Genomic DNA, 113048 nt, shown 5'->3' with positions numbered 1-113048 from the left:
GTAAGAATCTGTCAACAAACATGTATGCATACCCACTCTGCCAGGCTCCATACCTCCCCTGAGATGCAAACAGGAAGGATGCAGACTTGGACCATTACCCTCCAGATCAGAGGAGGTGACAGACAAGAAACATTCAATAACAGTGTAGTGTGAGAGGCTCTGGAAGCCCAGAGGAGGGCTATTAAAGCTCAAGCCAGGCATTCCAGGAAGGCTTCCTGGAGGAGCTGGTGGTTGAGCTGACTTTTGAAGGACGGGTTTGAATTATCCAGGTAGAAAGGGGTGTGTGTGAGAGAGAGGGAGGTATTGATGCCATTACAGTGTTTTGTATGGTCCAAAGCCCTTATCCATCCATTATTTCATTCAGTGTTGATATGATACTGGTTAGGAAATTCACAGATGAGAGTTTTTTTGGACCTGACCCTCGAGGGACTAGAATGGGAGACTACCCTCATCATTACAGTAGGAGAATCAGAGGCCCTCACTTGACAAATACACTGATTATGGAAGGAATCTTCTCTGGTGCTGTCTGCTGTACACAGGAGGAATTACGATGATGCCGACGATGTACCTCACCCACTCCCTGTTTAATCCTGGTTGTTCAGCTACCATAACCCAGCAATATTAATGACAATGAGGTTGTTTTAATTTGCCAGCCACCCAGCAATACTTCAGTGGATTTCCCAGCTTTTCAGGTGTGTGGTTAAAGAGACTGCAATGGAAACTTTAGGGAAAGGGTTAAGGTAGAGAAAAGAAGGAGGAATTTTGTTGCTGTTGTCGTGAAGAAAGTTAATTACTCTCACCTTTATTTCCTAGGTTCTCAGATAGCCTGGACAAAGGAGCTTTTACTGAAAGGTTGACAACTCATATACAATTCTTTTTTGTTCATTTTTAAAGCTTTTTTCTTTTTTTACACAACATAGTGATTTGATATTTTTATACATTACAAAATAATCACCACGATAAATCTAGTAGTTACCATCTCTCACCATGCAAAGTTACTATGATATTATTGACTATATTCCCTGTGCTGTATGTTACATCCCTGTGGCTTATTTATTTTATAACTGGAAGGTTGTATCTCATAAGTTCTCTCACCTATTTTATTCATCTCCCCCAACCCTCCAATATATAATTCTTTTTCTAAAGCTTCTATAGAGTAGATTGCAGTGCTGTTCAATAGAATTGTAATGCAAGACACAAAGGAAAGCCATACATGGAATTTAAAGTTTTCCAGTAGCCATATTAAAAAAGAAATGTGATTGATTTTAATAATATTTTATTTAACCCAGTGTATCCAAACTATTATTGGTTGAACATTATTGGTTGAACAATATAAAAAAATTAGTAGTGAGATATTTTACAGTCTTCTTTCACACTAATCCTTCAAAATTTGAGATTCATTTACAGCCCATCTATTTGGACCTGCCACATTTCAAGTGCTCAGTAATCACATGTGACTTGTGGCTGTCATACTGGACAGTGAGGACTAGGGCTTAGTTAGGCTTGAGGAAAGTAGCCTCACTTCTGAAGGGTAGAAAATATGGTAGGAATCTAAAAAGTTTCTTGTAGAGCACAGTCAGGGGAGAAAAACGCATAACAGATTTGGGTTCAATCAGTCATTCATTTATCCAGTATTTACTTATCTAGCACTTACTTTGTACCAAGCACTGTGGTCTTGGCTCTGCAGCCGATTCACTCAATGACTGTGGGCAAGTCATTTCTCTTCTCAGGGCCTCAGACTCCCTGTTCCACCTTTGAGAAAATTAAGATACCCATATAGGAAGGAGAGAAATGTTTGTACCAGCTGGAGGAAAATGCACCTGGAACTCATTAGCTTACTTGGTGGAGTTTTGAAAGGCCATCAGTACCAGTCACTTTCATTGGTTCTTTGATGAACCTCTCACAATCCCTTTATTATTAATGTCAAAACTTAATCGACCCCATAGGAATTTACAGGAGGACTTAATCATATAACTCTTATCCATGGAAATGGTGATTTGTCATGTTGATGGTGTCACCCAGGACACTGAAATCTTCACCAGTGTCTTATGGACCACACTTTTAAGGAGGTTCTAAGGAAGAACTTATAAAAACAAATCATAAATTCCTTTGTGACACGAAGTGCTTTAGAAATGCTAAGTAGAACGTGTCTGGGGGATGTTGCAAGTAGAACGTCTGTCTCAGAACCGTCATCAGGGCTTGGAAATAAAATCACATTCATTAGCTTGTAGGTGGCTATGACTTAGAATGACTGTAGCTTAAATAGAAAAAGGAAATGGAGCTACACTTTGTGGTAACAGGGTGGCATCAGCCAAACAGCTGGGCTACCAGGTGAAATCAGTTTTCAACTTCCGTGTTGGGAGAATGATCCTTGCACGTATTCAGAAGGAGAGAGAATGACTCAGAAAATACAAGTGTTGGAAAATTATTGAGGTAATGATCAGACCATTAGGTTTTATCACTTGTGGTTGCAGCCCAAGCCGGGACTGGTAACCAGGAAGCATGGAGACAAGCAGGCATCACAAGGGCTACCACAAGTTCAGGTGGTAAGCATGGAAAAATAATACCTGACATTGGTACCTGGCCTTTTAACTTTACAAAGTGCTTTCACAACATTGTCTCATTGGAGCATCACAACAGCTCTTCCTGGTAAGTTGAGGAGACAGAGGCCCATGGTGAATGGCAAAGATGTCTCTAAGTGATGGGTTTTTGTTGTGTTTTTGTTTATGATCACTACATCTTCCTAAGCTTCCCCAGAACAGAAAAGTGGCCTTGAATTCTTATACAACTTGGGGCATGTGAGGCGCTTCTTAGAAGACTGTGTGTCTAGAGAGATCCCAGCAGTTAAGCAGACTTTCAGCTAACTGAAGAGAACTGAAGCATAGAAGGCAGTCATCCTCTATTCTCTCATAAATGTGTTGACTTTTCACTTTGGATGGGATGGAAGGAAGGACAATAGCTGTTCTCATCTACTCTATTTCCACTGGTGTCAGCCACAAAAGATGTAGGATCATTGCTAAGAAACATTTCCCTAGAACTGAACATAATGGACTTTATTAGAAAGGAAAAAATATTCTAGATCTCATCTTATATATAACAACCCCTTCTCTTTCCAACGTACTTTATAATTTATAAAACTTTTTCAGACATATCTCAACTCATACGTGTAGCAATTCCACAAGTAGAGAAAGTTATTTTTTCTTGCATACAGTGCTCTGTTGAGTTAATGAATAAATGAATCTCCAACTTACAGATGAGAAAATTGAGGTCCAAAGAGTGGGGGACCCAAGACTGAATCCTTTTGAATTTTCTGAGTTCAAGTCTGATCCTGTTCCTCTATGAGTTCTCCCTTGATATCTGGTTTCAGAACCTGCACTATGGCAAATCACTGGGGGAAACAGTCAGACTTTCCATGATGTAAGGATGTGGGGGTATCTCAGGCCTCTCCAGTCGTTCCTGACCATTATTCACTCTCTCTGGAAGAGCAGTAAAAAGGTCAAATTGACATTCTGCTTCCCAAACAGCCCAAGGCAGAGTGAAGATGGCAGTGAACAGAAGCCAAATTTCTAATCATCTCATCAGAAACCAAAACAGAGGAATTAATCCATGAGCCATCAATCACAAGTGTAAAATGATGCCAGCTTGGCAAAGAAAGTGGAGGAAATACACACACACACACACACACACACACACACATTTAACCCCACCCCCCCAGCCCAAGCAGCTCCTGGCACTGAAATCCCAGTTTATGGGACAGATGTCTCAACAAGGAAGACTGTGCTTATTTATTCTCCAGGAATTTCAAAAGTGAAGAGAGAAATCTTAAAAGAAGTTGAGAGCTCCATGTGTTTATTAGTAGGCCTCAAACGAGGAATGATGGTTGGTGGTGAGGGAAAGGATGTGATTTCTATAAATCCAGAGGTTTTTGGAGAAATGATTTCTTTCAGGAAGGATCCAGGCACTACTGGACAACCTCTGCCCCAAAGGGCAAGCATCTTCTCAGGAATTTTCTAGAATTCAAGTCTCCACACTGAAAGGGCCCTTAAATTGACCATCTAGTGTAACCCCCTTGACCCCAGCTGGTCTGCCAGCTGTCTCCAAAACATTTCTGTCGCGGTCATTGAGCCTCCACTTGTCCTGCAGTGGTGGACAAATCCAGCATCTTTTGAAGTACTGTTTCTCTTGATCTGAGTTCTGGAAAGTGTGGCCCTTATGTTGAGCTAAACCTGCCACTCAGGTGCCTCTACGTTAGAGCTCATTCCACACAAAGCTAATCCCTCTTCAACGTGACAGCCCATCAGCTACTGAATACCTTAATCGTGATGCTTCTGTCTCATGCAGCCAGACATCTCTACACCAAGTAACTCCAGTCAGAGGGTAGTCCCTGAAAACATTCCAAGAAGAATTGGGTTTGCAGACCCATTATCATCATGGCCATCCTCCTGGCCAAATTTCAGAATTGAGCTGGACTCCAGAGATAATCTGAACTGCAGAGAGCACTTCCTCTCGGACGGTTACCCAACGCCTACCTCTGACCTCAGAAAAATGCCCACTGAGAGGGGAGGGAGTGCAGGATGGAAAGGTGATCTCTGAGCTCAGGGAGCTTTTGAGCTTTAGAACTGGTAGGATCCACGTCCTGGGACTGTTCTGGGTAATCATGGCAACAGGCAGAATTGTGTCAATACCTCAGCGCTCTAGCCATCAGGGCCTGGCCCTGGCCTGTGCCTGTGGCTGTGGGCCCAGCAGAGGGCAAGGGGCTGAGCTCTTGCGAGGGTCCCTCAGGGCAAGCTGGCTCTCCCTCCTGCAGCTCAGGCTGCAGCCCCATCAGGCCCACTCTTGCCCAGGCAAAGTAGTTGTAATTTAATTTATACTCTGCCAGGAGCACGGGTCTGCCCATCCTGGGCCTTGAGTCTCTCGAACATGGGTTCTATAACCTCAAGAGAAAAAACATGCCCAGTAAATGGCCAGGGATTAAATGGGTGAGGCCATAGCGCAGGGGAAGTGAGAGGTAGTAGGATGTCAGCTATGCTTTGCCCTTTGACTTGAAGCTCCCTTCCATTGAACATCCACAGAGAAACATCACAAACTCAACCTCCTTCTTCTTGGATATGAGGAAACAGGCTCAGAGAGAGGGGAGGTGACCCCCCCCCCACCCCCACCCACCCAACAACAAGGGCACACAGAGCCGCAGAGGCAGAGTCTGAGAAAGGCCCAGTATCTGCCCCCTGGAGTCTGGAGCAGCTAGTCCTGTCTTTCTAAGGACCTACCTCGAAGGCTCCCTAGCAGGAGGCACTGGATACAGTGCCCCCTTTTCTCCACCCAGTCCCCACAGATGGTGTGCAGGCTCACAAGCACTGCGTTTTGATTTCCCACCACGATAGCTTAAGTCTCACACTGCACATGGACTGTGGGCGGGGGCCCAGTGCTGGATCCCAGCGACGCGAGACCTCAGCCCCCTGGCCTCACTTTCCGCATGTAGCCTGGCCTGGATTACTTAGTCACCAAGCTCTCTTTTCCAGCTCTAACTTTCCGTGATGGTTCTCTGGTAAAGACATCAATTTGATTTTATTTAAACCAACTTTCTCCAAAATCTTCTGACCTCCTTCTCCTCCCTGAGGAACTGCTGTTGTGAGGCACACAGCCTGGGAGATCCTGAACTAGACGATCTCCAAGGCCTCTTGTAATATATCCCATCCAGAGATGAGGTAGCCTGATGTAGGGAAAAGACCAGGGATTTTGGAGTCAAACAGACCTGGGTTTGAATCTTGGCCCTGTCTTTTCATAGCTGTGTGGCCTTAACCAAGTTACTTAACTTTCCAGACTTGGATTTCCTCATCTGTAAGATGAGCATGATAGCACCTACTTGTTAAGGTTGTAGGTTACTGAGAGAATTCAGTGAGATAACAGATATGGAGTATCTAGTACAGTGTCTCACACATAGGAGACCCATAATAAATATCAGTTCCTTTGCCCTATTACTCCTGACACTCTTCTTCAATCTCTCAACCCCACATCCTTCAAACCCAGAGCCAGCCACTGGCAGGGCTGAGAATGTAGCAGGAGGTACGCCGAGTCTAAGTCCCCACATGACTCTGGCCGTGTTCCCTCAGTTTCATAGAAGGACCACACCCCAGCAGGACCGAGGCGGAGGGACCCAGGGGGAGGTAGCAGAGAATCCTGACCTTCTTTGCCAAGCAAGTGTGTCCTCTCTGCCTTAGGCAACCAGATGCTGTTGGTGAAAAGAGAAGACTGAAGAATGCTGTCAAACTGTTCCAGAAGAAATGCCTACTGTCATAAATCCACTGCCTAAAATACCAAGCCCTACTCAAGTCCCAACTTGAGGGCAAAGCCTTGGCCTGTCTGCCTGGGCAAGAAGCTGAAACAAAAGCAGTGCTCTGAGTGATGGCAGCAAAAAGGGCAGGATTCAGGATGACTCCTAGGAGCCTTGACACCAGGACAGCCACAGCAGAATCTGCCCTTGGAGCAGAGCCACCGCTTGACAAACAAGTCAAGCACCGGGTTTGTGCCAGAAACAGGGCTTGATCGTGGTGGAGGAAGCCAGGAGTTTGCAGGGGAGGCAAGAATGTCCATGGGGCTTGGCTCTTCATAGGGACTGAACAGGCTGGCTGGACCAAATGCATTGACTCTGCAGAGGACCCTGTTTTTGTAGAGCTCCTTTCTTCCTCCCTTCCCACGGCAGGGCAGTGTTAGGAGAAATAGTGTAGGCCTTAGAAACGGAAGTGGCTTCAAGTCTTACTCTGCCTTTGCTAGTTTCGTGACCTTGAGCAAGTTGCTTAACCCCTCTGAACCTTAATTTCCTCATAGGTAGGATGAGGACCATTAACCTTACCTCTGAGAGTAGTGGCAAAGACTGAATGAGCTAATGTAGATGTACCCTGAAGTGCGGCATGAGTAACTATGACATGGGGACAAATATTTTTTTAATTCTAATAGTTATATGTTTATTTAAATACGCATTAGAAAAATAACTAACATACCAAACCATTCTATAGATATTGATTGGTAGACGGCTAAAGTAGGTATATAAGTTAACGAAAACAAGAGAGTTGATTTAAAGAAAACGAGAGAGAGGCATGGACATATATACACTACCAAACATAAAATAGATAGCTAGTGGGAAGCAGCCGCATAGCACATGGAGATCAGCTCGGTGCTTTGTGATCACCTGGAGGGGTGAGATAGGGAGGGTGGGAGGGAGGGAGACGCAAGAGGGAAGAGATGGGAACATATGTATATGTATAACTGATTCATTTTGTTATAAAGCAGAAACTAACACACCATTGTAAAGCAATTATACTCTAATAAAGATGTAAAAAAAAAAGAAAGAAAACTACTAAGTAGATAATGGTATAGCTGGTGTGTAGACATGGCAAAACCCATGAACGTGCTATATGAGTGACTGAGGAGTGGGAAGCTGTACAGAACCCAACACAGTGGCTGGCACATGGCAGGCTTTGGAGGTCTTTTCTCCTTCTTTCTCTTCTACTCCCAAGAGATGAAGGAGAGTAGGGAAAGTAGGAGGAAAGAGGGAGGAAGCAAACCTACTTACTTATGACCTACTTGACTTGTATGTCTATTTCAGCCCCACCCTTCTTGTTCCCAAGTTTCCCTCTATGTAGGAATTGCCTCCTTACCTCTGTTTCCTCCCAGATGCAGGTCTTAGCTGTTCCACTAGAACATGATTTTTGCCTTAAGTCTTCTGATATAATCAGGTATTGGAAGCTCTAACCACCTATACTAAATCCTCACAGTTCAGTACGTCCTCCTCCGGCGCTTTGCAGGAGATAAACGTTTTAATGGATGTGAGAGAGAAAGAGACAGAGAGAGCACGAGAGGAGATGGGAGGAGAGGGAGCCGAATTCAGGAGGGGGAGGCTGTGGGGCTGCAGAGTCAGATCATGGCTCTTGAGTCTTTGGGACTCTCCGGAGTTGTCTTCCTGTTTCCTAAATGTTTTTGTTTTTGTTTTTTCTCTTGAGGAAGTGGAAATTCAGAGAGGGGAAGTGATTTGCTCAAGAAAGCAGCAACTTAAACCTGGATATCTCAATTCTTGGTCCTATTTCTTGCTTTCTGTCATAATGGGGGCTCTGGGCTTTACAATCCTAGGAGAACCAAAGCAGTTCTTAAAAAGAAGCTCTGCTGTTCAAAACAAAACAAAAGCCAAAACACTGGGACGGAATATCCCTAAAACCCATACTCTCTCAGGTCAAGGCCCGGCTTTTACATAGCGCAGGTGAATGGGCGCTGGAGAAAGAATCCCTGCCTGGATGAAGATTTCACCACGTGGAGCTGGGGGAGGGGCACGTGACCCCAATGTCACAGGCTCTCGCTCTTCCTACTGAGATTTAGGAGTTTTTCTTAAGTAAATGCATTTGCTGTATGGCTGTAGAATAATTTCCAGAGACGTTATATGATTTTTTAATAATTTTCACCAGTTAGATGTTTGTGTTGCTTGGGGGGAGTCCATTAAGTTCCCCACACCACCAGTCACACAGTCACTTCTCTCATGGTGACTCTTTGCTCCCCTTATTTCAAGGATTTTTGGTATGTATATGTATAAAGTACATATACATAAAATATATATGTATATATACATATATATAACATATGTATATATGTATATATACATGTATATATACATTACATAAAACATATAATAAATATATATATATATTTTAAGACAATACACATCTATCAGAATGACCCAGATCTAGAAAACTGACAACACCAAAGGCTGGAGAGACTGTGGAGCAATGGCAACTCTTATTCTTTGCTGATGGGAATGCAAGATGTCACAGCCACTTTGGAAGACAGTTTTGCAATTTCTTACAAAACTAAACATGCTCTTACACTGAGGAACTGAAAATTTATGTCCACACAAAAACCTGCACACGGTTGTTTATATCAGCGTTCTTCATAATTACATCTTGGAACCAACCAAATGTCCTTCAGTAGGTAAATGGATAAATACACCGTACATGAAGAAAATGGGATATCATTGGCATTAAAAAGAAACGAGCTATTAAGTCATGAAAAGACACGGAGGAAATTTAAATGCATATCACTAATTTAATTTAATTACTAATCTAATTACTAATGCAACCTGCAAAGGCTAAACACTGTATGATTCCAACTACATGACACTCTGAAAATGACAAAACTATGGAGACAATAAAAAGATCAGTGGTTACCAGGGACTGGGGAGGGGTAGGATGAATAGGCAGAGCACAGCGGATTTTTAGGGCAGTGAAGCTATTCCGTGTGATACTATAATGATGGCTACATGTCATTATACATTTGTCCAAACCCACAGAGTATATAACACCAGGAGTGAACCCCCATGTAAACTATGGACTTTCACTAATTGTGATGTGTCAATGTAAGTTCATCAGTTGTAACAATTGTACCCTCTGCTGGGGGATACTAATAGTGGGGGAGGCTATACATGTGTGGCGGCTGAGGGTATATGAAAAATCTCTGTACCTTTCCCTCAATTTTGCTGTGAACCCAAAACTTCTCTAAAAAGACAAAGTCTTAATTTTAAAAAGACAACACATATATGACAGACACTACTAATTACAAAGCTCGTATCCTTTCTCTCCATTCTTACTAACAGAACCCCAGTTTTACATGAGGTGGCAATATGTCCCAGCCTCCCTTGCAGTCAGAAGTGACAGAGCCACACAAGTTCTGAGCAATGAAATGTAAGTAGAAGTAAGCTGAGGAGGGTTACCAGACAACTCTTTTAAGTGGTCATAATCGGCAGGCACTGCCCTTTGCCCTTTCACCTTCTTGCCTGAAACACAGGGGTCGTGCCTAGAGGTATAGCAGCTGTCTGTGAGCTTGCCGCCTGATGCAGGCCAGAATCTCAGGAAGGGGAACAGAGAGCTGGAAGGAGCCTGCGTCCTTAATAACATGGTACCAGCTCTGGACAGCCTGCCCCAGACTTCTTATTTAGTAAGAATAATAAAATCCCTTGTTTGCTTAAGTCACTGTTTCTCAGGTCTCTTTTATATGCAGTCAGTTGGCATTCCTAACTTAATATGTATCCGGTAAATGAATTCAATGAGGATACAGTGAAAAGTCAGTCTCTTTGTTTCCTTAACCACCAGACTCTAGGTCTCTTCCCTAGAGAAAAACCACCGTTAGCACCTTCTTTTAAATCTTTTCAGTTATTGTCTAAGCACACACAAGTATATGCAGGCATCATTGTGTGTGTGTCTATTTTTTTCAGTGCTCTTTTGATAATAATTTAAATCTACAGTCCTAAACCTTAAGACTTGGGGGTGTGAAACATACAAAGGTCATTTTGTTGAGATTCTCAGAGAAGGTCAGAGAATGGGCCACACTTGTTGACCATCACTGTGTCCAAAGAGGTGTTTTGGATGAGAGTGTGTAGAACGTGTGATGGTGTAGGGGCTGAAGAGAAGGTCTGACCTACTGACTGACACCAAACCCCACATTTCCAAGGTCTCCAAGTAAATTAGTGAAGAGCCAGGACTAGCACTAAGTTTCCAGTTATCTAATTAACTGCTCAAATGTCACCCAAATATAATCATTAAGGACAGAGACTCTGAGCCAGAGGAAGTCCTCCTGGCTGTTTTGCTGCGGGGCAAAGCTGAAGAGAGGCCAAGTGTGTGGGGCCTGTTGGAAGCAGTTAGTGGCTCGTAAATTCTTTAATTGGTCCTGTGTCTCGATTGACTTGAAATTCCACTTCCTCTCATGTTCCCTGTGCACAAGTCCTGTGAATATTGCCACCTCTCTGAGAGTCAGCCTACTTGGACTTTCCAGGACTTCATGCTCCAGAGCGGTGAACAGAGCCGTTCCCAGAACTTCTAGTGTCCTGACTCTCTTCCAGCAGACAGGGTTCTAGCATTGTTTGCCAGTCACTCTTCCGGTTTAAAGTCAGTAACTTCCTTGCTGTGAAGGGCCATGTTATGCCAGCACAAGCTTGAGCCCTCTGTAGTTTATACCTTTCTTTATAGATGCATGAAACTAAGAGCTAAATCTGATGCGTGGGAAATCCCCACTTGTCCTTGAGAACTGAAGAACCTTTAGTATCAGATACATTCGGTGAAGATGAAAATTGCCAGTCAAACCCAGCCAAGAACCAATAATTCAAACTGTAAAATAATTCACTCATAAGTCACCTAGCGCCAAATCCATGTTTCTTTCCCTCATCCAGTATACAACAAGATCAAAACAGGATGGAAAGTGCACCCTTTGCACTCATTCAGAGCGGGCTGTTTGAAAAGGTGTGGACAAACTTGATAACTAAGCACGATGGTTGGCTGGGAAAGGCGGGCAGCTTACAGAGAAGAGTTGATCATGTGTGATCAAGCCTCTTCCCTGCCTTTTCCCTGCTAAGAATGCCCTTTCCTCCAATTTTTGTTTGTTCATATCTACCTTTTAAGGAGTGGCTCAAATGTCTTCCATGAATCTCTCCTCAAGTCCTCTTCACTGTTATTGTTCCCTTCTCATAGCAAGTAAGCCTGCAGAACGCTGCTGCACAGTGTTGTCAGGTTTTCTCTTCTCATCTCCTCTGTTAGACTGTTAGAGTTAACTCTTTAGAGGCAGGGATTCTATTTTATTAATACTTTTTTTAGAAAAATAAAAAATTTCCTGGTACATAATTTTACTTTCCTGTTAATAATTTATGCATATTCATTCTAGACAGCAGACAATACAGCAAAGCAAAATCAGGGAATACAAATCATTTGCATTTTGTTGTACAACATTCTAAGCTTTTAAAATTCCTACATTTAATAACAAAACAGCAGACTCAGAGATATAGAGAGTAAACTAGTGGATACCAATGGGGAGAGAGAAGGGGAGGGACAATATAGAGATGGGATTAAGAGGTACAAACTATTAGGTATGAAATAAACTAAAAGAATATACTGTACAACACAGGGAATATAGCCAATATTTTATAATAACTATAAATGGAGTATAACCTGTAAAACTTGTGAATCAGTATATTGTACACCTGTAACTTATACAATATTGTAAATCAGCTACACTTGAATTAAAAAAATTCCTACATGGGCTTCCCTGGTGGCACAGTGGTTGAGAGTCCGCCTGCCGATGCAGGGGACATGGGTTCATGCCCCGGTCCGGGAAGATCCCACATGCCACGGAGCCGCTAGGCCTGTGAGCCATGGCCGCTGAGCCTGTGCGTCCGGAGCCTGTGCTCTGCAACAGGAGAGGCCACAACAGTGAGAGACCCGCGTACCGCAAAAAAAGAAAAAAGAAAAAATTCCTACATTTAAAATTCTTACCTTTATAGGTGTATCAAAATTGGATTACCCTATAAAGTTTTTAAATCTTTTTTTATGTTACTCTATATCATTAACATCAGTAAATATGACGTTATTTTTTTAATGAAAATGTTGTTTTCTGATTTTTTAAAAATGAGAATATGTTGTTTTTCTGATTATAAAAATATGTGATACGATTCATAAAAATTGAAAGAATACAGAATTGCATACAGTATCAAGATTATCTTTTTTTTTAACATCTTTACTGGAGTATAATTGCTTTACATTGTTGTGTTAGTTGCTGCTGTATAACAAAGTGAATCAGCTATACGTATACATATGTCCCCATATCCCCTCCTCTTGCGTCTCCCTCCCACCCTCCCTATCCCACCCCTCTAGGTGGTCACAAAGCACCGAGCTCATCTCCCTGTGCTATGTGGCTGCTTCTCACTAGCTATTTACTTTACACTTGATACTGTATATATGTCAATGCCACTCTCACTTTGTCCCAGCTTACCCTTACCCCTCCCCATGTCCTCAAGTTCATTCTCTACGTCTCCGTCTTTATTCCTGTCCTGACCCTAGGTTCATCAGAACCATTGTTTTTTGATTCCATATATGTGTGTTAGCATATGGTATTTGTTTTTCTCTTTCTGACTTCACTCTGTGTGACAGACTCTAGGTCCATCCACCTCACTACAAATAACTCAATTTCATTTCTTTTTATGCCTGAGTAATATTCCATTGTATATATGTGCCACACAAGATTATCTTTTAATCACACCACATAGACCACTATTTCCATTCTCGTATGTAGCCTTCTATATATTTGACTAGATTTTCTTCTGAGAGCAAGTGTGCGTATATGTATCACACTCATATATATTAATACTTATTTAAATATGTTCATTCATACATACTTTTTTTTTTCTTTTTGGGTACGCAGGTCTCTCACGTTGCCTCCACTGTTGTGGAGCACAGGTTCTGGACGCGCAGGCCCAGCGGCCATGGCTCATGGGCCAGCCGCTCCGCGGCATGTGGGATCCCCCTGGACCGGGGCACGAACCCGTGTCCCCTGCATCGGCAGGCGGACTCTCAACCACTGCTCACCAGGGAAGCCCCTACATACATTTTTTTAAAACATGAACATCTTTCAGTGTCAAATTCTCATGTATCTACATCATCCCTTTTAATACCTGCATAATGTATGGATCTGCCACAAGTTAATAAATTTCCTATTATTGAACATTTACATTTTTTCCAAAGTATTTCCTTTTATTAACAAATTTATGGATCATTTTGTTATATGCACTTGTATATGTATACTTTTAAAGGTTTTGGTACAAATTGCCCTTCATGAAATGTGTTTATGTTTGAATTTTCCAAAATGTCTAAAGAGAGCCTTGCACATGGTGGACATAATAAATGTGAGGTGGATGAATGCATGGAATATAGAAAAATATTTTCCCCTCCCTCTAATCTTTCTTCTTGTCTTTCGAGACCTCTGTGGAAGATCTGTTGATTCTTCAGGCACCATGGGAAGGGCCCAGGTTACACAGGCAGTGCCTGTGTAAACTAACCACCTCAATTCTCTTAGCACTTTGGAGGCTGGGGAGATGGGCCCTGAGACGGGGCGTCTGGCTCTGAGCCCGCCTGTGGGTGAGCAGCAGGGCTGGGGCCAGACAGAGCCGCCTGAAGCTATGGACTCCCAGCCCAGCCTATGCCTTCCCCACTTCACTCCCCTGGACAGCTCTTCACCTCTTCCCAAACCTTTAGATTCTGCGTAAATCACATTTATAGTCAAGTAACTTACGTTATGTCAGGTGGTAAAAATAAAGTGAAACGCTGTACATATACAAGTTACTCTAAGCATCCAGCACGTGAGTGAGCTTAAACATCTTTTTTTCCATTTATTGTTGTTATTATTTTTTTAACATCTTTACTGGAGTATAATTGCTTTACATTGTTGTGTTAGTTGCTGCTGTATAACAAAGTGAATCAGCTATACGTATACATATGTCCCCATATCCCCTCCCTCTTAAGCCTCCCTCCGACCCTCCCTATCCCACCCCTCTAGGTGGTCACAAAGCACCGAGCTCATCTCCCTGTGCTATGTAGCTGCTTCCCACTAGCTATTTTACATTTGATACTGTATAGATGTCAATGCCACTCTCTCACTTTGTCCCAGCTTATCCTTCCCCCTCCCCATGTCCTCAAGCCCATTCTTTATGTCTGCATCTTCATTCCTGTCCTGCCTCTAGGTTCTTCAGAACCTTTTTTTTAGATTCCATATATATGTGTTAGCATACGGCATTTGTTTTTCTCTTTCTGACTTACTTCACTCTGTAGGACAGTCTCTAGGTCCATCCACCTCACTACAAATAACTCAGTTTCGATTCTTTTTATGGCTGAGTAATATTCCATTGTATATATGTGCCACATCTTCTTTGTCCATTCATCTGTCGATGGAGACTTAGGTTGCTTCCATGTCCTGGCTATTGTAAATAGTGCTGCAGTGAACACTGTGGTACATGACTCTTTTTGAATTATGGGTTTTTTCAGGGTATATGCCCAGTAGTGGGATTGCTGAGTCATATGGTAATTCTATTTTTAGTTTTTTAAGGAACCTCCATACTGTTCTCCATAGTGGTTGTATCAATTTACATGCCCACCAACAGTGCAAGAGGGTTCCCTTTTCTCCACACCCTCTCCAGCATTTAATGTTTCTAGATTTTTTGATGATGGCCATTCTGACTGGTGTGAGGTGATACCTCACTGTAGTTTTGATTTGCATTTCTCTAATGATTAGTGATGTTGAGCATCCTTTCATGTGTTTGTTGGCAATCTGTATATCTTCTTTGGAGAAATGTCTATTTAAGTCTTCTGCCCATTTTTGGATTGGGTTGTTTGGATTTTTGATATTAAGTTGCATGAGCTGCTTGTAAATTTTGGAGATTACTCCTTTGTCAGTTGCTTCATTTGTAAATATTTTCCCCCATTCTGAGGATTGTCTTTTCGTCTTGTTTATGGTATCCTTTGCTGTGCAAAAACTTTTAAGTTTCACTAGGTCCCATTTGTTTATTTTTGTTTTTATTTCCTTTTCTCTAGGAGGTAGCTCCAAAAGGATCTTGCTGTGATTTATGTCATAGAGTGTTCTGCCTATGTTTTCCTCTAAGAGTTTTATAGTGTCTGACCTTACATTTAGGTCTTTAAGCTATTTTGCGTTTATTTTTATGTATGGTGTTAGGGAGTATTCTAATTTCATACTTTTACATGTAGCTGTCCAGTTTTCCCAGCACCACTTATTGAAGAGGCTGTCTTTTCTCCATTGTATATTCTTGCCTCCTTTATCAAAGATAAGGTGACCATATGTGCGTGGGTTTACCTCTGGGCTCTCTATGCTGTTCCATTGATCTCTATTTCCTTTTTTGTGACAGTACCATACTGTCTTGATTACTGTAGCTTTGTAGTATAGTCTGAAGTCAGGGAGTCTAGTTCCTACAGCTCTGTTTTTCTTTCCCAAGATTGCTTTGGCTATTCGGGGTCTTTTGTGTTTCCATACAAATTGCGAAATTTTTTGTTCTATTCTGTGAAAAATGCCAGTGGTAGTTTGATAGGGATTGCATTGAATCTGTAGATTGCTTTGGGTAGTAGAGTCATTTTCACAATGTTGACTCTTCCAATCCAGGAACATTGTATATCTCTCCATCTGTTGGTATCATCTTTAATTTCTTTCATCAGTGTCTTATAGTTTTCTGCATACAGGTCTTTTGTCTCCTTAGGTAGGTTTATTCCTAGGTATTATATTCTTTTTGTTGCAGTGGTAAATGGGAGTGTTTCCTTAATTCTTCCTTCAGAGTTTTCATCATTAGTGTACAGGAATGCAAGAGATATCTGTGCATTAATTTTGTAACCTGCTACTTTACCAAATTCATTAATTAGCTCTAATAGTTTTCTGGTAGCATCTTTAGGATTCTTTATGTATAGCGTCATGTCATCTGCAAACAGTGACAGGTTTACTTCTTCTTTTCCAATTTGGATTCCTTTTATTTCTTTTTTGTCTCTGATTGGTGTGGCTAAAACTTCCAAAACTATGTTGAATAATAGTGGTGAAAGTGGGCAACCTTGTTTGTTCATGATCTTAGTGGAAATGGTTTCATTTTTTCAACATTGAGAACAATGTTGGCTGTGGGTTTGTCATATATGGCCTTTATTATGTTGAGTTAAGTTCCCTCTATGCCTACTTTCTGGAGAGTTTTTATCATAAATGGGTTTTGGGTTTTGTCAAAAGCTTTTTCTGCATCTTTTGAGATTATCGTATGGTTTTTATCCTTCAATTTGTTAATGTGGTGTATCACATAGATTGATTTGCGTATACTGAAGAATCCTTGCATTTCTGGGATAAACCCCACTTGATCATGGTGTATGATCCTTTTAATGTGCTGCTGGATTCTGTTTGCTAGTATTTTGTTGAGGATTTTTGCATCTATATTCATCAGTGATATTGGCCTGTAGTTTTCTTTTTTTTTTTTTTAACATCTTTATTGGGGTACAATTGCTTTACAATGGTGTGTTAGTCTCTGCTTTATAACAAAGTGAATCAGTCATACATAAGCATATGTTCCCATATGTCCTCCCTCTTGCGTCTCCCTCCCTCCCACCCTCCCTATCCCACCCCTCCAGGCTGTCACAAAGCACCGAGCCAATATCCCTGTGCCATGCGGCTGCTTCCCACTAGCTATCTACCTTACTACATTTGTTAGTGTGTATATGTCCATGACTCTCTCTCGCCCTGTCACAGCTCACCCTTCCCCCTCCCCATAACCTCAAGTCCGTTCTCTAGGAGGTCTGCGTCTTTATTCCTGCCTTACCCCTAGGTTCTTCATGACATTGTTTTTTCTTAAATTCCATATATATGTGTTAGCATACGGTATTTGTCTTTTTCTTTCTGACTTACTTCACTCTGTATGACAGACTCTAGGTCTATCCACCTCATTACAAATAGCTCAATTTCGTTTCTTTTTATGGCTGAGTAATATTCCATTGTATATATGTGCCACATCTTCTTTATCCATTCATCCGATGATGGGCACTTAGGTTGTTTCCATCGCCGGGCTATTGTAAATAGAGCTGCAGTGAACATTTTGGTACATGACTCTTTTTGAATTTTGGTTTTCTCAGGGTATATGCCCAGTAGTGGGATTGCTGGGTCATATGGTAATTCTATTTTTAGTTTTTTAAGGAACCTCCATACTGTTCTCCATAGTGGCTGAAGCAATTCACATTCCCACCAGCAGTGCAAGAGTGTTCCCTTTTCTCCACACCCTCTCCAGCATTTATTGTTTCTAGATTTTTTGATGATGGCCATTCTGACTGGTGTGAGATGATATCTCATTGTAGTTTTGATTTGCATTTCTCTAATGATTAATGATGTAGAGCATTCTTTCATGTGTTTGTTGGCAGTCTGTATATCTTCTTTGGAGAAATGTCTATTTAGGTCTTCTGCCCATTTTTGGATTGGGTTGTTCGTTTTTTTGTTATTGAGTTGCATGAGATGCTTGTAAATTTTGGAGATTAATTCGTTGTCGGTTGCTTCATTTGCAAATATTTTCTCCCATTCTGAGGGTTGTCTTTTAGTCTTGTTTATAGTTTCCTTTGCTGTGCAAAAGCTTTGAAGTTTCATTAGGTCCCATTTGTTTATTTTTTTTTTATTTCCATTACTCTAGGAGGTGGGTCAGAAAGGATCTTGCTGCGATTTATGTCATAGAGTGTTCTGCCTATGTTTTCCTCTAAGAGTTTGATAGTTTCTGGCCTTACATTTAGGTCTTTAATCCATTTTGAGCTTATTTTTGTGTATGGTGTTAGGGAGTGATCTAATCTCATACTTTTACATGTACCTGTGCAGTTTTCCCAGCACCACTTATTGAAGAGGCTGTCCTTTCTCCACTGTACATTCCTGCCACCTTTATCAAAGATAAGGTGTCCATATGTGCGTGGGTTTATCTCTGGCCTTTCTATCCTGTTCCATTGATCTATCTTTCTGTTTTTGTGCCAGTACCACACCGTCTTGATAAGTGTAGCTTTGTAGTATAGTCTGAAGTCAGGGAGCCTGATTCCTCCAGTTCCTTTTTTCATTCTCAAGATTGCTTTGGCTATTCGGGGTCTTTTGTGTTTCCATACAAATTGCGAAATTTCTTGTTCTAGTTCTGTGAAAAATGCCAGTGGTAGTTTGATAGGGATTGCATTGAATCTGTAGATTGCTTTGGGTAGTAGAGTCATTTTCACAATGTTGACTCTTCCAATCCAGGAACATGGTATATCTCTCCATCTGTTGGTATCATCTTTAATTTCTTTCATCAGTGTCTTATAGTTTTCTGCATACAGGTCTTTTGTCTCCTTAGGTAGGTTTATTCCTAGGTATTATATTCTTTTTGTTGCAGTGGTAAATGGGAGTGTTTCCTTAATTCTTCCTTCAGAGTTTTCATCATTAGTGTATAGGAATGCAAGAGATATCTGTGCATTAATTTTGTAACCTGCTACTTTACCAAATTCATTGATTAGCTCTAATAGTTTTCTGGTAGCATCTTTAGGATTCTTTATGTATAGCGTCATGTCATCTGCAAACAGTGACAGGTTTACTTCTTCTTTTCCAATTTGGATTCCTTTTATTTCTTTTTTGTCTCTGATTGGTGTGGCTAAAACTTCCAAAACTATGTTGAATAATAGTGGTGAAAGTGGGCAACCTTGTTTGTTCATGATCTTAGTGGAAATGGTTTCATTTTTTCAACATTGAGAACAATGTTGGCTGTGGGTTTGTCATATATGGCCTTTATTATGTTGAGTTAAGTTCCCTCTATGCCTACTTTCTGGAGAGTTTTTATCATAAATGGGTTTTGGATTTTGTCAAAAGCTTTTTCTGCATCTACTGAGATTATTGTACGGTTTTTATCCTTCAATTTGTTAATGTGGTGTATCACATTGATTGATTTGCGTATACTGAAGAATCCTTGCATTTCTGGGATAAACCCCACTTGATCATGGTGTATGATCCTTTTAATGTGCTGCTGGATTCTGTTTGCTAGTATTTTGTTGAGGATTTTTGCATCTATATTCATCAGTGATATTGGCCTGTAGTTTTCTTTTTTTATGACATCTCTGTCTTGTTTTGGTATCAGGGTGTTGGTGACCTTGTAGAATGAGTTTGGGAGTGTTCCTCCCTCTGCTATATTTTGGAAGAGTTTGAGAAGGATAAGTGTTAGCTCTTCTCTAAATGTTGCATAGAATTCATCTGTGAATCCATCTGGTCCTGCACTTTTGTTTGTTGGAAGATTTTTAATCACAGTTTCAATTTCAGTGCTGTGATTGGTCTGTTTATATTTTCTATTTCTTCCTGGTTCAGTCTCAGAAGGTCGTGCCTTTCTAAGAATTTGTCCATATTAGCACTTGACATGAGGTGGAGAAGAAGGAGGATGAAATTAGGAGTCAAAGGTTTAGATTTGAGTCTGGCTTCTGCTAAGACACAGAATCTATCTGGGCCTCCATTCTCTTCCTTATAACATGGCAGTTGTACTAAAATCTGCTCCTAGGAGCCCGGTAAGGATCAGGGGAGATGGTGAGTATAAAAGCAAATGTTGTGATAATTGTACAAATATTTAACAATGTTAATAATATTTGCTGCTATTGATAAGATTGAAAAATATTTCCTTAATCTTGCATATCCGACTCTTGAGGCCTTTCTAAGATGGGTTTCTTAACTGAAAAAAAGGAAGGGACCAAAATGGCAGCATGTAGAGCAGAGTGTGGCAAGCAGGGAAGCCCGCATCCTAGTTCCAGGTGTTGGGGCTCACTGTTCTCTTTGGTGGAAGGAAGAAGTGGGACAAATGACCTTCAATGCTCTTCTAGTTCTGAGCCCAGGCCAGTTTATCCTGTGACCATAGGCAAATCATTTCTCCAAAGGCCTCAGTTCTCCCATATGTAAAAGGCAGGTTTGGGCTGAATGAACTTTCTGGGCCACTTCCTTTCTGAGGACTTATGCAACTCCCCGGGGACCTGCCCTCTGTCCTTCTTGTTTCCTGGCAGGCAAACCACGGGACCTGCCCTCTGTGCTCTTGTTTCCTGGCAGGCAAACTCCGGGACCTTCCCTCTGTGCTCTTGTTTCCTGGCAGGCAAACTCCGGGACCTTCCCTCTGTGCTCTTGTTTCCTGGCAGGCAAACCCCGGGACCTGCCCTCTGTGCTCTTGTTCCCTGGCATGCTCTTGGTGCCTGTGCTCTTGTGCACACCGCCAGCCTTCTGGTGGTGGCTTCTTCTCTTCCTTGTTTGGTTTTTCAGCCACACACTCACAGGTGGCTGAGTGACAGCTTGACAGAGTGAACCAACCCTTCCGTCAAGAGGCATCACGGATGCACTGAGCGGGGCTGCCTTCTGATGTCCCTTCCTCATGCCCCAGGATCGTGTCCTCAGCCTGTTTCCGGGCAGAGCTGGCCTCCCCCACCCTCTCCCACTGTCTTCACGCTGGTGCTTCCCATAAACTCACGTGCAGTCTTTTCCTGAGAAGGCTACCTGCTCTCCTCTGCCTGGAATGGCTCTCTCTGGTCTTTTCCTGCCTCCCCCTCAATAAATAACTCTTTTTAATCTCCGCAATCGGTGGCCATCACTTGTTCTGCAGCTCTTTCCAGCTCTTATGAGTTTCTGCTTTTAAAACAAGTTCAGCTTCTCCCTAAGCTGCTCCCTCTCTTCCTGAGGGCTTGGAGTCTCCAGTCCTGACCAGTTCCCACCCCTCCGACAGACATTGCGTGAAATGAGCACTGACATGAACTGTGAGGGACTTTTACAAGTCTACTCTCCCTCCAAGGTTTTGCTTTATTTGTTTGTTTGGGTGGGAGTGGAAAATTTGGACATAAACACATTGAAGTTGAGGCTTTGATATTAGTTCCGAAGGGGCCCTTCCTTCTGTCCAGCCTTGAGTTAACATCATTGTCACCAGTATCAGTAACAACAATATCCTGAAGGCAAGACCCAGAGACACCCTGGTGTCACTGAACTGGAGGATTCATCAGAGACAGGGTAACATAGATAGGCCTCTGCTGTCCAGCAGACCCGGGTTCAGATCCTGCTTTGCTACTTGTTAGCTGTGTACCCTTGTCAAGTTCCTTAGCTTCTCTAACTAAGCCTCTGGTTTCTTATTTATAAAATGGAATTGTACTATCTCCCTGGGAGGATTGTTGCGAGGTTTAAAAGTCAACTGATGTGAAACACTTGGCACAAGGCCTGGTGTCAGGAAACGGTGGCCAGCCATGCAGACTCACACACTCCCCTCCTGAGGAAACGTCACTAACAGAGTCAGATCGTGTATCGTTAGGTGCCTGATGCATGACACTGGACAAGTTCCAGAGGCTCACACGGAGAGAAGTCAATGCACCTTGTCATTTACAAAGAGCTTTTACGTGTATCATCACATGATTCCTCAGAACGCTCTGGAGGGTGAGCAGTGCTGGCATCATCATACCCATTTTTCAGAGAAGAAACCTTAGGCTCAGAGATGTTAAGTGATCTGCCCAAGGTCCATGTGATTATAAAGATATGTGCTCATGAAATGTGTCTGGGGCTTAAACCTAGGTTTGCTTGTTTCATCACAAACCCTTTTTCCACAACATACTGGAATGACCAGGAGGAGAGGAGACACTTGCTTTGGGCCTTGGAAGCGATGAGACCTTGATACAGTAGGAATAGGGAAGGTGTTCCAGGCAGGGGCATTTTATAAACAGGTATAGAGGCAGGGACAATCATGTGGGGTTCCAGGAAAAATGATTAGACATGCTTTGCTGAATAGGAGAGTTCGTGTAAGAGTGGTAGGAAAAAACAGAATTAAACCGGACATTCGCTGAAGTGAATGCCAGACTAAGGAACTTGAGCTGTGATAGGCCATGGGGAGCCACTGGGAGCCATCGAAGCTTTCAGAAGAGGGGAGCACATGATCTCATCAAGAGGAGAGGCCTCTAAATCATGACTCACCAAGAATGGTTGGAGAGACGGACGTCTAACCTAGAGAAGAACAGACTTATTGGGAGAGATGGGGGTGTTTGCCAGACTTGGGGGAGAACACGATGGCTGTTGGGTGAAGAGGGGGATGGGGGACTCAGGTGGGATCAGTGAGGGGTGGGGAGAAGCAGCGAGGATCAATGGGCAGAAGCTCTAAGGAGACAGATTCTCAGTTCAAAGGAGAAGAACTTTCTGGTCCTTTCAACGCACTTTAAACCCCAGTTCCTGAGAGCCCACGGTGTGCTCTGGGCACAGTGATGCACTGGGGATGGCGCAGTGATGGATCTGGAAAAAAGCTCCTGCCTTCACAGAACTCCTATGAAATGGGGGAAGATATGCCTTAAACAGAATCATCCCAGAAATGGATGTTACAGCCAGAGCTGTCTGGTTCGTGTATGGGCTGCTTTGAGACTGTGAGTTCCCTGTCACCGGAGTTTTCAAGAGAAATGTGTCAGGAAAGGGGATTCTTACACTGGGAAAAAGGCTGAGTAGATGACTTCTCATAAGGTTTTGTACCTTTACACGTGTAGTGAAATCTTCAGCAACTCTAAATCCCTTAATTAGAGGGAGAAAAAAAGGCAAATGATCAAATAGCGTCTCCTTTTTTTTTAAAGCCCATATTTGCATGTTCCATCCTAATGGAGTCTGAGGTGCAGAAAGCGTGGCCAAGCAGGAATTTCATCATGCGTGTGGCTGGGTGACTCCACCTGTGAATTGAAAATCATTAGCTGAAATTGTGACACAGCATGCCAATTACAGCATTATCCCCGCCTGCAGGCTGGGGCTGTGGCTGCATCTGTGGCCGTGGTACAATCCTCCAGCAGCTAATGTGAAGTCAGCTCAGAGCAAGGAGGCAAGGCCCCACTGCTGGGCAGTTAGCAGACTGCAGGGAGCCGGGCCAGAGCGGCAGGCAGGGCGGAGGGACGCCGGCACCACCCTTCTATAGGGGAGTGTCATATCTACGATTTCAGAGTTCTGAACCTCACAACAGCACTGGGAGGTGTGTGCATAGGCTGATGAGGAAACTGAGGCTCAGAGAAGGAAAAGGATTCTGCCAAAGTCACACAGTGGGCAAGCCCCAGAGCCCGGTGTTTAGTTGGGCTCCTCTGAATCCAACTTGGGCATCTTTCTACCACACCACCCTGGGGTCAAGACTGATCAGCTACAGATCTTTCCAAGGGGAAACCAAGGGGCCGGTGGGCAGGCACCACTGTCCACACTGTGGGTCCCATCGCGAAATCTATGACACTCGTTACTGCGGGGTGCTGTACGGGCAATGAGCATACCAATAGCATCAGTGCTACCGTGTTATGCTGAGTGGTGACAGAAGTGATGCCGAGCACTTGTATTCATGCTCTCCTTCGATCCTCGTGGGGCTTGTATCTCAGCTTTACTGATGAGGGAACGGAGGCTCCAAGAGTTGAGGTGGTGGCACAGCCGAGTTTGGACCCCGGTCTGTGTGACTTCAGGATTCTTCAAGGGCAGCACTGCCTCCCTGTCCCCTTGTCAGTTTTTCCTGCCAGGTCACTGAAAGGGATGCCCAGGGTCCAATTCTTGGCTGCCAGGCCAACAACAGCAGTAGTAGTAATAAGCAGCCCCTCCCCCCATTTCTTTATCCCTCGCTTGAGGGCTTGTGCAGCCCTTCACATCCGCTCATCCCCTTGGAATCACGCAGCTCTCGGGGTCTCTGGCAGGACTGACTCAGCATAGTGAGGGCCTTGCCCAGAGTGCCAGCCAGTGCCACGGCAGGGGCCAGGATGCATGCCACACACCCAGCTGCTGCTGGGGCCAGCTCTCCCCGCCATTACCTCTCTACACTCTGCTCTCTTCCGAGTCATCTGCCAGAGCCAACAGTGGCCACAGTCCACGAGGCCATGGGTACAGAGCCGCCAGAGGCCTGGGAAAGGCTGAGGTCCCACGTCACTTAGGCGGCCAACCTCCAGGTTAAGCAGATGGGCTCTGGAGTCGCTCACATATGGGTGTGAATCTCCTGGTCACACAGACTTGTGTTAACCCATTTCTCCCTCCCATAAGATAGCAAAATGGTACCCATGCCATAGGACTGATCTGAAGACAAGAAAAGGTAATACATGTGAAGCGTTTAGACAGTGCCTGCCCAGGGTGGGCTCTACATTGATGGTAATTATTTCCACCTTTACACTGATTGTTTGATCCACTCATTCAAAAATATGTGTGCTCCTGCCGTGTGACAAGCCTATGCTCTGTTCTGAGAAGATGTGGATAACACACAGCCTGGACCTTCAGAGAGTGAGTGATGGGGACAGACCTAACCAGATTGCCCCAGTGCAGGGAGATGCATTTGGTAAGAGAGGCTCTAAGATGTACCAAGTGCTGTGGGAGCCCAGAGCACAGAGACACAATGCGGATGCCTCTTTCCCCGTCCGCCTGTCTATTCACTCTCACTTCTCTCAAGATCCAGCATTCCCACCTTCTCCCTAGCGCCCTAACAGTGTCCTGGTGCTTCCCTCCCCCTCCAAGCTTGGGGGAAGCCTTGGGAATCTCCACTCTGTCATGGACCCTTGGAGCACTATCACGTTTTAACAGTCCCTTGTCTGTCACAGGAAACCTTGGAACTTGTAAACAGCCACAATAGGATCTTTTGAAAAATATATCCCCTTAAAACAACAAACAAGCAAATAAAATACGTAGAATGAGAGTCTCCCTCTCCTTCATGTAACCAGTATAGAAGCTAGGCTCAGAGATGGTCCGTGACTTACCCTCCAGTGTTACGGAGAGTACATGGCAGAGCCAGAATGAAAGCATGCCACAGCTACAGGTTCAGGGGCTGTCCCCACTGCCTCATTAAAAAGAACAGTCCCCCCCTACCCCTCCCCACATCTGAATCAAACCGACATTTGATTCCAGGTGACAACTGGATTTAATCCATTATGGTGCACATCCGTGCACTTCCCACTCACATCACCTATTTGATTATTCCCCCACTTATCGAGTTGAGAAGGGTGGGCATGCCTCCACTCTAGTCAGAGGAGGCTTCCAAGGTTTCAAGGTTTAGTGATAGCCCAGGACCCAGCCAGCATCGGAACTGAGTGCTTCTAACCCCAAATCAAATGCACTTTCTGGCACACTGCAACCTGAACAGTGAACCGTGATGAGCATCTCACGCCCCTCATGCAAGTGGAGACCATCAGCGTGTGCAGATGGTGAGAAAGGACTAGGCAATTTTCTGCTTGCATTCTGGGGAGACATTTCTTTGACCTCCCCAAGGGACTTCTCAGCATCAGCTCTGGACAAACTACTTCAAGAAAAGCATGACATCGGGCTTCCCTGGTGACGCAGCGGTTGAGAGTCCGCCTGCCGATGCAGGGGACACGGGTTTGTGCCCCGGTCCGGGAGGATCCCATATGCCACGGAGCGGCTGGGTCCATGAGCCATGGCCACTGAGCCTGCACGTCTGGAGCCTGTGCTCCGCAACGGGAGAGGCCACAACAGTGAGAGGCCCGCGTACCGTAAAAAAACAAGAGAAAAACATGACATCATTTCCTAAACCCTACGATCCAGGAAGTTGCTCATCTTGAAAAAAAAATCATAAACTCAAACTCTGCATGTTTTTTCTTACCTCCCCTCTTCTCCCCAAGCTGGTCTTGCACAAGCAGCATGACCTTCCATTGGGTGACAAGTATGTGGTTAGTGAAACGCTTACAGGTACTACAGGAAGGACCTGTAATGAGGTGGATGCCTCACCCACCTCATTAGGACTCTCACTGGGGTGTGTAGGAGAAGCTTCTATAAATGGTAAGGTGATCCCAGCGGCCAGTCTCCCCACACCATCTGTGCCATTCCCAGACGAACCCAGAGAGGAGGCAAAGGAAGGTGAAACATGTCTGGTGAGTACATGGAATCTTCTCTGCCAGCCCCCGCTGGATGCCCATGCTTCTGGGCCGACTGAGAGGCAAGAGTGTCCAGCTCGGGACAGCTGCCTTGGGAACTCTGAAGGCTAGACCTTGATATTTTAGGGTTCTCTTTCTCAGTGGCTGCCTATTCCCTCTAGCATGGTCCCGGAGATAGAGCGTGTTTGGGATGGAGTCCTGAATAATGGGCAGGGTCTTCAACGCAGCTGGAGGTCACGTCCCCTTAGACAGACAGACAAGCTTTGCCTTTTCAAGCCAGCTGGTACCTGCTTTCTGTGTTTCTCAGTGCAGTTTTACCAGCTGTCAGTCACTCTGGCAAAGAAAAGTACATCTCAGGGCTACAAGGGAGGGAGGGAGTGACAGCATGTGAGTTGATTTAAAAGAAACCATTGGCAGCGCCGGAATTCTCCTAAGTAAACTACACATCCAGAAGCACCAGCAAGCTCTTTAAAAGTGACTTGGTGAGCTGGAACCGCCAGGAGCAGAAGGGAGCAGGTGTGCCGAGGACAGTTCCTACCAGCGGCCCCTGGGAAGGGGGTGAAACATCACTGCTGGGGAGCTCAGGTTCTCTGGCTCTGAGGTCACTTTGAGGACTGGGCTCGGCTTTGACGGCGCCCCTGCTAAGCAGCAGGCTAATTATTGCCTGTCATGGGTGCTCTGCCCAGTGGTTTGGCAGCTACACCAAATCCAAACAAGGCAAGAGTCAAACCGGTAAAATACTGTGAATGGTGGTTAGGTCTGCAGGAAGGTTTGCCCAAGAAATCGCTGAGCATGATGCAAACGGGCAATGCTGGTTACTTCAGAAGTCACAAAGACCAGGACAGGGTGGCAGCAAAAAGGACCATTCCCTTATCCCCAGCTTCCTCCCGTGAGCATGCAGCAGTGCTGGGTTGCTAAGAAGGGGAACTTTGGATCCTGTAGACTTTAGCAAGAGGGGATGCCAGCTGTCAGCCAGGCCATCTCCCTCCCTCTGGAGGAGATGGTGGCCCAGGAAGGTACAGACACTTACCGGGGTCCCACAGAAAGCTGATAGCAGGGCCCAGACTCGGTTCTAGTAGCACCCTTTCCACTGTGTCCTACTATCAGAGCCGAGCTTATCCATGAGTGCGGGTGACGTCTGCGACACAGGAAAGCAATACTGAACCTGGTTCCTCATTTGAGCCTGAGCCTCTGCTGCCGCTGAGCCTCAGGCTCCCGATTCAAGACAAAGGGCTTGAAATGGATAGACTTCCAGGCTCCTGCCAGTACTGACAGCTCTCTCACCATGAAAGGGCACCCGGGACAGAGAGCAATGGGCCCCAGCAGAGGCTCACCCTCTGGGGGCATGTGCACCCACAGCAGCCTGCCCACCAGGAGACCTGCATGACGTCCTGAGGGGCCCAGTGTGTCAGTGCCTGTGACTCATGGAATTGAGCTCTTAAGGCTCAACTTCTGGATCCACCAGATATTCTAAGGTCACAGTGAAATGTGGACGATGGTCAGTTCAGAGAAAATCAAATTTTTAAAAAGAGAGACAGGGAAACACCTTCACTCCTTTGAAGCTCTCACACCTGAGTTCCTGGCCCGTCCTGGTCAGTCAGCCAAGCAGGTTTCAGAAAATGGTTCCTGAATGAATGGGTTCACTTACTGGACACCCAGGGAAAGAGCCACGAGGCGCGGTGGAGCACAGAGATCATGAGCTGCGGTCTCCGCCCTCGTGGGGCTCGAAGTGGATTGTCATTAGGCTGTGTTACAAATCCAAATAAGAGCCAGGGGGCCAAGAGGAGGAGGGGATTAATCTTGGCCATGGTTTGGGGTAGGAAAGACCCTGGGACCCAGGTGGCACTTGGTATGGACGATGAGTTGGACTCAGTCAGAAGTAGTTTTGTGGGGGCTTCCCTGGTGGTGCAGTGCTTAAGAATCCGCCTGCCAATGCAGGGGACACGGCTTCAAGCCCTGGTCTGGGAAGATCCCACATGCCGCGGAGCAACTAAGCCCGTGTGCCACAACTACTGAGCCTGTGCTCTAGGGCCCACGAGCCACAACTACTGGGCCCACGTGACACAACTACTGAAGCCCATGTACTTAGAGCCCGTGCTCCACAACAAGAGAAGCCACCTCAATGAGAAGCCCACACACCGCAACGAAGAGTAGCTCGCGCTCGCCACAACGAGAGAAAGCCCGCGTGCAGCAATGAAGACCCAATGCAGCCAAAAAAACAAATTAATTAATTTTTTTTAAAAAAGTAGTTTTGTGGAATGAGGAGTGTTCTGGGCGGAGGGAACAGGAAAAGAAACGTGGGTGGTTGGGCACGTGTGACCCAGGGGACTATCAGGGTCACAGCGTGCTGGTCTGAGAGGGCTGCGTCTAGCTCCCAAGTTAAGGTTCGTGTTGGAATCCGGGGTGTGCGGTTACTCCGCCTCCCGGAGTGGGGGATGATGTGGTGGAGGAAGGCCTGGCAGCCTTCTGCACAGAGTGGTCGGGCACCATCTGCCTGCCAGGCACCGAGGCCAGAGCCCCACGCCAGACAGGAATGCAGGCTGTGGATACAGACGCTGGGCCCAGTGTGGAGGGGAAGCATTGTTCCCCATCCTTGAAGCCACTCGGAGGCCCTGGGTCAGAGGCAGGATCCCCAAGGTTCCAACCTGGATGCAGACCTCTGCCTGCAGGAGGCCAGAACCTCTGTGCTGAGGACTGACGCCCTGTCCCGCTGGGATGGTGCGCTTTCCTGCCAGCCGCTTTGCTGGGCAGAGCGCTGGCTTCAGGACTTACCCTCTCTGGCCTCAAGCCCCAGTGTGCAGAGGACCCGTGCCGTTCTGGGCTGTGGGTCTGCACAGAAGCCCTTTCCTGGGAGCTGGGATGCCAGCGGCTCTTTCCCCATTTCCAAGCCCCTGCGCTGTGTCCGTGCTGCTCTGTTCACCTCAGAGAACTTCTCGGCTTAGCCTCCACCCTGCTGGGCTGCGCTCCACAGCTGGAGCAATGGTTCCTTCCCCAGGGCCCACGTGTTGGCCTGGGATGTGAGCTGGAGTGAGGAAGTAAGGAACGGGGACTCAGGTCTCTGGATCGCTGAAGTAAGGAACGGGGACTCAGGTCTCTGGTAGGGGCTGAGGGGGATTCCGAAGGAGTCTGCACTCGTCTCTCTCAGCCTGTTTTCCTCCTTTGTAAACAGGAGATGGTGACTGCCCCATCTGCCTCCCTCTCAGAGCAGCTGTGTGGCTCAGGGGAGAGAATTCACTGAAAGGAGCTTTGATTAGTGTAAACGCTATGTAGGCCTAAGGCAGTGATTCTCAGTCCTGGCTCTGGCTCCGAATTAGAATCACCAGGAGGGTTTAAGGGAAAAAAATCAACGCTGTCCCTAACGCAGAGATCGAGATCCTGATTTCGTGGGTCAGTGGTGGGGCTTAGGCTAATATGAATTCTCCAAATGATCCTTGGACTCAGTGAGGGTCTAAGAGATCTTAAACTCTCTCTGGAAGTGAAGGGGGCCCAGAATCCTTCTTCCTTCCTCTCCTCTCATGCTGACCATATAATGTCGAGGCGGGGAGGAAGCTGTGGGTGGCCCTTTCTCTCTGGCAGCTTCCTGGAACTGTGCCCAGGTCATGCCACCACCACGACCTCAGCTGGCTGCCGGGTGGCAGCGTGGAAATTGCGTGTGGTCAGGCCGCACCAGCTCCCAGTCCGGGCTCAGGCCAGGCTCTGCCTGAGCAAGTGATATTTGGCAAGTGACATCACCTGACTGGACTTTCAAATCACTCATCTGTGAAATGAGAATGACAACATAGAAGGGTTTGTAACTATAAAAGAACACATGCTCACACATGCTTAGCAGTGTCTGCACATCTGAGGCCCTCAATGGCAGCCCATGAGAAAGCTCAAACCCTCCTCTATCCTGTGTTGCTGGTGCCATTATGTGTGGGATCCTAAGGCATTTGTATGCCCCTACCAGAGGGCCAGGCCCTAGTGATGGGCACACGTGGGATCCCAACAAAAGCCCTACAAGGGAGGATGTTTGGTTTCACTGTCCCCTTCTACAGAGATGCTGAGACCTTGCTCAAGGCTGCTCAGACCATCCGTTCAGGACTCATTCATCCCGGGATCCTCAGCAGCCCCTCATTCAGCCACCCAGGGAACCCCCATTTCCCCACGACCAGGGTGCCAAGAAATTGTACCACCCATGCTGCACAGGGATTGAAAATGTCTGAATGTGGGAGAAAGGTGAAGGGAAGCAGCACAGCCTAGAGAGAGAGAAAGAACAGAGTGGCAAGGGCTGGAGCGAGTGGGGGTCCTGCCAGGAGCTGGAAACATCCCGGTGCCTGGAGCTGAGGGGGACATTGGGAATGACTCACAGCCCACCAGTGACCAAGATCTAAGACCTGGTTTCTGAGCCAAGCTCTGCCTCTAAACTACCCTGTGACCTCAGCAGATGGCTTCCCCTTCCAACGCCTCAGCTTTCTTACCTGTCATATGGGAATATTGGATCACATCACTGTTTTTCAAGCTGCCAGTTGTCACCCATTAGCAAGTTGTGAAATCAGTTTAGTGGATTGTGATCAGCAAATTAAAAAAAAAACAAACAGAAAATATCAGTGCATTGTACATAGTAAGGGTTAGTATTTTTTTGTGAAGCTTTACGTCAATCATAGACCCATGTGTGTAAGCAATGTACAAAATGTATTTCTGTATTAATGAAGTCTCTAACAAAAAGCTTGAAGACACTTGGCTAGATGACTTTTAATATATCTCTCAGCCCTAATTAACTCTAGAAATCTGTAAGATTAAAAAAAATCTTAGTCTAGAGAAGAGACCTAGGGAATAGGGTCTGGGCAGGTGGGGAAGATGCAGCCCCTAGAGTATCATTATGTGATGGGCACCTGCCAGCAGCTCTCTGTGGTCCTCCCGGAAACAGCAAGTGAAAACCCCAGTCCCACACCTGCAACCAAGTCATCCTCCCCACCTGCTGCAGGTGACTCGATTACAGAGCCCAGCTGATAAGGATGGAGACGGTTGCCTAGTGAGCCCGCTTTCACAATCTGGAATCTGTTCTGTGCTTCTCATGTTACCCCTGCCAAAGGTGGACCACAGAAGAAGGGGAGGTTACATTATCAGGTATATGTAATTAGGTTTAGCTGTGAATGACAGTGAACCCCAAATAACAATGGCTTAGAGAAATAAACAAGACAGAAGTTTACTTCTTCCCTACACAATAGGCCTGGATGTAGGCCATTCTGGTGGAGAGGACAGCTGCACAATCCCCAGGGGCCTGGGCTCTGTGCAGTTCCCCACTCTGATGTCCTGAGGGCATGCGTGGTCTAGAGTTGAGTCTACATCACACCCACACCCCGGGCAGCAGGTGGAAGAAGATGGAAGTGAGCAGGCTAAGGGCATTTGCCAACTTTTGAAAAAGAGGTTTCCTCAGAAGGATTGAAAACAGGTATTCAAACAAATACTTGCAAATGAATGTTCATAGCAGCACTATTTACAATAGCCCAAAGGTAGAAACAACCCAAATGTCCCTCAACTGATGAATGGATGAACAAAATACAGTATATAAACATAGTGGAATATTATTCAGCCATAAAGAAGGAAGGAGCTACTGATAAATGCTACCACATGGATGAACCTTGAAAACATTATGCTAAGTGAAAAACCAGACTCAAAGACTACGTACACGTGTGACTCGATTGATATGAAATGACCAAAATAGGCAAATCCAGGGGAACAGAAAGTAGATTAATGGTTGCCAGGGGCTGCAGTTAGCGGGGAATGGGGAGTGACTGCAGATGAGTGGGGGATATATTTGGGGTTGATGCAAAAGTTCTGAAAGTAGATAGTGGTGATGGTTGTACAACATTGTGAATATACTAAATGCCACCGAATTGTATGCTTTAAATGGTTAAAACAGTGAATTTCACCTCAATTTAAGAAAAAGAGGTTTCCTAGAAGTTAATACACATCACTATACCTACAAGTCATTGCCCAGAACTCATTCACATGACCCCCAGCTGCAGGGGAGCCTGGGCATTAACATGGGGGATTTTATTACCAAGAAAGAAGGAGCAAGTGAATACTGGGATAGACTTTTTTTTTTTTTTGCAGTACGCGGGCCTCTCACTGTTGTGGCCTCTCCCATTGTGGAGCACAGGCTCTGGACGCGCAGGCTCAGCGGCCATGGCTTACGGGCCCAGCCGCTCCGCGGCACGTGGGATCTTCCTGGACCGGGGCATGAACCCGTGTCCCCTGCATCAGCAGGCGGACTCTCAACCACTGCGCCACCAGGGAAGCCCTGGGATAGACATTTGTCAGTTGCTACCACATTAGTGTTGCTGGTGGCACTGATATTCTCAGGAAAAAAATATTGGGGAAATTGCCCCCGGCCTGATGGTAGAGTTAAGCAGTGACTCAAGGAGGCGGTGTGGGATTGTGAGACGGGCCCTGGATGAGAGTTCAGAAACATCCCACTGTGGGCAAACCACCTCCTGGGCCTCCACGTCCTCACAGCCAGAATAAGGGTGTGGGGAGATGCTCGGTCTCCAAGGCTTCTCCCTTGGAGAGTCTGTGTTTTTGAGTCAATTGTAAGGGCGAAGCCACTCTCCTTTCATCCCTGCCCTTCATCCAGGCAGGTGTAAAAAACAGCTCTGAGGCTCATAAACATCCATGGAGTTGTAAACTCAAGAAGAAACTTGGATGGCTGTGCACCTCCCCTACCCCCTGCCCTACCCTTTCTGGAACACTCTGGCTGTGATTAGTGCTATGCCAAGGGGTGGTGGGTGGGAGAACAAAGGCCCTGGATAATCCACAGACAGGATCATCAGATCCTTGATTTGGGGCTGGCAGAAACGATCCTAGGGCTCACACGTGGGGCGGTGACCGAGGGAGGCAGGAACCACCTGGGGACTTTGGGAGCGTGCACTCAGCATGCCGTCCCCCTCGGGATTCAGGGATGCTCCTCTTCTACTCACCTCCCAGTAGAATGCCCTTTGGAACACATTTCCCCTTCCAGGTGCTCACTCTCTCCTCCGTGTCAGGATGCAAATGCCAGAAGGGAGGACAATGCACAGTGAGGGCTTCTCACCACCTGGGTCCCCCTCCCAGGTGGAGAACAGGGGACCATGGCAACAGGGAGGGTCAGTAAGACCTGGGTTCAGAATCCTGGCTCTGCCAATCATTAGGTATATGACCTCGAATAAGGTATCAGTTTCTTTCTTTTTTTTTTTAGTTGAAGTATACTTGATCTACGATGTTCTGTTAGTTTCAGGCATACAGCAAAGTGATTTGGTTATACTTATATATACATTCTTTTCCATTATAGGTTATTACAAGATATTGAATATAGTTCCCTGTGCTATACAGTAGGACCTTGTTGTTTATCTATTTTATATATAGTAGTGTGTATCTGCTAATCCCCCCCTCAGTTTGCAGTTTCTGTAAGATTTCATCGATGACAGGTGTAAGGTGCTCTATGTACTGTTTTGGGTTTTTTTTTTAGCAATACAAAAGGTAAATATTTTTTCAGAACAAAACTTTAAACAATCGATTTTACATTCTAAGCCACGAGGAAATCGCAAAACATAAAGGAGAGACAAAAACTAAAAGAAAAGCAGTGTACTGTCTTTTTTACTTGAACTTGATAACACTTAGTAGACCCAATGCCCTCTAGCTTGGTCTATTTCCCAAGTACATTTCAGAGTTAACAGCTCCCCTGGAATTCCGTCTTTCTCCTGAAAGTCCGGAGGTTGCAGATGAGCTCCAGTCCGCTGCTTCTCTGGGGACACTAGCTATTGAGGCTAAGATGCAAATGCAAACCTTTACTCAGGAGCACCTCTATTTCTCACTGATGGCAATGAACAGGGAAGGGGAAGGCCACAAAGAAGTGGGGCCACTTTAATCCAGATACGGTACCCAAGGGGGCAATGAGTACACCCTGGATTATGTTCCTTTGTCCCTTCCGTATCTCCCAAGTATTCTGAAGCTCCTGCCAAATCTTCTGCTTCCTTCCCCAGATGATTTCTTAGCATTCCCCTGGGCTCATTATTCTGGAAAGAGCAGACTTTCTGGGCCCTCAAGTGTTGAGGAAAATGTTGTGAGGTGTGAGAGGTAGTGGAATGAGCACCGGGCTTGGGGTCAGGGAACTCTACTCTAAGCTAGCTCTGGCACCAGACAGCTATGTGATTTTTGACCCAGTCATTTAACCTCTCTGGTCCTGTTTCATCTGTTGGAAAACCAGTGGATTGGTCTAGACCAATTTTTAGGTCCTTTCCAGCAGGAAAATTCCAGATTCGATTCCATGATTCTGTGAAGAATGGCTTCTGAGCCACTGAAAGCGCTGTCACAAAGTCCATGCATTTTAATGCCATAAGAGAGGCCCTTGGCCACCATTCAGAGTCTATTGACTCAGGTTACATACACTTCTAACAACACTGGTTTCACAAATTCTCAGACCACGGAGATTAGAAGCAGCAAATTAAAAGGGGACGGGATGAGCTTCAAAAGATAGACACCCTGACAGAAGCCAGGGTCAACAATATTCTCAATTCAACAAACATTGATCTTCAAAAACAATAAAAAATGGTTTAAAAAAAAAAAGGTTTGGCACTTAAGAGGGGTAAGCTGGCTCTGTGTTCACCCTGGCAGGCAGGCGGGTGTTCAGTGCCCAGCCACGCCGGTTAGCTGAGCTGCCACGGAATTGTGAACCGCTTTGGGACGCTGGGCAAAGGCGTGTCCTCGTTTGCCACAAAGGTTACACACGATGCCCTTCCGGCAGTAAGGGCTCAGGTGCCCCTCCTCCCCGCACCCGAAGGGGTGCTCTGTGTACTGTTAAGAGCAGTTGACACATAGGAGACTGATGACAAATGCGTCATGCTCTTCCTCACCCTCCAGCTCAGAGAAGCTCTGCATGTCCCACGAGCACCCCATGAAGGAGCAAGACTCCTTCATGCCGGGGCTTATGCTGGGAGAGGCAGAGATGACCATCTCAGTCATCCCAGGACTTCACCTAGTCCGCGCAAAGTGCCCTTCGTCTCCTTTCGGTGTCTCTGCAGCCAAGGCACCCTGGAGCTCAGTCTTCTTCATCATTTTCCCTGCAGACAAGCCACTGCGTTCTGGCATGAAAGGGAGACATCGCTACTATTTTTCTGATAGTTAGAATTGTTTTATTTTTCAGGACTTAAGCAAACCTAGGTACACTGGCTGTGTGTACTTTTGCATGTTGATTCATCTTTTTTTCATATAGCAAACAGTGCATAACCCTCGGCACAGCAAAGAAGGAGGTGGGCCTGTTGGAGGGAAGGCAGAAGCTGGCTATAGATGGGAGTCGCTGCCACCCCTCTTTCCTCACCCCTGTGCTTGACTGAGGCTGTCTGGGGATATAATTGTTGCTCTCCAAGAGTCCATGGTCAAGAATAATAAGCTTCTCCTGGGGAGAAGGCGCATATCCTTTAGGGTTTGGGAGCGGGGAAGAATCTCCAGGGGGGCTTGTGTGACCTCAGACCACACATTTCTAAGAGCTCTTCTTTTTTTCTAAAACGAGAGAGTGAGTGAAGCTCTACCGGATCCCATGCACAGAAGGCAGTGAGCACAGTTTGTAAGAGGCAGGGGTTTAAAAGGTGGGGACGTTGCCCTAAAGAGTCCTAGCTTTTAGCAAACCAGCCTCTGCAAGTCACGTAGAGCTTGATGTTTGCCAGAGGGTGCCTGAGATCTGAGCTGTCGCCATTCAATGTCTGCATTCAGGAGCGTTCATCCTCTTCTGTCCCACCTTCTCTCCGTTTGCCTTGCCCTTCATTCAATAGATATTTTTGATTGCATGAATGTTTTAGTTTCTCTGAGTAAAGAAAAACTTAATTTATTCTTTCAATAACCATTTGTTCAATGAATGAATGAACAAGTGGGCATTTGAATGAATGAATCTTTAGTACTCCAAGTGGAGGTGAGATCACCTCCTGAGCCCTGCTTCAGCAGCAGCCTTTGGCTCATCACCCGAGTCTGCGTCCCACTCAAGAGAGTGTCTCTTACGAGCCTCTGCCCATCTCCGGAGTTGCTTGGATGGGAGCCCCCAGCCCCAGGCCTGCCCTGGAGCCACGCCCTCCCTGCCTCCCCTTTCTACTCTGTGCAAAGCCTCTGCTCTAGCCGAATGAGACACCTGCTCTCCTGGGCCTTGGGCCTCTCTGCCTGTTGCCTGGAACGCACCTGACAAAATTCTCTCTTCCCTCAAGGCCCAGCATTTTCAATGAATTTTTTCTGATCCCTATAACTGAAAGTGATTCTTACCTACATCTCCTAGACACCTTTTCTGGGGGAGATTGGATTTACCTCATTCCACCATTCATTCTGACATGTTGTCTTATGCACTCCTGAAGCTCTTTGAGGATTCAAACTACTTTTCATACATTTCACACCCCCAACATTGTGCTTTACGTAGTGTTCTATAAATAATATGTATTCTCTATTTGTTTATTGAACAAATACCCCATATACACCTTTCCTTATAGACTAAATTTAGAGCTCTAGTCATGATAGTCATTGCATGACATTAGTTTTATGTTTGTTTGCTCATTTATTCCCTCGGTTGTTTGTCTAACTGTCCTAATACAGTCAAGCAATGTGCTAGGCATCAGAAGATAAAGTTCAAGAAGGCACATTCTGATGAACACAGACAGACACGTATAAACAAGAGCTGTGCCTGGTGCTGGGATGGGCTACTCCACTCCCATCATAGCCATGGCCACATCATAAAGACAGAGACCACTTCCATTTGCAGAAGAATGGGTGGTGAACATCTCAAATGTAGCTCAAAGGAATTAAATATCTCAAAAGGTTTAAATTGGCTAAACTCCTCGTATCTCCTGGAATCTTTCTTCTCTGAAACCCTTCTCAGCTTAGCTCCCTCACCTCCACAATCACCTGAGAAGTTTGGGGGTGGATTTTGAGGTGTTAGTCCTCAGGGTCTTATCCAGGGATCTCACGGCCTTAGGCCACTCTTGCCAGTGAGCATTTGAAAGACCTTCCAGGCCAGTGATTGCCCAATGTCCAGCCTCGAAATGCTTGTCAGGGTTACACAATCCTCCTCAGCATCAGATGCTCAGGCCAACACCGAGGTGTTGCACATATAAAGTACAGATGACACAGCTAAATGTTTGCTGGGTGTTGGAGTGATAGAAGACACCTGGTATCTGGGAGGACACAAAGGAAAAAGCAAGGAAGCCAAACCAGGGTGGTGGATTCGAGAGAAGTAGCCTCCTCCCAGTTCTACGTGAGCCCCCATCCACAAAGGAAGGAGGATAAAGTGGACAGAATTGGTTACTCAGTTCTCCTGGCCAGTTGGGTGAAGCTACTTCTTTGAGAGCTGAGTGACAGTTGGCCAGGGGGAGGGGGAAGTGGGACTAGTGTGTGCAGAGCTTCAGCAGCCTGAAAAGGCAGATGGGAATAGGTTGTAAAGTGCTTGCTATGCTTGCATTTTCATGTGATTCTTCCTAGAATATTCTTCCCCAGCGAGCCCTGTCCAAAAGCAGTCTCTTTGGTAACTTACACTTTTTCCCCCACACCACCATCCCTTGCCTCTGAGGATCTCAAGTCTTCTTTTCTGTCTCATGGCTTTAGGACTCCAGAGTGTCGACTGGCAGATAAGCCTCAATGAGCAGGCACATCACACAGACAAGTTCTCCAGCCAGGAGCTTGTCGTGCGGAGAGGCCAACTCTTCTACATGTCATTGACCGTATACCGATGTCTCGGCTGTAACAGAAGTGCGACATTCACAGCTTCCACAGGTACCTGCTCCCTGCTCTCCCAGCCAACACACATCTGAGTAGACCTCGGGGCTGTGCATCCGAGGGATGGTGGTGGTGGTGGCCCCGGGCTTTAGCCCAGCTCTACCATTGACTTGGTGTGACCTTGAGCAAGTTTCGGCCTGTCTCTGAGTCTGAGGGTCACGGTCTTCACATCAAGAGGGATTTGGCCCACGTGGTCTCTCCAGCTGCTTCCAGCGCCATAACACAATGCTTCATTGTATGATGTCTCCCAAAGGGCCCCGGCAGTTATATTGGAATCTGGTTTCTCCCCACAGTCTGGCCAACACTACTTGGTTTCCATTGTCCTATGCCTTCTTTTACAGGGCCTTACCCCTCAGAGTCGGCCAAGACAAAGGCTGTGTTTCCACTCTCCAACAGGATAAGTGGCACTGGCTGGGGTGCACAACTTCTGAACAACAAGAACAATGTTCTGAGCATCTCTATCCTCAGTCCTGCCGATGCACCCATAGGAAGATACACGCTGAGCATTGAGATCTCCTATGAGGGCAATGACTCCACTATGGAAGTTGGAACATTCATACTGCTCTTTAACCCCTGGTTGCAAGGTAGGCACCTAGCCACCCACACTCCCAGCCATCAGCCAAGCGATGCCCATGGAAAGGAGACGGGGGGAATGATTTTCATGGACTCAGGTTTGATTAGGGAAAGTTTCTGGAATATGGAAACCGCACAGAAGCTAGAAGTCAGAAGCCAGGGGTTTGAGTCCAGCTCTGCCACTTAACCAGCTTTGTGTGTCTGACAGTCACTCTACCCTTCCAAGCATCAAATTCCTCACCATTAAATGGACATCCTGCTATTTCTGGAGCTATTGCAGGGATCTCATGGGCTTTTGAAAACTGTATAGTACGGTGTAATGACCACAGCACAATTCTGCAGTGTGGAGATAGCTTGTGCCTGAAGAAGCAAGTGTTTCATTCCCAAGGGTCTCATTTTCAGATTCTCAGGTCATTCCAGCTTCTTTTTCAAGCTCATAGTTCCCATAATATGAGGTGGAAGCATTATAGCCCAAGGCTTCACTCCTCAGTGGAGGTTGGGTGAAGGGTTGCAGGTGGGGCTTGCTCCAGCCCCCAGGAGGATACTCAGGACTGAGAGGACGACTGGTCTCTATAGTCCTCTCTATAACCCCTAATATCTGCTTTTTGTGTCAAACAGCCGATAGTGTCTTTATGAGTAACCATGATGAGAGAGAGGAGTATGTTCAGGAAGATGCTGGCGTCATCTTCGTGGGAAGAACAAGTTACATTAGCGTGATTGGCTGGAACTATGGACAGGTAAAAAGATCATAAAGCCTGGTGGTAATGTCCCTATTATACCCAAGAAGCTCAGCCGCTGGCCCCACAGATAGGTGGAAGTTCCCAAATCTGTCCATTCGCCTGCCTTCTCTTCATTCGTCCATTCAGAAGGCATTTACTGATGACCTACTATGTGCCAGGCCCCAAGCTGCACACTATGGATACAGGAGATGGATAAGACAGATTTCCTGTCTTTGAGGAGGTCACAATCTAGTGGGCAAAACAGACACGTAACTAAATTGATGCAATGAAGTGTTATTGGTACCATGATGCACAAATGAGGATAAGGCCCAGTAGAGACACTTGGGACAATAATGTAGTTTCTGTTATTCATTCTAGGTAAGAATGTGAGGAAGCTTCCTTGGCGTGTGCATTCGACCTTTCAAAGGTCCTTCATTAGTATGACATCTGAGTCCACAGAGTTCCCAGGTTTGCTCAGCCTGAAAAACATCCAGGGATTCCCTCCACCTTTTCTTTTCTCCAGTAGACAAATGAAGACATTACAAGGAAGTGCCTTGGGTGGGGTACCTTGCATGTCCAGCAGGGGGTGGACAGGTGCATTCTCTGCCATGTCCAGACCCCATTCTGTAGTCAACCAGAGCACATCTGCCGTATATTTTATATGTTGAGTTTTATATGTTGGGTTCTGTGTTAAATTTCATTCAAAAAGAAAGTGGGATGGGGTGGGTAAGGGCATAAGGTGCACCCGGGGATGGAAGGGAAGATATTTTTGAAGGGCGAGATCTGGGTAAGCCTCTCTTAGAAAAGAACTTTTGATCAGAAACCTGAAGGAGGCAAAGGAGCCAGATAGATCTCTTGGGGAAGAGCACTGGAGGTCGAAGGAACTGCACATGCAAAGACCCTAAGGCAAGAAAGAGCTTGGCCTTCTCCATTTGAGAAGCAATGACAAAAATAAGTCTTATTTTGTGAAAATGGCTTCAAATTCCAATTTAATGAGACATTTTATCTTTTTAATCAGTTCCCCCAAAGTCTGAGTAATATGCTCAAGATCAATGTCAGATCTAGATGGAAACTTTGAGATGAGCTCAGTCTGACCCCCTGTTATAAAGATGGACAAATTGAGGCCCAGACAGGCCAAGTGATTGCTCTCAAGTTCATAACAGTGAGGGAGTGCCATTAACTTTAGGGGCCTCAGTTCAAGGCCCTGTGTATAGCGAGAGTTCTGGATGAGTTTGCAGGGTTAAAGCCCAAGTTGGGTGGTTGTTCCTCAGATTCTCTCAGCTCTGGAGGCTGTGGAGTAGAAGGATCTGGGCAGAGCCCATGGTTCTTACCAGTGTAGCCCCCGTGCCTTCAATAAGCTGATACTATTTGTCATTTCTTTCATCGTAACATATGGTCCCATTTTGAACAGTTTGAAGAAGGCATTCTGAACATTTGCCTCTCTCTGCTGGATAATAGTCTGAATTTTCGCCGTGACCCTGCTACTGATGTGGCCCGCAGAGACGATCCCCAGTATATTGGCCGGGTGCTGAGTGCAATGGTGAGTGATGAGAAAACCATAATAACTAGTTATTCCTGTATATCAAACCCAGCTATGGGGTAGGCACAACCACTTATAGCGTTGGTTGACATCTCACAAAATGTAGTTGTGGCTGTTACCATCCCATTTCGCACGCGTGGAGCCTCTACATTAAAGAACATTCCTGAGACACACAGCGAGTGGGTGGCAAAGGCAGAACTGGACCCAGGCTGCCTGGCTCCAAAGCCCTTTCCACTGTATTGCGAGGCCTTCCTCCAGTGACGAAGGATTTGGTCTTTGGGTGTCTGCCAGGACCAGAAGGAGGCAACGCTGAGAATTTGCTCCATCCCTGGGGCTCCTGGGAAAGGGGGTAAGCTCCTGAGTGAGCCTGAAGCGTTAACCTCCTTTGCTCTGACTCATCCCATCCTCAGCACAGAGGGCTCCAGTGCCAGTGGGGAGGGCAGAGGCCAACACAGTCATTGTCTAGATGCGGAAACTGATGCCAGGGGGCTGAAGTGACTCACTCACAGCCTCAGCCTGTGAGTCTGGCCAGAACAAGGCCTCCAGCTGCCCGCCCAGGGCCTCCTTCACTTGTCCAGTCCCTCCACGTGAGAAACCTGTCCCCACTTCCCCAGACACATGTGCACGTGCACTCAGAGGCACACATAAGCTGGATGCTGGAGGAATGCACTGCTCTGTAGTCAGTGTGCAGAGAGCACCTCCATCAGAAATTATCCAAACAAGGGATAGCCCGCTCAAAAGTTACAAAGTAAAAAGCTAAAAGTCAGAGAGTTCTTGAACTTTAACCCTCTGAAACTAAATGATTACTCAGGAGTGTCTTTACCTTTTTTTTTTTTTTGATTAATGGACTAGGCATTTTAAGTCTCTTTTGAGTTGGGAGAATATCCAAGCTAACAAGCTAGTTACATGGTTAGAAATTTGAATGACCTTCTGACTGCATGATAGATATCGGGGGTCATCAGACAGCACTTCTTAACCCAAACTTCACAGGACAGCTGTGGGGAGGCCCAGGCAATGTGGAGGTGCTGAGGAAATGGTGGGGACCAAGGCAGCTGGGAAGAGTGCAGAGAGGGAGTGGGGCCTGGGCCCAACATGGAAAACCAAGTGGCCCAGGAGGGGGTGGATTAAAGCCAACGCCAAGGTCGAGGGAAGCTGGATTCAGGCACTTTAGGAAGTTGAGCCTCCTCAGCTCAGGAGAGGGGAGGGGAGGCAGCTGGCTCCAGTAGCTGCTGACTCACCCCTGCCCTCCAGACAAACCACTTGATCTCAGAGCTGGGTGCCTCAGCGGAACCTCCCCACTCTCTCTCCAGCCCTCCTGGTTGGGCTGGGCCACGAGCGAATTATGGCCTGTGTGGGGCTTTGAAACCTCAGCTTTCAGTCAGAGATGACCCTGCTGATTACCACTTTGGAGGCTGATGCACCTGTGACTCAGGAGATGGGGATGGGCCGTGCAATCTTCCATCTTGAAGGAGCCCCATCTGGCCCCATCCTGCTATTCCAGCCCAGACCATCCTGGAGGGGCTGTGGAGCTCACCCACCACACGGAGGGACCGCGGAAGGCTGGATCAGCCTGTCCTGGGCAAGGATCCTTCCATTTCCAGACTGTTCGTCCTCATAGGCCTTGCCCTTGTGGCCCCCACTGAGAGAGGGAGCCGTTCTCACTGTAAGGTTGGGATAAATGCTAGTCAAAGTTTCATAAACTCTGAAAACGTGGCTGCTGGAAGACAGCTGAGGAAGTACTTGTTTCTAAAGTTCCCTGTGTTGGAAGGTGAAGAATGAAGGCCCAGAGAGGGGAATCGACTCCCGCGCAAGCAGTCACCCAGCTGACAAGCAGCCAGGCTGGGCTTGCAACTCGGGTTTCTTCTTCTTCTTTTTTTTTTATTTTTTATTGGAGTAGGGTTGCTTTACAATGTTATGTTAGTTTCTGCTGTAAGCAAAGTGAATCAGTTAGACGTATACATCTATCCTCTCTTTTTCAGATTTCCTTCCCATTTAGGTCACCACAGAGCATTGAGTAGATCTCCCTGTGCTATACAGTAGGTTCTCATTAGTTATCTATTATTTTACTTTATTTAAAAAAATTTTTTAAATTGGGGTATAGTTGTTTTACAGTGTTGTGTTAGTTTCTACTGTACAGCAAAGTGGAGTTCCCTGTGCGATACAGCGGGTTCTTATTAGTTATCTGTTTTATACCTAGTAGTGTGTGTATGTCAATCCCAATCTCCCAATTCATCCCACCACCCCCTTTCCCCCCTTGGTAACCATATATTCGTTCTGTACATCTGTGTGTCTAGTTCTGCTTTGCAAATACGTTCATCTGTACCATTTTTCTAGATTGCACATATAAGCGATAATATACGATACGTGTTTTTCTCTCAGGTTTCTCCTTTTTTCATTCTCTTTTAACTTTTTGTCATGGAACAGTTCAGACTTTCACTAAAGTAGAGGAAAAAGTAAAATGAACTCTTACGTACCCATCACCGGCTTCAGCCATTACCCACTCAAGGCCATTCTTGTTTCATCTCTGTCCCTTCCTCCACAGATTGTTTGATAAATCCCAGACATTATATCATTTCATCCCTAAATATTTCAATATGAGTCTATAAAAGACTAAGACTAAGAAACTCAGATCTTTTGATCGCTAGTCCAGTGCTCTTTTCATACTGCATCGTGGTTGTGTTACTTATACAAGAATCATGCCTTAAGTTGAGGGAATGAATAAATGAATGAATGAATGAAAAGCAACAGTCCATCTTTATTCTTTCCAAGAAGAAGTTAGTTGCTGAAGTTCTAAGGGGATCTGTTTAGAAGACCAAGACACCAAAAGAGAGCTTCAAACCGTGGACTCTCGAGTCAGGCAGCAGCAGCTGCCCATGAGTTCTGGCCAGAAATTGCCTGCAGGCTGATTTTTTGCCCGTCCCTCACCACTGACAAGCCCCGGAGCCTCAGTTTTCCCTGTGAGCTGGGGATGATATGTGAATTAGGGGCAAACATGGCCTGTTAAGGAAAGCACTGTTAAATTCATATACCGCTTGATACCCCTAGGGGGATCATTGTCACAATTATCATCCAAATCACCCAGAAAGACAGAAAATCCTCTTGAAGGAGGCTCCCTGGCTTCCTTCCGTGTCTCCTTATCTTGTCCCCTGAACTCTGCACGTCACTCTCTGTGCTGATTTCTTTGGGGTTTTTTTCCTGCCCAGATCAATGCCAATGATGACTATGGTGTGGTTTCTGGGAACTGGAGTGGTAACTACGTAGGTGGCCAGGACCCGAGGAACTGGAATGGCAGCGTGGAGATCCTCAAGCGGTGGCAAAGTTCTGGCTTCAGGCCAGTCCGATACGGCCAGTGCTGGGTCTTCGCTGGGACCCTCAACACAGGTACTCTGAGTGTGATGTGCCTTTCCTGGGTGGGCAGCAGTGGGGTACCCCAAGATACCACCTCCACTGCACCCCAAGTCCTCAGACTGCCCTTGACTTGCAGCGCTGCGGTGTTTGGGGATTCCCTCCCGAGTTATCACCAACTTCAACTCAGCTCATGACACAGACGAAAACCTCAGCGTGGATGTGTACTATGACCCCAGAGGACAGCCCATCGACAAAGGCAGTGACAGCGTATGGTGAGTGTCTGACCCTTTCTGAGCACCACATCTGAGCAGCTTCTCCCCAGCTCTCCCCAGCTCCTGGGACCCAGCTCCAAACAGGAGTTAGGAGGCAAGTACCATGTCAACATATGGTTTAGAGTGGAAATGCTATCCCTTCTTGACCTTTTGGCTAAGATCAAGTGTAAAATGAAAATGCTGAATCTAGCAAGAATCTTGCAAGACCCGAAACAGCTCTTCTCAGAGTTCTGCAAAATCTGATGGTCTACTTTATCTCGCCGCCAGATGAAGGCTGTTATACCAGTGCAAGATATGATTCCTGGGCTCTTCCCTGAATTTGTAGCGCCCACTGGACCCCATGCTACTTTAGAAGATAAACACTGAAACTATTGATTTTCTGGTAATAAATATAGACTTATGTCACTTCAGGCAACCCATATGACTTCTGGGTTTTCTTAGAGAAAAGCGACACATTTTCTCTTATGCATATATACTTGCTGTGTATCATGGTTGATAGAATAACATGTTAGCTTATTCTGGATTCCAACTGAACAAAAAGGAGCTTTCTATGTAACTGGGCATATGTATTTCTAACCATAAATATGCTATGTGCACACGAATCTATCCACACACATATGTATGTAATATATAATAAATGCCAACTGGAAGTAAGTTATCTAAAACTTATAGACATATATTCATAACTTTGTATAGCTGCATATATACATAAAATAGATATTGTTACAGCTATTTAAGATTAAACCATATGCCAAGTTATTACCAGATGGCAACTGAAAATAATTATGTCTATATCTGTATATACACATAGATATCTAGGTGTCTATGTATATAAAGTACTACATGCATATGTCAATAATCCATTGTTTGAATCCATTTCAAAGGCTATACACACACATCATCCCTCACATGCATATACTTGTCTAGATAACCTGATAACAGATGCCATCTTATTTCCAGATGTTCAACTTTGAAATGGTCTATAAAAAAATTCTTTATTACTTATTATTCCCAGAATAAGTAGATCCAACTTTACTGAAATGTACTCAGGGTAACTAATAAAGTCAAAGCAATAGTAAAATGAACAGAAAAAGCTTTTAAAACAAATAAACAACACCCCACACCAATAATGGCACTGGGTAGTGTAAGCAGCCCCTCCCCTCTGAAGGGAGGGAGGAGTATGAATTCACTCAAGGTCACATGGATTCTAGGGTTTAATGGGGCAGAGAAAGCTTATTTCAGAGGTTCTTTCTTAACCTGCCCGTACACAACGTTTCTCTCTAGTGGCACGGCTACTTACAGAGAGGTTTTTTTCCCAGCTTCTCATAAATGAAGGTCTTTTCTTCTGCCTATTTTTTTCTTTTGTTACTGTGTCCAAAATCCCATTGTAACCTGTTCTGATCCTTGGGGCAATGACAGTCCTGACTTTGGCTTCCTTCACAAAAGGAGATGCTTGGTTCAACAAGTGACTGATTTGGGGAAGGGGAGGTCCCCTTTGGCATAACCCTTCTGTGATCATCCTGCACACTAGCAACTGCAGAGAGACCAGAATGTTTAAGGCTCAGTCCCTCCACTGAGAGCATATCTGGTGCTGCTAGGAGATAAGGAGTGGGGAGGCCATTAGTAGAAGCTATTTAGCAATGTGGGATGGTGTGGGGTATGCCAGGTGCATGATTCAGACAGTAAGCACTGTGGGAACTCAGGGAGGGAGCCATCAAGGAAGACTTCCTGGGAACAGGAAGGTGGGGCCTTTAAGCTGAATTTGTAATTAGTCCTGAGATCTCTTGGTTCCTGGTTCATGCTACCACTCCACATTAGCTTCATAATTCATTCCAAATATAATCACCTTGGGGCAAGTCTGGGCCTGTGGAGACATTCCAGGGTGTCTCCACTGTCATTTCTCTTGGCCTCATTGCAGGGTATTGGGCCCTAAAGCTGTGATTTTTCCTGGGAGTCTCATCCCCCCTCATCAGAACCGTCCTCAGAAAGCAGTGAGAGCTGTGAGTCCCTCCCCACCCTCCTCCCTACCAGCTGTGGGTGGGGAACCGGCACTGGGTGGTGTGCACACAGGGAATCCTGAGCCCTAGTTCCAGCCCCACTACCATCTGGCTCTAGAACTTGTGAAAGCCACTTCATGTTTCTGGTCCCCAGTTTCCCCAGCAGTGAAATATAAAGGTTGGCCTGAAACTAGATGTTCACTTAAGTCTTTAATTATTTTATTCTCTGCAGCTTCAGTTTGCCCCACTTTTTATGTAAGAGCTACCCCTCCCAAGGGAGCTATTGCATCCCTTCAACATGGTTCCCACCGGGGGGTAGTGGGGGAGCTATCCCACGAGTCATTTTCTGCATAGAGTGGGATTCCTAACCTATTATTAAAAGGACAGTTTGGGTTTGAACAGAAATCCTTCCAACTGAATCTTTGTATGTTGTAAATGTTAAAAATTTTTAGAACCTTGTCCAGATTTGCTTAAAGTAATAGAATGTAAGGATCAAGTGAGGTTAAGCATCTGAAAGTGCTTAATAATAATACCAGCAGCAACTAATAATTTGCTGAGCGATTGTTGTGTTCCAGGTAATGTTCTGAGTGCTTGCATGTACTCTTCAGAAACAATGAAGTAGGCACTATTATGAACACCGCATTTTACAGTTGAGGAACCTGAGACACAGAGTCATTCACCCAAGGGCAGGTAACTAGAAAATGGTGGAGCTGGGATTTGAACCCAGGCGGCTTTGTAAACTATGAAGCACCAGAGAGATGCCAAAGAATGTTATCACTATTCCTGACTGATGTTTGAGAATTCAGACCGCTTACTTTGAGATTTTCCAGAAAAGGAGTGGCTGGACACCAACCAGGTGGAAAAGCTGGGTTCTTAGGTTCACACTTAGGCAGCAAACGCAACTTTTCTATGATACTAGATGCTGTCTCAGCAGCTCAGTGGGGAGAAACAATTTGCCCAAAGTCAAACTGAAATAGCATCCAAGTTGGAGGTGGACCTAGGTGTCTGTCAACATGACTCTCCCCAGTCAAAGAACATTAGAGCTGGAAGGGATCTTAGAGATCCCTTTGTTTGTACGGGTTAGGATTAGGGGACGGTTTAGGGTAAGGCTTCGGGTAAGGGTTAGGCTTAGGGTTAGGGAACGGGGACGGTTTAGGGTACAGATTAGGGTATGAAAACGGTTTAGGCTGAGCGTACGTGTGAGGGCACGAGTTAGTGTTAGCGTATGGGTTAGGATTAGGGGACGAGTTAGGGTTAGGATTAGGGTTAGGGTTAGGAGACAGGGACGGTTTAGGGGACAGGTTAGGGTACGACAACGGTTTAGGTTGAGCGTACGTCTGAGGTCATGGGTTAGTGTTATCGTACGGGTTAGGATTAGGGGACGGGATAGAGTAAGGCTTTGGGTAACCTTTGGGAAACCTTTGTTTCCCATCTGTAAAATGAAGGGCTAGGTCGGGGACCTCAAAAATTTCTTCTAGATCCTTCTTTTTTTTTGTTGTTTTTGTTTTTTTTTAACATCTTTATTGGAGTATAATTGCTTTACAATGGTGTGTTAATTTCTGCTTTATAACAAAGTGAATCAGTCATACATAAACATACGTTCCCATATGTCTTCCCTCTTGCGTCTCCCTCCCTCCCACCCTCCCTATCCCACCCCTCCAGGCTGTCACAAAGCACCGAGCCAATATCCCTGTGCCATGCGGCTGCTTCCCACTAGCTATCTACCTTACTACGTTTGTTAGTGTGTATATGTCCATGACTCTCTCTCGCCCTGTCACAGCTCACCCTTCCTCCTCCGCATAACCTCAGGTCCGTTCTCTAGGAGGTCTGCGTCTTTATTCCTGCTTTACCCCTAGGTTCTTCATGACATTTTTTTTCTTAAATTCCATATATATGTGTTAGCATACGGTATTTGTCTTTTTCTTTCTGACTTACTTCACTCTGTATGACAGACTCTAGGTCTATCCACCTCATTACAAATAGCTCAATTTCGTTTCTTTTTATGGCTGAGTAATATTCCATTGTATATATGTGTCACATCTTCTTTATCCATTCATCCGATGATGGGCACTTAGGTTGTTTCCATCTCCGGGCTATTGTAAATAGAGCTGCAATGAACATTTTGGTACATGACTCTTTTTGAATTTTGGTTTTCTCAGGGTATATGCCCAGTAGTGGCATTGCTGGGTCATATAGTAGTTCTATTTGTAGTTTTTTAAGGAACCTCCATACTGTTCTCCATAGTGGCTGAAGCAATTCACATTCCCACCAGCAGTGCAAGAGTGTTCCCTTTTCTCCACACCCTCTCCAGCATTTATTGTTTCTAGATTTTTTGATGATGGCCATTCTGACTGGTGTGAGATGATATCTCATTGTAGTTTTGATTTGCATTTCTCTAATGTAGATCCTTCTTTGAATCACATTACAGGATCCAGTGGGGTCCATTTTCTTCTAAGCCATTCTGCTCATGACAGTGGTTGGGCTTAAAAGGCACAAGGCTCTGGAGTTTTCACTTCTTTGGAGTCAGGACACTCTGGGGGAAGCTTCTTTAATATGGTTCCCTTCTACACCACTATAAAGGAGGTTTCTGAGACCTGCAACCAAATGATTTGGAACAGTTCGGCCAAGGTTATCTTTACCTTGGCACTTCTGGCTCATTTTCTTATTTCATTCAACTTGATTCCCCAGTTTCTCGAGTCACAGACTTGACTCTATTTGTAGCCTTTTATAGAGCTCCGAGGTGGAAGGCAGATGGAGATTTCCCGGCCCTGTGGTCAGGGAGGTGGCGTCGGTCAGTTCTGGAGAAGAGCTGTCAGAACCCATACCCCCCACTCGAGCCCTGGCTCCTAATGCGTCTCTCCATGGCCACCAGCCTCCACTAATACTTAGCTAGTCCCCAACGTACCTGGAGTAGCTTGCTCAGACCCACAGCAAGGAAACCAAGGCTGCAAGAGTGTCCAGGTTCCACAACAATTCAATTCAGTGAGCATGGTGTAAGTACTGCATGCCAGACCCTGCACTGGGCACAGGGCACCAAGAGGAGTGAGATACAGGAATCTCGCTAGAGGAGTTCCTAGCTGCATGAGAAGCTGGGTGATTACTGAGCAGAAGTCAAATAACTGAATCATGCAAGATGCAGAGATAGCACAGAGGTAAGGTTGGCACCCTCTGAGTATGTTAGGAAAAGATTTTCTGAAGGAGGTGGTATCTGAACTGCATTTGGAAGGACAAATAGGCAGAATGGGTAGGGATTTGGGTCACTTTCTAGAGAGGGTCTCCTGACCCCGTGAATTCAAAGGTTAGCATAACTCAGTTGCTGTCTCTATGGGCGGTGGTTTATAAACTTCAAAGGTCGCATTAGAACTGATTTGAGTGGAGGGAGCTGGGAGGGCAGGAAATCTGCATCTTTTTAAATAAATGCCTCAGTCTCTCCTTTTCCTAAATTCCTACTCCTGAAACACTCAAGACAGGAGCAGAGCCCAAGGTTGGGAGGTGGGAAAGTATGTGGCACACAGCCAGAAACAAACCCGATGGTGCATTTGAAAGGCACATACATCCCAAGTAGCTGTGAGCAAAGTGCTGGCTTTCAAATGATGGAGGGACCAGGATGAACTTTTATCTGCTTTGTCTTAAATTCCTGCCTTGCAAATAAGTATTCAAACATAGCTACTTACCAATCTGTCTTAACCAACCCGCCCTTCTCTGGGGCTCTCTGCCAGGAATGAGATGAATGTGAAACATGGTGTTCTCCCTGTTTCCTCATCCTCTCTTTCTCCTTTCACCCTTCTAGGGTCATCTTCCCACACTCCTCTTACTTTCCTGGGTGAATTCTAACTGATCTTAAGGACCCAATCAAAAAGGCATTTTGTGGGGCTGCCTGGAGATAATTTTTATGATGACTTTTTTTTCACAGTCATAGGAAATCTCAGAAATATGTAAAGTAGTTTTCTATCCAATCTTTTCTTTATTAGTTGTTGTTTTTATAGAATTGGGATCATACATTTTACAAAGGCATGGGTAAAAGACGGAGCATATGATAGACACATCCCACTTTTCTCCACACCTGGAAACCAACCACTTCATAGTTTTAAATCGTGTGCTTTTGACTAAACATGGTATTATGAACATTTTCACAATGTCATTAAGTAATCTTCAAAAAATAAGATTTTAAAAGTATCATATTCCATTGAATGGTTAAACCATTATCTCTTTTCCTGCTATAAACTATCTCCTATTCCCTATGTTACCTATCCCCATTTTTTCCTACTGTAAATAACACAGTAACGAGCATTGTTATATGTAAATCTTGAGCATGTCTGTGATTAGTCCCATAAGAAAGATTCCTAGTAATGGTATATACTGGGTTAAAGGGAATGGACATTTTAAAATCATCTAGTGCTGTAGCCTTCCAGAAATTTTGTAATGACCTATGTTTCTTTTTTTTTTTTTTTTGAATTTTATTTTATTTTATTTTTTATACAGCAAGTTCTTATTAGTTATCTATTTTATACATGTTAGTGTATATATGTCAATCTCAATCTCCCAATTCATCCCCCCCACCCCATGCCCTGCTAAAGATGCACTAAACATTCTCTTTTTTTCACACACACACACTGTATTTTATTTTTATAAGAGATAAATAAACTGACACCAAGCATTGTAAATGGATGACCACAACAAAAGCAACAATGATTGCAATTACCAAACACGAAACACACTCATACTATGTCATAATATTGACATTCAGTCCAGTAATCCTCCACTGTAACAGCTCCTTTACTTTGCTGTGATAATTGATTTGTACATTTTTTGCCTCTGAGTCCTTGTGAGATTTTTTTTTTATTCAAACAGAAAGTCACAAAAATTATAATCATCCTCATCAGTTCACTCAGTCCCATGTAATTCATTTTTTTTTATCTTGATCTCTTGTTTTTGTATCCATTCAGCAAGGCTGTGTCTTTTGGTTGGAGCATTTAATCCATTCACATTTAAGGGGATTATCGATATGTGTGTTCCTATGACCATGTTCTTAATGTTTTGGGTTTGTTTTTGTACGTCCTTTTCTTCTCTTGTGTTTCCCACTTAGAGAAGTTCCTTTAGCATTTGTTGTAGAGCTGGTTTGGTGGTGCTGAATTCTCTTAGCTTTTGCTTGTCTGTAAAGCTTTTGATTTCTCCATGGAATCTGAATGAGATCCTTGCCCAGTGGAGTAATCTTGGTTGTAGGTTCTTCCCTTTCATCACTTGAAGTATATCATGCCACTCCCTTCTGGCTTGTAGAGTTCCTGCTGAGAAATCAGTTGTTAACCTTCTGGGAGTTCCCTTGTATGTTTTATGTCATTTTTCCCTTGTTGCTTTCAATAATTTTTCTTTGTCTTTAATTTTTGCCAATTTGATTACTATGTGTCTCAGTGTGTTTCTCCTTGGGTTTATCCTGTATGGGACTCGCTGAGCTTCCTTGACTTGGGTGGCTATTTCCTTTCCCATGTTAGGGAAGTTTTCGACTATAATCTCTTCAAATATTTTCTCTGGTCCTTTCTCTCTCTCTTCTCCTTCTGGGACCCCTATAATGCGAATGTTGCTGCATTTAATATTGTCTCAGAGGTCTCTTAGGCTGTCTTCATTTCTTTTCATTCTTTTTTCTTTAGTCTGTTCCACAGCAGTGAATTCCACCATTCTGTCTTCCAGGTCACCTATCCGTTCTTCTGCCTCAGTTATTCTGCTATTGATTCCTTCTAGTGTAGTTTTCATTTCAGTTATTGTATTGTTCCTCTCTGTTTGTTTGTTGTTTAATTCTTCTAGATCTTTGTTGTGCAGTTTCTTGCATCTTCTCGATCTTTGCTTCCATTCTTTTTCCAAGGTCCTGGATTATCTTCATTATCATTATTCTGAATTCTTTTTCTTGAAGGTTGCCTATCTCCACTTCATTTAGTTGTTTTTCTGGGGTTTTATCTTGTTCCTTCACCTGGTATATAGCCCTCTGCTTTTTCATCTTGTCTATCTCTCTGTGAATGGGGTTTTTGTTCCACAGGCTGCAGGACTGTGGTTCTTCTTGCTTCTGCTGTCTGCCCTCTGGTGGATGAGGCTATCAAGAGGCTTGATGGGAGGGACTGGTGGTGGGTAGAGCTGACTGTTGCTCTGGTGGGCAGAGCTCAGTAAAACTTTAATGCACTTGACTGTTGATGGGTGGGGCTGGGTTCCCTCCCTGTTGGTTGTTTGGCCTGAGGCCACCCAACACTGGAGCCTACCTGGGCTCTTTGATGGGGCTAATGACAGACTCTGAGAGGGCTCACGCCGAGGAGTACTTCCCAGAATTTCTGCTGCCAGTGTCCTTGTCCCCATGGTGAAACAGAGCCACCCCCTGCCTCTGCAGGGGACTCTCCAACACTAGCAGGTAGGTCTGGGTCAGTCTCCACCGGGGTCACTGCTCCTTCCCCTGGGTCCCGATATGCACACTACTTTGTGTGTGCCCTCCAAGAGTGGAGTCTCTGTTTCCCCCAGTCCTGTTGAAGTCCTGCAATCAATTCCCACTCGGCTTCAAAGTCTGATTCTCTAGGAATTCCTCCTCCCGTTGCCGGACCCCCAGGTTGGGAAGCCTGACGTGGGGCTCAGAACCTTCACTTCAGTGGGTGGACTTCTGTGCTATAAGTGTTCACCAGTCTATGAGTCACCCACCCACCAGTTATGGGATTTGATTTTACTGTGATTGATTGTGACCCTCCTACCATTTCATTGTGGCTTCTCCTTTGTCTTTGGATGTGGGTGTCTTTTTTGGTGAGTTCCAGTGTCTTCCTGTCAATGATTGTCCAGCAGCTAGTTGTGATTCTGGTGTTCTGGCAAGAGGGAGTTTGACCTGTGTTTCTTTACAGTACTGACAGTATGTGCTCTTCCTACTCATATCATTGGTTGGTATTATTTATCATTGTCTGTTTGTTTACCTCTTATGGTCTTATTCCTTCTGTCTTGTTTTGGAGCTGACTTTGTAACTCTCCCCTTGTTCTCTGAAGGATGTAGCAGGGTCACAGTGCACCTGATCAGTACTTAGGGAGCACTTCTAACTCCTGACAACTGTATAGTGTAGAACTCCCAATCTGGTCCCCATAGGAAGCCTTGCAGGTTTCATTTTACAGCATGCAAAACAAAAACAATCTTTTCCTGATTATAAAACACTAAAAAAATAAATTAGTGAGAGTAATAGTAATATAGCTACCCAAAGAAAAACACTAACAACATTTTGAGGTAGATCCTTCCAGACATTTCATTCTGTTTTTGTGCATTGAGTGTTAATTACCCAAATGAGACCAAGTTAACTAGTCTATTTCATAATTTTTAATATCCTTCTTGTCAATAAATTAAAATTTAGAGGGACAGTATAGTTTAGTAGTTAAAAGCATGGACCCTGCAGCCCTCTGCCTGGGTTAAAATCCCACTCTGCCTATTTACTCACTTTGAGACCTTGAACAAGTCACTTAACTTCTTCTCTGTGCCTCAGTTTCTAGAACTGTCAAAAGGAGATAATAATTATTCCTATCTTATATGAGCATTGTGAAGATTAAATGAGCTACTATATAAGACAGAAAACTTAATAATATGCTGTGTTGACACAACTGTATTAGCTATTAGTGTTTATATAATATACATATTTTTAAATATCTATTTATTTTGTAAATATAGAATTACAGAAGTAATAAGTAATTTTCATTATAGAATATGAAAACATTACAGAAATAAATAATGTGCAACTTAGTTCATATGCACCAAAATCTGTCCATGTGCACAATATATACACCAAACCATTATTTAAACTGTGGTTATCTAAGATAATAGAATTATGGGGGACTAACTTTCACTGCTTTTTTTAATGTATAATTTTCTAAATCGAAATAGTTTCATCTTATTAATATGTTTTTTATAAGCTTCTACATATACACACTATTTTGTCATTTTTTTTCTTACTTGGTCGTATAAGTTAGACATCTTCCATGTCAGTGCTAGATTAATTTTCCGCATTCTTTTGGACAACTGCGCGATATTCTCCTGCATGGCTATGCCACAATTTATCTGACCAATTCCTTATTGATAAATTTTTCCTCCATTATTTTTGCTATTACAAACAATGCTTCAGTGAACATCTTTCCATGTACATCTATGTGCACTAATGTGAGGGTTTTTATAGGAGAAATTCCTAGAAGTGGAACTACTGGCTCAGTGAGTATATAGGTTTTTAAAGGTATTTCAAACTCATTGCCAAATTGCCCTTGACAAATGTCATACCAATTTAAACTCCCACCAGCAGTGTATAATACTGCTTGTTTTCCCACACAATGATGAGTATCACACAACAATGTGTATCATCCTATGCTTTCATCTTTGTCAGTCTAATAAGTGTAATGGTATTTCTTTGTCGTTTTAATTTTCTTTTAATGGTGGTGAAGTTAAAACTATTTCCATATGTTCAGTGATCATTTGTGTTGCTTATGAAAATTGCCTGCTCATTGTCAATTATTGACATGTTTGACTTCCTCTTTTTTGTCTTTTTCTTTAACCTCTTTATTGGAGTATAACTGCTTTACAATGGTGTCTTAGTTTCTGCTTTATAACAAAGTGAATCAACTATACATGGACATATATCCCCATATCTCCTCCCTCTTGCGTCTCCCTCCCACCCTCCCTATCCCACCCCTCTAGGTGATCTTTTGTGTCTTATTGATTTGTAAGTACTTTATAATATTCATTATAGTAAATCTCTGTCTAGTATACATGTTGCATATATTTTCCCTGCTTAATGGATTTTTTTCAACGCTTTTTTCTCTCTTCTTCAAATTGGATAATTTCTACTGATCTGTCTTCAAGTTTGCTGACTCTTCCCTCTGTTTTCTCTATTCTGCTAGTAAGCCATCCATTGAATTATTTAATTCCAGATATTGGTCTTTTTCCCAGTTAAAATATTCCATTTGGTTCATTTTTTCATATTTTCTATTTTGCTGCTAAGAGGCCCCCTCTTTTCATTTGTTATGATCATATTTTCCTTTATTACACTGAGAATAGTTATCATAACAGCTTTAAAGTCTTTATCCAATAATGCCAACACCTGGATTATCTAAGGGTTAGTCCCTGTTGATTGTCTTTTACCTTGAGGACAAGCTACACTTTTCTGGTTCTTTGTATGTTGAGTAAATTTGGATTGTCTCCTGGACATTGGCTTCTTCTTGATTCTACATTTTGTCTTAGCAGTCTACCTGAGGTAGACTCAAACTGCAAATTCTATCTCACCTATGGTGGGCAGCAGCCCAAATTTCAGTTCATTTTTTGAATTTTTAGCTGGACTACTTGTAGTTTGCCTCATATATGCCTAGCTCAGAGGTCACCCAGAAGCTTAGGCAGAGTTTATATACAAATCTGGGTCCCCCTTTCTGATCCTTTCCTTTCTAAGACTTCCCCTTCACTCTCTAGCAACCCTGGTTAACCCAGGCTCAGTTTCTTATCTCCCCAGGTCAGAAAGATGTAGGCTGTCTGTTGGAGTTTTTACTGCCCTGCACTTTACCTCAACTGCAACCTGTCCTTAGGGGCAAGGGCGCCAAAGTACAACTTGCTCCATGCTGGCCCCTTCCTAAAAGTTTTGGCACCCTCCCAAAATCCTCCTGCTTTCTTTACTCTCAGCTGTCTTTTGTATTTTTTTCCCCAGTTTATTGTTTTCTACAGAAAGGACTGTCTATTATGAGCTTATTCCCATGCTGGAAACAGAACTATAGTTTGTTTCTTTGTTTTTTTGGTATATGCGAGTTTAATATTTTTACCTAGTCACATTTATCATTCAGAAGTTGGTTCTCTGCTTAAAACTATCTTCTCCAACTCATGAGTATAACAAAATTTTTTTTCAAGTTGGATAGAACTTGAATTTATGTCAGACTTACTTACATTTTCTTCTAAGTTGGACTCAAAACTGCCAAGCCAATGTTTATGTAGTTGCTGTGGGATTCGAGAAGGGGAGAGTAGAGGGCAGAATCAAGAATGCATAAAGCTTTGGCTAACTGGTTATACCTGCTGAGGGAGAAGACAAATGACTGAGACATATAGATTGGGAGACAAGGGGCTGCCATGGATGAAGAACATTTTAAGACTGGTATATGTCATTCTTCAATCCGGACCTCAGCCCAAGGGCTTTGTGGCTCTTAGCCAGACCTGGCACTCTTGCTGCAGCCCCATTCATTTTCATCCCACACGAAATACAGTAGTGTCCCCCAACAGGATGCATAGGAGAAAGCTGTGTGGGTTTGCTTGCTGGATTCTGGCTCTAACCTAGATCTGTTCTGCTCCTCAGAAAGGCAGTAGAACATGGTGGTCAAGGACCTAGGTTTTGGAGTTAGGCATACCTGTGTCCAAACTTTGACTCTGGCATTGTTAGCTGCTTAACTTCTCTGAGCCTCAGTTTCCTCTTTTAAGAGATGTGCATAAAAATAGTACCCACTTAACAGTGCTGTGAGAATTTAAGTGCGACAATGCTTGCCAAGGTCTAGCACAATATCTGGCACAGAGTAAACTCGCTTGATGAGTATCAGGGTGCTGCACTGTCAGATCAGAGATGTGGTGTTTTGCCACTCCTCTGCTGTGTGGCCTTGGCCAAACTCTGTAGTCTGTGGTTCTGTCTGCAGGAATTTCCACGTCTGGAATGAAGGCTGGTTTGCACGGACTGACCTAAGCCCATCATACAGTGGATGGCAGGTTCTGGACGCCACCCCCCAGGAAAGGAGCCAAGGTAACCAACCCTCTGACGGCCCCCTTCTCTGGGTTTGGCTCTAAGTCATGACCTCTCGATTCTTTATAGTGGTGGACAGCGGCACAGCAAGGTCACCCAAATCCTCTCTACCTCCAGAGGGAAAGGAGGGATTAAAACAAAACTATTTGGAAAGTAGATTTCCCTCCTAACTTTCTTGGTTCAGGCTGCTATTAAAATGACTGCCATACCTGCACTCACATGGCTGCTGCAGAGGCCCTGGCACATGCCCTGCAGCAAGGGAAAGGAGCCGTCCCCTGCCAGCCATGATTCTCCTGCACCACCTCTGGTAGCCCATCCCTCCCAGCACAGAAAGCTTCCAGGTCCCCATTGCCTTGGGACTTAACCCAAATTCCCTGGCTCAGCTCCAGACCTCCGTGGTCACGGCCCCCATCACCTCTTTCACCTTCACACGTGTCCCCTGCCAGACCGAGCTCTCCACGCAGGCTGGCCCGGCCCCATCCCTGTGCTCCCACCTCTGGCCACTCTCCCATCAGAGCTTGGGTCTCAGGCTCTCCGGGAACCTTTCCCCTTCCCTCCCCTGACCTCCAGAGCATTCCTGTCCGTTACCCTCATTTTCAGTTGTTTCTTTCAAACTTAAAAAAAATCATAAAGGTCATATAGGCACATGGCTTAAAAAAAATTCAAATCATTCTAAAAGCACTTACAATGAAAATGAAGTCTTACTCCCTTCCCCAACTGCAGCGTCTCTACCAGAAGCAAAGAACGTTAGATTTGGGGAACTTGGGTGTGAGGAGGGTGACCTTCCAGATATTTTCTAGGCCACTATTCAACCTTTTCACTGCAACCCATTAGCAGCTATAAAATCAAGTTAATGTGTTGTGACCATCATTTTAAGAAATGAAATAGAATATCATGGAAAGGGGTGGGGAAAAGGAAAGGAAAAGAAAATATCAGGGTGCATTGGACATTAAGACTAAGAATTGTCCTGTGGAATTTTTGTTTCAGGGTCATATATGTGCCATGATGAATGATTTGCAGAGTAGAAAAGAGGCAGCCCTGAGCACAAGACAGCAAGACTTTCCCCTTTAGTAAACAGACTGAGGGCAGTGGGTCAGCACAAATTATGCACCCACAGAATACAGGATTGGGCCGTCTTCTGTGGAGGTGGAGTCTCACCAGAGCGCTATTGCAGAAGATAACAATAGCCCCGGAGTGTCCTGCTGAGTGCCCCAAGAAGGGGGCAGACTGTTGGGGTTGAAGGAGTTTGGCGGGGTAGAGGCAGGGGAGTTGGGTGGTCACGGGTGGCCCCCAGAGGAGCAGGCCATGGGGTGTACTGTTGCAGATGGGCCTGGGTTTGGCATGTATCCAACCTCTGCACCCTGGCCCCCAGGGGTGTTCCAGTGCGGCCCTGCTTCAGTCGTCGCTCTCCGAGAGGGTAATGTGGACTGGGACTACGACATGCCCTTCATCTTTGCTGAGGTTAATGCCGACCGCATCACATGGATCTACGATGCCTGGACCGGCGCCCTGAAGAAGAATTTCTCAAACACTCACACCATCGGCAAAAATATCAGTACCAAGGCGGTGGGCAGCAACTCTCGCATGGATGTCACTGAAAAGTACAAGTACCCAGAAGGTAGGAGGGGGTGTGGATGGGCTGTGCCACCCAGGGCTTAACGGTGGGAAGACAGCTCTGAGGTGGAGAAGGAAAAATTGCTCATACTCCTTCCGCATTGTCAGCCAATTCTGCCTGAATGGTAGGACTGCTCCCTGGCATCTAATGCCCAGCTCCCCAGACTGTTTCCCGTGGGAACAGAACCGTCATGAAAAGACACTGTACCACTGGCAATTGGCCATAGGACTCAGGCAGCTGCCAGTTCAGCTCATCTCCAGCTGTGTCCCTTTGCCAGTTACACAACTGGGATGACAGCCCCACGATTGAACATCACAGGGAGAAACATGGCCCCCACGAGAGACCCCCCCCGAGGACCTCTCAGTCAGCCCACTCCCCTAGCCTCTAAGAAACACAGGCAGGAAACATTCTCTGAAAAAAGAAATGGACAGTCCCCCAAGATGTGGGCACTGCTTCGTCTGCTTCAGAGGCCTCCCCAAAAGCCAGATGAGGTGGGCTTACACCATGAGGACAATGCCCGAGTCCCTGAAATCTTCAGCATCCACATGAGTGCTGGTCTCCCTAAAGTCACCTAGAAGCCTAGTTGCTACGAGGCCACCTTTAACACAAATTACATTTGTTGCTCTATTTAGGAAGTTGCTTTCAGAGTCAGAGACTTATCTCTTTGAGGAGTCTCAATAGTGACCAAAGTTCTACATTTGAAGGTGATGTTCATTTTTAGAAAGAGGCAAAAGTGAATTAATGCTTGCTCTAGCAGGCCAATCACTCCTTAATAGGGTCAACATGTCACTCTTTCTAAAATACTTGGAAATAGTTCTTTCAGCTGATCCTCACTGTTGGTTCTGAGGTGTCAAGAAAAGTGCTCTCATGAAGGTGCCCACGTGCCCCCAACGTGAACCCCACAGCTCCATACCCTGCTGACTGCTGTTGTTGGGTGCCATTTACAGAAGAGGAAAGCTGAGCAGGGGAGTGGGCTCCAAGCCCAGGTGGCTGAACCTCTGGGTGTGGTATTTGTGGCCATTTTGAGGCACGACTCTAGGGTGATGAGATTGGTGCCCTCAGTTGGACCCCAGTCCACCTATGTAGGCCATTCCCCCCAGCTGGGGTCAGATGGCCTTTCTCTCAGTCAGTAAACATGTACTGAGACCTCCCCAAGTGCCCACCCACGCTTGGCTCTGGGAGGCCAGGAAGCATCCCGCAGATGAGCCCCTGCCCCTGCAGAGCTCACAGGCCAGGGGGACAGGCCGGTGTGTGACAAGAATTCTCAACAGTGTCATGATGTAGAAACAAGAGTAGGGGCCAAGGAAAAGATAACCCCGGGCAGGAGGTGAACTCCATCCTACCCCTCATAACCGTGCAACCTCAAGCAGGATGCTTAGCCTCTCTGATCCCTCGTTTTCTCACCTGTAAAATGAGAAGAGCGAGGCCTATCTTCAGTGGGATTTAAATGAGCTAGTGTACAGAAAGTGCCAAGGGCAGTGCCCGGCACATAGTGAGGGCTTAATAAATAGTGATGATTTTTGTCAACTTGAACATCTGCAACCTCATTGGAATGACCTCCCAGAGGGACTTCTGAAGTGCACTGTTTACACGGTTGTGTGATTCTGTGGGGTTCCTTACCTGACTGTCACACCTTGATTCTGCTTCTTGGGGGCTCTGGCTGTCCCAGCCAAACCTCCTGAGAAATGGGAAGGGGCCACGGCCAGGTTGTGGGATCCCTGCAGGAGCCCTGGTGATGACCTAGCCCCTGTGGGACAGCAGGGCTGATCACACCGCCTGCTGTTGATCAGTCCTCCTTACCTAATGATTCCAGCTTGTGTCTGATGGCCCCAGGGAGGAAAAGCTCATAAAATGGGCTGCTAAGCATTGGCGCAACAGCAACACCAAGGGAGAAAACAGTAGCAGGAAGCTTGGTCTTGGGTAAGCCTGGCAGGTGACCTATGTAGCTATGTAGGCTCTGAGCCTCATTGTGCATAACACACCTGCTTCGAGGTTCTGGGCACAGAGGCTCAGCTCCCTGCACAGCCATCAGACCTGGGTGTGGACTTACAGCTCAGCTAGAGAATGGGAATGCACCAAAAGGAACCCAGCCCACCAGGAGCCATCAGCCTGGGTAACTGGGCTGCCTGTCTTCTTTTCAGTAAGCTGTGCAGGAGGAACTACTAGACTCAGGTCTCGATTTCTGGGGACTGGCCTTCTTTCTGCCCCTAATTCCCAGATTACCAGTCCCTTGGACCAGTCGCTCCTCCTCTTAGGGCCTTAACTCTAACAGTTGGCCTCTGGGGTCTCTGCCAGTTGTTACATGTAACTTATGGGAAAGACCTCACTAAATTGTAAAGTGCTTCTAATAAGTCATCTGACGCCTTAAAATTTCACAGGTTGGTTGTAAAGCGCTTCTAAGTAAGTCATCTGATGCCTTAAAATTTCACAGGTTGGTTGGGGAAGTTAGGGGGCGGGGGCAAAAGTATGGTCATTCTTTGTGTATCTTTGTCTGTGTTCCTGGAAGGACAATACCTTCTCCTTGATAGTGGGTCTATCTTCAGGTCAGGCAGGGAGCCTTATGTGCACTGTGTGGTCTACCCGGGCTCAGAGACTTGGAGTTGGCTCTTAGCATCCCAGGAGCCGTGATTTTTAGGCCATGATCTTGGCCATTCTCCAGGGACTGTTTATAGCATCACATTCAGCAGCACCCATGACCCAGGTCAGAACCAGAAACCCAACCTGTGGTTCAGCCTTTGTGTTTATGAAACCTGAACTCTCTCGACAATTTAAACTAGTCATAACCTGGAACCACAACAACTGTGGGAAGTTCTCGTCAACTGACATGGACAAAAGTTCCACTCTTCAATTCTCAAAGCATCTTTAGAAACAAAGCAGAATAACATGGTAAACTGGTTTGAAATTTTTTTCAATGAAGTTAACTCTAAATCATAACCATTTTTTCACTTATGAACTTATTGTAATCTTTTTTAGCTCAGTTTTTGTTATTTTTAAATTATCTGTTTTTTCTTTGTCTCACAAAGGACCATTTATCAAAAGAAAGAAAGAAGGAAGGAAGAGAGGAAGAGAGGAAGGAAGGAAGGGGGCGATCTAGCCTAATTAGCCTAAGCAAAATATCAAGCCATAGAGTAATTTTATGCACCTTTCCCTACATCTCCATGGAAATTTAGAGCTGATTGGAACAGCTGGGATGTGAGCCTCGTATTAAGGAGGATGAAATGGAGACCTGCAGAGGTCAGACACTTGCTTGAATCAGAATCGTTGGGCAAGCAGCAGAACCAGTGTTAGTTCCAGGCCACCCTTCCAAGCAGGACGCTGTCCTTTGTCCAGGTTGCCACCGCATCCCTGAGGTGCTTCTCTCTTTTCCCACCACACAGGTTCCAGCCAGGAAAGGCAAGTGTTTGAAAAGGCTTTGGGGAAACTTCAACCCTCCATGTCATTTCGCGCAACATCTGCAAGAGTCTTTAGTAGAGAGGAACGGGAGCCCAGCATCTCCGGGAAGTTCAAGATCACTGACATACTGACAGTGGGCAAAGAAGTCAACATGGCCCTGATGCTCAGAAACCTAACGGGTGATTCGAAGACAGTGACGGTGAACATGACAGCCTGGACCATCGTCTACAATGGCACACTTGTACACGAGGTGTGGAAGGAGTCCGTCACCCTGTCTCTGGGTCCCAATGGAGGTAACTCATCCTGTAGGTTGCTGGGGTACCATGCACCCAAGGTAGCTGGTATTCTCTTGGGATTGGAGAGTTCCTGTTGGAACCGAGTCAATTGATTAAGGAAGGAACAGCACGTGACCTCTGTGGTCAAGCCTGGGGTTTTGAAGTTTTGGAGGCTGCTATTATGGTGAATAGTGCAAGTCAGTGTGGTGCTAACCCGAATCCTTTTATGCCCTGGGGGAAGAAGGCGGGAGGCTTTGGCAGTTAATAGACACACTGCAAATACCCCTTACAGGTACATACCACATTGCCCAGTGGGCAGAGTACTTCCTTATATATTCGTAGGTACTATCACATTTGACCTTCTAAAAGGACAGATTTCAGTATTCCCTTTTACAGAGGTGGAAACTGAGGCTTGGAGAGATTGTGACTCGCTTAAGAGATTGTGTCATAGCTAGCAGGTGGCAATGCCAAGTCTTGGTCCTAGATTTCCTAATGCTAAATCCAGTGCCACCACCCATTTCCTAGGTTTTATTGCTGCCACCCCTCTCCCATACCAGCTGCCACCCTACCCCACCCCTCCCCACCACGCAATGAATCACTTTCTGAGTTTGACCCTAGAAGGGTTGCAATATACCACAAGGTCTTGAACCCTCTCCAATGTTCCCCCACAGTTGCCAATGGGTGCGTGGAATTTCTTGATTCCCAGCGACAGTGATAGGTTTTCTCGGAGGTCTGAGCCTCTGGGAGGAACCATGACTTTGTACTCCTGGGTAGCATAGACAGGAGGGGACCAAAGTAGAGGAGAGAGAGCCTGGGGCTGTGGAAGGATTAGAATGCAGGTGTGCCCACAGTGGCAAAATCCTTCAAGCTGTTATGAAAAGTCTGGACTTATACAAAGCAGATTGACAAGGGTGGGGTGGCTATTTGCTTCACATAAGGAACTAATAAAAACTGATTAATTACACAGCCCATCTTGAAGGAATTCTGTCTGCAGAGAAACTGCAATACCTCTGTATTACACCTGTCAGAAGGCAGCATCCCTAGCAACCTCTCTTCTGGCAGAATGTAGCAGAAATCTTCCCCATACCAAGAGCAACTGCCTGGCTCTTATTTACCTTCAAAGCTCAAGGGAAGAGCTATTTCTGTAGAGCAAAAATAATTTACGTGAGGTAATGCTTTCTAAAAATCCATACTTCTGCCAGAGGCAGCAGAGTGAAATGGGAAGGAGAGGAAGGAGGCAAGTGAAGTGGTTCTGGAGGCCTGACATCATCACCTACTTTCTGGGCGACACTGTTAAGTCCCCCTCTTTTGCTGAGCCTCAGCGTTCACTGTCCAAGAGGGCAGGACCAGCTGATGCAAGGGCCTGCGTCTCCACATTTGGGGCAGGCTAGGTAAGTCCCTCCAGTGCTGAAAGCAGAGACAGCTCCTTCCTCACAGACTTTCCTCAAGGGGTGTATGACCCTGTGGATGCGGGGGCCCCCCCAGACCACCCAACATGACTGCATAAGGGAGGGGGGAGTGCCCTGCACCCGCTGGAAGGGGAGGACCCTCGCTGCCTGCCCTGTGAGTCAGAGAGGGGCCTTGAAGCTTAGGGAGGAGCCAGATAAAGGGAGGAAAGCTGGGGAAGGCCTTTCCATCTGAGGGGACCTTGTGAGTCAAAGCTTGGAGGTGATAAGGTACCTATTTTGTCAAAAGGACAATGAGAAGCATGGGAGGGAACGTTCTTTTGAGGGGGAGAGTCACGAAGGGCCGTACTGAGGGGTCTGAACTTTATTCCTGAGGCAGCGAGGGGCCGTGGAAGATTTTTGAAGTGACGTGGAAGAAGAGTGACATGATTTGGGGGTGGGGGTGGAAGTGCTTCTAAAGCCTATCTTCCGGTGTGTGTGAGTGTCTTGGAAGCAGGGGAGACCAGAAGTGGGGAGGTGGTCCAGATGCTGTTGCCACAGAATCCCAGGCTACTGGATGACCGGGGAGGACCCAAGCGCTTATTTAGCCCTGGCTTCCCTTGCTAGTTATTACTGTGTTGTCATCATTACTGTTTTCGTCATTGGGCAATGAGTTAGTACTCGTATTCTTCCCCTGCCCCTTAGAAGGAAACTTGCCCTCCGATATTTTCCAGGACAGGGAGGAGGCTTCAGCCCCTATGAGCCCATCCAGCCAGAGTCCTGGGCTGCCCCTGGCCCCTGCTCTGCAGCCTGCACGGAGCAGACAGATGTTTCCCACAGGGCCTGGCAGGGAGGGCTCAGGCAAGCCTGGGCTGCAGATGATCCCAGCCAGCTCGCATCGACTTGGCTTGGCATCAGCTTCTAAGGTTTCGACCCCACTCCCTCTCACTCTGCTCCCTGGCTTCTCCTTCCAGAAATACAGCATCCTGTAAAGATCGCATATGCACTGTACGAGAAGTACCTGAAGGCAGACAACATGATCCGGGCCACAGCCGTGTGCGAGATCAGCGACGAGACCGAGGTGGTGGTGGAGAGGGACATCATCCTGGAAAACCCCACCCTGACCCTGGAGGTAAAGGGGTGCTGAAGGGGTGCCTCTCCAGCCAGCCCAGCCCTCCCAGACTACAGAGAAGGCCCTCCCCTGCTGATGGGCCCAGCTCAGCTCCAGCCTCTGCCAAATGGATCAGTCAAGAGTTCCAATCAGAGTAGCGCCCTTGGGACTTCCCTAGCGGTCCAGTGGTTAGGACTCAGAGCTTTTACTGCAGGGGGCACGGGTTCAATCCCTGGTCAGGGAACTAAGATCCTGCAAGCTGTGGGATGAGGCAAAAAAAAAAGTAGCCTCCTTGCTCCCTGTCTGACAATCTCCACAGGCACGTTGCCCTGTGGCTTCTTTGGTTGCAGCTCTAGACCCGCTGGGGATGCCAGCTGAGGATGGCCAGAGGGGCTCTTCAGCTCACTTGCTCTGGACATCTGCTGTGTCCTGGGCTGTGCCAGGCTTGGGAATCACAGGGGGCCACAAGGGGTGGGTCCTGACTGCAAGAAACCCACAGCCCAGCCCCTGGACACACTTGTAGAGCAAATCCGCAATGGTCAAAACTCATGTGCATCTCCCAACTCTAGACCCCAGAGGTACAGAATTGTGGACTCTTGGAGAACTAGTCTCAAGCTCCCATGTCCTGCCATTTCACATATCAGTAAACTGAGGCCCAGAGAGGAGAAGGGAATTTCCAATTACTGCCAGAGCCAGGGCTAGACCTCAGGCCCTTTCCAGGGCACCCAGCACACCCACAGCCAGCAACAGCATCTTCCCAGTGGTTGAGAATGAGGATGCCTCAGTTTTTGGCTGCAGGCTCTGCTCCCAGGCTCCCTCTCAGGAGCCCAGGCATCTGGGGGCTTGCAGGTTGGCGTGAGGCACTTGGGGCCATTCTGTTCCTTCCTCAGCACTGGGGCTGGAAGTATTTGGCTGACTCCAAGCCTGTCCCTGACCACGCCAACCCCAGCCCAGTGTGAAGGCTGCCAGAGCCAGACAGCACACATCTGAGGGGTGAGAGCCTGGCAGGGAAGGACAGGCAGACGAATGGGTCAGGAAGATGGGGTCTTCCCGTGGGATCCCACAGAGAGCTTCAGGGGTCCTTCCGAGGCTCCTCCCGAGTCTGCTGTACCATCTGCACCAGCGGTCTAGACAGAGATTGCCTTTTATTTTCCATCGCAGTGCCACTAGCCTCCCTAGCCCCAGATTTCTAGAGTACTTGTGGCTGCCCTAGCCCCACCCTCCCTAAGCTACACCCCAGCTTCAGAGGTTCCTAATGTCAGACAGAGGGCAGGGGGACCCAGGGCACCTGCTCCATGCAGCTAGCCTGCAATAGAGCTCTTTCATTGTCCTGGTTAGTCTAGACTGTTCTTCAGAATGGGGGGAGGGGGGTTGTCCATCACCTCCAGGGCCAGGGAGGGAGGGCCACCCCTGTTGTGGGCCCATCACACTGGTTGTGAAACAGCAACAGCCCCCCACATTGGGCAGGACTAGAACAGAGCTTCTGGGCTCCAGGCTCACCTTCTTTCCTGCCCGCCGAGTTTTCATCCTCAATCCATGATTGTCCCCTGAGTGTAGAAGCTTCTCCTGCTTCCCAGGACGTTTCCAAGAAACGCACCCCGTCCCTGTAGAATGACAGGCAGCAAGTGTTGTTTCCCACCCCTCAGGCTGCGAAATGAAACATTCTGCGTAAAAATTATCAGTGTTTAAATGAAGTTAGTTTTTCCCCCATTATATTCCCTTATCCAATATCCTCAAACCTGCTTATAGCTTTCTCTTGGATGCAGTACTTTTACTCTACATCTTTTAGACTTCCATATCAAATCAGCTTTGTCTTTCAAGAGAGTGTAACATCTTTTCAAAGGAAATCAGAATACACACAGCCTGGAAATATTCCATCAAAAACTTTCTTATTTAATCTTTTTAAAGGGCATCTGCTCTTTCTTCTTTGGGGCGTCTTGGTGTGAATTTGCTCTTATTGCAACCTCTCCTTACTTCAGCCTTCAGAGAATCAAGACAATCTCATCTTGATTGAATGAATCAATGCATAGCTCACTCAGAGCAGGGCACGCGGGTGATCTGTATGAAAAGAGAATAATTTGGGGAAAATCCTATTATCTTACTTGACGCTGATCGGGAGTAGGTATTGAAGACTTTAGAACCAGACCATACAATCTGAACTTTGTTCCAAAGGGTGATGTCCTTCACGTTGGCCCATGACCTACTGACAATCAGACACAGTCTTCTGGTGGCTCTTATCCTCTTCTTTGGGTGCATGCACAGATTTAGGTCAATAGGACGGGGTGGTAAGCAGCAATAAAGAAAAGAAAACAAATACACGAAAATCTCAAATTGAATATCAGCGTGAAGGATATGGCATCGTTTATGTACCCTCGTGTCCCAATGGCATAAAATTATGCTTCACTCTTCAAATCGTGTCATACACTTAAATGAGTTCCATGGGAGAAATTACGGTATAGATCATGGTCTCTAAAATGTTTCAATTATGCACAAATTATTAGCAGGCATTGCAGGGTCTAGCAAGAAGAGCAAATGGCTCTGGAACCAGAAAGGCCTCGGTTATTGCATCAACCTGAACTGCAGATTTATCACTGTAAAATGATTGCAGTGAGAATTGGTGGCAAGAAAAAAAAAAAACCAAATGAACAAAAAGTAGCGGCCTCTAACAGAGAAAAGAAATCCACCAGTCACCCAGTTTCGGTTTCTGTTTCCAAAACGCCTTCTTCTGCATCCATGATCTCATTTGGCCCTTGTAGCCCAGGGAGGGAGGAGGGGAGGGATCAGCCCTCTTTATCAGCGTGAGAGTCAAGGCCCTGGGAGACGACGTATCTGCCCAGGCTCGGCGGCTTATCAGCAGGAGCACAAGGTTTCATCTTTGGGAGCAAATAGTCCAGGGTGCTCCTCTGACCAGAAACCTAGGTTTCTCCAGCCCCTGATCAAGGACCCTGTGCAGACCACATGTGGCACGTCCTCGGAAGTGGCGGCTGCCCTTCCTGAGATGAACTAAGAAAGGGCCCGTGAACCTGGCTGGGAATTCAAGCCCTCTCAGCCGCTGCGATGTGCTGCTTCTCTTCCACGCCTGGGTGTCCTGTCTGTATCCTGGGGATGACAGCAATTTCCTAGGAACCCCCTGCATGGATGTCACTGGAACTTAGGAGGAATAAACCTCCTAAGGATCGTTATCCTCCCTACCTTTGTCCTCAGCAACATCCTCCCCATCACCAAGCCTCCGGCGCAGCCCCGTCGGCTCTCATCAAGGGCAGATGAAATGAACAGCCCAGCCCTGACTCTGTCAACCCCTCTCCCCACAGGTGCTGGACCAGGCCCGCGTGCAAAAGCCTGTGACTGTGCAGATTCTCTTCTCCAACCCGCTGGATGAGCTGGTGAAGGACTGCAAGCTGATAGCGGAGGGGAGCGGCCTGCTGCAGGGCACCCTCGAGATCGAGTGAGTCCCAGGCTGAGGGTCCAGTGTGGGATGGTGGGAGCGGGGGCAGAGGGGCCCTCTCCAGAGCCCGGGGCAGGGCAGACAGAACTCCTCTAGCCTCTGAACCTGGGAATCTGCACATAGGGATACACGTTTGCATTTGGTTTGGGGGTTCACCAAACTTGAACTCAAGGGAAGTCCACGTCACCAGAGCTTGGAGCTGGTCCTCATATTTGGGAGATCATGGGATCCACCCACTGCCCCTTCCCCTGCTGAGGGGTCCCAGAGCTGAAGGGGTTTGATGACCCAGGGTGGCAGCTAGAGGGAGCTGAAGGAGCAGTGACCTTGACCAGAGCAGAACTTGAGGCCTCACGCTGACTCCTGCCTTTCCCCATCAGCATGCCAAACCTGAGCCCCAGGGAGCAGTCCCAAGTGGATTTTGAGATCCTGCCCACCCGGAGTGGCACCAAGCAGCTCCTCGTCAACCTCTCCTGCAACAAGTTCTCCGCGATCAAGGGCATGCTGCCCATCAAAGTGGTCGAGTGAAGGGCCCAGGTGGCCCCATACAAACTGGGGAACAGGGAGCAGGCAGGGCTCACCTGTGGAGTGAGCCCCCTGCCCACCCACACTGTCCAGCCTGGGAAACTCACTCCGTCCCCCAAGGTGGCCTGGACTCGGACCTCCAGGCTCCAGCACACACCCCTCCCTTGCTCCCAGGCTGGGCTGGTTTCACCCTGGCCCGCAGCTTGATCACTTTTGCACGTTCCCCAAGCTTCTCCTCAACACCGCCCACTCTGTGAGCTCCATGACCCTGCTCAGCCCTTATACCCTCAGTGCTGTGGGCATGGAGCGACACCTGACCCAGCGGCTCTCCAAATGGATACAGGGGGAGAAGATGGTCTGGACTGTTTGCTGATCCCCAGCCTGCAGTTGGCACATTCCTGCTCCTCTCTTAGGCCACTGTGGAGGTGGGGGGGATGATGGTTAGCCATCTGTTGTAACACTCACAACCGCACCCTCAAAATAAATGTTAAAAAGAGCGCGATCACACAGCACTCACTTTACAGGACTGCTGCTTCAACTCAGGTGGTGGAGAAGGAGAGAGGGGGGCTGGGGCCATGTCCTTCTGGAGAACAGATGGCCTTGGGGAGGCCGTGCTCTCTATATTCCAGTGTCCAAGAAGAGTGGGCTTGTTCTGTGTGGCTCCAAGTGCAAAACTAGGGAGACGTTTCAAATCAGTTTAGGAAACCTCTCTAAGATGATGTCCAAAAAGAGATTGGCTGCCTTGGAGCAGGCAGGGAGCGCCTTGGAGGGAGCGCCTTGTCCAGGCAGGCTTCGGGCACTCTCTGTGTAGCCAGGCAAACTCTTCCAGGGTCTCTACAGGCGTCAGGGTGAGAAGGGACTTCAAAATCTTCACTGGAACCCTTTCACAGAGCAGGTGTGGGTGGTGGCCCAACCTCTGCTCACACTGCACTCGCCCCAACTTGTGCCACACTCCTTCTCTTGCAGCCAGAGCCCTGCTAACTCCACCAGAACCTTCTCTGCCTTCACACATGCTCTCAGGGTTCCTCAGTCTTTGCCCCTTGAAATACCCGAAGCAGATCCCAGAGCTTTCCGTCACTGGTGCTGACTAACCCCATTTTGGCAATCATGCCTCCCTGTTTGGATATAAGGGACCAGTCCAACCTACACAGAAGCTTCAGCCTCACAACCAGTTCAAAGCTTCTGCCCTATGCTCAGCTCAGGCCTGACCTGGGCTTGCAGAAGGAGGCACTGTGCATGCCCCCTCTTCCTTCCTCCTTCCCCTCTTGTTGCCTGATCCATCAGAGTTGGAGAAGGGAGAGAGGAAATTAGGAGAAAAATGACAAAGTTCTATTTCACTGGTGTTGATGCAGCCTGGCCACAGGAGCCCGCCGCGTGGCTGGCATGTAAGTGCAGGCTTTCTGTGTTGCATGTCTCCAGTGTGGCCAACATGCCCCTCAGACTCAGCCTCTGGAGGTTCTCCCCTACCGCTAACTGCTCTGGAAGTAGTGGTCCTATTGTGATGGTTTGAGCCCAGTTCCCTTTCATGGGCTCCACTGCCCTGCCACAGCCACCTCCTCTCCCGCTTCTGCCTCTCAAGCTGGTCCAGCGTCAGCTTCCCACCTCCAAGTGCCCCAGGTGGGCAGTCAGCACCAGAACGTGTGTCCATACTTGCTCCTGGTGTCAAGGAGCTCTCACCAGGGCCCAGTTCTGGTGTCTGAACGCAGCTGGGCCTCCCAGTCTCTGCAGGACACCAGGCCCCCAGCTGCGGAGGGGGAAGCTCGTCTCTCCTCTTGGAGCCTTGCCACTCTCTCAAATGCCCCTTGATTTGGCCTGGAGAGAGACACCAGTCCCCAGTGAGCAGGGGCAGGGTGAAATAGTCAGACTTCTGCCCTGGTTTCTATTAGAAAAAAGGAAATCCAGAGGTTTCCATTTCCTCCCATCCACATGAGGCCTGCCCCAGACTTTAAATCCCTCAAGCATCAGCCCTGTCAGCAAGCGTCTCCCGAGTGCCTGCTTTCTGCCAGGCTCTGTCCAGAGAGATTAAAAACCAACAAGAGCATGATCCCTGCCTTTGGGTTTCCATCCTCAAGGGAGTCTCCTAAGGTGTGTCATTAAAAATCCATGGGGAGTTTGTAACCAACCCCAAGTACATGTGTCTTAGAGCTATGTCTATACACCCCTCCCCCCCACTTGGGTTCTGAAGGATTTTAACAATAAAGCAAAGAAATAGCAGGCAGAAGCCACAGCGCCATATTTATTTCTGGTAGAAGAGAAGTTAGAGGTTGTAGCAAAGTGTGAGATGCAGTCGGCCTGCTGGCTGAACCCCAGAATTAGGTGACCTTACTCTATTGGTTAGGATATATGCTCAGTAGCCATAGCAGGGAAACCCAAACTGCCAGGGTCCTAAACAGAATGGGCATTAATTTCTCTCATATAAGAGCCAAGGGAAGCATCTCAGGGACACAGGCTTCCTTGTCTTACAATGCTGTCATCCTCCACACATAGCTTCCACCTATCGATTCCAGGTGGTTCTTCCAGCTCAAGGCAAAAGCCCACAGGCCATCCAGCAGGAAGAAAGAAAAGGGGAATAGATGGGCACCCTCCTTCCCAATCTGAAAGTCAAAAGTTGAAATTATGCATTTCACTTCTGCAAACATCCCATTGGCCAATGACTCTAAAAGTGGGTTGTTTGAAATGAATAACACTGATATATCTCTAGCCAAACTGATTGGGAAAAAATAAAAAATACACAAATTACAAATATCAGGAATGAATGCACCTGCAGCTATTTAAAGGGAGTAAAGGAATATTATGAACAATGTTATGCCAATAAATCAGACAACTTAGATAAAATGAATTCCTTGAAAGACACAGACTATCAAAATTCATTCAAGAAAAGTAGATATTCCCCATATCTGTTAAAGAAATTGAGTTTGGAGTGAAAACCAGCAGAAACTGTCCAGAAGCCAAACAAGCCACAGAGCGGCTGGTTGTTTTGTCACTATGTTTTCCTGTGGTTTGTTATACAGCAAAGGAACCATTTTTCTCCATGTCCATGCATACATCCTTGCCCTTTCCAGTGAAATGTCCCCTCTTCTGAGAAACCTTCTCCGTATCCCTCCTCCCCTTGCTGCACGCATACACAGTTGGCCCCTCCTTCATCTAAAATTCGCTTCACTGTGCACATGTCTTTTTAGACCACTTTGGCTTAAAGTCATCTGGGCCTTTGTACATCCCTCTCCCCATCTTAGACTATGTACTTGTCATGGGCAAGAACCAGGTTTCCCTTAGCCCTCCACACTTAGCAGTGTCTGGCGTAGACTAAGTACCCATAGATATTCATTAAAGACCAAAGAGGTGAATGAGATTGTAGTTGAACAAACAAATGAATGAATGAAGTGACTAATTGGAAGTACTAAAAAATTATAATATCTAACATTCGTTGAGAGTGTAAAATCTGTAAGTCACTGTTCTAAGGATTTTTAAAAATTTATTGAGTGCCTACTATGTGCCAGATATCGTGCTCAATGTTTCATGTCCATTATCTTACTGAATCCTATATAGCATTCTTGAGTGGCAATCATTGTTATTCTTATTTTTGTCCTTTTAACTTTCTTTATAAATGGACTTTATTTTTTAGAGTAGTTTTAGATTCGCGACAAAATTGAACAGAAGGCACAGATATTTCTCATATATCCCCTGCCCCCACGTACGCATAGCCTCCTCCATTATCAATATCCCTACTAGAATAGTATACTTGTTACAATTGATGAGCCTATAGTACATTTGTTACAATTGATGAGCCTATATTGACACATCATTATCACCCAAAGTTCATAGTTTTACATTAGGGTTCACTCTTGGTGTTGTACATTCTATGGGTTTGGATAACTTTATAATAACATGTATCCACCATTATAGTACCCTCCTTCTCCTCTAACACCTGACAACCACTGATCCTCTTCCTGTCTCCATAGTTTTGCCTCTTCCAGAATGCCACATAGTTGAAATCATACAGTAAGTAGTTTTGTCAGCCAGACTTCTTTCACTTAGTAATATGCATTTAAGTTTCCTCTAAGTCTTTTCATGACTTGATAGTTTATTTCTGAGTAATGTTCCTTTGTCTAGATGTGCCACAGTTTGTTTATCCATTCATCCACTGAAGGACACCTTGGATGCTTCCAAATTATGGCAATTATCAGTAGAGTTTCTATAAACATCCATGGGCAGAGTTTTGTGTGGACATAAGTTTTCAACTCCTTTGAGCAAATATCAAGGAGCCCAATTGCTGGATCATGCAATAACAGTATACTTAGTTTTATAAGAGACTGCCAAATTCTCTTCCAAAGTAGCATTATGCATTTCCACCAGCAATGAACGAGAGTTCCTATTGCTCCACACCCACATCAGCATTTGGTATTGGTAGTGTTCTGGATTTTGGCCGTTCTGATAGATATGTAATGGTATCTCATTGTTTTAATTTGCATTTCCCTGATGACATATGAAGTCCAGTATCTTTTCATATGCATATTTGTCATCTATATATCTTCTCTAGTGAGGTGTCTGCTAAATGTATTTAGCCTTTATTTTAATCAGGTTATTTGTTTTCTTATTGTTGAACTTCAAGAGTTCTTTGTATATTTTGGATAATAGTCCTTTATTAGATATGTCATTTGCAAATATTTTCTACTAGTCTGTGGCTGTCTTCTCATTCTCTTGACAGTGTCTTTGGTAGGTGAGAAATTATTAATTTTGATGAAGTCCAGCTTATTAATTCTTTCATGAATCATGCCTTTGGTGTTGTATTTAAAAAGTCATTGCCACGGACTTCCCTGGTGGTCCAGTGTTTAGGACTCCGTGCTTCCACTGCTGCACTGCAGGGGGCCTGGGTTCAATCCCTGGTGGGGAAACTAAGATTCTGCATCTTGCTCAGTGCAGCCAAAAAAAAAATTTTTTAAGTAAAAATAAATAAAGTCATTGCCAAACCCAGGGTCATCTAGATTTTCCCTTATGTTATCTTCTAGGAGTTTTAGAGTTTTGCATCTTACATTTAGGTCTGTGATTCATTTTGAGTTAATTTTTGTGAATGGTATAAAGTCTGTGTCTAGATTCATTTTTTTTGCATGTAGATGTCCAGTTGTTTCAGAATCCTTTGTTGAAAAGATTATCTTTTCTCCATTGTATTGTCTTTGCTCCTTCACCAAAGATCAGTTGACTATATTTATGTGGCTCTATTTCTGGGCTCTCTATTCCATTCTACTGATCTATTTGTCTATTCTTTCACCAATACCGCATTGTGTTGATAACTGTAGCTTTATAGCAAATCTTGAAGTTGAGTAGTGTCAGTCCTTTGATGTTGTTCTTCTCCTTCAATGCTGTGCTGGCTATTCTGGGTCTTTTGCCTCTCCATATAAACTTTAGAATCATTTTGTTGATATCCATAAAATGACTCAATGAGATTTTAATTGGGATTGCTTTGAATCTACAGATCAAGTTAGGAAGAACTGACATCTTGTCAATATTAAGTCTTCTTATCCATAAACATGGAATATCTGTCCTATATTTAGTACTTTGATTTCTTCATTAGAGTTTTGTAGTTTTCCTTGTATAGATCTTGTATGTATTTTCTTAACATTTTATCTGTTTTATTTTGGAGGGTGTTAAATTAAATAATATTATGGTTTTTTAAATTTCAAATTCCACTTTTCATTGTTGGTATATAGGAAAATGATTGTTTTTTTTATATTAGCCTTAAATCCTGCAATCTTGCTATAATAGGTTCTTAGTCCCAGGAGTTTGCTGCTGTTGTGGCTGATTCTTTCAGAGTTTCTGCAAAAATAATAATGTCATTTATGAACAAAGATAGCTTTATTTCTTCCTTCACAATCTGTACACCTTTCATTTCCTTTTCTTATTGTATTAGCTAGAACATCCAATATTGAAAAAAAGTGGTGAGAGGAGACATCCTTGCCTTGTTCCTGCTCTTAGTGAGAAACCTTCTAGTATGATGCTAGGTATTTTGTAGATGTTCTTTATCAAATTGAAAAAATCCCCCCTATTCCTGGTTTACTGAAGGTTTGAAATGAGTGTTGCATTTTGGCAAATGTCTTTTCTGCATCTATTGATGTGACATGTGATTTTCTTCTTTAGCCTATTGATGTAATGGGTTACAGTAATTGATTTCTTTTTTTTTTTTTTTTGAGTTGCACAGATTTTTTTTTTAACATCTTTTTCAGAGTACAATTGCTCCATAATGGTGTGACAGTTTCTGCTCTACAACAAAGTGATTCAACCATACACACACATAAATACCCACATCTCCCCACTCTGCATCTCTCCCCGCCACCCCGCCCCCTGCATCCCATCCCTCTAGGTGGTCACAAAGCAGCGAGCTAATCTCCCTGTGCTATGCGGCTGCTTCCCACTAGCTATTTTACATTTGGTAGTATTTATAAGTCCATGCCACTCTCTCACTTCGTCCCAGCTTACCCTTACCCTTCCCTTTGTCCTTGAGTACATTCTCTACGTCTGCGTCTTTATTCCTGTCCTGCCCCTAGGTTCTTCAGAAATTTTGTTGTTGTTGTTTTCAGATTCCATATATATGTGTTAGCATACGGTATTTGTTTTTCTCTTTCTGACTTACTTCACTCTGTATGACAGACTTTAGGTGCATCCATCTCACTACAAATAACTCAATTTCATTTCTTTTTATGGCTGAGTAATATTCCATTGTATATATGTGCCACATCTTCTTTATCCACTCATCTGTCAATGGACACTTAAGTTGCTTCCATGTCCTGGCTATTGTAAATAGAGCTGCAATGAACATTTTGGTACATGACTCTTCTTGAATTATGGTTTCCTCAGGGTATATGCTCAGTAGTGGGATTGCTGGGTCATATAGTAGTTCTATTTTTAGTTTTTAAAGGAACCTCCATACTGTTCTCCATAGTGGCTCTGTCAATTTACATTTCCACCAACAGTGCAAGAGGCTTCCCTTTTCTCCACACCCTCTCCAGCATTTATTGTTTTGTAGATTTTTTGATGATGGCCATTCTTACTCATGTGAGGTGATACCTCATTGTAGTTTTGATTTGCATTTCTCTAATGATTAGTGATGTTGAGCATTCTTTCATGTGTTTGTTGGCAATCTGTATGTCTTCTTTGGAGAAATGTCTGTTTAGGTCTTCTGCCCATTTCTGGATTGGAATATTTGTTTTTTTGATACGGAGTTGCATGAACTGCTTGTAAATTTTGGAGGTTAGTCCTTTGTCAGCTACTTCATTTGCAAGTATTTTCTCCCACTGTGAGGGTTGTCTTTTGTCTTGTTTATGGTTTCCTTAGGTGTGCAAAAGCTTTTAAGTTTCATTATGTCCCTTTTGCTTATTTTTTTAATTTCCTTTTCTCTAGGAGGTGGTTCAAAAAGGATCTTGCTGTGATTTATGTCATAGAGTGTCCTGCCTATGTTTTCCTCTAAGAGTTTTATAGTGTCTGGCCTTACCTTTAGGTTTTTAATCCATTTTGAGTTTATTTCTGTGTATGGTGTTAGGGAGTGTTCTAACTTCATTCTTTTACATGTAGCTGTCCAGTTTTCCCAGCACCACTTATTAAAGAGGCTGTCTTTTCTCCATTGTATATTCTTGCCTCCTTTATCAAAAATAAGGTGACCATATGTGCATGGGTTTAACTCTGGCCATTCTATCCTGTTCTGTTGATCTATAATTCAGTTTTTGTGCCAGTACCATACTGTCTAGATTATTATAGCTTTGTAGTATAGTCTGAGGTCTGGGAACCTGATTCCTCCAGCTCCTTTTTTCTTTCTCAAGATTGCTTTGGCTATTTGGGGTCTTTTGTGTTTCCATACAAATTGTAAAATTTTTTGTTCTATTTTGTGAAAAATGCCATTGGTAGTTTGATAGGGATTGCATTGAATCTGTAGATTGCTTTGGGTAGCAGAGTCATTTTCACAATGTTGATTCTTCCAATCCAAGAACATTGTATATCTCTCCATCTGTTGGTATCATCTTTAATTTCTTTCATCAGTGTCTTATAGTTTTCTGCATATAGGTCTTTTGTCTCCCTCGGTAGGTTTATTCCTAGGTATTTTATTCTTTTTGTTGCAATGGTAAATGGGAGTGTTTCCTTAATTTCTCTTTCAGAGTTTTCTTCATTAGTGTATAGGAATGCAAGAGATTTCTGTGCATTAATTTTGTAACCTGCTACTTTACCAAATTCATTGATTAGCTCTAGTAGCTTTCTGGTAGCATCTTTAGGATTCTCTATGTATAGTGTCATGTCATCTGCAAACAGTGACAGTTTTACTTCTTTTCCGATTTGCATTCCTTTTATTTCTTTTTCATCTCTGATTGCTGCGACTAAAACTTGCAAAACAATGTTGAATAACAGTCGTGAGAGTGGACAACCTTGTCTTGTTCCTGATCTTAGTGGAAAAGGTTTCAGTTTTCCACCTTTGAGAACGATGTTGGCTGTAGGTTTGTCATATATGGCCTTTATCATGTTGAGGTAAGTTCCCTCTATGCCTACTTTCTGGAGGATTTTTATCATAAATGGGTGTTGAATTTTGTCAAAAGCTTTTTCTGCCTCTATTGAGAAGATCATATGGTTTTTCTTCTTCAATCTGTTAATATGGTTTATCACATTGATTGATTTGCATATATTGAAGAATCCTTGCATTCTTGGGATAAACCCCACTTGATCATGGTGTATGATCCTTTCAGTGTACTGTTGGATTCCGTTTGCAATATTTTGTTGAGGATTTTTGCATCTATGTTCATCAGTGATATTGGCCTGTAGTTTTCTTTCTTTGTGACATCTTTGTCTGGTTTTGGTATCAGGGTGATGGTGGTCTCGTAGAATGAGTTTGGGAGTGTTCCTCCCTCTGCTATATTTTGGAAGAGTTTGAGAAGGATAGGTGTTAGCTCTTCTCTAAATGTTTGATAGAATTCACCTGTGAAGCCATCTGGTCCTGGACTTTTGTTTGTTGGAAGATTTTTAATCACAGTTTCAATTTCATTACTTCTGATTGGTCTGTTTATATTTTCTATTTCTTCCTGGTTCAATCTTGGAGTGTTGTGCTTTTCTAAGAATTTGTCCATTTCTTTCAGGTTGCCCATTTTATTGGCATACAGTTGCTTGTAGCAATCTCTCATGTACCTTTGTATTTCTGCAGTGTCAGTTGTTACTTCTCCTTTTTCATTTCTAGTTCTATTGATTTGAGTCTTCTCCCTTTTTTTCTTGATGAGTCTGGCTAATGGTTTATCAATTTTGTTTATCTTCTCAAAGAACCAGCTTTTAGTTTTATTTATCTTTGCTATTGTTTCCTTATTTCTTTTTCATTTATTTCTGATCTAATCTTTATGATTTCTTTCCTCCTGCTTACTTTGGGTTTTTTTTGTTTGTCTGTTCTTCTTTCTGTAATTGCTTTATGTGTAAGTTTAGGTTGTTTACTTGAGATGTTTCTTGTTTCTTGAGGTAGGATTGTATTGCTATAAACTTCCCCCTTAGAACTGCTTTTGCTGCATCCCATAGGTTTTTGCTTGTTTTGTTTTCATTGTCATTTGTTTCTAGGTATTTTTTTATTTCCTCTTTGATTTCTTTAGTGATCTCTTGGTTATTAAGTAGTGTATTGTTTAGCCTCCATGTGTTTGTGGTTTTTACAGATGTTTTCCTGTAATTGATATCTAGTCTCATAGCATTGCGGTTAGAAAAGATACTTGATACAATTTCAATTTTCTTAAATTTACCAAGACTTGATTTGTGACCCAAGATATGATCTATCCTGGAGAATGTTCCATGAGCACTTGAGAAGAAAGTGTATTTTGTTGTTTTTGGATGGAATGTCCTATCAATATCAATTAAGTCCATCTTGTTTAGTGTATCATTTATCATTATCATTTGTGTTTCCTTATTTATTTTCATTTTGGATGACCTGTCCATGGGTGGAAGTAGGGTGTTTAAGTCCCCTACTATGAATGTGTTACTGTCGATTTCCCCTTTTATGGCTGTTAGTATTTGCCTTATGTATTGAGGTGCTCCTATTTTGGGTGCATAAATATTTACAATTGTTATATCTTCTTCTTGGATCGATCGCTTGATCATTATGTAGTGTCCTTCTTTGTCTCTTGTAATAGTCTTTATTTTAAAGTCTATTTTGTCTGATATGAGAATTGCTACTCCAGCTTTCTTTTGATTTCCCTTTGCATAGAATATCTTTTTCCATTCCCTTACTTTCAGTCTGTATGTGTCCCTAGGTCTGAAGTGGGTGACTTGTAGACAGCATATATACGTGTTTTGTTTTTGTATCCATTCAGCCAGTCTATGTCTTTTGGCTGGAGCATTTAATCTAGTTACATTTAAGGTAATTATCAATACGTATGTTCCTATTGCCGTTTTCTTAATAGCTTTGGGTTTGTTATTTTAGGTCTTTTCCTTCTCTTGTGTTTCCTGCCTAGAGAAGTTCCTTTGGCATTTGTTGTAAAGCTGGTTTGGTGGTGCTGAATTCTCTTAACTCTTGCTTGTCTGTTAAGGTTTTAATTTCTCCGTCAAGGATCTCTGAATGAGATCCTTGCTGGGTAGAGTAATCTTGGTTGTAGGTTTTTCCCTTTCATCACTTTAAATATGTCCTGTCACTCTCTTCTGGCTTGCAGAGTTTCTGCTGAAAGATCAGCTGTTAACCTTATGGGGATTCCCTTGTATGTTATTTGTTGTTTTTCCCTTGCTGCTTTTAATATTTTTTCTTTGTGTTTAATTTTTGATAGTTTAATTGATATGTGTCTTGGCATGCTTCTCCTTGGATTTATCCTGTATGGGACTCTCTGCATTTCCTGGACTTGATTGACTATTTCCTTTCCCATATTAGGGAAGTTTTCAACTATAATCTCTTCAAATATTTTCTCAGTCCCTTTCTTTTTGTCTTCTTCTTCCAGGACTCCTGTAATTCGAATGTTGGTGCATTTTATGTTGTCCCAGAGGTCTTTGAGACTTTCTTCCCTTCTTTCATTCTTTTGTCTTTATTCTTCTCTGTGGTAATTATTTCCACTATTTCATCTTCCAGGTCACTTATCCATTCTTCTGCCTCAGTTATTCTGCTATTGATTCCTTCTAGAGAATTTTTAATTTCATTTATTGTGTTGCTCATCATTGTTTGTTTGCTGTTTAGTTCTTCTAGGTCCTTGTTAAACGTTTCTTGTATTTTCTCCATTCTGTTTACAAGATTCTGGATCATCTTTCCTATCATTATTCTGAATTATTTTTCCAGTGGACTGCCTATTTTCTCTTCATTTGTTTGGTCTGGTGGAGTTTTACCTTGCTCATTCATCTGCTGTGTGTTTCCCTGTCTTCTCATTTTGCTTCACTTACTGTGTTTGGGGTCTCCTTTTCACAGGATGCAGGTTCATAGTTCCCGTTGTTTCTGGTGTCTGCCCCCAGTGGCTAAAGTTGGTTCAGTGTTTATGTAGGCTTCCTGGTGGAGGGGACTAGTACCTGTGTTCTGGTGGATGAGGCTGGATCTTGTCCTTTTGGTGGGATAGGACCGTGTCCAGTGGTGTGTTTTGGGGTGTTTGTGATCTTATTATGATTTTAGGCAGACTCTCTGCTAATGGGTGAAGTTGTGTTCCTGTCTTGCTTGTTGTTTGGCATAGGGAGTACAGCACTGTAGCTTGCTGGTCATTGAGTGGAGCTGTGTCTTAACGTTGAGATGGAGATATCTGGGAGAGCTTTCACCATTTGATATTACATGGAGCTGGGAGGTCTCTGGTGGACCAGTGTCCTGAGCTCAGCTCTCCCACTTCAGAGGCACAGACCTGGCACCTGGCTGGAGCACCAAGACCCTGTCAGGCCACACAGCTCAGAAGAAAAGGGAGAAAAGAAAGAAAGAAAGAAAGAAAGAAAGAAAGAAAGAAAGAAAGAAAGAAAGAAAGAAAGAAAGAAAGAAAGAAAGAAAGAAAGAAAGAAAGAAAGGAGGGAGGGAGGGAGGGAGGGAGGGAGGGAGGAAGGAAGGAAGGAAGGAGGAAGGAAGGAAGGAAGGAAAGAAAGAAAGGAAGGAAGGAAGGAAGGAAGAAAGAAAGAAAGAAAGAAAGAAAGAAAGAAAGAAAGAAAGAAAGAAAGAAAGAAAGAAAGAAAGAAAGAAAGAGAGGGGGCTTCCCTGGTGGTGCAGTGGTTGAGAGTCCGCCTGCCAATGCAGGGGACACAGGTTCGTGCCCCAGTCCAGGAAAATCCCACGTACCGTGGAGCAGCTAGGCCCATGAGCCACAGCTGCTGAGCCTGCACGTCCGGAGCCTGTGCTCCACAGCGGGAGAGACCACAGCAGTGAGAGGCCTGCATACTGCAAAAAAAAAAGAGAGAGAAAGTTATTAAAGTGAAAAATAGTTATTAAAATTAAAAAACATTAAAAAGTAATTTTTAAAAAAGTAAAAAACAAAAAGAAGAGAGTAACCAAACCAAAAAACAAATCCACCAATGATAACAAGTGCTAAAAACTATACCCAAAAAATGGACAGACAAAACCCTAGGACAAATGGTAAAAGCAAAGCTATATAGACAAAATCACACAAAGAAGCATACACGTACACACTCACAAAAGAGGAAAAAAATATATTTTTTTTTTAAAAAAGGAAGAGAGCAACCAAATCAATAAACAAATCTACCAATGATAATAAACTAAATACTAAACTAAGATAAACATAAAGCCAGGAACAAATTAGATGCAGAAAGCAAACCCCAAGTCTGTAGTTGCTCCCAAAGTCCACCACCTGAATTTTAGGATGATTCGTTGTCTATTCAGGTATTCCACAGATGCAGGGTACATCAAGTTGATTGTGGAGATTTAATCCACTGCTCCTGAGGCTGCTGGGAGAAATTTCTCTTTCTCTTCTTTGCTCGCACAGCTCCTGGGGTTCAGCTTTGGATTTGGCCCCGCCTCTGCGTGTAGGTCACCTGAGGACGTCTGTTCTTCACTCAGACAGGATGGGGTTAAAGGAGCTGATTCGGGGGCTCTGGCTCACTCAGGCCGGGGGGAGGGAGGGGTACGTATGCAGGGCGAGCCTGCGGTGGCAGAGGCCAACGGGACATTGCAACAGCCTGAGGTGCGCTGTGTGTTCTCCCAGGGAAGTTGTCCCTGGATCACGGGACCCTGGCAGTGGCGGGCTGCACAGGCTCCCGGGAGGGGAGGTGTGGGTAGTGACCTGTGCTTGCACACAGGCTTCTTGGTGGCTGCAGCAGCAGCCTTAGTGTTTCATGCCTGTCTCTGGAGTCTGCACTGATAGCTGTGGCTCGCACGGGTCTCTGGAGCTCGTTTAGGCGGTGCTCTGAATCCCCACTCCTCGTGCACCCCAAAACAATGGTTTCTTGCCTCTTAGGCAGTTCCAGACTTTTTCCCAGACTCCCTCCCGGCTAGTTGTGGCGTACTAGCCCCCTTCAGTCTGTGTTCACGCAGCCAACCCCAGTCCACTTCCTGGGATCTGACCTCTGAAGCCTGAGCCTCAGCTCCCAGCACACACCCGCCCCGGCAGGTGAGCAGACAAGCCTCTCAGGCTGGTGAGTGCTGGTTGACACCGATCCTCTGTGTGGGAATCTCTCTGCTTTGCCCTCTGCACCCCTTTTGCTGCACTCTTCTCCATGGCTCTGAAGCTTCCCTCCCACCCAGTCCCCATCTCCGCCAGTAAAGGGGCTTCCTAGTGTGTGGAAACTTTTCCTCCTTCACAGCTCCCTCCCACTGGTGCACGTCCCATCCCTATTCGTCTGTGTTTATTCTGTTTTCTTTTGCCCTATCCAGGTACATGGGGAGTTTCTTGCCTTTGGGGAAGTCTGAGGTCTTCTGCCAGCATTCAGTTGGTGTTCTGTAGGAGTTGTTCCACATGTAGATTTATTTCTGATGTATTTGTGGAGAGGAAGGTGATCTCCATGTCTTACTCCTCAGCCGACTTGATGGTCTCCTCCAGTAATTGATTTTTGAATGCAGAACCAGCCTTGCAAATCTGGGATAAATCCCACTTGATTCTGGTACATAAGTCTTTTTACACAATGTTTTACACAGTATTTTGTTGAGGATTTTTGCATCTATGTTCATGAGAGATAGTGGTCTGTCATATCCTTTTCCTATAATGTCTTTGTCTGGTTTTGGTATTTGGCCTTATTGAATGGGTTAGGAAGTATTCTCTCTGCTTCCACTCTCCAAAAGAGATTGTAGAGAATTGGTGTAATTTCTTCCTTAAACTTTTGGTAAAATTCACCATTGAACCCATCTGGGCTGGTTCTTCTTGTTTTGTACTGATTCAATTTCTTTGATAGAAATTAAATACATATAGGCCTTTTCAGATTCTTCTGTGAGTTTTGTCAGATTGTGTCTTCAAGGAATTTGTCCATTTCATCTAGGTTACAAAATTTGTGGGCATAGAATTATTCATACCATTTCTCTATTATCCTTTTAATGCTCATGGATCTGCAGTGATGTCCCCTCTTTCATTTTTGATATTAATAATTTGTGTCTTCTCTATATTTTCTTATTTAGCTTGCCTAGAGGCTTATTGATTTTATTGATCTTTTCAAAAAATTAGTTTTTGGTTTTGTTGATTTTCTCTTTTGATTTCTTGTTTTTCATTGATTCTGCTTTATTTTTAAGTTTTATTTTCCTTATTTTGCTTACTTTGGATTTAATTTGCTTTTCTTTTGCTAGTTTACTAAAGTGGAAACTGATTATTGATTTTAGATCTTCTTTTCTAATATATGCATTCAGTGCTATAAACTTCCACCTAAGCACTGGTTTGGTGCATCCTAAACATTTTAAGTTATATTTTCATTTAGCTCAAAATATTTTAAAATTTCCCTTGAAATTTCTTCTTTGACCCCTGTGTTATTTAGAATTGTGTTGTTTAATCTCCATTTATCTTGGGATTTTCCAGCTATCCTTTTGCTGTTAATTTCTAGTTTAATTCTAGTGTGGTCTAAGCACACACATTGCACAATTTCTATTCCTTTAATTTGTTAGGGTGTGTTTTGTGGCCTAGAATGTGGTCAATCTTGGTGAATATTCCATGTGAGCTGGAGAAAAATGTGTATTCTGTTTTGGGGTGTATTAGTTTATAGATGTCTATTATATCCAGTTGACTGATGGCATTGTTGAATTCAACTATGTCCTTACTGATTTTCTGCTTGCTGGATCTACACATTTGTGATAATGATATGTTGAAATCTCCAACTGTAATAGTGGATTTATCTATTTCTCCTTACAGTTCTATCAATTTTTATCCTACATATTTTGATGCTTTGTTATCAGGCACATACACGTTAAGGATTGTTATGTTTCCTTGGAGAACTGACCCCTTTATCATTATGTAACACCCTCCTTATCTCCGATAACTTTCCTTGTTCTGAAATCTGTTGTCAGAAAATAATATAGCTACTCCCACATTTTTTTGATTAGTGTTAACATGGTGCAACTCTCTCCATTCATTTACTTTTAATCTATATATGTCTTTATATTTAAAGTGGATTTCTTCTAGACAAAATATAGTTAGGTCTTGTTTTTTGATCCACTCTTTCAATCTCTGTCTTTTAATTGGTGTATTTAGATCATTGACATTCAAAGTAACTGGATATAGTTGGGTTAATATCTACATTTATTACTGTTTTCTATTTGTTACTTTGTTTCTAGTTTTGTCTCTCACTATTTTTCTGCCTTTGTGCTTTTAATTGATCATTTTATATTATTCCATTTTTTCTCCTTGCTTAGCATATCTTTTGTTCTTTTTTTTAGTGCAAGTACCTTATAATAATAATCCAAATTCTTTTCTCCTGTCCCTTATATCACTGCTTTCCTTCATTTCACTTCTTATTATGTAAGCATACATATATACACCATATATATGAAATATATAAATACACAATCAAATATATTACTATTTGAACAAACTATTATTATTTGAACAAAATAATATCTTTTAGATCAATTATTATTTTGAACAAACTATTATCTTTTAGATCAATTAACAATAAGAAAAACAAAGAAAACATGAGGGGAATTTTCTCCGATCTTCACCAAGAAAACCTGGTAAGGTTTCTGGAGGGAAAACCCACAGAGATGTTGGGGACCCTCTATGACTGGGTCCCCCTGGAGTTTTTAACTCTCAGACTTGTCCACAATGAGCCTCCATCAATCACCACTTTCTTTAGAGTAATCCTGTAAAAACTGACCTTGTTTAAGATGAGTTATTTTAAAAATCTTAATAAAGTATAAAACAGAACAAAAAAGTCACTTCAGTTCAGGTTTTCCTACCCCAACACTGGTTCCCACAGAGGTTGCTGCTCAAGTGTTTCTCTGTATTCACAAATCTCTCCAGTTTGGGGGACAGCAGTTTGCCTTGGGACCTCACTTTTCTTATGGATCTAAGAAGAGTTGTTGATTTTTCAGTTTGTTTAGATTTTTACTTGTTGTTAGTACAGAGTGGCGACTTCCAAGCTTCTTACATGTCAGACTGGGAAGCCAGAAGTCTGTTCTAAGCATTTTATAGGTACTTGTTTATTTAAGCTTTCCAACAAACCTTTGAGGAAAGGACTAACATTATCTTCACCTTACAGATAAGGGAACTGAGACTTCAAGACTTAATTGGGTCACAGGAGAGTTAGTAAGTGGCAGTGGTGGTACCTGGGCAGACTGGCTATAGTGCCTAACCTCTATGTTATGTTGTACTACCTACACAAATTCTGAAAAGGTATCCAGTGATAAATGCCATCACAGGTTTACAAAGAAACAAGGGGGTAAATGATGCAGAAAGTCAAGGAAGTGTGTCTCTGCCATGGCACCCAGCCCTGGAGAGGCATTCTTGGATGCCTCCTCCCACACTACTTTCCTGCAACTACTTGGTTATTGGCTCTCTCCTTCCCACACTAAGTGCCATCAATAGGGGAGCTATGAGTCCCTCTTCCCAGAAACAGCCTCCTTACCCGTCCTACCTTTGGCTCTAGACCACTCCTCCTCCCAAACTTGATCACACCTGCCTTAGAAGCCAGCCTCAAACAGCTGAATTCAACCAGCATCTCCTGGAGCCTGCCGCATAGTAGGGAGTCTTCCTGCCGTGTGTCATTTCCCCTCCCTGCAACCTTGAAAGGCAGACATTATTTACTTCCCTTGTACCAATGGGGAAGCAGAGGTTTAGAGCAAGTTCTCTCCATTCTTTGCTCTCATACTAACCTTCACATACCTTTATGATCATCTTTATTGCAATCATTTGTTTATCTGTCAATAGTTGCCAATATACAAGGTAGAAACATAGGCAAATGTGCATAAAATGAGTTATTGATATCACCTTATTAATGGCCAACCCATAGTAAATTAGCTTTCTCTTTTGTAAAATAAAAATGTTTAACATATACAGATACATTTATTAAAATATTTTATACAAATATAGTTACAGTATAAAATTCCCTTAAATACATAAGCAAAATAGAGACTGAAAAACAGACAGTTCTCTTTCCCACCCCTCTTCTACTCTTTTTTCCAGAGAACACACAAGTTGTCAATTTGGAGTGTGCCCTTTCCAACTTCTGGGCCCTTGAGAGAGGAGAGAGGGGGGTCTCCTACTGTTCCATGGTGAGAATTACAGGCTTTTGTAAAATCATCTGATGGTCAGTGCTTCAGACTGAAGGTCCAGCCTTCTGTTTAAACTTGATATCCCTGTGGAGACTGGAGGCATAACTCTACAGGAAGATTTTGGTGTTTTTGTATATGACATTGACAATCCAACTCACCTGATGTGAGCGACCTCCTAGGGTCACGAAGCCATTAAATTCCAAGATTTCTTGAATCACAGATGATTCATGAACCCCTACTGTGACCAGGTTCTAGGGATTCAGCACAGATGATCTTTGTTTTCTAGAAGTTTTCTGGCATGGGGAAACAGAGGTATAGAAGTGGATGTGGGAAGATAGATAATAAAATGAGTAATCAAATAAATACAAAATACATCTTCAAATAATTATTGTACACTGATGAATAAAAGTCAGGATGAGGATATGTGTTGAGGAGGGACTGGGCAGGGCAGCCCTCTGACAGGTGATATTTACTAGAAACAGAAAATGAACTATGAAGGAAAGCCATGTGAAGATCTAAAGGAGTGAGTTCCAGGAACAACAGAGCAAAGCCCTGAGGTGGGAGTATACCTGGTGTGTAATCAGAACATAAGGAAGCAATGCTCTTGTAGAGGAGAAGTGAGGGTGAGAGTAATCGGAATGAAAGCAGAGTGGTGGAGTGGGGGGCACAGATCCCATCGGGCCTTGAAGACCACTGTAAGGACTTTGGCTTCTATCCTGGATGAGATGGGGCATCCAGGAGGGTTTTGAGCAGAGAAGTGACAGGATCTCACTTGTGTTTTAAAAGAAGCCCTCTGGCCGATGCAGGGAGTCCAGTGAGGAGGCTACTGTAACCATCCAGGTAAGAGGTGATGGTAGCTCAGACCAGCGTGGGTAGCAAAGGCTGGACGAAGAAGTAGTGGAGAAGGCAGAACCCACTAGACATCCCAAGGGATTAGACGTGGAATGTGAAGAAAGTAGGCTAATAACTGACACCAACATCTTCTAGCGTGAGCAATACAGTGATTCCAGGGCTCACGGAGCACTGCTCTTTTGCTCTTCCTCCACTAGGTGAGCCCTGGGGGACTGCAAAATGGAAGCTCTTTACCTCTCCCTCCAGACTCACTCTGGCCCCCCATTGGCCACCTCTCTGTGTCTAACCCTCTAACCCCTGTGCTGGGACCCTGGCCTAGGCCCAGGAAACATCTTCTTTGGTCAATGTCCCAGGTGTTCAGAGCTCCACACCAGTCTTGGAAGGAGGAGCAGAGGGAAAAGAAGACTTGAGGTCCAGCTGGGAGGCTGGGGCAATCAAGGAGAACGTCTCAGATGAGCTGACCTTGAAAGATGTTAAGACATTCTCATATTCAGGCAGGGGACATTGGATCCGGGTGAGGGGGGGTGCATGAGAAGGGAAGATCTGTTGCTAAACATGAGGAATGTGAGGCTGGAGAGGCAAGTGGATGAGGACTGGGAAAAGCCTGACCCTGACTGGCCAGAGTTCATTTCAATTTGGTGGGGCAGAGTGGGGGAGGGGCTGTACGGCAGATTATATTTTCCAAACATGGCCACAATCCTAGTTCCATATGCTCTTCCAGACTCAATCAAAAGGTAAAGTCTAATCTCCCCCCTTCTCAAAGGTTGTCCTTTGAAACTGCCTTGATGAACAATGCAGCCGAAGTGATGCTATGGGACTTCTGATAAATCATAAAAGACAACATGGCTTCTTCCTGGCTCACTCTCGTTCTTGCTCTCTTGCTCTCTCTCAGCACTCACATTTGGAACCCAGCCTCTATGTTGTGAGGAAGCCCACAGCACATGGAGAGGCTTCATGTAGGTATGCCAGCTGAAAATCCAGCTAAGGTTCCCACCACCAGCCAGAATCAACTGCCAACCGTGTGAGTAAACAAAACTTCAGTAGCTTCAGCCCCAGACATTGAGTTACACTCAGCCCTCAAGTCTTCAAGCCAAGGCTCTGAACTTCATGGAACACAGGCAAGCCATCCCCACCATGCCATGTCTGAAATCCTCACTCATGAGAACAATAAATAAATGTTTTACACCACGAAGTTTGGGGGTAGTTTGTTACGCATCAGTTAATTGACACAAGCTTCAGTGCATGTCAGCCTCTTGAATAATTTCCCAGTGTCATTAATGTGTCCCTATTATTTCCAGGGTTATCAGTGTCTAAGTAGGCATTATGCACAGACATTAAAGCATTTTATCTAAATATTATCTTATTATTGTTCCCCTTTGTGCTTGGCTGGTGCCTGTTTGTTGAGGAGGCAGGAACACTCCCCACCCAGGACAGGAGCAACCCTTGTGGTTCTGTTTAAGAATAGGGTTCTCTCTTCATGATGCTGTCGTGTAAAAATGATGTGCCTGCTCATCATGGATGAAGAGAACCGGGAGACTCAAAGTGACTCTGGAGTAAGGAATGTGACCTAAGGTAAAGGGCTTATCTGCTCATCTGATGCCTCCCAGGTCAGCCCTGTCCCAAAACAAGACTCTTTAACCATCCGTGCATCCATCAGTCATCTATGCATCTACTCAATCACAACCATCTTAAATACTTACTCTGTGTCAGGCACTGCACACATGAGAATACAGTGGTCCATGAACTCATGAAGTTTATTTTTTTAATTTATTTTATTATTTATTTATTTTAGGCTGTGTTGGTCTTTGTTGCTGTGCACAGGCTTTCTCTAGTTGCGGTGAACGGGGGCTACTCTTCATTACGGTGTACAGGCTTCTCATCGTGGTGGCTTCACTTGTTACAGAGCATGGACTCTAGGCACGGGCTTCAGTACTTGTGGCACACGGGCTCAATAGTTGTGGCTCACAGGCTCTATAGTGCAGGCTCAGTAGTTGTGGCTCATGGGTTTAGTTGCTCCGTGGCATGTGGGATCCTCCTGGACCAGGGCTCGAACCCGTGTCCCCTGCATTGGCAGGTGGATTCTTAACCACTGTGCCACCAAGGAAGGCCCCAACTCATGAAGTTTACATCCTAATGGAGAATCAGACAGAAGCAGGTAAACCAGCAAATAAAATACTGACAGTTTGTTATAAGTGTAATGAAGGAAAAACACAGGTGTTGTCCTGGGGAATAACAGGCTACCTCCCCTGTGGCTGGAGGAGGTCCCTCTGAGGAGTTGTTTTGGCTGAGACCTGACAAAACCAAGCATGATAGACCTGTCTGCAAGCAAAGGAAACTGACTCTGGCCGGATCAAGGAGAGGAGAAAATATTGAAAGGACACAAGGTAGTCACTCTAAGGAGAGAAGATGGAGAACCAGGTTTAGAAAATGAGCAGGAGCAAAGGATGGCCACACGATTGGCATCACAGTCAAAACTGAACCACAGGAAAAGGGTTCAAGATGGTGACATAAGAAGATCCTGTGGTCACCTCCTCCCATGGACACACCAAATTTACAACTACATATAGAACAGTTCTCTCAAAAAAGACCAGAAGACTGGCAGAACAGCTCTTCCACAACAAAAGACAAAGGAGGGGGGGAAGGCACATCAAGATGGGTAAGAGAGGTGACCAACAAGAAGGAGGGAGCTCCTCCCTCAGGAGCAAGGGGTTCAGCCCCACATTTGACACTTCAGCCTGTGAAACCTGAACCAGAAAGGTGAACTCCTGGAATGACTGGCTTTGAAATCCAGCAGGGCTTATTCTGAGAGAGCTGAAGGACTGTATAAAACAGAAACTCCACTCTTGCAGGGCCTACACACTGGCTCCAAGTTCCAATGCAGAAGCCATAGCTTGAGAAGCCCTTGAGGAGGGAGATTTGCTGACTAATCTTAGGATGTATACGGAGAGTAAGGGTCTTTTGGAGACCTCTCCAGGGACAGAGATGCTGGCAGCTGCCATTTTTCTTACTCTCCTTCTGCCTCATTAGCCTGGAGCTAGCAGGCATCATTTTTGGCACTCTCAATCTCACTCACTAGCACAGCTCACACAGCCTGCTGATCACCCACAACAGCCCTCACCTCACCAGACCCAGAGTGTGACCTCACCCCAGTCCAGCACTCATCCAGCACAGTCCCTGCACTGCCAGATCCAGCAGATGGGCTTGCCCCATCCTAGCTCTCATCCACAGTTGTCCCACCCCACTAGATATAGAAGGTGCATGCACCCCACACAGGGGAGAACACTTGAACACCTGGTGCTGGTGGCCAGGAGGGCTTGTGTTTCTGGGCCCCATGGGACTGAAACAAGCAGAGAGACAGATCTTGGCAGGCTAGCACCTCCAGAGTACTGCACAGACAACAGAACAAAGCACACTCCCAGTCTTCCAGTGACCACTCCTTCAAGAACCGGGAGAGAGAGCTGATTTGCCTAATACACAGAAATAAACACAAAGAGTCAGGCAAAATGAGGAGACAGAGGAATATATTCCAAAGAAAAGAGCAAGACAAAACCTCAGAAAAAAAGACAGTAATGAAACAGAGATAAGCAACCTACCTGATACAGAGTTCAAAGTAATGGTAATAAAGATGCTCACCAGACTCAGGAGAAGAATAGCTGAACACAGTGGGATCTTCAACAAAGAGTTAGAAAATATAAGAAAGTTCCAAACAAGCTACAGAGCTGAAGAATTCAATAACCAAACTGAAAAATACACTAGATAAATGAACTAAAAAATACAACAGCAGACTAGATGAAGCAGAAGAATGAATCAGTGAGCTGAAAAACAATGGAAATCACCCAGATAGAGCAGCAAAAAAAAAAAAAAAGAATTAAAAAAAATGAAGATTTCTTAAGGGACCTCTGGGACAACACCAAGCAGAATAACATTTACATTAAAGGGTCCCAGAAAAAGAAGAGAAAGAGAAGGGACTAGAAAATGTATTTGAAGAAATAATGGCTGAAAACTTACCTAATCTGGGGAAGGAAAGAGAGTTCCAAATAAAATGAACCCAAAGAGATCCACACCAATACATGTTATAGTAAAGTGGTAAAAGTTAAAGAGAGGATTTTAAAAGCAGCAAGAGAAAAACAACTTCTTACATATAAGAGAAACCCCATAAGGCTAGCAGCAGGTTTTTCAACAGAAAATTTGCAAGCCAGAAGAGGGTGGCAAAACACATTCAAAGTGCTGAAAAGAAAAAACTTTCAACCAAGAATTCTGTACCCACAAGTTTATCATTCAGAATTAAAGGAGAGATCAAGAGCTTCCCAGGTAAGAAAAGTTGAAGTTCATCACCAGTAAATCAACCTTACAAGAAATGTTAAAGGACTTCTCTGAGCTTAAAGGCAATGGCACTCATTAATAACAAGAAAACATATGAAAGTAAAAATCTCACTGGTAAAGGTAAGTATATAGTAAAGGTAGTGAATCAATTAGTTATAAAGCAAGTGTGAAGGTTGAAAGATGAAAATAGTAAAAATTAACTAAAATTACAATAATTAGTTCAGGGATGCACAAAACAAAAAGATGTAAAATGAGACATCAAAGATACAAAAAATAGGAGAGGGAGTAAAAATGTGTTTTGGAATGTGTTCAAATTGAAGTTGCTATCAACTTAAAACAAACTATTATATACATATAGGGTTTTATATATGAATCTCACAACAACTACAAAGTGAAAACTCATAGTAAATACACAAAAGAAATAGAGAAAAGAATCCAAACTTAACACTAAAGAAAGTCATCAAACCACAAAGGAAGAGAACAAGAACAAGAAAGGAACAGAGAGGAACTATGAAAAAGACACAGAAAACAATTAACAAAATGGCAATAAGTGCATACCTATCAATAATTATTTCAAATGTAAATGGACTAAACTCTTCAATCAAAAGACATAGAATGGGTGAGTGGATTAAGAAACAAGACACAATTATATGTTTCCCACAAGAGACTAACTTCAGAAGTAAGGACACACACAGACTATAAGAGAAGGTATGGAGAAAGAAATTACATGCAAACAGAAATGAAAGGAAAACTGGTGTAGCTATACTCATATCAGACAAAATAGACTTTAAAACAAAGACTGTAATAAAATACAAAATGGGCATCACATAATGATAAAGGATCAATCCAGCAAGAAGATATAATGTTTATAAATATACATGCACCCAACATAAAGCAAATATTACCAGACCTAAAGGGAGAAATTGACAGCAATAAAATAATAGTAAGAGACTTTAACACTTCACTTACAACAACAGGTTGATCAGGCAGAAAATAAATAAGGAAACACAGAGATTGGTTCAAGATGACAGAGTAGAAGAATGTGCGCTCACTCCCTCTTGCAAGAACACCAGAATCACAACTAACTGCTGGACAATCATCGACAGGAAGACACTGGAACTCACCAAAACAGATACCCCAGACCTAAAGACAAAGGAGAAACCACAATGAGTTGGTAGGAGGGGTGCAATCACAATAAAATCAAATCCCATAACTGCTGGGTGGGTGACTCACAAACTGCAGAACACTTGTACCACAGAAGTCCACCCACTGGAGTGAACGTTCTGAGCCTCACATCAGGCTTTTCAACCTAGGGGTCCAGCAACGGGGGGAGGAATTCCTAGAGAATCAGACTTTGAAGGTTAGTGGGATTTGATTGTAGGACTTTGACAACACTGTACGAGAAAGAGACTCCACTCTTGGAGGGCACACACAAAGGAGAGTGCACATCAGAACCCAGGGGGAAGAAGCAGTGACCCCGTAGGAGACTGAACCAGGCCTACCTGCTAGTGTTGGAGGGTCTCCTACAGAGGCGGGGGGTGGCTATAGCTCACCGCGGGGACAAGGACACTGGCAGCAGAAATACTGGGAAGTACTCCTTGGCATGAGCCCACCCAGAGTCTGCCATTAGCCCCACCAAAGAGCCAAGTAGGCACCAGTATTGGGTCACCTCAGGCCAAATAACCAATAGGGAGGGAACCCAGCTCCACCCATCAGCAGACAAGCGGATTAAAGTTTTACTGAGCTCTGCCCACCAGAACAACACCCAGCTCTACCACCACCAGGCCCGCCCATCAGGAAACTTCCAGAAGCCTCTTACATAGCTTCATCCACCAGGGGGCAGACAGCAGAAGCAAGAAGAACTACAATTCTGCAGCCTGTGAAACAAAAACCACATTCACAGAAAGATAAACAAGATGAAAAGGCAGAGGGCTATATATCAGATGATGGAACAAGATAAAACCCCAGAAAAACAACTAAATGAAACGGAGATGGCCAACATTCCAGAAAAAGAATTCAGAATAATGATAGTGAAGATGAATCAGGAGGACCTCAGAAAAAGAATGAAGGCAAAGATCGAGAAGATGCAAGACGTGCTTTAAAAAGTCCTAGAAGGGGCCTCCCTGGTGGGGCAGTGGTTGAGAGTCCACCTACCGATGCAGGGGACACGGGTTCATGCCCCAGTTCAGGAAGATCCCACATGCCGCAGAGTGGCTAGGCCCATGAGCCATGGCCGCTGAGCCTGCGCGCCCAGACGGGAGAGGCCACAATACTGAGAGACCTGCATACCACAAAAAAAAAGTCCTAGAAGAATTAAATAACAAACAGACAGAGAGGAACAATACAATACCTGAAATAAAAAATACACTAGAAGGAATCAATAGCAGAATAACTGAGACAGAAGAACGGATAAGTGACCTGGAAGACAGAATGGTGGAGTACACTGCCGGGGAAAAGAATAAAGAAAAAAGAATGAAAAGAAATGAAGACAGCCTAAGAGAACTCTGGGACAACATTAAACACAACAACATTCCCATTATAGAGGTCCCAGAAGGAGAAGAGAAAGAGAAATGACCTGAGAAAATATTTGAAGAGATTATAGTCGAAAACGTCCCTAACATGGGAAAAGAAATAGTCACCCAAGACCAGGAATCACAGAGAGACCCAGGCAGGATAAACGAAAAGAGAAACACACCGAGACACATAGTAATCAAATTGACAAAAATTAAAGACAAAGAAAACTTAATGAAAACAGCAAGGGAAAAACGACAAATAACATACAAGGGAACTCCCATAAGGTTAACAGCTGATTTCTCAGCAGAAACTCTACAAACCAGAAGGGAGTGGCACGATATACTTAAAGTGATGAAACTGAAGAACGCACAACCAAGATTACTCTACCCAACAAGGATCTCATTCAGATTCGACAGAGAAATCGAAAGCTTTACAGACATGCAAAAGCTAAGAGAAGTCAGCACCACCAAACCAGCTCTACAACAAATGCTAAAGGAACTTCTCTAAGTGGGAAACACAAGAGAAGAAAAGGACCTACAAAAACAAACACAAAACAATTAAGAAAATGGTCATAGGAACATACATATCGATAATTACCATAAATGTGAATAGATTAAATGTCCAACCAAAAGACACAGGCTCGCTGAATGGATACAAAAACAAGACCTATATATATGCTGTCTACAAGAGACCCACTTCAGACTTACAGACACATATAGACTGAAAATGAGGGGATAGAAAAAGATATTCCACGCAAATGAAACTCAAAAGAAAGCTGAAGTACCTATACACATATCAGATAAAATAGAGTTTAAAATAAAAAATGACACAAGACAAAAGGAAGGACACCATGTAATGATCAAGGGATCAACCCAGGAAGAAGTTAAAACAATTATAAATATATATGCACCCAACATAGGAGCACCTCAGTACATAAGGCAACTGCTAACAGCTATAAAAGGGGAAACCAACAGTAACACAATAATAGTGGGGAACTTTAACACCTCACTTACACCAATGGACAGATCATCCAAAATGAAAATAAATAAGGAGACAGAAGCTTTAAATGACACAATAGATCAGATAGATTTAATTGATATTCATAGGACATTCCATCCAAAAACAGCAGATTGCACTTTCTTCTCAAGTGCACATGGAAAATTCTCCAGGATAGATCACATTTTTGGTCACAAATCAAGCCTCAGTAAATTTAAGAAAATTGAAATCATATCAAGCATCTTTTCTGACCACAACGCTATGAGATTAAAAATCAATTATGGGAAAAAAGCCGTAAAAAACACAAACACATGGAGGCTAAACAATATGTTACTAAATAGCAAAGAGATCACTGAAGAAATGAAAGAGGAAATCAAAAAATACTTAGAGACAAATGACAATGAAAACACGATGATCGAAAACCTATGGGATTCAGCAAAAGCAGTTCTAAGAGGGAAGTTTATAGGAATACAAGCCTACCTCAAGAAACAAGAAAAATCTCAAATATCAATCTAACCTTACGGCTAAAGGAACTAGAGAAAGAAGAACAAACAAAACCCAAAGTTAGTAGAAGGATAGAAATCATAAAGATCAGAACAGAAAAAAATGACATAGAAACATAGAAAACAATAACAAAGATCAATAAAACTAAAAGCTGGTTCTTTCCGAAGATAAAAAAAAAAAGATAAACCATTAGCCAGACTCATCAAGAAAAAGAGGCAGAGGACTGAAATCAATAAAATTAGAAATGAAAAGGAGAAGTTACAACAGACACTGCAGAAATAAAAAGCATCCTAAGAGACTACTACAAGCAACTCTATGCCAATAAAATGGACAACCTGGAAGAAATGGACAAATTCTTAGAAAGGTATAACTGTCCAGGACTGAATCAGGGACAAATAGAAAATATGAACATGCAAATCACAAATGATGAAATTGAAACTGTGATTAAAAATCTTCCAACAAGCAAAAGTCCAGAACAAGATGGCTTCACAGGTGAATTCTATCAAACATTTAGAGATGATCTAACACTCATCTTTCTCAAGCTCTTCCAAAATATTGCAGAGGAAGGAACATTCCCAAACTCATTCTATGAGGACACCATCACCCTGATACCCAAACCAGACAAAGATACTACAAAAAAAGAAAATTACAGGGGGGACTTCCCTGGTGGTGCAGTGGTTGAGAGTCCGCCTGCATATACAGGGGACACGGGTTCATGCCCCAGTCTGGGAAGATCCCACATGCTGTGGAGCAGCTGGGCCCATGAGCCATGGACGCTGAGCCTGTGCTTCCAGAGCCTGTGCTCCGCAACGGGAGAGGACACAACAGTGAGAGGCCCCCATACCGCAAAAAACAAAAAAAAGAAAATTGCAGACTAATATCACTGATGAATATAGATGCAAAAATCTGCAACAACATACTAGCAAACAGAATCCAACAATACATTAAAGGATCATACACCATGATCAAGTGGGATTTATCCCAGGGATGCAAGGATTTTCAATATATTCAAATCAATCAGTGTGATACACAATATTAACAAATTGAAGAATAAAAATCCATATGATCATCTCAATAGAGGCAGAAAAATCTTTTGACAAAATTCAACACCAATTTATGATAAAAAAATCTCCAGAAAGTGGGCACAAATGGAACCTACCTCAACATAATAAAGGCCATATATGACAAACCCACAACAAACACCATTCTCAATGGTGAAAAACTGAAAGCATTTCCTCTAAGATCAGGAACAAGAAAAGGATGTCCACTCTTCCCACTATTATTGAACATAGTTTTGGAAGTCCTAGCCATGTCAAACAGAGAAGAAAATGAAATAAAAGGAATACAAATTGGAAAAGAAGTAAAACTGTCATGGTTTGCAGATGACATGATAGTATACAGAGAATCCTAAAGATGCCACCAGAAAACTACTAGAGCTAATCAGTGAATTTGGTAAAGTTGAAGGATACAAAATTAATGCACAGAAATCTCTTGCAATCCTATAGTTAATGACGAAAAATCTGAAAGAGAAATTAAGGAAACACTCCCATTTACGATTACAACAAAAAGAATAAAATACCTAGGAATAAACCTACCTAGGGAGACAAAAGACCTGTATGCAGAAAACTATAAGACACTGATGAAAGAAAGTAAAGATGATACAAACAGATGGAGAGATATACCATGTTCTTGGATTGGAAGAACCAATATTGTGGAAATGACTATACCACCCAAAGCAATCTACAGATTCAATGCAATCCTTATCAAATTACCAATGACATTCTTCACAAAATTAGAACAAAAAAATTTAAAATTTGTATGGAGACACAAAAGACCCCGATTAGCCAAAGCAGTCTTGAGAAAGAAAAATGGAGCTGGAGGAATCAGGCTCCCTGACTTCAGACTATACTACAAAGCTATAGTAATCATGACAATATGGTACTGGCACAAAAAAATAAATATAGATCAATGGAATAGGATAGAAAGCCCAGAGATAAACACACAGACATATCGTCACCTAATCTATGACAAAGGAGGCAAGAACATACAATGGAGAAAAGACAGTCTTTTCAATAAGTGGTGCTGGGAAAACTGGACAGCTACGTGTAAAAGAATGAAATTAGAACATTCCCTAACACCGTACACAAAAATAAACTGAAAATGGATTAAAGACCTAAATGTAAGGCCAGACACTATAAAACTCAGAGGAAAGCATAGGAAGAACACTCCATGACATAAATCACAGCAAGATCCTTTTTGACCCACCTCCTAGAGAAATGGGAATAAAAACAAAAATAAACAAAAGGGACCTAATGAAACTTAAAAGCTTTTGCACAGCAAAGGAAAAAGGATTAATCTCCTAAATATACAAGCAGCTCATGCAGTTCAATGTCAAAAAAAACAAACAACCCAATTAAAAAATGGGCAGAAAACCTAAATAGACATTTCACCAAAGAAGACATACAGATGGCCAAGAGGCACATGAAAAGATATTCAACATCACTAACTATTTGAGAAATGCAATTCAAAACTACAATGAAGTATCACATCACACTGGTCAGAATGGCCATCATCAAAAAATCTACAAACAATAAATGCTGGAGAGAGTGTGGAGAAAAGGGAACCCTCCTGCACTGCTGGTGGGAATATAAATTGATACAACCACTATGGAGAACAGTATGGAGGTTCCTTAAAAAACTAAAAATAGGGGCTTCCCTGGTGGCGCAGTGGTTGGGAGTCCGCCTGCCAATGCAGGGGACGCGGGTTCGTGCCCCGGTCCTGGAGGATCCCGTGTGCCACGCAGAGCCTGTGCTCTGTGACAGGAGGGGCCGCAGCAGTGAGAGGCCTGCATACCACAAAAAAAACTAAAACTAGAACTACCATATGACCCAGCAATCCCACTACTGGGCATATACCCTGAGAAAACCATAATTCAAAAAGAGACATGTACCACAATATTCATTGTAGCACTGTTTACAATAGCCAGGATATGGAAGTCACCTAAATGTCCATCGACAGATGAATGGATAAAGAAGATGTGGCACATATATACAATGGAATATTACTCAGCCATAAAAAGGAATGAAATTGGGTCATTTGTAGAGATGTGGATGGACCTAGAGTCTGTCATACGGAGTGAAGTAAGTCAGCAAGAGAAAAACAGGTACCGTATGCTAACGTATATATATGGAATCTAAAAAAAAGAAAAAGAAAAAAATGGTACTGATGAACCTAATGGCAGGACAAGAATAAAGACGTAGACATAGAGAATGGACTTGAAGACATAGATGGGGAGGGGAAGCTGGGGCAAAGTGAGAGTATCATCGACATACATACACTACCAAATGTAAAATATATAGCTAGTGGGAAGCAGCAGTATAGCACAGGGAGATCAGCTCAGTGCTTTGTGATGACATAGAGGGGTGGAGTAGGGAGGGTGGGAGGGAGGCTCAGGAGGGAGGGGATATGGAGATATATGTATGCATATGGCTGGTTCACTTTCTTGTACAACAGAAACTAACACAGCACTGTGAAGCAATTATACCCCAATAAAGATGTATTTAAAAAAAAAAAAGAACTACCAAATAACTCAGCATTCCCACTACTGGGCATATACCCTGAGAAAACCATAATTCAACAAGACACTTGTACCCCAATGTTCATTGCAGCACTTTTTACAATAGCCAGGACATGAAAGCAACCTAAATGTCTATTGACAGATGAATGGATAAAGAAGATGTGGCACATATATACAATGGAATATTACTCAGCCATAAAAAGAAACGAAATTGAGCTATTTGTAATGAGGTGGATAGACCTAGAGTCTGTCATACAGAGTGAAGTAAGTCAGAAAGAGAGAGACAAATACTGTATGCTAACACATATATATGGAATTTAAGAAAAAAAATTGTCATGAAGAACCTAGGGGTAAGACAGGAATAAAGACACAGACCTACTAGAGAATGGACTTGAGGATATGGGGAGAGGGAAGGGTAAGCTGTGACAAAGCGAGAGAGAGGCATGGACATATATACACTACCAAACGTAAGGTAGAGAGCTAGTGGGAAGCAGCCGCATAGCACAGGGAGATCAGCTCGGTGCTTTGTGATCACCTGGAGGGGTGGGATAGGGAGGGTTGGAGGGAGGGAGATGCAAGAGGGAAGAGATATCGAACATGTGTATATATATAACTGATTCATTTTGTTGTAAAGCAGAAGCTAACACACCATTGTAAAGCAATTATACTCCAATAAAGATGTTAAAAAAAAAAGAAGATGTGGTACATATATACAATGGAATATTACTCAGCCATAAAAACAAACGAAATTGGGTCATTTGTAGAGATGTGGATGTACCTAGAATCTGTCATACAGAGTGAAGTAAGTCAGAAAGAAAAAAACAAATATTGTATATTAACACATATATGTGGAATTTATATGCATTAAAAATTGTACAGATGAACCTCTTTTCAGGTCAGGAATAGAGACACAGATGTAGAAAATAGATGTGTGCACACAGGGGGCAAAGGGGAGGTGGTGGGACAAATTGAGAGATTAGGATTGACATATACACACTACCATGCGTAAAATTGATAGCTAGTGGGAACCTGCTGTATAGCACAAGGAGCTCAGCTCAGTGCTCTGTGATGACCTAGATGGGTGGGATGGGGAGGGGGTGTGATGGAGCTCCAAGAGGGAGGAGATATATGTATACATATAGCTGATTCATTTCGTTGTACAGCAGAAATTAACACAACAATGTAAAGCAACTATACTCAAATAAATAAATAAAAATTTTTAATGGGAAAAATCCCAGAAATGTAGAGATCAAATAACATGCTACTAAACAACAAATGGGGCACTGAAGAAGTCAAAGAAGAAAAAAAGAAATACATAGAGACAAAGGAAAACAAATATGACATACCAAAATTTATGGGGTAGAGCAAAAGCAGTTCTAAGAGAGAAGTTCATAGCAATACAGGCCTACCTCAAAAAATAAGAAGAATCTCAAATAAACAATCTAACTTTACACCTAAAGGAGTTAGAAAAAAGAAGAACAAATGAAGCTCAACTTTAGGAGAAGGAAGGAAATAATAAAGACAAGAGCAGAAGTAAATGAAATAGATAATAAACAAACAAAAAAGATCAATGAAACTAAGAGCTGGTTCTTTCAAAAGATAAGCAAAATTAACAAATATTTACCTAGACTAACCAAGAAAAAATAGAGGGCTTAAATAAACAAAATAAGAAATGAAAGAGGAGACCTTAGAAATATTTCAGTACAGCACAGAAATACAAACGGTTATAAAAGACTACCACAATTTTATGCTAACAAGTTGGACACCCTAAAAGAAATGGATAAATTCATAGAAATATTTAGTCTTCCAAGACTGAGTCATGAGGAAATAGAAAATCTGAATAGAGCAATTACTATCATGGACATTGAATCAGTAATCAAAAATCTCCCAAAAAACAAAAGTCCAGGACAAGATGGTTTCACTGGTGAATTCTACCAAACATACAAAACAAGATTTAATACCTATCCTTCTCAAATTTGTCCAAAAGATTGAAGTGCAGGGAACACTTCCACACTCATTTTATGAAGCCAGCATTATCCTGATACTAAAACCAGACAATGACACCACACACACACACACACACACACACACACACACACACACAAATTACAGGTCAGTATCCTTATTGAAGATAGATGCAAGAGTCCTCAACAAAATATTAGCAAACCAAATTCAACAATGCATTAAAAGCATCATACACCATAATCAAGTGGTATTTATTGCAGGGATACAAGGCTGGTTCAACAGCCACAAATCAATCAACATGATATACCACATTAACAAAATAAAGGATGAAAATCTTATGATGATCTTAACAGATGCAGAAAAAGCACTTAACAAAATTCAACATCCATTTATAATAAAAACTTTCAACAAAGTGGGTGTAGAGGAAGCATACTTCAATGTAATAAAGGCTATATATGACAAACCTACAGCTAACATTTACTTAATGGTGAAAAGATGAAACCTTTTCCTCCAAGATCAGTAACAAGACAGGAATGCCTACTCTCACCACTTTTATTCAGCATTGTATTGGAAGTCCTAACCACAGTGATTAGGCAAGAAAAATAAATAAAATGCAACCAAATTGGAGAGGAAGGAGTAAAATGTTTGCTATTTGCAGGTGATATGATACTTTATATAGAAAACCCTTAAAGATTCCATCAAAAAACTATTAGAAGTAATAAATGAATTCAGTAAAGTTATAGGATAGAAAATCAATCTGCAGAACTCAGTGCTGTTTCTATACACTAATAATGAACTATCAGAAAGAGAAATTAAGGAAATCATCCCATTTACAACTGCATCAAAAATAAGTAAGTAAAATACCTAGGAATAAATTTAACCAAGGAGCTTAAAGACCTGTATATTGAAAACTATAAGACACTGATGAAGGAAATTGAAGACACAAGTAAATGGAAATATATTCCATGCTCATAAATGGGAAGAACTAATATTGTTAAAATATCCATACTACCAAAAGCAATCTACTCTCAAATTCAATTCAATGCAATCTATATCAAAATTTCAAAGGCATTTTTCACTCAACTAGAACAAATAATTCTAAACTTTGTATGGAACCACAAAAGACCCTGAATAGCCAAAGCAATCTTGAGAAGGAAGGACAAAGCTGGAGATATCATGCTTCCTGATTTCAAAGCATACTACAAAGCTATAGTAATCAAAGCAGTATGGCATTTGCATAATAACAGATGCAACATATCAATGGAACAGCATTGACAGCCCAGAAATAAAACCACAAATATACAGATAGCTAATTTACAACAAAGGAGAAAAAAATATACAGTGGAGAAAGGACAGTCTCTTCAAAAAATGGTGTTGGAAAAACTGGACAGCCACATGCAAAAGAATAAAACTAGACCATTATCTTACACCATACACAAAAATTAACTCAAAATAGATTAAAGACTTGAACGTAAGACCTGAAACCATGAAATTCCTAGGAGAAAAAATAGGTGGTAACTTCCTTGACAACAATCTTAACTATGTTTTTGTGGATCTGATTCCAAAGGCAATGGAAATAAAGCCAAAAATAAACAAATGGGACTTCATCAAGCTAAAAAGCTTTTGCACAGTGAAGAAAACAATCATCAAATGAAAAGGCTAACTACTGGATGAGAGAAGATACTTACACATCTGACAAGGGGTTAATATCCAAAAATTGTAAAGAATTCATACAACTTAACAACAACAACAAAACCCCACCAGATTAAAAAATGGACAGGGGATCTGAGTAGACATTTCTCCAAAGAAGACATACAGGTAGCCAACTGACACATGAAAATCACTAATTATTAGGGAAATGCAAATCACAGCCACAATAAGATACCACCTCATACTTAGAATGGCTATCACCAAAAAGACAAGAAGTAACAAGTGTTGGAAAGGATGTGGAGAAAAGGGAATCTTTTTACACGGTTGGTAAGACTGTGAATTGATTCAGCCACTATGGAAAATAGTATGAAAGTTCTTCAAAAATTAAAGAATAGAACTACCATACAATTCAGCCATTCCACTTCTGGGTATTTATACAAAGAATATGAAAACATTAATTTGAAAATATATATGTGCCCTGATTTTGTAGCAGCATTATTTGCAATAGCCAAGATATGGAAACAACCTTAAGTGTCCACTGGAGGATGAATGGATAAAGATATCATATATATACACAGTGGAATACTAATCAGCCATAAAAAAAGAACGAAATATAGCCACTTGCAATATCTTGGATGGACCTTGAGGGAATTATGTTAGTCAGAATGTGAAAGACGAAAATCGAGTGATTTCACTCATATGTAAAATCTAAAACACAAAACAAAAATGAACAAATAAAAGGAAAAAAAACTCATAGACACAGAGAACAGGTTGGGGAATGGGCAAAATGGGTGAAGGGGGTCAAGTATATGGTGATGGATGGTTATAATGTTGTACACATGAAACATATAATGTTATACACCAATTTTACCTCAATAAGAAAATTGCATCATAAACCCATCGAGTGAGGACATCATTGCTTGACCTAAGAATAACATGGCACTAGAATCCATTCTGGCCAACATAATTATCACCATTGTCCCCCAGAATGGAATCCCTATTGTCCCTGCTTCTTCTTGCCACCAGCTCCCAATTAAAAATTCCAGGTGATAATTTGTGCTTGGCTATACCTAAGTCATGTGACTATGCTCTTGCTGAAACGAAGTCTGGGAAGTTTGGACAAGATGACTGGATCTGCAGCAGCCATCTGTAACAATGAAGAAACAAGCATGAAGAAGATAGCCAAAGATAGCATAACAGAAAGTGAAAGAACTAGGTCCTTGATGGCACTGCTGAGCTGCTATACCAGTCTTAAGACTGTCTAATTCTGGATATTTTATTAAATAAACAATAAAGTTCTTTAGAATTTCAGCCACTATTGTCAGAGATTTTATTGCTTGCAGTAAAAAATTTTTAACCATTATAGAGGGAAAGAGATACATACTCAAGTAATTTTTATCTAAGGTGGGTGGTAGGTGTGCTCTAATGAGGGGGCAGAGAGTAAACTTTTTCAAACTTCTGTGTAAATCAGAATCAACTGGAGTGATTGCTAAAATGCAGATTTTCACAGCTCATCCTCCAAAATTGCTGGCTCAGAATCGTGAGGCATACGCATTATTATGGCATCCAGATGCATCTGATGCAGGCAGTCCACTGAACATAAATGATGAATTCTGCCAACAGAGGCACCTGATTTAGAAAAGCACCAGGACAGGCAAACCTAAGTCTATTTTCTTATTCCTCCTCTCTGAGTCCCAGGTTCTCATCTGCAAAACTAAAAGTGATAGTGAATGTCAAGTAGCTAACAGTACCTGGACACAGAAAACAATACAAATAATATTATTTATAGTATCAGACTGCCTGGGGATCCTGGCTCAACTGACTGTATGACTTTGGGAAAATTATTTAAACTCTCATGCCTCAGTTTCTTCATTTATACAATGCAGATTATAATGGGACCCACCTCATATAGTTGGGATGATCAGTAAGTTAAATATGTTGAGCACTTAGAATAGCAGTTGGCAGAGAGTTAAGTTTCAGTAAAGGTCAGCTTTAATTATTATTGTCAGGGTCAGGCATTCGTCTTAGTCAAAGAGGTTCCCCACCACTACTCCTACCCCACAGCACCAGGGTTTGGGAGTACCAGGAAGGACACAATCTTTCTGCCTGGAGGTCACTGGGAGGACCTTTGAAGGAGGTGAGATTTGATTTCTCCTTTGGTCAGAAGTGGTCTAATCAGGGCTGAGTCTGTGACACCAGAGACCTACACTGAGGCTCAACTCAGAGCTCTGAGGGTTTGCCCAGAGTAGAGCAGAGACTTCCTTCTCTGGAGAATCACAGGGATAGACACTGAGCAGCAGCCTGGATATTAAGGAAAGATCTAAGGATTCAGACAGCTGAGGCAAACCCACTGCAATCTTAAAGATAACCAACAGAGGGAGACCTAGACCAGAACCAGCTTCTAGCATTTAGCAACTAGCAAATGCCAGACTCAAGAAATTAGATGACTTCAATGTGCAGTCAAGATTGAGAACTAGCACCCTAAAGAGGGGGGAACTTGCTGTAACTGTATGTATTAATCCAGCATGGGAGGGGGACAGGGAGTGGGGTAGAACAGATGTATATCAGACACTCCAAATTCTCTTGGCCTCACTTGTCCCAGTCATTACTGTAGGAACTGATTCTGGTGTCTGACAGCTTTCCCTTGTACCTCCAGTTTAGACTCTCTTCCCCTGCCCATGACTTTCCTTCTGATGCTAAGGACCCAGCTCAGTATCCACTGAACTGTACCCTTAAAAGCAATTTAAATGGTAACTTGTATGTATATTTTACCACAATTATTAAAAATAAATAATTTTTTAAAAACATCATAAAACAATAATTATAAAATGATGTCAATATGTTTATAATGTATAAAGATGTAATTTATATAATAATTACACAAGGATTAGGGAGGAAATGGAGCTATATTGGAGTAAATTTTCTATATGAAATTCACATTAAGTTAAAGTTAATTCAAATTAGATTTTTTAAGTTAAGATGCTGATTGTAACCCCAAGGAAATCACTAAGAAAATAACTTCAAAATTATAGTGAAAGAAACAACAAGGAAATTTAAATGGTATACTAGAAAATATCTATTTAACAGAAAAGAAGTCAGTAATAGAGGAACAAAGACATAAGACAGAAAACAAATAGCAAAATTGCAGATATAAATCCTATCTTAATGGTAATTACAGCAAACGTAAATGGGTTAAACCCTCCAATTAAAAGGCAGACGTTGGCAGAATGGAATTTTTTTTTTAATGACCAAACTACATGCTGTCTATTCGAAGACAAAAACATGTTGAAAGTAAAAGGATGGGAAAATATATACCATGCAAACAGTAACCAAAAGAAGAAGAGTGGCTATACTAATATTAGACAAAATATACTTTAAGGCAAAAATTCTTACTAGAGACAAAATAATGCATGTTCCTCGTACAAGATCTTTGTAGACCAAACCAGGAAATACATATACTTACCTTCATTCCAGAAGGTTCTCCTGAACACTAATGTTTAAGAACAATTGGTGAATGTAGTAGGCCCATGGAGGATTTAAATTGGCCTATACTTTGTTTTTAAAGTGTTTGAATCTATTGCTGACATTTTAAAACCATGAGACTGACATAACATTCAAACTTGCTGCTTCTCTAAAAGCCTGGCCACACTGGGTCTGCTTTTCTACTTAATAAATGTTGGCTCCAGGGACTTCCCTGGCGGTCCAGTGGTTAAGACTTTGCCTTCCAATGCAGTGGGTGCAGGTTCAATCCCTGGTCAGGGAGCTAAGATCCCACATGCCTCCTGGCAAAAAAAAAAAAAAATACACAATAGAAGCAATATTGTAAAAAATTCAATTAAGACTTTAAAAAATGGTCCACATCAAAAAAAATCTTAAAAAAAAATGTTAGTTCCAGCTGATACCAGCTTCCTTTTTCAGTAAGTCTGTTGTCCAATTCCCCATAATTCCCACCCAGAAGAAACTTGGAGCTTGGCCAGGCCAACATTCCCCTCCACCCTTACCATCCACTCTCTTTTCATGGATGGGGAAACAGACATAGCAAGGTAGGAGCCTGGCCAAGAGTCACACAGGGAGGCTCATGCAGGAGCAGTTCTGCTGCTGCTAGTCACTATCGCCTCCATAGCACTAACATAGCACATAGCACTACCATAAAAAAGCAGAAATGCTGCCTTTGAACTCTTACCCTCCAGGGTGAGCTGATGTGGGCTCATCCTTCACCTGTTGCCTGGGTCGGCCAGTTCTTTCTCCCCCATCAAAACCATTTTAGGAGACTCCAGCAGTCACAGTACCACTGAGAGTTGAATGGGTGACAGCAAATCAGGGAGGGTACGGTCGGGGGCACTTGCATCTTAACAGACATCCAGGGTGAGCCAAATGAGTGATTCAGATTCTAAACCAGGAATTTCAGACACTTGACAGAGAATTGAGGAGGGCACACCTAGTGAATCTTCCCACTAGTGTTGAAATTGAAATCAGACTATAAAGAGAAGTGTCTTTTAAGTGATTTCAGCTGCAAAACCCTTTCTTCAAACAAAATAACTAATGGAACATAAGTGTATATAAAGTAATCAGACAATTTCCATGATTTGGTGGGAGTGGGAGCCAGGAGCTGGGTTCACTCCACTCCCCCCTTGTAGTAGACACTCATGATGGACCAAGCCTTCCTCTCGGCACAGCTGGGGTAGCGTCCCATGCACCATTGCCAGGGTCTCACAACAAGTGTGTTCCATGGGCAAGTCTCTGCTCTGCTTTTAGATAAGCTTCAGAAGGCTGCTCAGCCCTGTGCAGGCACATTCCAGAAGTGTGAGGAGTTGACACCTCTGGAGGTGACCCACTACCAGCGGAGACTGGACTTGACTCTATAATCTTTTTGGAGGGACAGGCCTAAGGTGTGTTCCATACAGTTCTTCAGAGAATGACCAGCAGGATTAAGCCCCAGTTGTTCACTGTAATTGTCTTATCTGTTCAGGCTGCTATAACAAAGAAAAACATAGACTGGATGGCTTATAAACAACAGAAATTCATTTCTCATGGGTCTAGAGGCTGAAGTCTGAGATCATGATGAGGTTCTGATAAGGACCCTCTCTGGCTGCAGACTAATACTGTCTTCTCATTGTATCCTCACATGGCATAAAGAGTGAGGGAACTCTCTTGAGTCTTATAAAAAAAGGGCACTAATCCCATTCATGACAGCAGAGCCTGACCAAAGGCCCAGAGGCCCCACCTCCTAATATCTTCACTGGGATTTCAACATATGAATCTGGGGTGGGACACAAACATTCATAACAGTAATCCATTTATTAACACACTCAGTAGACATTCCTTCGTTTCTGTGTCACTTTTAATGCTCCTTCACTTCTAGCTCCTTGGATCACCTCCCAAGTCAACTGTAGGCACACAAGCCTTTCCCTTAGGTTCTGCTTTCACAGGAATTCAAACTAAGACATCCCTCACCACTGCCCCCAACATGCCTCCCCAGACCCTTGCCAGGGCTCCTCCATGTGGGTGATAGCCACTGTCCTAAGCACCTCTAGACGCTGGGCTTCTCGACTACTGTGGCTAATGCCGAAAGCTCAGCCTCTGTACACTGGTGCCGGATTGAATCTTGGAGGCAAAGTTTTGGGTGAAGTAAAAAAGAATAGCTTTATTGCTTTGCCAGGCAAAGTGGGTCACAGCAGGCTCCTGCCCCAAAAAACTGTGTATCCCAACCCGGGAGGATTTGATGAGGAGTTTTATAGCAATAGTTCAAGTGTGGGGTTGCTGACAAGATTAGGGTGTGTGCAGGGTCTGTATTCCTTTAATCTCATCTCAGGTAGTCTTCTAATCTTGATGAGCTTCTCTGGTCCCTTTAATCTTGCCTCAGGTGGTTTCTTGGCTGCTACTCCCTTGATTATCAACTGTTTGAATCTTCCCTTTGGAACTCAGGGAAGATCATGGAAGCTGGAGTCTTGCCTACAAAGAATAAATGCGGGACAGAAAGGCTTCCATGGCCAGGAGCCCCCTTCACATCCAAGAAACCATCTGGACTCAGAAAAAAGTAGCCCAAAGGAAAAGATCAATGCTATTGACTTCATACACATGTACAATTCTTTAAATAGAGTTAGGAGCACGATTCAAAGGCCATGGTGACTAGAAGTGGGAATTGAGAGATAGAATAAGTAGAGGAGAGAAAGCCTCAGCTTCTGGCTGGAGTTAGAGGATGGGAAGGGATGCCATAGGAGCAGACTGGGGGGGGAGATAAAAAGACTCATCTTGGACATGTGCTTTTGGTGCCTGAGAGATAACCTGGTGGAGTTTCCAGGAGACTTTGGTTACCAGTTTCTGGAATTCAGGGGATAGAGATTTGAAAGACAGCAAACTAGAGATGATATTAAAAGTCATGAGCATGGATGAGATCCCTCAAGGTAAATGTCTAGAACAGAAAAGAAGCCTAAAATCTCTGTATTAAAACTTAACCATGGTTTCTGAAAGGTAGATTTTTAGTGGTAGTGAAATAAAGGAACTTCAATTTTATACACTTTTTTCAGCTTTATTATTGCAAGTATTATTTGTATTTATTTCTTAGATTTTGTATTTGTATTTATTTGTACTTTATCATTATAAATAATTTAGCTTCAGCATTACAAATAGTAGTGTAAGATTTTTTAAATGTACATCATGGTGATTTGATAAACATGTACATTGTAAAAGGATCTCCCCGGCAATCTGGTTAACACATCCCACATCCATCACCTCACAAGTTTATCCTCTTTCTCTCTCTCTCTCTCTCTCTCTCTCTCTCTTTTCTGGTGAGAACATTTAAATTCTACTTTCTTAGCAAATTTCAATTATATTGATACAATTCAGTGTTATCAACTATAGCCACCATGTTTTATGTTAGATCCTCAGACCTTATTCATCTTGTAGCTGAAACTTTGTACCTTTTACCGACCTCTTCCTATTACCCCCAGCCCCAGCCCCTGGCAACCACTTTTCTACTTTCTGTTTCTATGAGCATGAGCATGACTTTTGTTGTTGTTGTTGCTGTTGTAGTTGTTGAAGACTTCCCTTTATTCTTTGGAGTACTAAATACTTACTTTGTTCAGGTACTGTTCATACATTTAAACTCATTTAGTCTTCCTTGGGTCAACAAGGTCGGATCAAATGGGGGGGGGAACCGCCTTCTTAGAGAGCAGGTGTTATCATCTTCACAGGGTATCATTGGCTTTATAAGACTGTCTCACTTTAAGAATGCTGTGTCCATTTCCTGGTGTCACAATTTTTGGGTTTTTTTTTACATCTTTATTGGAGTATAATTCCTTTGCAATGCTGTGTTAGTTTCTGCTACATAACAAAGTGAATCAGCTATATGTATAAATATATCCCCATATCTCCTCCCTCTGCGCCTCCCTCCCACCTTCCCTATCCCACCCATCTAGGTGGTCAAAAAGCACCGAGCTGCTCTCCCTGTGCTGTGTAGCTGCTTCCCACTAGCTATCTATTTTACATTTTGTAGTGTATATATGTCAATGCCACTCTCTCACTTCATCCCAGCTTACCCTTCCCCTCACCATTCTCTACGTCTGCATCTTTATTCCTGTCCTGCCCCTAGGTTCTTCAGAACTTTTTTTTTTAGGTTCCATATATATGTGTTAGCATACAGTATTTGTTTTTGACTTTCTGACTTACTTCAGAGTATGACAGAGTATGACAGACTCTAGGTCCATCCACCTCACTACAAATAAACAAATTGCATTTCTTTTTATGGCTGAGTAATATTCCGTTGTATATATGTGCTACATCCTCTTTATCCATTCGTCTGTTGATGGGTATTTAGGTTGTTTCCGTATCCTGGCTACTGTAAATAGTGCTGCAATGAACATTGTGGTACATGTCTATTTTTGAATTATGGTTTTCTCAGGGTGTATGACCAGTAGTGGGATTGCTGGGTCATATGGTAGTTCTATTTTTAGATTTTTAAGGAACCTCCATACTGTTCTCCATAGTGGTTGTATCAATTTACATTCCCACCAACAGTGCAAGAGGCTTCCCTTTTCTCCACACCCTCTCCACATTTATTGTTTGTAGATTTTTTGATGATGACCACTCTGACCGGTGTGAGGTGATACCTCATTGTAGTTTTGATTTGCATTTCTCTAATAGTTAGTGATGTTGAGCATCTTTTCATGTGCCTCTTGGCTATCTGTATGTCTTCTTTGGTGAAATGTCGATTTAGGTCTTCTGTCCACTTTTTAATTGGATTGTTTGTTTTTTTTGACATTGAGCTGCATCAGCTGCCTGTATATTTTGGAGATTAATCCTGTGTCCATTGCTTCATTTACAAATATTTTCTCCCATTCTGAGGGTTGTCTTTTCATCTCGTTTATGGTTTCCTTTGCTGTGCAAAAGCTTTTAAGTTTCATTATGTCCCTTTTGTTTTCATTTCCATTTCTCTGGGAGGTGAGTCCAAAAGGATCTTCCTGTGATTTATGTAATAGAGTGTTCTGCCTAATGTTTTCCTCTAAGAGTTTTATAGTGTCTGGCCTTACATTTAGGTCTTTAATCCATTTTGAGTTTATTTTTGTGTATGGTGTTAGGGAGTGTATTAATTTCATTCTTTTACATGTACATGTCCAGTTTTCCCAGCACCACTTATTGAAGAGGCTATCTTTTCTCCATTGTATGTTCTTACCTCCTTTGCCATAAATTAGGTGTCCATACATGGGTGTGTTTATCTCTGGGCTTTCTATCCTGTACCATTGATCTATATTTCTGTTTTTGTGCCAGTACCATACTATCTTGAATACTGTAGCTTTGTAGTATAGACTGAAGTCAGGGAGCCTGATTCCTCCAGCTCCTTTTTTCTTTCTCAAGATTGTTTTGGCTCTTCAGGGTCTTTTGTGATTCCATACAAATTGTAAAATTTTTTGTTCTCGTTCTGTGAAAAATGCCATTGGTAGTTTGATAGCGATTGCATTGAATCCGTAGATTGCTTTGGGTAGGACAGTCATTTTCACAATATTGATTATTCCAATCCAAGAACATGGTATATCTCTCCATGTGTTTGTATCGTCTTTGATTTCTTTCATCAGAGTCTTACAGTTTTCTGCATACAGGTCTTTTGTCTCCTTAGGTAGGTTTATTCCTAGGTATTTTATTCTTTCTGTTACAATGGTAAATGGGAGTATTTCTTTAATTTCTCTTTCAGATTTTTCATTGTTAGTGCATAGGAATACATGAGATTTCTGTGTATTAATTTTGTATCCTGCTACTTTACCAAATTCATTGATTACCTCTAGTAGTTTTCTGATAGCATATTTAATATTCTCTGTGTAGGGGCTTCCCTGGTGGCGCAGTGGTTGATAATCTGCCTGCTAATGCTGGAGACATGGGTTCAAGTCCTGGTCTGGGAAGATCCCACATGCCACGGAGCAACTAGGCCCGTGAGCCACAACTACTGAGCCTGCGCGGCTGGAGCCTGTGCTCCTCAACAAGAGAGGCCGCAATAGTGAGAGGCCCGCACACCACGATGAAAACTGGCCCCCGCTTGCCACAACTAGAGAAAGCCCTCACACAGAAACAAAGACCAACACAGCCAAAAATAAATAAATAAATAAATTTATTTTTTTTAAAAAAAGATTCTCTATGTATAGTATCATGTCATCTGCAAACAGTGACAGTTTTACTTCTTTTCCAATTTGGATTTCTTTTATTTCTTTTTCTTGTCTGATTGCCATGGCTAAAACTTCCAAAACCATGTTGAATAGTAATGGTGAGAGTGGACATCCTTGCCTTTTTCCTGATCTTAGAGGAAATGGTTTCAGTTTTTCACCATTGAGAATGACGTTGGCTATGGATTTGTCATATATGGCCTTTATTATGTTGATTTAGGTTCATTCTATGCCCACTTTCTGGAGAGTTTTTATCATAAATTGGTGTTGACAGTGTTCATTGCAGCTCTATTTACAATAGCCAGGACATGGAAGCAACCTATGTGCCCATCGAGGTGAATGGATAAGGAAGATGTGGCACATATATACAATGGAATATTACTCAGCCATAAAAAGAAATGAAATTGAGTTAATTGTAGTGAGGTGGATGGACCTAGAGTCTGTCATACAAAGTGAAGTAAGTCAGAAAGAGAAAAACAAATACCATATGCTAACACATATATATGGAATCTAAAAAGAAAAAAAAGGTTCTG

General features: G+C 43.6%; 1 protein-coding gene across 1 annotated transcript; it reads left to right on the top strand.

Moving 5' to 3' along the window:
• The first annotated feature begins 26084 nt into the window (after window positions 1–26084).
• On the top strand, window positions 26085–69406 carry TGM3 (transglutaminase 3). Its single transcript, XM_067707677.1, has 13 exons — window positions 26085–26183; window positions 37779–37946; window positions 38291–38533; window positions 39141–39259; window positions 40653–40781; window positions 43985–44162; window positions 44266–44401; window positions 57048–57151; window positions 58524–58769; window positions 62144–62452; window positions 64794–64951; window positions 68242–68375; window positions 68753–69406. Exons 1-13 carry the CDS (start codon window positions 26177–26179, stop codon window positions 68898–68900), a joined length of 2079 nt encoding a protein of 692 aa, XP_067563778.1. The 5' UTR covers window positions 26085–26176; the 3' UTR covers window positions 68901–69406.
• The last annotated feature ends 43642 nt before the right edge of the window (window positions 69407–113048 follow it).

The sequence above is a fragment of the Pseudorca crassidens genome, chromosome 15, assembly GCF_039906515.1.
Source record: "Pseudorca crassidens isolate mPseCra1 chromosome 15, mPseCra1.hap1, whole genome shotgun sequence".
Classification (NCBI taxonomy): domain Eukaryota; kingdom Metazoa; phylum Chordata; class Mammalia; order Artiodactyla; family Delphinidae; genus Pseudorca; species Pseudorca crassidens.
This window is presented reverse-complemented; position numbering and strand designations above follow the sequence as displayed.

What these genes read in the sequence shown, in the direction of transcription:
- TGM3 (XM_067707677.1), top strand. An exon ending in GACATTCACAGCTTCCACAG is followed by an intron (nt 37,947 to 38,290) that starts GTACCTGCTCCC and finishes CTTCTTTTACAG; the next exon opens with GGCCTTACCCCTCAGAGTCG. An exon ending in CAGGGCACCCTCGAGATCGA is followed by an intron (nt 68,376 to 68,752) that starts GTGAGTCCCAGG and finishes TTTCCCCATCAG; the next exon opens with CATGCCAAACCTGAGCCCCA.